Source organism: Haliotis cracherodii, unplaced genomic scaffold, assembly GCF_022045235.1.
Source record: "Haliotis cracherodii isolate W230 unplaced genomic scaffold, xgHalCrac1.p SCAF_9, whole genome shotgun sequence".
Classification (NCBI taxonomy): domain Eukaryota; kingdom Metazoa; phylum Mollusca; class Gastropoda; order Lepetellida; family Haliotidae; genus Haliotis; species Haliotis cracherodii.
This window is the reverse complement of record NW_027266343.1, coordinates 41,658,886-41,803,064: the sequence shown is the minus strand read 5'-3', so window position 1 is coordinate 41,803,064 and position 144,179 is coordinate 41,658,886. Positions and strand designations below refer to the sequence as shown.

Below are 144,179 nucleotides of genomic sequence, written 5' to 3'. Positions count from 1 at the left end.
AAAAAGCAACTGATTTTGAAGTTAAAAGCCTTAGAAACACTGGGTGTAAGTATATGCATTAAGACGAACTGTCGTATTCCCTTTTGTGGTAAGCATCGCGTCATCAAACCAAACAAAACGTGTTTTGAATAACTTCTATGTCAGTTATATGTGCAGCAGTCGATTACATTTAAAATTCCCGCAGTTGATTTATGTTTATTTACTTCAGGACAAAAACGTTATCTTTCATGTCAATATTCCACATAAATTCGTGCAATGGTATCATGCACACTTCCGCGATGACCAGTCAAACAGTGCAGGTGTCAGGAAGATTCCAACTGGACGTGTACTATCTTATTATGTCCGCGAATGATTATCATGTTGCGCCTATTGCCTGATAGCACATGACACAATACTAGAACATAATCCACGTGCATGCACGCGCATGATCAACATTGTCTTTGAAACCTTCAAGGTGAAATCCTACTCAGCTGATCGCAACGATTCCTCAATCTGGATGTCAGCAAATGTGCCTTCTGTAGACCATGCCGTCACTAATAGCTAAAATGTCTACTACTTACTAACCTGGGACCAGTGAAGATCCGGAGTAGAATGAATCTTCGGCAACCCATGCTTGCTGTGAAAGGCGACTATGCTTGTCGTAAGAGGCGACTAACGGGATCGGGTGGTCAGGCTCGCTGTCTGGGTTGATGCATGTCGTCGTATCCCAATTACGTGGATCGATGCTCATGATTTCAATCACTGGATTGTCTGGTCCAGACTCTATTGTTTACAGACCGCCGTCATATAGCTGGAATATTGCTGACTGCATTTAAAACAACAAACCAAACCAAACCAAAGAAAAAATATCAACCCGAATAGGAAGTGATAATAGGGACCCTTTTGGGTACACTACACATTCATAAAATACAAAATAAGCAATCCTCATATATATTTTTTGTTATTCAATAAACCAGGGAACGGCAAAATAGCCCTGCAACATAAACCTCCAAATCGACGAGACCTTGTAGTGCAGTGAGTTAGAATCCAGCCCTTGTACTACACTGTTTGAACTTTTCTGCCATTGATTTTGTGGATGCAGTTCAGATCTAGGGGATAAATACATTATTTTCTGATGATTATTTGAGGTGAAAAGAGATTTATCTGTGGGATACACTTCATTTTTTTAATATTTAAAAAGATACCCAACTGAGAACCGCGTACTGTGAATGCCCAAACGCAATAATTACTTGCAAAATACAGTCCCTCTAACCAAACAAAATTGATTTTTTATAGAATTTTTTTAATATAAAATGGCAGATGCCTGAGGTATACACATAGGATTAATTCCCCGTTTATACTCGGGACAACCGACAGAATGATGAGACGACAGTCTCATCTTTGTTATGAATTCTTTGCCTTGAGAACTACAATGAGATTGGAAAGTAAGAATGAATGGGATCGAGTAACGTAAACGAAGTAAGCGGTAATATTAGGGTCATAAGTCGATACCAACTTTATGATTTCTTTGGTTGGTTGGTTGTTTTTTGTTTAACGCCGCACTCAGCAATATTCCAGCTTTATGACAGCGGTCTGTAAATAATCGAGTCTGGACCAGACAATCCAGTGATTCAACTTTATGAGGACATAGAAATATAAATCATGGATAATTTGCTTTTTGTGGTTTATATTTTAGTGACGTTTCACACAAATAAGTTTAAAATCGGCTTCTGAATCAAATTAAAACAATGACGTATGTTTAGCATTACCCCACAATATATATATATATATATATATATATGTATATATATATAGATAGATAGATAGATACAAACAAAAATGAGGTAAATGTTCACTCGGTGTACATGTGATATATAATAAAATAATAAAGTCCACGTTAGTCCATCATCTTCTTTATATCAGTTTCAAACATAGTACTTTCGCTGTCTCATGACAGCTCTACAACGAAAGTACTATGTTTGAAACTGATATAAAGAAGATGATGGACTAACGTGGACTTTATTATTATTATATGATTAGGCCATAATGAACATATTTTCAGAATCTGCACATTATGTTTTTCTATCATCGACCTTGAGAAAACAGTCACCAACTACGAATTTTGTATGCATATGGAGCTCCAAAGCGAGCGACGTATTTTGTCAACGCTGAATTCAGATAATGTGCTTAGTAATGAGTAAGAAATATGTTGTATACACCAGTTGCAATAATATCTCGCTTTCTTTCTTTCGGTTTTGTAATACATGATCATAAGTTGTAATAAAAAGAGTTATCGAATGGGGACTCGTGATAGTAATCAATATTTATTGATTCTCTGTGTTGTTCGAGGTCACATATTTCTTTCAAAGTCAACGTCAAAGTCCTACCACACTCGCCAACGTTCTCCAGGGGCGTCATGTATGTTTGGTTTAAGAAAAGAATGTTCGTATTCTATGAATCTTGACTTCAAGCACATTATATGGTCAGCAATATTGGCAGTTTTTTGTCCAATACCAGACTGGAATAGAAGTTGAGCAAGGAGTGAGTGAGTGAGCATGTTTTGACGCCATTTTTAACTATATTCCAGCAATGTCACAGAGGGGAACACCAGAAATGGGCTTCATTCATTGTACCCATGTAAGGATTCGAACCTGGGCCTTCGGTGTAACGAGTTAACGCTTTATCCACAAGGCTACACCAACGCCCAGTTGAGGAAGGATTCATGTTGTGAAGGGACAATGAGAAACACTTGGCCAGGTCACGCAGTGTAACTACCTGATCGTTGTTTGGTTAGTTCTGGGGATGACTGCGACACTTTCAACCGTGAAACCACAGTGTCTGTCTGACATTATATGGCCCTACTACTTTATGCAATATTCCTGCTATATCACGGCTGGGGACACCATGGTTTGGCTTCACACATTGTCCAATATGAGAACTCGTTATCAGGTATTCAGTGTAATGAGTGAACGCCCTCTTGCTATGGTGAAATATGAGCTAATGCTCCTGTATTTAGCAAATATACAGGCAATTGCTGCAAGGTCAAGTTATGGTACAATCAGAGTGACTACACGCGATGATCAGTTAATCAAAACAGAAAGATTAACAGTCCAAATCCTCCAAACAGGGAAATTCATCTTGCAATGAACACGACACATAAATGACGTTAACACGTGTATGTGGTTGTTGCCAGCTTTCTCTTTGTTTTGCAGAAATTTGTCGAGCACCTGTTGTTGTAGGTGCAAGCGTGGCGATTGGTTTGTTTGTTTGTTATTTAACGCCGCACTCAGCAATATTTCAGCTATATGACGACATTCTGTAAATATTCGAGTCTGGACCAGACAATCCAGTGATTGACATCATGAGCATCGACCCACGCAACTGGGACACGATGACATGCATCAACCAAGTCTGCCAGCCTGACCACCCGATCCCGTTAGTCGCCTCTTACTACAAGCATGGGTTACTGGGGACCACTTCTACCCCGGATCTTCACGGGTCGGCGATTGGTAAAACAATAGGAGTCTAATGGGGGCATCTCACATACGACACAACTATATAGCATAAACACTTAAATGCATTTAAATATATGTGCATTAATAGTGAGTGAGTGAGTGAGTGAGTTGTGTTTAACGCTGATTTTAACAGTATTGCAGTCATATCACGGCGTGTCAGCTTAATGTGGGAGGAAATCCCCAAGTGATGCAGGTCTTAGACGGTAACCATTTCGGTGAAACCCACGAGCACGGGTATTGTGCTGACAAACCTGGAAACATAATCGGGGCGAACCGGGATTCGAACCCACAATCATAGGTTTCTGGTACCCAAAGGGACGCAACTCTGCACAGCGAATTGCGGCGTCTTAGGCGATTAGGCCCCTCGTGCCCCCTGTTCATTTATAGGTGAGTGAACACATTAGTCATTTAGTATGATTTGGACTATAAACGGGATTACAGACAGACAGATTTCTTTATCAGCACAAGCGATGGTTTGGTACATTGGGATCATGACAAATACAGACAAGAGACTGTATTCCATTGTGGCAAATGCAGTTCAGTTTATTCCAAATTCTAAGGGCACTTGAATTTTGCCGGATAGAAATTCATGATTGAGACCGGACGTCAAACTACCATCCATTGGAAATGTTCTCAAAGAGGATGTTCAGTCACCATTAATTAACACCAAAGATGACTTTGTCACGAAGAACGATAAAATCCATAGTTATCTGGCAGATGAATGACGATCCACTGTTCCTGGCAAACCTGCATCAGAAAGTCCGTTCAGAATCTATGCCAATTCCTACCATCTACATGGATAAATTTCAAAGAATGTTACAAGCATATGCATCCACTGGCCCCAACAGTTGTTGAGAAGCAGCCAGGTATTGATGCATCATGTATCATTGATCCTTCCACATGTTGGTGGACATTATCTGGAGGATTGAGAAAAGCTGATGGACATCATGTTCAATACACTTTAGGGACATGAGGAAGCATACATTAATGGAAGTAACAGAAGTAATATTAATATCCTAAACAAGCGACTTCAAAAACACCTATATAAACAATTTCTGACACTACCAATACGGCCTAAGGTAATTATTTCCATGCTGGTGTATTTGCTTATGATACGGACCATGCTCTCGAACACATCAAAATAACCTGTTCCAAATCAAGTAGTCAAGTCATGTCCAAACGAACACAACTGTATGAACAAGACAGCGAGACCATACAGACAAGAGGCTGTATTCCATTGTGGCAAATGCACAGGATGACGTACAGTTTATTCCCAATTCTAAGGGCACTTAATTTTTGCCGGATATATCTGTTGAAGCCATCTGGTCTTGTCAATGCAGGAGATTAGGAGTTGAAACAGGTTCAACGTTTAAATGAAGGTTGAGACAGCTGCCAAGTGTGATGTATCATGTTGTTGTCACGAAACAGATCTAGTCACAATATGGATCCTTCCAGGGGCTGGATCACGTAAAACGTGGGATTGAGACGAGCTCTTTGACGTGAATTTGAATGCGCTGATCGAGAATGTCCACACTCAGTTTATCATGGTCGTAAAGTTCATACCACAAACAAATGTAAAATTTACAGCTTTGAATTTACAGGTAGAATCGATTGTCCTGTGATTATTTCATTTCTGAGTCAGTCATGAGACGACTACTGCCATTGCGGCACAGTGTGAGTATTTCCATGGCGGCATATTTGCATGTAATAAAGACTATTATCACAAACAGATCAAAATAACCTGCAAGTAATCATGTCATGCCCTGACAAACACTAAAGTATTGACAGGAAGACGAGAGCACAGACATTAAGTTTCTGTTGAACTGACAAGCCATCTGATCTTGTCAGTACACAGGACGTCTGCACTAGGCGATGTAAATACACCTGACCATAAGGGCCCCGCACTCTGTTGGCCTGACATCAGAGTCAATATATTTATCATATGCGGACATGCTGACCTTTGTTTCCCGTGTGTGTTTTCAAAGATCACCTGACGGAGAACCATTGATTACATGTCCAAAGGACAAAGAACACAATGAGGGTTATTTGTTTTCTTCCTTAGAAGCCTATTTTAGAAAGCAATATCCTGATTATTGCGACATCTTCGTGGTTGAAATTGCCGTGTAATGTTTGTCGTGTGGGAGGTACTCTTTGATGCTATTAATAATATCTTTGCTGATATATGCATGGAGGTGTGGGAGGTCTATTTCCTGAACAACACGTGTGGCACTCTCATTCTTTTTTCTTGAAATTTTCATGTGATTATCCGTTTCCATGGTGACAATTGTTACGAGGTGATTTCCAAATTGACACGCAGAGATTAATCCAGAATCTAGAAACTAAAAAGTGAAATCTGTAAATGACCACGTATCAATGAATAATCAATGAATTATATTGAACCACAGTTTTAGGTTTCCAAGTAATAGCGACGGGTGGAACAAGCGTCGGCAGCTGTAAGTAAACACGCCTTAGATTTAATGTAAGTGCACTCATTGTTTTAAACGGGTACAGCGAGCCTTCTTGATACTGTTCTATTCCACATAATCTCTCGAACGAACAAAACTGCCATGTTCGTAAACAACAGGGTCAGATAACTCTAATCACTCGCAGCAGCCGACAGCACTCGACATTTTAGTAGCACTTCAGTCATTTGCTGCTACTGACACAATCAGTACACATTTTTTTACAACAGTCCCTTCTGCCACATAACACACTGTAAGATGCATTTTGAAAAATTTAGTCGGAAATTGTGTGACATGTACATGTATTGACAAGATGCCATAGCTTGTTTAATTGTCTTCCATAAAGGATTAACAGCCCTAGCAACGTGGACAAATCAAAAACCTCTTTGGAAACTCTTTCTGATGGGTTAATAATGACCACATAGTTAATCAGATGGAGCTGGGTTCGAATCCAATAACTGATATCATTAATCTGACGGGACTATATAGCTTTTTTCAGGAACGCAGAGTCATTTGAATCAGAAAAAGATGTTTGAATTCTGCTAAAGACATTTTGATTAACGAATGTTAATGATTTGGCCATGTGGTCAAGGAATTGAACCTACAATCAACTGCACGATTTTGTGGTTATTATGAACGCTTCAATGCCGCTTCCAGAACTCGAAATGTTAAAAGTTGAAAATCTTAGAACTCGTCTAATGTCAGAATACGCTTTTAAAAGGGCTTACCATCAGTGTAAAGGTAGATGTCGTTCCACTGCGTTTCAGAACCAAGTTAATCTTGCTTTGATCTGAATGTGAAGCAATCTGCTACATTTGATATTTCCGCAGTTTCTTCATGTCCATTTGCCTGAAGAATATAACCTTGCATGGCGTATTTCTTATTAACACTTGTCATTTTAACGTGTACACTTCTAATAAATCGGAGAAAACAATGCACTAATGCCCTAATTAAGGAAAACAAGACAATCGGAGAGCCAAATTAAAGTTAATAATGTTACATTGAAGGATTTTTGCAGCATATTACGTAGCTGAAGAACATAATCCATGTACATATACATGACTAGCGGCCTATCGTAGTTGTACTGTGAACCTCATTCGTCAGGAATTTGTGTTCTGGGCGAGTAACCACTTTCTGATTTACTACAATTGAATAAAGGGACATTTCTCCACACCAATGATTCGTTAATCCGAATGGTCGCAAATGCGCGTTCTGTGGGCCATGCCACTCCTAACATCTACAACCTCTGCTACATGTTGTATATAAATAAAAGCGACAAAAACAATTCCATAATCATACTATAAGAACATTGTGCGATTCCGACTACATAATGACCTTTTTTTTTAATCACTGTCATATGGTGATGATATCAGGTGTTCGCAAAAGGGTGGGCGTCTCTTGCCCCACCAGTGGCACCCGTCACAAACACATGCAAAGGCAAGTCAACTGCTCACGTGAAATGTCAGAGGACATATGGTACAAGTCAAAATATTGAATAGCATTCCGACATCATTTTTGTCGCTGATGCGTCAAATTTGGTAAATGTTCTCCACATGCCTACCCCCCAAAAAAGCTTTAGAAATTTTACAGAGGCCTTGAATCTTGAAAGCCATATCAAACAACTTGTGGGCAATCTTTCCATGAACAAGTTCGATAATACCTCAAACGTATTGCGCAGAGTGTATTGTAACATTGAATAATCAAATCACATTGCATAGATCAAAATATGACATAGATGAAGATAATGTGTAGGGTGTTATTTCGGGACGAATTACTAAATATCTCTGAAGTACATTTTTGTACTAATAATATTATCATCTGTTTGTTTGTGCTGCTGGGTACTTGCAGCATTCAACACATGTTGAACTTCCTCTTCCGATGGAGTGTTATTGCCATACGAGGATGATATCGATTGTGAGAGATAGCCCTGATTACATCTGCGAGATGGAGCTAAGACAAAGTGGGTGAGTGAGTGAGTGAGTGATTTGTGTTAAACGCCGCTTTTATCAGTATTCCAGTAATATCACAGCGTGTCAGCCGTGGGAGGAAAGCCCCAAGTGATGCAGGTCTCAGACGGTTACCATTTCGGTGAAACCCACGAGCACGGGTATTGTGCTGACAAACCTGGAAACATAATCGGGACGAACCGGGATTCGAACCCACAATCATAGGTTTCTGGCGTTCCCAAGGGACGCAACTCTGCACAGCGAATCGTGGCGCCTAAACCGACTGGATCACCCTTGCTCCCGCTAAGACAAAGGCACAAACAGGTGACAAATAAGACCCCAAGTGTCATCTTATCCTAACGGTAGAAATACCACACTGTGATCAGCATAGCGATACGACGAAGGTGACGTTCTGTCGAGGTCAAAAAGTTGGGTGTGGAATTTCCATTATTGTATTTCAACACAAGGGAAGATCCAATAATCATGAGATCATGCGATTTCTCTGAGCTGGTATTTTGCAATGTTTGCAATTACAGTTTAACGTGGTTGACAAAGCCGAAATAGTTGAATAGTGAAGACCGAATTTAGGATTTTAATGTTTGACTTTAAGTAGTCTGAAGCAGCGCAATTTGCTGTGTAGAGTTGCTACACTAACAGCAGTCAGTAATATATAGTATGATAGTGGATTCGAATTTCAGATTTGCCCTGATCTTAAATCTAATATATGTCAGCAAAATCGTTCTCATGGGCTACGCCGAGGTGGTAACATCTAAAACCTGCTTCATTTCGGGTTTTGATCACACATCACACTGACATGGCTGTTTAAAGCGGCACAAAAACCAATCACTCACTCACTCATTCTTCAGAGGAAGGTGCGCTGTATACGCCACAAGTTTCTATTTCCCGAACGTTCGATACAAGCATTTCGAACACAGTCAATGAAGTGACGTGATGGTTAATTTTATACCGCAAACATTTCTGAAAAACGCATCCTTGTATCAAGATATTGTAATATATAGCTATATATATGTAATACATGAAAATGACACAAATAAACTTATAATGCCATAATATGAGACAAATACAGTTTTCTTCAAGTTTGTAATGAGAAATATAGTGACACATTGTTTACGTATTCCAGGTGCAAATTCGGTCAAATGTATTTCGGTAACTTTAATAGAGCTGGGCCCCGTTCCACAAAGCGATCTTAGCGGTACGATTGTCGTAAGTCAGTGTTAAAAATGGGAGTTACGATCGACTTAGCGCTAAGATCACTTTGTGGAACGGGGCCCTGGTAGACTAATTTCTAAGTCACCAAGGGAAAGCTTCCCTTTCTAGCTGTGCGGACCCACACTATAACTTGCCTCTAGCAGTAATTAGGTGTGAGAATATAAATCCATTGTTAACATTTCTATATCGCTTGCTCGTTTTTATCCCATATCATAGATCAACGAAACGCGACAGATTCAACAACGGTGTTTCATCAAGCATGAAAGACAGCTCACATTTGATGGTGTGAAATCGTTGCTTTCAACCAGCCCTTTTGTTTCTGTTAATGTAAGTATACGTAGGCATTTAGTGGGATACACAACGGGTCCTCTGAAGCCTACCGAGGTGTGAAGCTTCAAGCTGACTCTTGACAGTATCACTTGTCATGTCAAATGTCGAACAGACCCGATCTCAGCATCGGAAATTGGACTTCAGTGATAGTCACACAAGGGGTTTTGGAGTGCCCGTCTGTCCACAAAGGCAGGTATATACTTGATATATATCATACGATATGTTGGTTTAATTCCCTTTTTAAACTCGTCATATGGACTAGTCGAAACGAAATACAAAATAATGATTGGACGATAACACGTTCATGTTAATACTTACTTTTTGCCTCGAGAACAATAATAGGATTGATTATATTCACGAATTAAATCATTATTTTACAAATTTATGTTTACAGTTATTCCTTTACAATATACGTGGCGTTTTCGACCCAACGTTTTATGGTCTCCTGAAAGAAGTCAAAGCAAAGACTTACATGTATGTTGATATTTACCACAGTCGTCATTGTTCACGGTAGGCGTCATAAATGCTTTAAGGTTTGCTATATGACAAAAGATGCACCGACGTGGAGACTTGTACTTTTGATACTGACTGTCGAAATTGCCAATGCAAACGAATGATTTGAGAACAATCATTTTTCATATATATTAAGCTTGTGGTCTTGCTGTTTTAACCAACCACATTATACAGTCAGGAATATTCAAGTTTGTGTCAGTCGGCCTGTACACCCAAGTAAGGACCAGTTGAAACAACCATTCTCTTTTTGAGGTACAATGACAAAGACAAAAATAGTCATGTCATTTTCAAACAAATACCACAATACTGGCAGGAAGATGAGAAAACAAAGATTTCATATCTGTTGAATCTGACATGCCATCTCATCATATCTCGAGCCAGGTTGTCTCCAATTGGCGATGTTATTAAACTTGTTCATGAAGATCCTGCTTATTACTGCCATAACAACAGTGTTTTCAAATGTATTTAATGATTGCTATGCTGACCTTTGTTTCCATCTTTATTTCATGGATTACCTGACGAATACCCATTGATTCATAGGACAAAGAACAAAGAGGAATATATTTGCTTATTTTTTTTGTCAGAGAGTAAAGCCCTTTTTTTTTGCGAAGAAGAAACCCTTTTTGAAAAATTATCCTGTGTTTGACGATATCTTCGTGGATGAAATTGCAGTGTAATGTGAAATTGCGGTGGACTTTGTGGGTGGTGGTATTGCCATAAAAATCTGATATGGATTAGTTACGGAGGTGTGGATGGCCCCTTTTTTATAGCGCTCTCAATTTTTCTCATGTTATTTTCCTATCTTTATTCATTTGTAGCCTGACATGTAAGTGGCGTTCCCAATTGGGCATCATCGAAAGGTTTCTTCTGAAAAAGCCCATGCTTTGAAGCCCTATCAAAGATTTCGGCTTCTCACTGGTTGGCCACCTTGATCACATGGACATAAGGATAAGTACATAGACCTTGGTTCAAATCCAACGACTGCTGTTATATTTCTGACAGGATCATATAGCTGTGTATGTGATAACAGAGTCAGTCAAATAAGGAAAAGAAGTTTTTAATCCTGACCGGGAACATTCAATGAATTCTAGAATTCCAAACAGGAGCGTAGGAAAGACTAAATACAAGTGTAGGCATCAAACTGAATAGTTGACGCTAAGCTCGCTATCCCCCTTCCTGCGACATTTTGCTTTTATAGATTGAAGGAAATGCAGTTTAAGTGTGACACATCTATATAACTAAACACACAGGCTGTTAAATTCATATTTGTTGTGCTAGGCAACTTACAAATCATATAAAAAATGTTCAATCATTGCAGCACCATTATAGCTATTTTATGCATTTGTTTCATTCATGATTATACAGGGGCGGTAGGGTAGCCTAGTGGTTAAAGCGTTCGCTCGTCACGCCGAAGACCCGGGTTCGATTCCCGACATGGGTACAATGTGTGAAGCCCATTTCTGGTGTCCCCCGCCGTGATATTGCTGGAATATTGCTAAAAGCGTCGTAAATCCATACTCACTCACTCACTCATGATTATACAGGTGTTAAAGCAAAATTCTCAAATTCGGAATAACCTTTTCAAAGTATGAACTACTTGAAATAAAATGGAACAAAGCTAAGTTAGAATTATTACAATAGGTTTTAATTATTATTATGCATGGTGGTTCAATGATTTAGACACCAGGTTATTTACCTAATTGCCTTAAGTTCAAATTCCAAATAATACTTATAAAGTCTAAGATTTGTGTAAAAATGTACATGTCCTCAGTAAATTTCAACTACCCCTTGCCATCAACCTTCACGTGTATCGTCAAATTTCACAGGTCACGTCATGACCTCTCCAAAGCTTGTTTTAAACATGTCTGTTTCGTGATGGAGTTGCTTCCCGAGTTCCCGATGTCTAGATGTGAAGCCATGAAAAGAAATATTACATGTTACGTATAGATTCAGAGGAGAATGTTGGAAGATGTTTTTGAACTCAATCATACTGGAGACTATTTTCTTGGCCCCGAGGACTCGATAAGGAGATTACTATAAATTTCAACTACCCCTTGACATCAACCTTCACGTGTATCGTCAAATTTCACAGGTCACGTCATTACCTCTCCAAAGCTCTTGCAATTTGAAGTATATGCTTGCCAGTGTGTATTGGATCTCCATGCTGCCATGTACTCACCTTGCAGGCTGCTTCAGTTGAACTATGTAAAGACACATGTAAGTATTTTCCAGTTTCATTGTTAGGTTTTATGTTTATTTCTAAATTCCTGAAGTTACATATATGCCAAAATATTAATTGGTCAGTACAAAATTGTTTAGGTTTTTCACGCAACGTTAATATTACACATGTACATTTGTGGCCGTTCATTTTGCATACTTGTACACATGTATTTTGCATGTATTTAATCTATTTATTCCTTTATTTGGATGCTATTTTGAATGTGTAATCAAAATAGGTAATGTTGGTATACTGAAGTTTATAAAAAGCTATTGTTTATTGTAGTTTTCTGAACCTCGTCAACTTATCGAGACACAATTTGTCAACGCAATTGTACACTGCAACGCACATGACTCAGCGCTATCCAGAAATGTCATGGTTGTATAATCTCTACATTTGTATTTTCAACGTTAAATGTCACTTTATTATAAATCCGCTGATGTGTGTGTTAGGTTTGTGTTCTTGCATCGGCCCGCATTATTATAGCTACGTTTAATTTGATTGTTTGGCTAGATTGAAGACATGATGGCAGAGAGTCATAGAAGAGTTTCCCTTTTGGGATCGTCACGTCTAGACGGGTCATTACTGATAAAAAAATCTCAAATGAAGTCAAACATTTAAATCACAAAAAACTATTTTCAAATGATTTTTTAAGAAAATTTAAGTGTGGGCATATATCTATTGTGCCTACAGGCAGCTACGCTCCTGTCGAAGATTAAAAAGGAATTTGAAAATCTGTCGCTTGTCAGAATAGTCTATTAAGGGGGTCTGTCGTATTCCTTTATGCGGTAGATCTCGCTCCATCGCCGCGTTATGAAAGCCAAGCAAATTGTGCTTGGAATGGCACGTGGCCGTAAATATGATTTAGATGCAAAGCTGTATATAAGGCTTATTATGACATCGCGGACTGAGAAAAGAGTGCGCAAAATGGCTAAATGAAATATAAACTAGACAAGCGCCATTTTATAATGTTTAGTTTAAAAAGTTTGATTTTTCAAGTTTTTCAGCAGACTCTTGACCAAGGCTACATTTCGTCACATCAACTGATGAGCCAACCAGCAACTGATGAGCCAAGTGCATGTGTGCCTAGCAAGGCATAATCGTCCCGAAAGAAGTCGACGCGGAAAATACTAATCCCATTTTGATATCAGTACTAAGAGCTGATAACTGTGCACTGATAGCATTCAGTGCTGACATTAGCGGTTTCGGATTGTGATACGTGCGCTCAGGGGATACCAGGATCCCCTTTTTGACCAATAAGCGACAGAAAGGCAGCGTTAGAATTACTTCTTAATCAGATTGTTTCTAAATCTATTCTGGTACCGTTGGGTCAAATTACGTTACTGCGACCGTCTGCTCGCGTGGACACATGTTGGTCTTCTCCATGGCTCTGATGGAGTTTTATCGGCATCCGAGCACGATCGATTGGGAGAGGAGTTCCCGATTACATCTGAGAGATGGAGCTGAAGCAGGGGCGCAAACATTTGACAAATAAGTCGCAAAGTGTCATCTTATACTGAAATTAGAAATACCATGTCGATAATCAACACAGCAAAGCAATCAAGATGGCGTTATTTCGGCGACCTTCGAGGGCTGGAAAGTAAATGTGAGATTCCTCTCAATGTTATTTAATACACGGGAAGATTAACACATGCATATATATCATGCGATTTATGTACCGTCGTTTAGCCGACATGCGGCAATCCGAGGCCACTGCACTTTGTGATACGATGTAATGGTCAAAATCTTTCGGAAAGTAAACAAATTATGAAATAATACCAAAATACTACAAATAGCCTGTAACAAATGTTATATCTGGAATAACACTTTCTGAGTAAAGTACAGATTCTCGTACTTTTATGGGTTGAGTCCCGTCCGGGATTCGAACCCTCGCTGCCAGAGTGAGACACCTAATCGCCAGCATACAAAGTCAGCGATCTTAAAATACCTTGCCTCTAAATTGAAACTAAGCAATGATATGCATTTCTGTGAACCAAAATATTTGTGTAAATTTTGGCAAATCATCAAACATAAAATGAATATCATAGATCACAACAAAAAGTCATAGACACAACCTTATTTTTCAATACTGTCTTGAAATTGAAGGACAGAGAAAGGTTAACAGCTTACACATCGATTGTGTGAACATGGCTTTGCTTAACGTTTGACAATGCTTTTATCCAACCTGTTTGTTTCTGTAGACGAAGTGTTGATGTAAGTAGGCTTTTAGTGGCAGACATAATGGGTCCTCTAACGCCTATTGAGGTGTAAGTTTCAAGTTGACTCTTGACAATCGTACTTGTCCATTTCAAGCGGCACAGAGCCGATCTCGGCGTCGGAAATTGGACTTCAATGATAGACACAAAAGAGGTCTTGGAGTGCCCGTCTGTCCCCGAGGGCAGATAACTAAGATGAATATATAGGTTTAATACCCTTCAAGAACTCTTCAGACGGAGGAGACGAGACGGCACACAGACAGGTGGCCACGAGATGACACATTCGTGTAAGTATTGTACTTATTGCTTCGATACCGCACTCAGAATTGGAACTATCCAGTGAGATTGAATAACACATTTGAACAGTGATATAAGGTGCTCACTCGATACCTCTGTTTTTGACGTCTTGTTACCCTTGCCTGGCGCGCGCGCACACACGCACGCACGCACGCACGCGCACACACACACACACACACACACACACACGCACACACACACACACACACACACACACCATTACACTTCACCTCACCTGTGGAGATGTAAAGGTGAAAATCGTTGGTACTTTGTCCCATTGTATTTTACGAAAATGATTATTTTCGTCCTTAGTCTTTATATTCTTTTCAGTGGCATCATTCCAAGTAAAACAGTAAAGTTGCCGATGAAGTTAAAACAAAGTCTAATGACTATAGTTCCTACACCCGTCACTGTTTGCAATGTGAGTTATATGTTTTAAGTTTGCGTACATGATTTATTTGATGGATGAATGGATTTAAGGACATGACGACATGCACGTCACTTCTGCCTTTGGACTTTCATTTTGAATTTCATGCGAACTAAAATAGCTGCATCCATAATACTTGATGAGGTTAAATCGTTCGTATTGCATATATTCATTATTTCTTTATGCAACAAGTAATACAATCAGAAATAACAACTAGGCTTCACACATTGTACAAATGTGGGGAATGGAACCCGGGTTTGTGGTGGGACGATCGCATGATTTAACCACCACGCTACACCACCGTCCCCTGTGGTTGAGCAAGGGGTCTTAGGAATACCAAAACAATCAGTTATAACCATCTTTGCTCGACACACATCTCTATTCACACAGCAGTGAATGGGTACCCGGTAGGATTAGATGGTAGCGTGACTGATAACCTTCGAGCGCCTCACAGGCAGCTTGGTTTTTGTGATCCCCAGGGAGCTGAGAATGAAAATACAGTGTACAGTGATCCAAAGAGCGCTTGATCATGTTTTATGATGTGGATTTGGCACATTAAGAATATGAACACGTTATTATTATGATGATGATGATGATGATGATGATGATGATGTACAGATTTAAAATTTAAAATACAGCAAAGAGGGTTTGGGTGATCCTGGCACAGTCAGGCTGGTTAGGCTCGTCATCAGCTCAGAGCCCTTGCCCCCTCTACGCGCAACCCAGACAGCACATGGGACTTCTCACAGGAAGCGCTGCTTTGTCAAACCCACCCAGAACTTTTCGGAGAATGTGAAGACTCCCAACAGTGCAGCCTCCTGCATTACACAGATTGTCAGAAGGGCCGTATGCCTGGTAGCAAACCCGGGTACTCTCCCAATGTCTGTCAACAGATTGGTAGGTTCCAAACCTAAGGCACCAAGAACAATGGGGAAGCAGACAACTTGGTACTTGGGATGCAAGCGTGACATTTCGAAAGGGAGGTCCTCATATTTGCCATGTTTTTTCCTGAATCTTGTCAAATCACATAACTGTCAAAAGGGACTGAAGATTCAATGATTTAAATGATCTCATTGGATGGATCAAAAAGGACAAGATCAGGTTTGTTGGTCTGGATACGTCCGAGGCTGTAAACTGGCCTACTCCAAAGAATTTTGTATTTGTCATTTTTCGTGACGCCATCTATATATTCTTGGTCGTATCATGGATGGAGGTCTGTGTCAGAACCACACGCAATTGTACACTGCAACGGGCATAGCTCAACGCCATCTAGGAAAGTCATGGTTCTATAATCTTTGTATTTGTGTGCCTACATTTCCTGTTCCAACGTTCCAAGACACTTTAGAATAAACCCTGCTAGTTTTGTGTTCTTGCATACACATGCATTTTTATAGGTACGTTTGGGTTCCTAATCATTTGGCTGAATGGGAGACATGATTACAGACTTGACTGTATTGATTTTTCCATCACAAGGGATAAATATTTCAGTGCAACATCAATAATGGATCTTTTTAATAATGTGCCGTCTCATTTGATAATTAGTTTTTTAAAAGAAATTGAACCGGTAGATAAATTTTGAATATGTGTACATAGTTACCTTTTTACTGTATAGTAGTGTTTAACTTGTAACTGAGTTTGTTAGTGGCTGTATCTTCAAAGGGGGTTGAAGTACTGTAAAATTATTGTCCCCGCGAGAAGGTATGTAAGTCCACATCATTCGAAGTCAATTTATTCCTACTACCGTTTTAGTCGTAGTATACTTGTTTGTTTTAATTTGGCTAAACATGATGATAATCGCCAGCAGCTAAGGGATGGTGTAAATCCTGATGGGGAACCGTGCAGGTGGCAGAAGTATTGTCCCCACGGTTCCTAGTATGGCGGCCTACTTTTAATTGCTGGCGATTCCTAGCCCCGTTTTTATACTGTATTGTTATTTATGGTAGTATCTTTTTTATGGTTCCATACTAGTCTTAAAATGTACATCTGTGATAATCTAGTTATTTTACTGTCGACAGGTTTTATAATAAAAATGTATGTATTATTACTGTCTAACTTGATTTAGTCACGATATGGCTGAAATATTGCCGATGTGACTATAAATATTCACTCACTCACTCACTCACTCACTCACTCACATGATTACAGAGAGTCATAAAAGAGTTTCTTGTTTCGGATCGTCACATCTTGACGAGACTTTACTGTTATGAAATCTCAAACGAAGTCAATACATTCAAATTACAAAAACATATTTTCAAATGATTTTTTTAGAAAGTTTAAGTGTGGTCCCCCTGTCGAAGATTAAAAAGGAATTTGAAAATCTGTCGCTTGTCAGAATAGTCAATTAAGGAGGTATGTCGTATCCCTTGTTGCAGTAGACCTCGCTCCATAAAACGTTATGAAAATCAAGCAAATTGTGCTTTGAATGGCACGTGGCTGTAGATATGATTCAGATGTGAAGCGGTATATAAGGTTAATCGTGACATCGCGAACACTTCCACCAAGACTGAGAAAAGAATATAAGTAAAAGAAATCTAAGTAAAGAGCCTTGTTCAAATTAACCATAGTAATCTCCTTATCGAGTCCTCGCGGCCAAGAAAATAGTCTCCAGTATTATTGAGTTCAAAAACATCTTCAAACAACCTCCTCTTAATCTATATGTAACATGTAATATTTCTTCTTATGGCTTCACATCTAGACATGTGAATTAGGGAAGCAACACCATCATGAAATAGACATGTTTAAAAAAAACGGAAAACACGGCACATCATTGACGTCATTGACACAATTATACCAAAATAGACACGACCAACACATCAACTGATAGGCCAAGTGCATGTGTGCCTAGCAAGGCATAATCGTCCCGGAAGAAGTCGACGCGGAAAATACTAATCCCATTTTGATATCAGTACTAAGAGCTGAAAACTGTGCACTGATAGCATTCAGTGCTGACATTAGCGGTTTCGGATTGTGATACGTGCGCTCAGGGGATACCAGGATCCCCTTTTTGACCAATAAGCGACAGAAAGGCAGCGTTAGAATTATGAAATAATACCAAAATACTACCAATAGCTTGTAACAAATGTTATATCTGTATCTGGGATAACACTTTCTGAGTAAAGTACAGATTCTCGTACTTTTATGGTTGAGTCCCGTCCGGGATTCGAACCCTCGCTGCCAGAGTGATACACCTAATCGCCAGCATACAAAGGCAGCGATCTAAAAATACCTTGCCTCCAAATTGAAACTAAGCAATGATATGCATTTCTGTGAACCAAAATATTTGTGTCATCAAACATAAAATAAATGTCATAGATCACAAATTGGCCTCAGCAGATATACACATGAGTATTTACTAAAAGGTGAGGATCCTCCATTTGGTATCCCTTGTGATGAGAAAATCACGGTCAAGCATGTCCTGCTTGACTGTGTAGATTTTTCCATCACAAGGGATAAATATTTCAAATCATCAAGTATCAAGGATCTTTTTAATGGAATAAGTTCTCGTTTAATTATTGTTTTTTTAACAATTGTTTGAAAATTTTTGATGAATATGTTTTGAAAATGTCTATCTGTCGTTTTAAAAATTGGTAGATTAAAATTGCAAACTGAGATTGGTAGTGGCTATATTCTTGAAGGGGGTTAAAGTACTGTAAAATTATTGCCCCCCTGAAAGAATATGTAAGTTCCACATCATTCAAAGTACATTTGGGTCTACCCCTTTTTTAATCGTAGTATATTTGTTAGTTTTAATTGATAGCTGCAATTGACTATAATCACCAGCGGCTGAAGGCATGGTGTAAATCCTGCTGGGGAGCCGTGAAGGAAGCAGAAGTATTGTAAGTCCCCACGGTCCCCAGTGTGGTGGCCATACTTTGGTTGCTGGCGATCCCTAGCTCGTTTTTATCATGTTTTGTTATGTATAGTAATATTGTTTTATCGTTCAATACTAGTTTTATATATGTCTGTGATATTCTAGTTATTTTACTGTCCTTTGCTTACAGGTATTTTAGAAAGACTACACGTATTTTGTCTGTATGTTTAAATTGTTGTAGTCACGATATGGCTGAAATACTGCCGATGTGACTGTAAATCTTAAATCACTCACTCATAGATCACAACGAAATGTCATAGACACAACCTTATGTTTCAATACTTTCTCGAAATTTAAGGACAGAGAAAGGTTAACAGCTCACACATCGATTGTGTGAACATGGCTTTGCTTTTAGTGGCAGACATAATGGGTCCTCTAACGCCTATTGAGGTGTAAGTTTCAAGTTGACTCTTGACAATCGTACTTGTCCATTTCAAGCGGCACAGAGCCGATCTCGGCGTCGGAAATTGGACTTCAATGATAGACACAAAAGAGGTCTTGGAGTGCCCGTCTGTCTCCAAGGGCAGAAAACTGAGATAAATAAGTAGGTTTAATTCCCTTCAAGAATTCAGACGGAGGAGACGAGATGGCAGACAGACAGGTGGCCGCGAGATGACACATTCGTGTAAGTATTGTACTTATTGCTTCGAGACCAAACTCAGGATTGGAACTATCCAGTGGGATTAACCTGTGGAGATGCAACGGTGAAAATCCGTGGTACTTTGTCCTACTGTTTTTTTACGAAAATGATTATTTTCGTCTTTAGTCACCATGGAGTTGATAATGAAAATACAGTGTACAGTGATCCAAAGAGCGCTTGATCATGTTTTATGATGTGGATTTGGCACATTAAGAATATGAACACATTATTATTATTATGATGATGATGATGATTATGATGATGATAATGATGTACAGATTTAAAATTTAAAATACAGCAAAGAGGGTTTGGGTGATCCTGGCACAGTCAGGCTGGTTAGGCTCATCATCAGCTCAGGGCCCTTGCCCCTTCTACGCGCAACCCAGACAGCACATGGGACTTCTCACAGGAAGCGCTGCTTTGTCAAACCCATCCAGACATTTTCGGAGAATGTGAAGACTCCAAACAGTGCAGCCTCCTGCATTACACAGATTGTCAGAAGGGATGTATGCCTGGTAGCGAATCCGGGTACTCTCCCAATGTCTATCAACAGATTGGGAGGTTCCAAACCTAAGGCACCAAGAACAATGGGGAAGCAGACAACTTGGTACTTAGGATGCAAGCGTGATATTTCGAAAGGGAGGTCCGCATATTTGCCATGTTTTTTCCTGAATCTTGTCAAATCACATTAGTGTCAAAAGGGACAGAAGATTCAATGATTTAAATGATTTCATTGGATGTATCAATGTATCATAACGGGATAATAACGTGTGCATAGTCAATAATCCACATCCTAAAACATGATCAGGCGCTCTATGGATCACTGTACACTTGATTTTCATTCTTAGCTCCCTGGGGATCACACAAACCAAGCTGCTTGTGAGGCGCTCGAAGGTTAACAGTCACGCTACCATCTTATCCTACCGGGTACCCATTCACTGCTGTGTGAATAGAGATGTGTGTCGAGCAAAGATGGTAACAACTGATTGTTATGGTATTCCTGAGACCCCTTGCTCAACCAGGGGACGGTGGTGTAGAGTGGTGGTTGAATCGTGCGGTTGTCACGCCATAAACCCGGGTTCCATTCCCCACATTGGTACAATGTGTGAAGCCTAGTTGTTAGTTCCGATTGTATTACTTGTTGTGTAAAGCTGTAATACATATCAGACATACGAACGATTTAATCTCATCAGGTATTATGGATGCAGGTGTACTCAAAAATATAGTTTGCACGAAATTCAATATGAAATTGAAAGGTCAGAAGTGTCATTAAATCAATTCATTCATCCAATAAATCAAGTACTCAAACTTAAAACACATGACTCACATTGCAAACCGTGACGTGTGTAGGAACGATAAACATTAGACTTTGTTTAATTAACTTGAACAGTGCATGGGTTTCGGTTTGTGTGTGTCTGCGTGTGTGTGTGTGTGTCTGCGTGTGTGTGTGTCTGCGCGTGTGTGTGTGTGTGTGTGTGTGTGTGTGCGCGTGTGCGTCTATGGAGCTCAAGGCAATGGTAACAAAAAGTCCAAGACTGAGGTATCGAGTGATCACCTTTAATCACTGTTCAAATGTGGTACTCAACCCAACTGGATAGTTCCAATCCTGAGTTTGGTCTCGAGGCAAAAAGTACACCTGTCTGTCTGCCGTCTTGTCTCCTCCGTCTGAAGAGTTCTTGAAGGGTATTAAACCCACATATTCATCTTAGTTATCTGCCCTTGGAGACAGACACAAAAGAGGTCTTGGAGTGCCCGTCTATCATTGAAATCCAATTTCCGACGCCAAGATCGGCTCTGTGCCGCTTGAAATGGACAAGTACGATTGTCAAGAGTCAACTTGAAACTTATACCTCAATGGGCGTTAGAGGACCCATTATGTCTGCCACTAAAAGCCTACTTACATCAACACTTCGTCTACAGAAACAAATAGGTTGGATAAAAACATTGTCAAACGTTAGGCAAAGCCATGTTCACACAATCGATGTGTAAGCTGTTAACCTTTCTCTGTCCTTAAATTTCGAGACAGTATTGAAATATAAGGTTGTATCTATGACATTTCGATGTGATATATGATATTTATTTTGTGTTTGATGATTTGCCAAAGTGAACCATATGTGGACACCAATATTTTGGTTCACAGAAATGCATATAATTGCTTAGTTTCAATTTGGAGGCAAGGTATTTTTAGATCGCTGACTTTGTGTGCTGGCGATTAGGTGTCTCACTCTGGCAGCGTGGGTTCGAATCTCGGACGGGGCACAACCCATAAAAGTACGAGAATCTGTACTTTACTCAGAAAGTGTTATTCCAGATATAACATTTGTTACTAGCTATTTGTAGTATTTTGGTATTATTTCATAATTTGTTTACTTTCTGAAAGTATACGAAATTTGTTTTAACATTTTAACCATTACATCTTATCACCAAGAGCAGTGGCCTGGGTTTGTATCGTGGTAACCCTTTAACTCACTTTTAACCACATGTCGGCTAAACGACGGTACATAAATCGCATGATATATATGCATGTGTGGAAATCTTCCCGTGTATTCAATAACAATGAGGGGAATCTCACGTTTGCTTTCCAGCCCTCGAAGGTCGCCGAAAGAACGCCATCTTGATTGCTTTACCGTGTTGATTATCGACATGGTATTTCTTATTTCAGTATAAGATGACACTTTGCGACTTATTTGTCAAATGTTTGCGCCCCTGCTTCAGCTCCATCTCTCAGGTGTAATCGGGAACTCCTTTCCCAATCGATCATGCTCGGATGCCGATAAAACTCCATCAGAGCCATGGAGAAGACCAACATGTGTCCACGCGAGCAGACGGTCGCAGTAACGTAATTTGACCCAACGGTACCAGAATAGATTTAGAAACAATCTGTTTAAGAAGTAATTCTGCCGCGGACTTTCTGTCGCTTATTGGTTAAAAAGGGGATCCTGGTATCCCCTGAGCGCACGTATCACAATCCGAAACCGCTAATGTCAGCACTGAATGCTATCAGTGCACAGTTTTCAGCTCTTAGTACAAATATCAAAAGTGGTTAGTATTTTCCGCGTCGACATCTTCCGGGACGATTATGCCTTCCTAGACACACATGCACTTAGCTGATCAGTTGATGTGTTGGTCGTGTCTATTTTGGTATAATTGTGTCAATGACGTCAATGATGAGCCGTGTTTTCCATTTGTTTTAAACATGTCTATTTCATGGTGCAGTTTCTTCCGGAACTCACATGTCTAGATGTGAAGCCATGAGAAGAAATATTAGATGTTACATATAGATTAAGAGGAGGCTGTTTGAAGATGTTTTTGAACTCAATACTACTGGAGACTATTTTCTTGGCCGCGAGGACTCGATAAGGAGATTACTATGGTTTATTTGAACAAGGCTCTTTACTTAGAGTTCTTTTACTTATATTCTTTTCTCAGTCTTGTAGGAAGTGTTCGCGATGTCATGATAAACCTTATATACCACTTCACATGTGAATCATATCTACGGCCACGCACCATTCAAAGCACAATTTGCTTGATTTTCATAACGTTATGGAGCGAGGTCTACGGCAACAAGGAATACGACATACCTCCTTAATTGACTATTCTCACAAGCGACAGATTTTCAAATTCCTTTTTAATCTTCGACAGGGGGACCACACTTAAACTTTCTAAAAAATCAAAAATATGTTTTTTGTAATTTGAATGTCTTGACTTCGTTTGAGATTGTCACAACAGTAAAGTCTCGTTAAGATGTGACGATCCAAAACAAGAAACTCTTTTAGGACTCTCTGTAATCATGTCTTCCATCTAGCCAAATAATTAGGAACCCAAACGTACCTATAAAAATGCATGTGGATGCAAGAACACAAAACTAGCAGGGTTTATTCTAAAGTGTCTTGGAACGTTGTGTCACAGGAACAACAAAGTTCTCGTTCTGGGCTGATGTTTTATTTATGATGAGTCCTGTAATTATAACAAAATCACATGTTACATGGCTTGGTGGTCCGGCATGGTGTGTCTTGAGTTCCTAACACATGCTGACCATGTAGTTGTTTTTAACTACTATATTATTGATATTCATTTCAATAATAAAACAGTCATCTACTATACTATTGATATTCATTTCAATAATAAAACAGTCATCTACTATATTATTGATATTCATTTCAATAATAAAACAGTCATCTACTATATTATTGATATTCATTTCAATAATTAAACAGTTATCTGGATTAATATAATTCACACAAGAATGAACCTATTTCAATAAAAAAAAAGATTAAAGGCATTCACACAACCCATTCAACATACCTGTAATTATAACAAAATCACATGTTACATGGCTTGGTGGTCCGGCATGGTGTGTGCTGGGTTCCTAACACATGCAGTCTTTATAGAGGACAGTCATGTGATCTGCCTCTACATCATTTGCAGGGACTGCATGTGCCAGGGCCCAGGATGTACCTCACAGACCACAGTTAAGGTGTCCTGTTCAAGCCAATATTAGATATGGAAACAAGTTGGTGACATAATTAAAATATTAGTAAAACTTAACCTGCGACAGTTGGAAAAACAAATATAGGCACATACGTTATCATAGGAATGGATGCCGTCCGTCCGTCCTTCCGTCGTTCCATCCTTCCGTCCGACCGTCCGTCACATTTCGTTTCCGGAGCAGATCTTGAAAACCGTACCATATTTCTTCACCAAACTTGGCAAATAGATATATCTAGTGGTGAACTGGTGCCTTTTGATAGTTTGGGATTTAAAAAAAAAATTATTTTTCGAGTTTCCGTGGCAGCGACTTTGATTTAGATTGAAAATGGCGGTAGTCCTCGTTTCCGGAGCAGATCTTGAAAACCGTACCATATTTCAAAGCCTTCTGTTTCACTTTTCAGGCCAGACGACTTCATCAAAGCGAAGGACTCTGCAGTATTGCTGATCTCAACACACTGCACATAAACTCGATGCAGTGGTCGTTCAGATAGCCTCTCCTTGATATGGCACTTCGCTTGGTTAACACTCATTTCTGTACCGTCCAACAGTACAGACCCATTAAGATTATGTCCCACATCCTTGGCTCGTTTTAGAAAACGGTGGAATGCCTTGTTTTCATCATGGGCTTTGACATGCTTCACAAGAGGTTCATCAGACAAATAAATGTGTGCAAAAGTGCATAAAAATTATATCATGAACAACCCCAACGTTAATCAAACCACGCCCTCCCATTATGGTTTGTAAATATAAGCGATTGAGGGACGAGTGAATGAGTGAGTATGGTTTTACGCCGCTTTTAGCAATATTCCAGCAATATCACGGCGGGGGACACCAGAAATGGGCTTCACACATTGTACCCATGTCGGGAATCGAACCAGGGTGTTCGGCGTGACGGGCGAACGCTTTAACCAATTGAGGGAAGAGCGAGAGTGGTGGGATCTATTGTCTGACATGATTCTTCGTGTGAGAGTGTCAATATCCTGAATTTCTCGTTTCGTGCAATCAAAAACACCAACAGAATATGAAAGGATGGGTACAGCATGGTATTTGTGGCTTTAACTTTATTGCGAGCGTTCAGCTCTGAACTCCAGATTTTCTTAAGTCTACATTTGTATTCTGACCGAAGTTTTTTCTTGATATGGGCACTCTGGAGTTTGTCCATGATCCGCATCCATAAGTACGTGTAGGACTGACCTTCTACGAGATGGTCAATAACTCCTCCCCAAAGTAAACTGACTGATCTTCTCTCTTCTACCTTGACACGTATCAGTTGAAGAATGTTGCATTTGTCGAGTCCAAAGGACATGCCGATATCATTAGAAAAAGACTCGACATGGAGAATCTGTTCAAGGTTATCCATGTAAAGGAGGTGAGTAAGGGGGGTTGGGGTTCTGTGCCGAGGAGGTCCCGGTTGATAAACTTCCTCTTTGCTGAGCAAAAGGCTTACAGGATTTAAAGACAAACAAAAAAGCAAAGGCCTAAGACAATCGCCCTGTAATATTCCTCTTCTGATAGAAACGGGTTCCGAAGCCACCACCTGTCCCTGCGAATACCTGTCAAGATGAGTTGACCAGCAATTCATTAAAGACTTGAGTAAAACAAGAAGTCGCTCGGGGAGTTCAATACTTCCATTCGTGAGGTACAGAATGATAAGCTTTTCTGTAGTCTCTCCAACACATTGAGAGGTTACGGTGGTAAGTTTAAGCCTCTTCAAGGATCATTTTCTGAACTAGTGATTGAACCTTACAGCCCCAACATCCATTTCTGGCTCCTTTCTGCTCCGTGTAGGTGATGTCATTTGAAGGGCAGTGTGATGACACAAGATCTATATAGCACCCTGTAAATATTTTGTATTGTGTATTCAGACAAGTAATAGGGTGGAAGTTTTTTTTATCAGTCAAATCACCTTATTATTATTATTATTATTATTATTATCATTATTATTATTATTATTATTATCCAAGTCCAAACGACGTACTTATTCCCAACGACGTCGTCATGACATGTGTAATCCGACTGACCTAAAACGATTATTAATAAGACGAAACGAAAACAGCTCCTCCAAATTGGGGACCAACGTGCGTCATCCTGGAATCACTATTTTCAGGAATGTTAATAGCACATTATACATAACGTACGGACGTCACTGCGAAGCTGCCATAGCTGTTGCCATAGCGACATGTCAGACAAGACGTTACCAGTGCTATGGTGATTACCCATAAGCTTCAGATACACCGAAGAGTCCCGAATTGTGTGATAGATGGATGTCGCAGGATCGCTCGGATCATTTCCGATGTCGCCCTAATACCTTTGGGACACTGAAGTAGTTAGAACATTATCTACCCTCACATATAAAGTCAATGACATTGCTACAGCGGTTTTACTGCAGCGTGTAACAGATATTCCCCACCCTCATGGCAACAGACATTTTGTCGACCCTTATCATCGCGGCAATTCAGGCTCCTTATATACAGCGCAACGGTTAGCTCTAGGTTCTGTACCTGTCTGAACATGCAGATATTGGCGGCTGGAGCTCACCTGCCAATATGGCGACAAACGCCCACTTCGCATCTCATGCTGATGCAAATATTATAGGCAACGATTAACATGGCGGTGACATAATTTCGTTACTGACGTTTCCCTGTCGTCTTGAAGTACACGGTTACACAGAGGGTACATCTAAACGTATTCCACGAGGAATTTCTACACGTGACGATCGGGTAAGAAAAGGTCTTCAGCAAACCATGCTTGCCGTAAAAAGTGACTATGCTTGTCGTAAGAGGCGACTAACGGGATCGGGCGGTCAGGCTAGCTGACTTGGTTGATGCATGTCATCGATCCCAAGTGCGTGGATCGATGCTGATGATGTCAATCACTGGATTGTCTGGTCCAGACTCGATTATTTACAGACCGCCGTCATACAGCTGGAATATTCCTGAGTGTGGCGTTAAACAGCAAACCAACCAAATCACTATATTTTAAATGATACCAGGTGTTGACGAAAAGGTGAGTATATCCTGCCACACCGATGGCACCCGTCACAAACACACGCCAAAGGCTGCAGCGTCTGGAATATTGCTTCACATTAAAGGAACGTACATCATTGGAAAGTGGAATCATCCCTCTTGTCATAGAGTCTTGTGGAGAGATTTCCGTAGTCGCTCAGAATATTTATGTATATATCTGAATATGAAACAGGTGAGAGGGTTTGCCTGGTCTCGTATATTTCCAGTTCAGGTGGGCAGAGCAGTGGAAGGAAATTGGTTATTTCACCTTCATTGAACGATATCAGACCATCTATGTACATGAGGATTAAGTATACTTTGTGGTCAAATTCCTGGTGTTGATGTTGCCAATCTGAGCAAATAAATTAACAAGAAGGGGAGCACAATTGGTGCTAATGGGAATGCCTTCTTCTTGCCTAATGTGTTATCCACAAATTTCACACAGATGTTATCAATGAGGAAGTGCATCATTTCGCTCATTGTTTGTCTCATTGAACTTCAGATGGCAATTGCCTTCATTTTGGATATGTTTTGTTCCAAACCTTTAAAGAAAGAGATGTAACTATCTGTACTGTCGCCACGTTCAGTATCAGATGCCCCATTTATCAAAGAATGGAGTTGTTTGGTTTTTCGTGTGGTATAGTTGTGTACAAATGAAAAATAGTTTGACCGAATTGAGCCTGAAATTTTAAAAGTTCAAGCAAATCCTTCAGATTTTTGAGAACCCACATGGTATTAATCCACTGATCAAGACTTTCTATGAATATAAAGTTTTTGTTTGTTTGTTTGTTGTTTTAGGCCGCAGTCCGCAATATTCCAGCTATATGACGTGGTCTGTAAATAATCAAGTCTGGACCAAACAATCCAGTAATTGACATCATGAGCATCGATCCACGCACTTGGGATACGATAACATGCATCAACCAAGGCAGCGAGTCTAGCCATCCGATCCCGTAGTCGCTTAAGTATGAAGAACATCCTTCCTTGATTGTGTTGAGGATTTTTGTTAGTCTGTGAGACAGAGATTTGGTTATACATTTGTTGGTCCCAAGTCAAAATTTGCCAGTACAGTTGAAGGGTTTGGGCAGATTTTGTCCACTGTTAACATACTGGCCTTATATTTGGGACGATTTGATATGTCACTTTACCAGGTCCTTTGACCAAACAATTAATTATAATTTACTGATGCTTACATATGATAGTTATGTTATATGAGACCTTGTCACGAAGAACAACTACATACCTTTCATATCGGTCGGCTGATTCGGCATACAGAATATAAATTGATTTTCAGCAAATATGTTGTAATCACTTACATATTGTATATCATAAGACAACAAAGCGACCGTAAAATGAAAGTTGAGTATACTTGTTATCATTATTATATTGAAACCCACTGGGTCCCCACGTTTAATCACAACCATATACACAGTGACAAGCTGGGTAATCAACTCTGTACTTAGCTAAGTCTCACAAATAGGAGTAATGCCTTTTGACAGTGTGTTGTGATTGGTTTACTTTGTTTCTCAGCTCCAGTGCATTGCTGTATAACCGTTCGACATAGTTGTGAGATAAGTTGTAACATCTAACCCTGTCGGGAGTTTCATTTGCCATATTGGGAAAATAGATTACTGTATTTGTTTTAGCCGAGTGTGCAAACACTCATTCTGTGAGAATATTACATTACTTGTACGATCTATCTTTTCAACAAACATGGTGCATGCTGTGTAAAGCTGCGCTAATTCCGATTTAGATAAAACAAATATATTACCAATATTTATTTTGATCGGTTTCGCAATTGCAAACTCAGTGAGGGGTATGTCTCACAGTTTATGCTAGGAAAGTAAACAAATGTCAAGACAGCGATTTCAATATTTTCGACTCAGGTTTGACAGAAATAGCTTCACCACGTGTTTGTATAGCATGATGGCAATGGTTTTAGAAGTAAAACGTTTCAAAACATTCATTTTCATTGTGGATCTAGTTTTGAATTTAAATCAGATTATTTCTGCTAACCATTTTGACCGTAAACATAAACCACAGATGCCTGTATCTCATCTGCATCAGTTTACTATTCAGTGCTTTCAATCTGAGTGAATGAATGCTGCTTAAAGCCGCGGTCTGAATTATTCCAGCTATAGCTACATAATGGCAGTCTGTCCATATTCGAATCCATATTCTTGTCAGACAAATCGTTAATAAAGACAGGCAACTATCAATGCGATAGGGATACGTTGATTCGTCATAGTTATAGGACTTGACATCCTCGATCACGATATCGTCGGTTTTCGATCCCATTTTCGTCGGTTTTCGATCGCATTTTCGTCGTTTTCCGATCCTTTTTCGTCAGTTTTCGATCGCATTTTCGTCGGTTTTCGATCCCATTTTCATCGGTTTTCTATCCCATTTTCGTCGGTTTTCGATCGCATTTTCTTCGGTTTGTTTACATGCCGCATGGCAGGAGTGTACCGCTGTGGGTGTGCAAGAAACACCTAATATTTTATGGAAATTGTGTGAGTGGCGAGTGCTACCGGTAGAGCAGGACCTGCTCACCCCTTCGCCAAAACCTGGTGTCATCACAGATTTTAAGTGATCCATACTTTTCACCGCTATTTCGCCTTTGACGCCCAATGCCATCTGTGTCATCGGGGTAAACGAGACTTGTTAATCGCTCGCATTTGCAAGGGTTAGAGTCATGGTGTTGTTTAGTGACTGGGTTAGTGTGGCTTTACGCCGCTTTTAACAATATTCCAACCATATCACTGCGGGGGACACCAGAAATGGGCTTCACACATTGTACCTATGTCGAGGATCGAACACGGGTCTTCAGCGTGATGAGCGAACGCTTTAACCTCTAGGCTACCTGAGCGCCCCGTGTTGTTCAGTCAGGGCCATGATGATAACATTAACAACCACCAATGACCTTGGGATACGACTTACACAGACAGTTCAAACATTGTGGCTCTCCTATCCTTATATTAATCGCCTCTAACCACACGCCCTACCCTGGATTCACGATGGGGATACGTGGGAAAATGAGAACGATCGCAGTTGGTACGAGATCATATCATGATATCAATTTCTGAACAAATTTCTTGTACATGATATAGAAATCGTAAATATCGATAGTGTGGCAGCAGAGTACGCGCTTTATCTCGACACAGCTATTTTAATGTAGACAGCACGAGTCTTCTTCTGTGATAATAAACGATTGCAGCAATGTAATGATCCACATCTATGACAAACGACGCTTTATTGATGAATTTCAGACAATATCTTGCGTGTGCGCAGCAAGAGTGGGGACAAGTGCAATATGCAAGAATATATTTTTTTTGTTATACCATAAGTAATGTATGCTGAAATAAACATCAAAGCTATCCATGTTGCATACGTGTTTTGTAATGTCATGATTACAGTCGGTGTAAATAGCTCAACCATCACATTTAAATTATTTGGATCCATTTAACTGTCAGACCAAATAAGAACCGTTTCATCGGTATCAATGATATCAATGACCATATGCATTTTGTGTGCACTATCGTAATATATTTACCCCCGTGAGTACATCCAATTAAGAGATTAGGTTACGATGGGACTGTATATATCGGATGAAAATAATCAATAGGCATTAATTCAGATTTGCTTCATAAACGCCACATCAGAAGGATGTTCTGGCGCCAGGTTTATGTTAACCTCTGTTTGCTTCAGACTTCATGTAGACGGACCAGCGTAAACACTCCGCACAAATCTTCCACGTATTCGAATCGCTCCAAAGTAACAATACAAAAAACAAAAAGAAATAAAACCAATCCATCACAAATTACCACACACACACATGAAAAATAGTAACCACAAACACACAAGCGAGTCATTCAAACGCCATTTTATAATCAATAACATATCACACAATTTGATACAAGCTTCATATCACAAAAAATAACAATATATAAATGAAGCTACAGTTCAATTGTCCGGATCTACAAACTTCAGAATAAAAAAAACATGGGTATGGTAATGCCCATCGATCTTCCCAATAGTTTCTGTCTAAAGGAGTTTTTTTCGTAAAACTTACGTACTTAACGTATTCATTTGCTTGAACTTGGTCAATGTTTCTGTCGATGATTATACTGAGTCAACTACACAAGAATTGTGTTGGCCGAGCCATTTTAAAACTGACCCCACTCTGTTGCAATACAAACAGATTTCTTAAAGGTTTTTCTGTACTTATAAATTCACAATCAGCGTACCATTGTTTAGTTTCAACAAAATCAGTAAATCCTCAATTGTGTCACTGATTTTCTGGACTGTGTGGTTTTTCTGGTGGGTTTGCCGTCGCGTGTCAGGGGTGCTGTTGTACCGCGTCGAGGGACATGTCCTTACTTTTTTGTGCGCGTTGTTTTGGTTGGGGGGCGGTCGGGTAGCCCAGTGATTAAAGCGTTCGCTCGTCACGCCGAAGAGCCGGGTTCGATTCCCGTGATATTGCTGGAATATTGCTAAAAGCGGCGCAAACCATACTCACTCACTGTTTTGGTGGTGCGGGGCGAGCTTGCATTCGTGTGGTTTTCGCTGCTGTGTTGCCCTGTGCGCCCACTAGGATTTGTTTTTTGGCAGAGACTGGGTGTTCACTTGTGTTGACGTTTATTTTAAAGCTCGACTATATTTTATTACAAAATAATAACTTAAAAACGAATACATCCAGAGATCTACTAAAAGGTGCTAGATATTTAAGTGTTGACTTTCACGTAGTGTGAGTTCTTTCGAGTATGAACCTTCATTGAGTGAGGGCCAGACTGTACGGACGTCTAACAGATTCTAAGGTAAATTCATAGATTGCTGTAGACTGTCACTGTAGCCTAGACACGGATCGAGACGATACTACGATAGTTTTGGATGTGCATATCCTTGAACGGATAGCACTCAAACTCTATAACATATCCCAATGTATGCTAAAACGCTAAGTTCCAGATTAAAAAGTCTTAATAGTGACAAACAACGCTTCTGTATTTATCCGAACTAAGGAATTCCCAGGGGCTTCCCCATGAGAGTGGAAGTAGTCCGTCAGTGTTAACGTCATTTCAAGAATACAGTCTCGTGTAAAACGTATGAATGTCAAAATGTGTCGGTCATGTGACCGACTTCGTGTAAACTGCAAATTAAAAAATGATATGCTCTTGAAAATATAGACTGAATGTCTACAGACTGAATCCCTTGTGGCAGCTGCGTGACAGTCTAAACCGCAGTCACTACTGTTAATTATCTCGGCCTTTCATCATAAGGCCCATTGTATTTTCTTTGTTCGCCATATATGATATACCGTCATATCAGGTTCCCCAATTCCACCTAACGGTTAACACACTGGACATAAACATCATTATATTTTGATACATTATTCTTTCATAATACAAAAGTAGAGTAATTGGTCCCAGAGATGTCATGGCCGCGACGAGGTGAAATGGAGTTTAACGTCGCATTCAAGATCATTGCTCATATAGCGACGTAAGTGCACGCGTGTTTGTATGGTATGTGCTTGCAGGTCGGTTTTAGTGCTAGCCCACTAATATAAGAGTGAGTTCTTGAGTATGGTTTTACTCCGCTTTTAGCAATATTCAAGCAATATCACGGCGGGGGACACCAGAAATGGGCTTCACACTTGTACCTATGTCGGGATTCGAACCCGGGTCTTTGGCGTGACGAGCGAACGCTTTAACCGTCTTGATGACGAGCGACAGGGAGGGAAACAACAAGTATTATCTTTTAGCGTTTTGGGGTATGACTCGGCGGGCGATCGAACCATCGAACTAGACGCTCTGTCCACTACACCAGAAAGAGGTCACCTTGCAAGAAATCTCAATTTTATATTTGTCAGAAATGATTTTTGGTACCGCCTATTTAAGATTTTGTGTGATGGAGATTATTTGAGATGGACTATTTTTTCTGTAAAAGGTGATGCAAGACTTCTATTGGCCCAAAAACACATTACTTTCATTACATCCTGCATCTCCTGGAAACACGGGTCTCACACATTGTACCCATTTAGGGAATCGAACCCGGGCGAGAGAACGATGGCGGCGACATGATGTACCGATGTGAAGGAACGATGGAGCAATGACATGAAACGACGAGTGAGCTGAGCTTTAACGTCGCATGGACGTTATTTCAGCCACACAGCGATGACTGACGATACTATGGGGCGGGGACGGTGGGGTAGCCTAGTGGTTAAAGCGTTCTCTCGTCACGCTGAAGACCTGGGTTCGATTCCCGACATGGGTACAATGTGTGAAGCCCATTTCTGGTGTCCCCCGCCGTGATATTGCTGGAATATTGCTAAAAGCGACGTAAAACCTCACTCACACACTATGGGGCGTTGTGATGAAACGATGGACCAATGCAATGGCACGATGAAGCCATGCGACAGAACGGTCGCGATTTGATGAAGCGATATAGCGATGCTATGCAACGACAAAGCGATGTGAGAAACCATGGCGGTATGAGAGGGAACGATGGACCGATACGATGGTACGATGGACTGATGCGATTGAACGATTGAGCTGTGCGGGGGAACGATGGGTTAAGGCGATGGAACGATGGACCGATGGTTGAAACGATTGATTTATGCGAGTGAATAAACCGATACGATGGAACATTGGTATGATGAGACGAAACGATGGAACGATATAAAGATACGATGGACCGATGAAACGATGGAGAAAAGTAACAAAATGATGGATGTGATGAAACGTTGATGCGATGCGATTTTTTCCCTCCAAACTCTTGTATATGTTCCCCGCAGGTACGGCCTGGTAGGTGGGGTTTGCGGGTTACCAAGGTCGGGGTATAAGGTTTTTCATTACAAGCATACTACGATTTTCGGTCACTTATATGAAACACAACCACAATACACGTGCTGTTTTTTTTAAAATATAAAAGTCTAAGATTGAAAATCAAACCGGAATACTTTGCACGGAAACGTTATGTAGCCCAATGATTATGAATCTTAACATGCAAACAGAACAAATTAAATTTGAAAATACGTGTTTTAACGAGTAAGGAAACACGCTACTGAGAAATCAGAAGTGTAAATATAGCGCAATCCGTGATTGATATTGATGGATTTAATTAAAGTAGTGTATTGCATGCATGTATTAACATATCTTTTTCGTGTGAACGTTTTTTGTACAAAATGGATGTTTTTAAATAGCGGTCGATGCTTTGTATTATTGTAAACATTGGATCACACTTGTACTGTGGTAATAACGATTGAAATACTCATTTTACATTTTGTAGCAACCCCGTGGGTCCTCACCATCCCAAGTTGTAAAAAAGTAACTAATTATGAATCACTATAAAGCATGTGTTCTGATGGAAGATATATTTAATGTATCAGAATAATCATTAATACGTAAAATGAATTATTCAAAGCCTTAGGATGAAAAAGAAATTCAGTAAAACCTATGACAAAGAAACGTTCCTTATTTCAATTATAGTATCCGTTACCGTTTACTTTGATCAAAAGCAAAGGATATAATCGATTGGTTTGTGTTTATTATTGCGAAATGTTGGATACGCCTCCGCAAAGTGCTGCGACACCACCACGCCGTGTGTTTGACCAAACCTGGTAATGTCCAAACAATGGGTTGCTAACGACATGTCCGAAGTTGACACTAATTGGACAGGTTCTACATTGTATTGAATCCATGGATCATTACTGTCCAGATACACGTACTCTCGTGCTACGTGTGATACACCTGGCCATTAATTAGATCTCACCTGCATATGACATCGTCGGATCATAGGTTTTGGCATCTAATGTTTTCGAAAGGCCATGTTTATCGCGAGGACTCACGCTAAGACAAGGAGTGTGGCGTCACACAAACATTTTAAATACTCAGATGATGACCTGGTTTTAAAATAAAGTCGTGTTTTATAAGTGAGTGGGATGCTTTACAACTGTTCTTGTGATTAACGATAAAAATGGTTCTTAAGCATCCGAAAACCCATAACACAGGGATAATACAATTACATTGTACTTTACGTGTTCACGTCTACAATGGATTATTTGCAACATTGCGTTTGTGTATCAATAGATTCCCTTCCACATTACACTATTTCTTCGAGGGTGGGGAAAAAGAGAACCAAGTGTAGAGTTATGTTCCCTAGTCGTGGCAGGATCCGATGGCCGAACTGTCGATTTCGAGATACTTCAATGATATTGTACGTAACGTAACGGGGTGGGATTAAATTTATTTTAGCAGTAAAAATGGATCAATATTTGTGCAACCAAGAAAGGTTAAGGGTCTATCTCAGTAATCAGATATACTTTCCAGTCTGAACTCGGGAAGATCCGGGGTAGAATTGGTCTTCAGCAACCAATGTTTGCCATAAAAGGCGACCAAGCTTTTCGTAAGAGGCGTCTAACGTGATCGGATGGTCAGGCTCGCTGACTTGGTTGGTTCACGTCAACGTATTCCAATTGCGTGTATTGTCTTGTCCAGACTAGATTATGTACAGATCGCCGTCATATAGCTGGAATATTGCTGAGTGCGGCGTTAAACAACAAACAAACAAACAAACAAAACTAAACAAGATTCAATATGTTTACATTCTAAACATGTTTTAATGTTTAATCTCAACATTATCAGATTATAGAGATGGTGTTTTTAGGTGGTATTCAGGCTGTTACATGATAGCTCATTTCATGTGTTACCTTAATAACGTCAAGATGGAATACACCAAATGTGTTTAGGATTTCAACACATTCCTTAACATGTTTAGATCTTAACATGTCTTGTCTGTGTAGTAGCACTGAATGGGTACCCGGTAGGATGAGATGATAATGTGGTTCTTAACCTTCTAGCGCCTCACAGGCAGCTTGGGTTGTAACATGAAATGAAAAATCGAGTAATAATGGGGTAGCTTTGGTGCATTATTGATGCACCCTGCATTATCATTATTTTATTTTTTATTATTATCATTATCATTATCAACATGATTATTATTGTTATGATTATGATTATGTACAAATTAAAATTTAAAAAATGCAGCAAAGAGGGTTTGGGTGATCCTGGCACAGTCAGGCTGGTTAGACCCATCGTCAGCTCAGGGCCCTTGCCCCCTCTACACGTAGCCCAGACACCAGTGTTTAGGATTTCAAGACATTCCTAATCATGTTTAGATCTAAACATGTCTTGTCTGTATAGTTCTACTAATAATAATAATAAAATTCATTTTTAAGACTCATGATGAAAACAAGGCATTCCACGGCTTTCTAAAACGAGCCAAGGATATGGGACATAATCTCAATGTCGGTGTTGATTTTGTTGATTTTCTGTACTGCTGGACGGTACAGAAATGAGTGTCAACCAAGTGAAGTGCCATATCAAATCGGCCCAGGCTCAGTTTGTCAAGGAGAGGTTATCTGAACGACCACTGCATCGAGTTCATGTGCAGTTTGTTGAGAGGGTCAGCAACCGAATGGGACTTGACGAATGGCAAGGGCCCTGAGCTGATGATTGCCCTAACCAGCCTGCCTTTGCCAGGGCCACCCAAACCCTCTTTGCTGCATTTTTTTATTTTAATTTGATAATAATAATAATAATAATAATAATAATAATAATAATAATAATAACGCAGTTTGCATCAATAATGCGCCAAAGCTTCATCATTATTACTCGATTTTTCATTTCATGTTACAACCCAAGCTGCCTGTGAGGCGCTAGAAGGTTAAGAACCACATCATCATCTCATCCTACCGGGTACCCATTCAGTGCTGGGTGAACAGAGATACATGCCACAGATCTGGTCGATAGTTGTTGAACATCATACATGTAAATCAGTTTTAAGTGACATCTTACATGACGATATTTGGTACCACAGAGATAATTTGGAATATCGTTATGATTAGATGTATACTTCTACCCAAACCCATAGGGTCGGAAGAAAAATGTTTGAGGCTGATCAAGGTTTACGGAGGCCTCACGATCAGTTAAATGTCGCCACCATCTTCCACGAGAACTACTTCTGCTATAAAAAAGGAACAATGTAGCATAAAGGAGAAATAATTTACTGCTTTGTAATTTGTAAATCAACTCTTTTTTTATTTTTATTTATTACAAAACACACACTATGCCTTTAAGGTTTTATTGGTTTCACTTAATATAAGAGCACCAGTAAAAAAGTGGGCAATGTTGTAACTGTTGACAATCTATCTATAGATATCTACATGGTTTGCAACTTGCTAGTGCTTTTGTTTAGGGTTTCCATACAATTACAATGGAAAGTAAAATACAAAAGGTAATACGTATACCTTGCCCACGGATAAATAATAATTATTGAAGCGTTATATGTTGACAAACTATTTCTACATTATGATCTGCCTGATATGAGTGTTTCGAAGGATTGCACGCTTCTAACTCATTGACTACCTCATTCACCGATATACCATTACATCGGACGTACGACTCTTTTTCACTTACAACGTACATATTGAAAACTAAAACTTAACCCAAAACAGAACATTATAACCCTACTCTTTAGATATGTTTGACAAACGACTGGTACCCAAAAATTCATCGCCCGCGCAATCAAGTTTCACCGGCTGTGACACCATAGCGATTAGCCAGTGCAAATGGTTGTCCCTGGGGTCGTCTAAGGCGCCGCGATTCGCTGTGCAGAGTTGCGTCCCTTGGGTACGCCAGAAAACTATGATTGTAGGATCGAATCCCGGTTCGCCCCGATTATGTTTCTAGGTTTGTCAGCACCATACCCGTGCTCGTGGGTTTCACCGAAGTGGTAAACGTCTGAGACCTGCATCACTTCTGGTTTTCCTCCCACATTAAGCTGACACGCTACGATATAACTGGAATACTGTTAAAAGCGGCGTTAAACCCAACTCCCTCACTCACTCATGGTTGTCTCCCCTTGTGTCTCCTCGACACCAGCCACCACCTATTGTTTTGAACAGGGAGTTCAGTCGGGCGTTCAGATTAGATTGACAGACAATAGAGGGTGTCGTGGGTCATCTCAAAACCTGTATGTCCATTGTACGTTTGGACATATAATTGTCATATTAATTGTCATAAAGACATTTGTATCTCATATAACAGTATATCAAATGATCAGACATGATCGTTTCATCTTCAGCAGGCGTAAAGTTTGGTTTATGATATGTAACCAAATCAGGAGTGTAATATTGATTACTTTCCGATCCAAGCCGTTTTAAATTTTATAATCATGACAAATCAATACCAATAAGTACTTTGACCTGCATACACTTAATAAACAGTATCTCTCTTCGATTAATGTTGTGATTTATTGATATTACGGGAACATATAATCAATACAATCTTTTCAAATGCAAGTCTTGTTTTTCGCTTGAGCCTAACGCAACGGGACGACCTCCTTGGTGATTTGTAACGATAAATATATGCTTGACCAACTCGTCTCCCCCAGAGGTATCATGACGTCATGTGACGGATGGCAAAACACAAAAACCGCTCCAAACGCATAGCCTGTATGTGCTGGCACCACGAGCTAGGCGCAAACGATCAATTTGATAAATTTATCAACCAGCCTTAAAAGCTATTATCAACTGTCCATGTAATCTGTGGAAGCGGTTAATTCCCAGTTGCTGCTCAATCGATCATTGATCGGCAGTCCTGGTCGTTGGATTCCGGACTCATCTACTCTCGGTCTCGCTTCCGACTCGAACAGGAACACAAGCACGAGCACAGCCCTACATGTAGCACGGCGCTCTACCCGACTTTATGTCCCCAGAGACAAAGTCAACCGTCACCCACAAAAGGAAGCATTTCAGTATCGAGCAGACGACATCAGGCTGTCGTCTGCTTCAACCGGAAGTCGCCTGCCTCAGCTGGAAACACAGGTAAGATATTCCTGTAGGGTAATGTAGTGTTTGACTGGTGATCGTGGTGATCTAAAGGGAGATTTTACCGGCGGTATTTTTAGTACGATTAATGACATCTTTATCACAAGAGCCTTCGTTTATGGCCTACCACTCTCCTGACCGTTGAGCATGTCTGTTCGGTTTTAGATTTGATTAGAATCTCGGGTCAACGGTAGTACATGGTGCCATCGGCTGACAACACATGATGACGTTTTTATTCGATTGGCTGCATCTATGACTTGCAACAGTTCCCGAAACCCCCGTGCTTCATTGATAATCATGGCGCCCTATACCAATTCCATCGGAAAATGAAATTAGTAAAGATCGATGTTTGATGTTTTCGTCCTGCCATATTAAGAGTGTGTGAAGTGAATGAGATTTTGTCAGTAGAAGTCTATGCTAGGTCTACACCAACACTTTTGTACCGACGGGGACCTAATAACATGAAACCCAGGAAATGAAAAGTCCTAACATTTTTGTCCTGTAGCAGTTTAACATCCAATCACCCGTGCTTTTATCATGTGGATATGGCTTCGTGACGTTGTGTCGTTGTACCCTGTTCTTACTTATTCAACTTTCCCCCTCTCTTTCCCTTCGCATACGTCGATTACGATGTACCGAAATACATGGTCAGAAAGACATGCAACTGCATTTTCTTTCCATAAGCTGTGTATTATAATCATACACGCGTGGCTGGATACGCTATGTTTGCTTGTTTGTTGTTTAAGCCGCACCCAGCAATATTCCATCTATATGATGATGGTCTGAAAAAATAAATGAGTTTGGAGCAGATAATTCAGTGGTCGATATCATGTTCATCGATCTACGCAATTGGGATACGATGTCATGCATTAATCAAGTCAGCGAGCCTGACCACCCAGGGGCGGTCGGGTAGCCTAATGGTTAAAGCGTTCGCTCGTCACGCCGAAGACCCGGGTTCGATTACCGACATGGGTACAATGTGTGAAGCCCATTTCTGGTGTCCTCAGCCGTGATATTGCTGGAATATTGCTAAAAGCGGCTTAAAATCAAACTCACTTACTCACTCAGTCACTTATCACAAAGTGCCGTAAAAAGTGACTATGTTTGTCGGAAGGGGCGACTAACGGGATCGGGTGGTCAGGCTAGCTGACTTGGTTGAAGCACGTCATCGATCCCAATTGCGTGGATCGATGCTCATGATATCAATCACTGATTATCTGGTACAGACTCGATTATTTACAGACTGGATATAGCTCATATAGCTGGAATATTGCCGAGTGCGGCGTAAAACAACAAACCAACCAGCCAACCAACCACGGGTACACGTGAAAACTAACTTTCATATTAATCTTCAGAAATTCGCCACAAAACTATTACATTGAAGCTAATAAGCTACGAATCGCTTTTCAGTAGCTCGTAAAATGTTGAAGAAAACATTACATTTAGTTATTAGTATTGATCGGTCAAATATCATTTGGCATTTGTCTATCAGCTTGGTAATTTTAGGCTGTAAATTACTCCGTGCCATAGCTTCAAATCAAATTTAATTATGTAGTACACATGTTGAGTGGTACGTTTCTGTGTCTTAATATCAGCAAATAATTATAAAAACTAGTCCTTGGGAATGTTTAATCATTTTCTTGTCGTCAGTAGTTATATACACGGCGCCAAAACGTGAACGGCCCTCATCATCAGAGAATAAATCAAATTGATTTCTTCCCCTCATTAGGTTCATTCTTTGTAACAGAAAATGCAAGTTAGCTTTTAAATCATTTTCTTGTTAGAGGCATTTCCTCAACATGATTTAATATGATTTTATTTTTTCTTAAAATGAAATTGAATTGTAATAACATCTTGCTACAAAGGTTGCTGTGCAGAGTTGTGTCCCTTGGGCACGCAATAAACCCGGGACCGTGGGTTCGAACCCCGTTCGCACCGAGTGTGGGTTTGTCAGCGCCATACCCGTGCTCGTGGATTTCATCAAAGTGGTAAACGTCAGAGGCCTGCATCACTTTGGGCTCTCCTCCCATATCAACCGTTTAATACCGTAAGACGCATTAAACCAAACTCACGCACTCCCTACAAAGGTTTGAAACTGTTTTTGAGGCTTGAGATATTGCTCTGCCTCTAGCTGCCACTCGTGTCCACGGGGGTAACATTCACATTGCCCGGCGCCAGTGTCAATAAAATGAACACATCGGACAAGTTAATTTATCACTGGAATGCAGTCGGGATCTGAAAAATGCTGTAGTTGACAGTGAATCTTCAAATATTGATTAGTTACGTATCTAAACTGTGACTGAAGCTCCCCAAGCATCACATGTCCTGCAGACCAGCCTAATTAGAAGCAGGTGTATTGTTCCATTACAACGGTAGGTCTTGTCATATCCTATGTGTGACAACAAAATCAGAGTTTTGTGACAGACAGACAAATGGCGTGTAAAAACTAATGGTAGGGACCCATCCCATAACCGCTGGTTTCACGCAACGTTTCCCAGTATATCATACCGCCTCCGTGGTCTAGTGGTAGAGCGTCCGCCCGGAGAGCGGAAGGTCCGGGGTTCGATCCCCGGCCGCGTCATACCAAAAGACGTTAAAGGGGCTAAAACAAGGACTGGTCGGCTCGGAGTCAGTATACTGTGTCTGAGTAAGGTATTCATGTTAAACTGCGGCATGGTATCTCAGTGGGCTAGCACTATAAATCGGCATCAGTCCGGACTAGTACAAGCAGCCACACACACACACACACACGTGCATGCACGTCGCTATATAAGTGCAATAATCTTGGACGCGACATTAAACCCAATTTCACCTCACCTTCCCAGTATATGATACCGCCTGTTCCATGACACCCGTGAAAATCCGGGTTAGAATTGGTCTTCAGCAACACACATGTTCAAAAGGGATGAACGGTGGCCAGGTTCGGTGACCTGTAGTATGCATGTCATTGTATCCTAATTGCGAAGATCAATACTCATCAATGCTCACTGTATTGTCTGGTCCAGACTCGATTATTAACATCCCGCCGTCATATGGCTGGGCTATTGCTGAGTGCGGCGTTAAACAACAAACAAACAATTCATAATTGCCTGTTTATGTAGCGGGACGGTATGAAAAACCATTGACGATTAGTTTAAATATCAATTTTTTTTATAAAGCAGTATCCAATCAGCTTGTCGCAACTTTTTACTCCCTATCCTTACAGTAATCTGGCTTCATTACCTGTATGCTTCATTACCTCCATTAGGGACGGTCGGGTAGCCTAGTGGTTGAAACGTTCGCTCGTCACGCCGAAGACCCGGGTTCGATTCCCGACATGGGTACATTGTGTGAAGCCCATTTCTGGTGTCACCCGCCGTGATATTGGTGGGATATTGCTAAAAGCGGCGTAAAATCAGACTCACTTGCTAACTCATTCATTTATCACAAAGTGCCTTAAAAGGCGACTATGCTTGTCGTAAGGGGCGACTAACCTGATCGGGTGGTCAGGCTCGCTGACTTGGTTGATGCATGTCATCGTATCCCAATGGCGTGGATCGATGCTCATGATGTCAGTCACTGGATTGCCTGGTCCAAACTCGATTATTTACAGACCGCTGTCATATAGCTGGAATATTGCTGAGTGCGGTGTTAAACAAAAAAGCCTGATAACGGTGCAAGAATCTTACCGACATAACGCAAATGCAATGAACCAGAGGTTTTTTATTATTATTTATATACTCACCAACTTCTAGAATGCCAATCAAACAATTTAGATATTCCCTTCGTAATAACTCTTTACATAAAATCATGGATTATAAATGTATTTGATGTGCATTGCAGCCACAACGATATGAATAATAATAGCACTTTCAATGTTTTAATTATACACACCAATAAGGTATGTTCCAAGATGTAAAGCGTTAGTTATAAATATTTATGTTCAGATTCTTGTCTGGCAGAAAAGTCCAACGTTCCTTTTAACTCAGTTAACAGTTTCTATGCATGTTTGTTTCTGACAAAATAGATTGTATTGATTGAAATAACATTATATTTGTATTAACTTATTTGTCATAAATGTTTGTGTGGATTTTGTGGTCGAAGGAAAAGCAACACTGAAAGTGGATATGTTGTAGGAATTGTATAATCAAAATATTTACACAAAATAATATTTACTTCTGTTGGATTAGGGAAAGTTTACTTGATATAGTGTTGGCCAGAACTTTGTGCGTTTCAGTCCCCGGTGAAGATACGGGTTAGAATTGGCCTTCAGCAACCCATGCTTGTCGGAAAAGGCGACTATGCTTGTCGTAAGGGGCGACAAACGGGATCGGGTGGTCAGGCTCGCTGACTTGGTTGATACCTGTCATTGTATCCCAATTGCGTAGATCTATGCTCATAAAACCATTCAATGGACTGTCTGGTCCAGACTCGATTATTTTCAGGCTGCTGTAATACATCTGGAATACTACTGAGTGCGGCGTTACACAAACTCACAATTTTAATTTTAAAACTTATCATATAGAGAGCAAAGAATAAAATGTGTTCTTATTTGACTATTTTAGAAAATTAGCATGTTGATTGGTCTGGTTCCAGGTTTGTCGTTCAGTAAAGGATAAATTGTATTTTAACCCGTTTTTTCCCATAACACAATGTTCCCGGTGCCATGGAGGAAAAAAATCACATCAACAACTCCAGCTGTTGATCAGTGTGACGTCATCCATCAATGTCGGACATGTGCTGACAGATCGGATCACGTGATAATGAGAGTTTTGACACCATTAATATTGTTGTCGAACATCAGAGACACCGACAGACTGACACGTCAACTCCAAGTAATGAAATATTAGTTTACGCGCATAGCCGTGTTTACGTGCGAAGTGCTCTCAGTAATGAGGCCCGTATAAGGAGACTAGCCTTGTGATGTTGTGAAACAATCATATACCATTCTGGTTGATTTCCCAGCATGGTGTGTTGGTGTCGTGTTTACAGCTGGAAACATGATTCGGATGCTTTGTGATGCGTAATACGAATATAATTATCAATAATACTCTTAAAGATTACAGGTTCAAAATCGTTCGATGCTCATATTTTTTACTATGACATTGTATTATAATCTGATAGATTTGTTCTTTGCGTTTTAGTTTTATTTGCCATAGTTACTATCATTACCTCATGATGGCAGGACGGGGCGGTCGGGTAGCCTAGTGGGTAAAGCGTTCGCTCGTCACGCCGAAGACCCGGGTTCGATTCCCGACATGGGTACAATGTGTGAAGTATGGTGTCCCCCCCCCCCCCCCCCCCCCCCCCCCCACACCATGATATTGCTGGAAAATTGCTAAAAGCGGCGTAAAACCATAGTCACCACTCGTGATGTCAGGTCCGGAAGGATTCTTCATAGACCGCCGACATATAGTGGGAATACTGTTGAGTGCGGCGTTAAACAACGAACAGTATAAATTGACGGATATCGCGTCTGTCTGTAAATATTAGTGCTGGGACAGACAAACCAGTGGTTGATGCTATGAGCACCTAACCATGCCTTCACAGTAAGATGAAATGGGGTTTAACGTCGCGTCCAAGATTATTGCACTTATACAGCGACGTTCATGCACGTGTGTGTGTTTGTGTGGCTGCTTGTACTAGTACGGACTGATGCCGATTTATAGTGCTAGCGCACTGAGATACCAGTTTAACATGAACACCCCACTCAGACACAGTATACAGACTCCGAGCCGACCAGTTCTTGATTTAGCCCCTTAATGCCGTCAGGCAGGGTAACATCAAGTACCATCTTTTAACGTCTTTTGGTATGACGCAACCGGGGATCGAACCACGGACCTTCCGCTCTCCGGGCGGACGCTCTACCATTAGACCACGGAGGCGGTCTTGGTTCTCTTATGATTCTATTGATATTATTAATGCATTAGCATTTGTTTTTTCTTTGGAATCTATGAGATCGACCAGTACAATTCGTCTGACAATTCAATGATAAAAAATAGTCTACATCCAAGATGCCGCGTTCATTAAAAAAGACCTGTACAGCCTCGTTCAATGGTGCAATATCAATTTCGGATCATGCTCTTGATTGCTTTTTTGCTAAAATGAAAATGCCATACAGCTACGGTTATACAAGCCAAATCAATTCAACAAAATGATTATATTTGTGGCAGTCAGACTGATATTTTTACGAAGCAAACGTAACAAAAAAGGACGGAATTAATTATCTGAGCTACATCCACTTTATGTCTGCCTGTTTATTTCTAAATAAAGCATTCTGCCATGGAAATATAAAGAATGGCGCATTGGTCCTCATAATAACTATATATATCAGATGCAAATCAACCTTTCATTTGACAGGTTAAAATATGCATGATGCTTTAAACAAACACAGTGTCTCAGGGCCTGTCAAAAAAGGTTTTCAAAGCTACTGCCAACCTATCTGCCTATAGTTTTTGTTTGTTGTTTAACGCCGCACTCAGCAATATTCCAGCTATATGACGGCGGTCTGTAAATAAACGAGTCTGGACCCGTCAATCCAGTGATTGGTATCATGAGCATCGATCCACACAATTGGGATACGATGACATGCATCAACCAGTTCAGCGAGCCTGACCACCCGATCCCGTTAGTCACCTCTTATGACAAGCATAGTCGCCTTTTAGGGCAAGCATCGGTTGCTGAAGATCTATTCTACCCCGGATCATCACCTATTCTACACTGGATCTTCACGGGTCTATCTGCCTAAAGACCACATCTTAATAGAGTTGAATGGACCTTACAGAATAAATAACTGGATCACGAATGTACCACGCTTCGCATCACCAAGTATATTTGATAGTGTTGATAAATATATAAGGGAATTGGGGTAGCCTTCACGTTGAGGTGACAAAACCATTTCCATTTATCGTAAGAAATCTCCATTCTAAGATTCATTCCATTCCAAGTTTCTGACTATAACCATGCATGTTTATGGATCACTGTCTAATGGTATTGAGACCAGGTGCACTCGAACAGGTGAGCATATCCTTACCCACCTTCGGCGCCCGTCATAGAAACACGCACAGGCAAGTCAAGTGCCCTCCTGAAAAACATGGGGACGATTCGAAATAGTACGGAAGCCTTTTAGGGCCATATGTTTTTTTTAATATTTTTATCGATACTGTCTTGAAATTTCAAGATATTAAGTTGAAATTTCAAGAAACAAAGTTGAAATTTCAAGATACAGAAGTTGAAATTTCTAGTTACTAAGTTAAAATTTCAAGAAAGTATCAACTTCTGTATCTTGTAATTTCAAGATAGTATCTTGAAATTTCAACTTAGTATCGATTTTTTTAACAAATGGCCCTAAAACGCTTCCGTAAAATAGGGAATTGCATCGGATATAATTTAGGTAAGTGTTGGTCAGATTTGGAAATGCCATCCTTATGTCTGCCATAAAACGTTTGAACTCTTTACTGAGGCCTTGAATGTCTTGAACCCTGATCACACAGGTATTGAGTCGTATCACGCTCTCTGAAATCTTCGTAGAAACAGCATGCTCGATTATACCTCAAACGTTGGGGCACCAAAGGCTGGTGCTGCTGGACATACAGGGAAGTTCTCATGTTATAGAGACTTGTGGATAGTTCTTGTCGCTGAATCTTTATACATAGACCTAAATATGAAACAGACGAAGCGGATTCACTTGTCTCTTTATTTCGAGTTCGGTTGGGACATGAGTGGAAGGGAAATAGCTATTTCACCATTCAAATTCGCCCATTTCTGATGTAACGCCGCCGTGATATGGCTTGAATATTGGAAACTGATAGAAAATCTTCCAGTGTGATGAACAAGTCTGCGCTGGTCTCCAAAACATAAATAATACATGGAAACAAATGTTTTACTTAAATTATGTATGATTTGTGTCTTGTCAAAGATCATCCGTTGGGAAGTCCGACCGAATTGGTCTTTAGTGTCCTGTGCTGGTCGCAAGAGCCGTCGAAAATGGGGGTCGGGGTTACACTGTGCGACCTGGCTGATTGTGTGTCAAGACACGACTTTACCGGGGTCAGACTCGATTCTGTACGGGCTGCAGTGATTCAGCTGCAATAGTGTGGCTTGTACCAATATTCACTCATTCACAAACACATTTAACAGACAACACGGTCTGCAGACTCAAGTGCATTTGATAAACGCTACAAACGTTTACCGACAACAATCACTGATCGCGAGGACGACATCTGCGGCCCAATTCGATGAAGGACAGACAGACTGATATGAGTATTTAAGTATCACTCATGGGTATAACAGAAACATTGAAATATGTAATTAATGAAATTGAAAAAATTGTAAAATACCCATGACCAAAATTAGCGATTTGACCCGTGAAGATCCGGGGTAGAATAGGTCTTAAGCAACCCATGCTTATTGTAAGAGGTGACTATGCTTGTAGTAAGGGGCGACTAACGGGATCGGGTGGTTAGGCCCGCTGACGTGGTTGATGCATGCATGCATCCCAAATGTGTGGATCGATGCTCATGATGTGAATCAATGGATTGTCTGTTCCAGACTCGATTAATTACAGACCACGCTATATAGCTGGAATATTGCTGAGTGCGGCGTTAACAAAACAACAACAAAAAACAAACAAAGCTTGCCGTAAAAGGCGACTATGCTTCTTATAAGAGGCCACTTCCGGGAATATTTAAGCAGGGGATTTCTCAAACATATACATGTTTCTCCTGGTGTTTTGAGTCAGTGTCTATACTATACTCTTCAATGCATTTTGGACGTTTTCTTAATTTCTATTAAATAACAGTCATCAATAAACCCCTTGTTTGAAACACTGACGTAATATGTTTTTACATGGCTGGCCATGTGATAATAAGGTATGTTTGTTTGACGCACTTAGCACTATTGCAGCTATATGGCTGTAATTAATCGAGTTTGGACACAGTTAAGATAACATATAAGGGATCCAACCACCCAGTCAGATTAGTCGCCTCTTACGTCAAGGAGCGTAATAGGTGACTATGCTTGTCGTGAAAGGCGACTAACGAGATCGGGTTGTCAGGATCGCTGACTTGGTTGATGCATGTCATCGATCCCAATGGCGTGGATCGATGCTCATGATGTCAATCACTGGATTGTCTGGTCCAGACTCGATTATTTACAGACCGCCGTCATATAGCTGGAATATCGCTGAGAGCGGCGTTAAACAACAAACCAACCAATGTCAAGGATATGTTGCTTGGGACCTATATTCTAACCCGGGACCCATTCGCTATAGCCATGGCAATGCACGTGCTCACATTGGAGTGTATCAGAGGGTTTTTTTCAGTGCGTGGGTCTGAAGGGTGATACCATGCACCGTACAAACATGGCGTTAAGACAAAAGCGGCATGTATTGATAACAAGACATTTCCCCATGTATTGTTGATTGTCACAAACTCCTTGAGCGCGTATTTGAGTTATCACGCCACATTTACCAGTATTTCAACAATATGATCGCGTGGCACAAGAACTGTCTGAGACTCCAAGAATTGCCATTAAGGGATCCGAATCCGGACATTGAGATTAACAGTTAACGCATAAACCTTTCGGTTTACCCCACCGACCTTGAAGCAGTGAGATAATGAGTTGAGTTTAAGCTAGCTTTGGACAGTATTCAGTTATATCACGGTGTGTCAGCTTGATGTGGGAGAAACGTCCAAAGCCACAGACGTTAACCACTTTGTGGGACCCTCGTGGAGCACTAGCATCTTGCTGACAGACCCAGAAACATTATCAGGCGAACTATACGTTTCTGGCACCCCTAGGGGACGCAACTCTGCATAGCGAATTTCAGCGGCTTAGTCGACTGGAAAGCCCATGCCTGCCCCCAGCCCTTGAACTCCAGGAACATCCTCAAGATCACGATTGCTTCTTGGATTCGCCTCTGTTAATGCCGCGGTCTCAAAATAGAAATCAATGAAACTCTGTCTGAGGTTTCGGGAATCGAAAGGGTGCCACCATGGAACGACAGTGCTTTGAAAATATACCGCGATTCACAAATCGATTTCTCAGACAGAATGCCGTTTTAAATGGTCGTTAAGATAACTAAAGAAGGTTAACAATGTCATGGCGCAAAATCAACATCTCAAAGACTCGTTGATTAAATTTGGGTACTGAAGAACATCCTGACTAACTGCTACACATTCAGGGAATTAATTGTTATTGACGCACGCTGATATGCCTGTGTCCCATTTACATGCATATACAGTGAACTACGGTTATAACGAACACGCTTATAACGAACTAACGGATATAACGAACTAACTTTTTAGTCCCGACTATTTGCTGTAGTTATACTGTATATTTGCTTATAAGGAATTACGGTTATAACGAACTAAAATTGGTAGTCCCTTTGAGTTCGTTATAACCGTAGTTTACTGTGAATACATAAAAACACACGTGTGGGTGATAAGGCAGACCAGTCGTTGGAGAGCGTTCGTCTCTCACGTTATCGCCCAGGGCTCGAATCTTTAGATGGTTATCAGAGATTAAACCCTTATTTTTGTATCCCGTCATGATATTGCTGATGTTGTTAAAAGTAGTTTAAAATGTAAATTACAATCATGACCAATCACTCATGGCCTTAAGTCATTTTCGGGAGAATGAGTAGTCCAATGTTTAAAAAGTTGGTTCGTCACGATAAAGGTCCGTGTTCGATTGTCGCACAATGTGTGAAACCGACTCTTGGCGTCTCATGCAATGATATGGCTAGAAGAGTGTCATGAAGCGGCATGAAACTCTCACTCACTGACATAGGGTCCGTTCCACAAAGCTAACTCACCGTGAGGACTATCGAAGTATTTGTCTTCAGGGGGCACGGGTGACCCAGTCGTCTAAGGCGCCGCGATTCGCTGTGCAGAGTTGCGTCCCTTGGGCACGCCGGAAAGCTATGATTGTGGTTTCGAATCCCGGTTCGCTAAGATTATGTTTCTAGGTTTGTCAGCACCATACCCGTGCTCGTGGGTTTCACCGAAGTGGTAAACGTCTGAGACCTGCATCTCTTCGGGCTTTCCTACCACATTAAGCTGACACGCCGCGATATAACTGGAATACTGTTAAAAGCGACGTTAAACCCAACTCACTCACTCACTCACTTTGTCTTCTTGTTGGAACTACGACAAATGTAGTGCTGTGGTCGCGGCCCCACGTTTCCCTTTTCATCGTTATAGTAAAACAGCCCTTTAAGAATACCAGGGCAGCACATATATTTGAGATGTAAAACCGCTTGAACTAAAAAGACTGGAAAATGTTAACCTTCTTTTGATACAGTCAAGTGACATTTGCGTAGTTCAATTTAACAAGGAAACGCCCGTTCCGACATCCAGACCAGGTTTTTTTTCACAGATTCCACCACATTATTTCTTACAGTGCATCTTCGTGCGATAACGACCCGAGTAATGAATAGCGTGTATCTTTCGAGATTAACAGTTTTTGCCTCCCTGTACAAATTAAGATGTTTCGCGAGCTGTAGCTGATTCGCTCTCCTTCAGTGTCAGCTGTTTTAATGTGACTTTCCTCGTAGCGGGTTGAAGGCGCTGCAATTTGCTCAGCAGAGTTGCGTTCCTTAGCCATACCAACAACTACTTTTTGTCAGTTCGAATATCAGATTCGCAATGCTTGTATTCATCCTTGGTGTGCTAGCGCCATTGTTTTCTCCAATTTGGCAAACGTTTGATCATCACCATCGCGGATTTTCCACCCACGTTAAGCTTACAACTGATCACGATGAAAGACTGAAAGCGGCGTTGAACCCAAGTGCTATTGGACAATGTATGATCAGGACCATCGCACTTTCCACAACGTTAAGCTGTTGTTTGTTGTTAAACGCCGCACTCAGCTTTAGTAGAGGTCTTCAGCAACCCATGCTTGCCGTAAAAGGCGATTTATGTTTGTCGCAGAGGCGACTCACGGAATCGGGTGGTCAGGTTCGCTGACTTGGTTGATGCATGCCTTCGTATCCATGCTCATGTCAATCACTGGATTGTCTGTTCCAGACACGATTATTTACAGACCGCCGTCATGTAGCTGGAATATTGCTGAGTGCGGCTTTGAACATAAAAAAACCAAAGCAACAATATTCCATCTATTTGACGGCGGTCTTGAAGGCGGAGCCTGGGATGACATTCCAGTGGTTGACATCATGAGCATCGATCTACGCAACTGACATCCATCAACCAAGTCAGCGAGTCGGACCACCCGATACCGTTAGTTGCCCCTTTCGACCACGTTGAGATAACACGCCGCGATATAACTGATACATATTGTTGAAAGCGGCGTTAAACCGCTCTCTCACTAATGATGTTTTAGGATAAAGTTGACATGTGCCAGATACACATATGGGCCGATGTACATTAGAAGTATACAAACTTTCAACGTTGACAGGCAGTCCGAAACTCAGACTGTCTGAGTCTAAGAGATGCTGTCAACGCGTTTGCTTTGGTCCAGCTCATCCGTCGTTTCACGTCTGCAGTCTCGTGATATCTCTTGCAAACAGGTGCACCAATAATTGGCTGAACGGATTGTGGTCATGTAGGGGATCGATTCGTCTGAGTTGCAGATAGACATCCTTGATAAAAGTCTCAGGGTACATAATCATCTATCTAGTTTTGAGTAGGTATAATTATTGACAACACTTAAACGCATAATGTTATTTATATCCTGCTGAAGAACCACTAAATCTTCTTGAACTCTGTATCTTGTTCTGACCTTGACATTGACAGCCTCAGGTTATGAGTTTTATTTTGATTGTCGTGTTTGACATTTGATCACTATCGCCGTTTTATGTGAATGCTGTTTTATTCCATCATCAATATCGTGAAAGCTTCTCACAGAATTCATATTATTGTTGTAAACGAACTGAAACGAATCACCATCAACATTGATAAACGCGTTACCAAAGACAAATTATATTCCTAACGATTCTTTTTATCTAAATACGGTTCAGGCCTTACGACTCTATCAACGATGGAATCTTAAAACCCGGGTCTACTCACACCAATCGATAACGCCACAAAAGGATCACGTGACCATAAATGCCCACCGAGAACGCAGATCAATGGAATCGCCACAAAAAACCTGAAACTGGCCACGCCATGGGCCGCTGAGAAGGCAGTGTCTGTTTAAATTGTGTTTATTGATTACTTGTTGAGAATAACATGCTTCTGATTGTACCCGGGTAGGTTTCCAGGAACACGTCTACGAAAAGACCTCCTGGCTGTAAACATGATGGAAGGTGTTGTGTCGTTCCATTGTGAGGAACCATTAACTCGAAAAACCTGAGTGGCAGAATAGTGATAATGACATAGCCGATGAGCGACCCAGAAGCCAAAGTGACATCTCCAGACAATGTTGACAACCTTAATATCTGCGTGAGGAAACCTGGTGATAGCTTGGTGGTGATATGCCGTCGTTTGTGGAAATAAACGCTACAAAACCCTTTCCATAATCATACGAAATGTGTCCTTACTGCAGAATTCATTGTACGATCCCGACTGTGTCATGTGCATATGGTTTTGAATCTATATCAAATAGTGATGATTTCCGGTGTTCGCGAACAGGTCAGCGTGTCCTGTCCCACAGTGGCACCCGTCACCAACACATGCAAAGGCAAATTAATTGTTCACTTGAAACAACAAGGGAGCATATGGTACAAGTCAAAATAGGGAATTGCATAATTGATTGGACATCATTTTGGTTTGGTTGGTTGGTTGGTTTGTCGATTAACGTCGCACTCAGCAATATTCCAGCTATATGACGGCGGTCTGTAATTAATCGAATCTGGACCAGACAATCCAGTGATTAATATCATGAGCATCGATCCACGCAATTGGGATCGATGACAACCAAGTCAGAGAGCCTGACCACTCGATCCCGTTAGTCGTCTTTTACGACAAGCATAGTCACCTTTGACGGCAAGCATGGCTTGCTGAGGACCTATTCTACCCCGGAATCTTCACGGGTCACATCATTTTGGTAATAGATGCGTCATTGAAGACGAATCATTTTGGTCATAGATGCGTAAGTGAAGGTGAATATTAAGAATATTAAGAAATGTCTGGGGTTTTGAGACAGTATTTGGATTTATTTGACGCCACAATATATTTCTACCGCAGGGGGCCTGTAATATTGAGTGTTGGTCATGCTCGTTGTAGACTGCATTAGGAACGAATGATGCCGTCGGGGTGCCATGACTGCAATCAGCCAGGTCCGCCCCTGTAAACTTGTAACCAAGCAATCCACATTTGAGTTCGCTCTTGTGCCATGTTTGGAATACTGGAAACCTGTCTTCCACAGCATCTCCAGGGGTAAGCATAAACTACCGGGCACAAGAAAGTATGTCTGTTTGTTTGTTTGTTTGTTTGTTTGTTATTTAACGCCACACTTAGCAGTATTCCAGCTATATGACGGTGGTCTGTAAAATAATCGAGTCTGGACCAGTCAATCCAGTGATTGCCTTCATGAGCATCGATCCACGCAATTGGGATCGATGACATGTATCAACCAAGTCAGCGAGCCTGACCACCCGATCCCGTTAGTCGCCTTTTACGACAAGCATAGTCGCCTTTTACGGCAAGCATGGGTTGCTGAAGACCTATTCTATCCCGGTATCTTCACGGGGCAGGAAAGTATGTACTCATGTTTGATAGAAGTGAAACAAACAAGAAATGGTAATTCGATGGTTATGTATTAGATGTATTTGATACAGGTATCATGGGCGATATTACATGTATCATACCAATGAGTATCTCGCAATAGGTGACGTGCACATGACGTCTTACGAACAATGTGATCGCATTTTCACAGTACACAGCAATGAGCAGAATAAAGAGTGAATTTTCAAGAGTTTACTTTTTTGGCCCGTCAGACTCTTACGAAAACAGGATAGTTTTGAATGATCATAACATTGAAATCAATCACGTGATTACACAAACGCCGTTGCATAACTGAAGTACCGTTCGTGGTTGTGCAAATCAGAAATTGCTGCAAGGTTTTCTGAATTGAGGACACAGCGGACACAATTTATATTCGACTACTTGCCCATTTCTTTAAATAAGTGTAAGTGACCTTACCAGGAACATCCCCCTCCAGCAATCACCAGCAAGAGCAACGTAAACCGAAAATAATCTCCGTCAGGCAGCTTACGTGACCTTCACCACCATCTTGAAAGGAAACAACGATGAAATATTTAAAAGCTAACATTCGGATCAATCAAATGGTCTATTCCCAGCTGCCCAGGACATGGTTCGGCCATTCAGTTCCTGCTATTGCCAGGCATTCTCGATCACTGATCACTATTGTTGATCAGCCCAAATGAGACACTTCAGAGGGCCAAGAGCTAAATAATATTAATTCAAGCAAGGCATGGCAATGGTGTTGCTAAATAAGATGGCCTTTGTACTGCGTGACCGCGTCTTTCCCAGTCGTGCCCTCAGCTGGAGTGGTCGTGATCTAATTCCATCATCGACACTGGGTATTGTCAAATAAGCCGTGGCTGTCGTTTAAATAAATATGTGTCCACGAGTAGTAGACTTCGTTAATGGGAGAAGAGTTGAAGTGTCTCCATGACAGAAATAGTGGATCATGTGTGCGTTATATAATAGTAAATGCTTAACTCGGTGACGAAGGACCATGTTGGTCTTTCGTTTGATAATCCCCTTGGGATTCTGGGGGAAATCGAAAACTAACTTTATAAGTGTTGCAGTTATAACTTTAACTACGTAACACACGCAATGGTGTCATTCTGAACACGTGAAAATGAAGTTAAGTGCGCGTTTATTGTCACTTCCGGGTCCAGAACGATAAATTTGCATCACTTTGCACTTTTCTCGAAATCCCTCATCAAACTGATGACCTGTGATATAACTGACATACCGTTGAAGACGGTGTTCTCACTCACTCACTCACTCACTCAGAACTCACTCACTCAGAACTCACTCTTGTCCAGAACAGGAAAACGATCTTTCCGTGTGGTCACATTAAACTATCTTGTTTCTCATAAATAGGTTGAATTTCAATTGAAAAAAGATTCCCAAACATTCTGATCTTAATTCTTTTTTTTTCTTTTTTTTTTTCCTTTTTCCCTTGTTACGATTGTCCGCCAGTATTTTCCCTGTAAACATATGTGTCATTCTGATCATAAAGATCTCGCCTGGAGATAAAAAGCCTCATCGTTTAGGGATCACCAAAGTTTAAACCCAGCTCTGAGTCGTCGACTCACACGTAGCCTTTGACGTCGAATGCTGCTCATGTCATATATATTTATCATCCCAAACCAGCATCCACCTGAGATATCTGAAATACCAAGCAATATCTCCTGGTACATATCACGACAATGGCATAACTTACTGATTTAATCCTTGATTTTAAGAATGAAATATTCTGTCCTTCGTTTAATACCAACACCACAAGTCAGTATCTAAGCTATACAAATGCGTTCAGTCGGGTTATAGCGTCTCGATTCGCTAAGCAAAATTGCTTGCCTTCGTCATGTTACGATATGTCGACCGTTGGTTCAAATCCAAGGTTTTCCCCAATTTTCACCCTAGGCCTGTGTGCACCATGCTCATGGGTTTCACCAAAGGGGTAAACGTATTTAACTTTCGCATAGTAAGGGTTCTTGTTATATTAAAACGACAAAGTAAAAATATTATCGCCATTAAACCTAATTCAATCGTTCACCTGACAAGGAATCTATTTTGGGGAAGAGACACACTATTCAAAAGCGAAAATATTTTGTTACAATCCACCCCGTAGGATTACGCTGACACATAATTTGACCATCCAGTCCACCTTGTAGTTGGCCCTAATGACAAGCAGAGGGTGCTAGAAACCTATTCTAAATAAGAGTGTAGTGGCGGTTTGAAATTTTCTACACACAGCAGATATATTTCAAAATAAAAATGCTTGCGTAAACTGTACAGGATACGCTAACGCATCTACTTTACCTGAGGGAAATTTAATGCTGGATAGCAGAAATAGTGGATGTGACTTTTTATGATAACTTGTGACAAGCGGATGTGCGCTGGTAGTCGCAATTTTTCTTTGCTCGGTTTTTCTCTCAAAAAGCAATTCTTAGTCACGAAGAGCACTTTAGGATCCATTATTTTGCAGACTCAGCGTGGTCGTTCAATCGCGTTGCAGGAATCCTGGCCTTCTATTTACATCTTTGAGAACTATTTCGAACCGCATACGTCAAAGAATTTTTTAAAGGTTAATGTTATCCCACTAAAATATGTTTTATAACTTCACACGCATTAATGAAAAAAACGAAAAATGCTGGTTCTCCAACATGACAAAGATATCACATTCTAGGATAGGAACCTTATGCCTTGTGATAGAGATCATAAATAGCGTTGCGATGGGTTTACATGTAAATGGCACAAACCATAACTCATACACCAGTAAGTCACATCAACGTCTTGTATTTGGGGACACAGTGATGTGAGGCTCCGATGTGCGGGAGTCAGCCTGATTCCACTGACAGTCCCCGCTTCACCTGATTCGGTACGTCAGTTGTGCCAGCAGGCTTCGCCAAAATGGTAAAGCATCGCTTTGGACTTTCCTTTCTCAAAAAGATGACAAGGCATCCCGAGTTTCACCAGAATACTAAAACATCATGTTTTGGTTTCTCACCCGCAACAAAGTGACAAGCCATCTCGTGCTTTAACACAATGATAAAGCATCACTTGGTGACAATAAGGTGACAAGCCATCCCAAGTTTCACCAGAATACTAAAACATAATTTTTAACTTTCCTTTCTCAATAAGGTGACAAGCCATCCCGAGTTTCACCAGAATACTAAAACATAATTTTTAACTTTCCTTTCTCAATAAGGTGACAAGCCATGCCGAGTTTCACCAGAATACTAAAACATAATTTTTAACTTTCCTTTCTCAATAAGGTGGCAAGCCATGCCGAGTTTCACCAGAATACTAAAACATAATTTTTAACTTTCCTTTCTCAATAAGGTGGCAAGCCATGCCGATTTTCACCAGAATACTAAAACATAATTTTTAACTTCCGTTTCTCAATAAGGTGACAAGCCATCCCGAGTTTCACTAGAATAGTAAAACAACATTTTTTACTTTCCTTTCACCATAAGGTGACACGCCTGCCCGAGATTCACCAGAATAATAAAACAACATTTTTTACTTTCCTTTCACCATAAGGTGACAAGCCATCCCGAGTTTCACAAGAATAATAAAACAACATTTTTTACTTTCCTTTCACCATAGGGTGACACGCCTGCCCGAGTTTCACCAGAAATATAAGCACCACTTTGTACGTTTTCCCACAACAAGGTGAAAAATCATCTCGTGTTCCGGAACAGAGGTACCTCTCTGAACAACTCACAAACACAGTCTTATAGTAAATGCACAGTTTTGTTGACTAATGTCTTTTCAGCGCTCAGTCGCTCTCATATAAATAGATTTCTCCTAACAAAACACTCATAAGACAAAACTGATTAGTGAATAGATGTGACCATCTCATCTGACGCCAGCCTGCAACAAAAGCAACACTATAATCGGTTAAAGAGTAAAACTGCTGGGCTGGGCTCTATTTCAGTCGCGATGTATTCAGCTAATGTCACCGAAACTAATGACCAATGTAAAGCTCTATATCACAGCAAGACTGCTCCGTGATAAAGCCTCTATGACGGAAATAAAGAGAGACTGGACAATTAAAGACGCGACAGAAGCCAGACACTGTTTACGCAGCTCAATCTCTGTGACAAAAGGACATTTAAGAACATTGTCTGCATTTATAGGTTATATGTTATGCTTTAGGCCACAGCAAGAAGCCAATCTTACGGTGCCTATGATCCCAGACCTTCATCTTGGTGATTGCTTTGTTTTTGTCTTGCATTTCTTGTTAAGAAGATATTTTTTTGTGATACAGTATGAAAATTCGTGATTTTCATTACATCGAACATGAATATTAGACAGTTATTCATTTATGTGCATTTTGGGAATATGTTGTCCGCAAAATGATATGGTGCGTTCTTAAAGGTCACTTAACATTTTTTGTAGCGGGAGACCTATGTGGTTTTGCCACAGATGAATATGACTACTCGTATCTAAGGAATATCTAAAGTTCTGTCAAGCTCCGTCGGGTTATGTCAGGTCATGCAAGGCACTATCAGGTCACGTCATGTTCTTTAATAAGGGTTGTGAAAAGATTAAAGATTCAATATTAACATTGCGTGTCAAGACTTCAAAAAAAAAAAAGTTGTTTCGTAGGAATTTACTGAAATGACTTATATTTATGCAAGCATGTACATGTGTATATCCTTTGTGTCCTTCAACATACTGCTATTTGGGTATCAACATCTCCAGTTTTGCTAGTAAAAGGTATAATATATAAGGTTAAAGGATATGTTCAAGCACATTTTGCTACTAGTAATTCTCCTCAATTTCCGATAATTCTCTTTACAAAGCTAAGCATAATCCGATTCATAACTAACAATAGCCTTCGTCGCGATAATCCTTGTACTCATATTAAAATCAACGTTGCCACCGTAAGGTACATTTGCCGACATAGAAAGGTTAAGTGGAATCGAGGACTTACATCTGGGTCTTCTGTAGGAGGCTGAGATTAGTTTCATGCAATCGGAGCTGTATCTTGGCGATACATAACGATCTCGAGACTTAACGAAACATTCCAACGTCGTAAGCTTGTTGATGAGCAATTCATTTAATCTTGTCCATAATAACTTGAGACATAAATCATAGTGACAGTCAGTATCGGTCTCGTCTTTGCCAACCCACGCCAACAAGGCCATATTCCCTTGGCATGTATGCCAATATTCCCGTTTAATCGTTAGCATTTAATCGTTTGCGCATTCCATCGTCGATATTTGTCATCATAGACTGAAAACATGCTGGTTAAAAGCGTGGGAGATAAAGCGATTACTATTGACATTTAATATGAACGACATTTTCTTAAGTCTCATGATGTAGAGGGAAAATGTTTATTCAATACCGAAAAACTTTGACATTCCAAGGGCACCGTCGGTAATGAAAATGTCCGTACAAGTGATAGGCACGGCTTAATTTCCCTTTTGTTATATATACACGTTCCCAACATGACGGATTTACGTATTATAAAGGTTTCAAAACATTTATCATTCTATACAATTACTCCTTTGCCTTATGTAGAGTCAGATATGTCTATCCGTTATCGTCTAGGTTTCTGACTGATTGCACAACACGTTGAAGGATGTCATTGTTGGTTCAAACGAAATGGCATTCGAAAAACATGTTATTATTGGCTGTAAATAACTCATACATATCCCAGTCATGCGCACGCATTAACTTCATCGCTGTTGCGTCCAATAGGCGTATCAGAAACATATGATTGAGGTTCCGAGTCACGGATTCTCTTTCATATGTAAACATCATTCCAGGGATCGTTGTAAACGGCTAAATTACAGTTCTCTACGTTAAACCTCACCCACTCATTAACTTCATGTAACGAAGACGGCGTCCGTGGTCTAGTGGTTGAGCGTCCGCCCGGAGTCATACCAAACGACCTTAAAAGATGGTACTTGTTGTTACCATGTCTGGCGCTTGGCATTCAGGGGCTAAAAGAAGGACTGGTAGGCTCGGAGTCAGTATACTGTATCTGAGTAGGGTATTCATTTAGAACTGCGGCATGGTGTCCCAGTGGGCTAGCACTATAAGATCGGCATCAGTCCGGACTAGTAAATGCAGCCACACACACAGACGCACGCGCGCACGCACGCACGCACGCACGCACACACACGCACGTACACACACGCACGCACGCACGCACGCACACACACACGGAGGCGACGTTAAACCCAATTTCACCTCACCTAATGTAAGCAACCATAGCCTAGAGGAAAAACGCTGATCCGTGACAATTTAAACATAAAGTTAACGCATAATTGAATGTTCCAAAATATAGGCGTATGTACGTGTGTAAAAAATATACACGTGAGTTTATTACATATATGTGATTAAGGCTATGGATGCATGAAAATGCTGTCAATTTAATTGTATAATGATTTTATTCAACGTGTCTGAGTGCGGTTAGCTGACTCTTACCAATGGCTTATGATTAAAGGGCAATAAACTTAGCGATATTTACAGATGTGACAGGAATCCATATGTGGTCATGATTGTCTGACTGAAGATTGCCATGTTAAAATAGAGCAGGGCGTGCCAGTGTACAGTTGTTTCAAAATATGAGAATTGATGTGGACTTGAGGCTATGTTAGGAATTATATGTCCAAGGCTTGAATAGTCATATAACACACCGCCCCATAATGGATCTCTACAGTCTGTACTTCTCCTTTCATTACCGGCTGGGGCCACGAGTGGCCCAGTAAACTATTGCGCCGCTATACGCTGAGCAGAGTTGCGTCCCTTAGACGCACCAGTAACCTATGGTCGTGGGTTCGAATCCCAGTTCGTCCCGATTATGTTCCTAGGTTTGTCAGCACCATGCCCGTGCTAGTTGCTTTCACCAAAAGAGATAAAACGTCCGAGACCTGCATCACTTCGGGCTCTCCTCCCACATTAAGCTGACCAACGTCATATATCTGGAATATTCCACAACACGACGTTAAACCCTTCTCACTCACTCACTTATTACCGACTGATTCAAACATGACACCAATGCATACATGAAGTCAAACAGGTGAGACATCTTTGTTTGCAGACAACTTTGTGAGGATCTAATGTTTACTTTTTCTGTTAGTTACTTGGACTATCTTCAACACTATTTTTGGCTAAATCTGCAATATTAACCATGAGGGCAGAAGGTTTATGTGTAATAACTTAACGATATTTGCCCATGTGCATGTTAGCGATTCTCAATTCTAATTGGTAAGTTGAAGCAGTATGGCGTCACAGTTCCTTGTAGTAAGTTGATTGTTCTCCAAATACCCATAGAGTAAACTACGGTTATAACGAACTCAAAGGGACTACTATTTTAGTTCGTTATATCCGTCAGTTCGTTATAAGCGTGTTCGTTATGACCGTAGTTTACTGTAGTTTTTATGTATACTCGGAATGCATACAACATATTGATCCTTCATTAGTATACGAAGACATGAACCAACTCAGTAAGTGAGCCGGACCACCCAATCCCGTTGGTCGCCGCTTACAAGCGCGATTTGCTGACCAATTCTAACCCGGATCTTCATGTGTGAATCTTCACGTAATACTCCACGGCGAAATATAGTGAACCCTTGAACATTGGAACTTTATTTATTCATTATCTCGTTATATCTTTTAATACGATCTTTGGGGATTCTGCTTCTCTCAAACTTCTTTAAGACGAGACATTATTGCTCCAGGAGAATGGTTTTAGGCATTCTGGAATGCTATTGTCGACCTGTTAGTGACACTCGACTCTGTCACTATGTTGTAGGGCACATCTAATCGACAATTGCTCTGAGGAGTTTCAAAACAGTTTTGTCCTTTAAATGCAGTTTTGATTTTTCGAGAAACAGGTTCCAATATTCATGAACTTAATCAACATACTTGCAAAACCTGAAGATTCTTGCAAAAAATAGGTATTGTTTGTCAGAATGAATTGTAATTTCATCATTGACTTTCTGTCACATGAGAAGACATCAACAGAAAACATGTTGTCATTTTAAAAACCGATGTTTCACATCTCCATTACTTTACTAAATTAAACCAGAGAAAGAAATAATCAATTGTATAACCTGGCCAATGTAACGGAGTTTTCCACTGTTCACCATCCATTTATATGACCGACATAAAATCTGACACTGCCGAGAAAAATCCATACCAGTGTGAATACAATCATTAAAAAGAATAGGAGTGAGTGAGTGAGTGAGTGAGTGAATAGTGTACAATTCATGTTTATCTGTCAACTTTTGGTTTCGTTTGAAATTTCGTTTTGTAAGGGCGTTTACATGATTGATTGGTTGGTTTGTTGTTATCATGAGCATCGATCCACGCATTTGGGATCGATGACATGCATCAACCAAGTCAGCGAGCCTGACCACCCGATCCTGTTAGTCGCCTTTTACGACAAGCATAGTCGCCTTTTACGACAAGCATGGGTTGTTGCTGAAGACCTATTCTACCCCGGATCTTCGCGGGTCACGTTTACATGAAGAAGTGTACTACTCGACACAATAAAAAGAACACCCACAACTGAAAGCTTAAGGCTCTGTGTCGCAATATACCCACAAGCCATGACAGGTTTACTAAAAACATATAAACACTCGGGTTTTCTTTAACCGTTTTTGAGGTGTGGTATGTTTAAATGAATATTGTAAATGTAACGGGTTGAGACTCAGTGTACTGACGCAGCTATTGGTTGTTTCTTTCGATTTTGTGTCAACTTGTTTAACTCCGCTCTCAGTAATATCCTAGCTATATGACGGCGGTCTGAAAATAATCGCGTCTGGACCAGACAATCCGGTGACTGACATCATGAGCATTGATCTACGCAACTGAAATGCGATGACATGCCTCAGCCAAGTCAGCGAGCCTGACCACCCGATCCCGTTAGTCGCCTCTTACGACACGTATTGGTTATGCTACTATTCCACACAGATCACGAATCCCACGAATCGCCACGATTTGTAAATTTTTGGATTCGTGGTATTTAGCAAATATTCTGGTTAAATTCGTGACGCTCTACGATCTAGTTACGACACAGGTACGATAGATTCGGCTGGTTTGGCATGAATATTGTCAAGAATTCACTATGATTTACAAGAAGCTATTACGAATACTCCACGAAAGTTAAGAATCAGTTACGAATCAGTTAAGAATACGCCGAATGCATGTACGAATCAGGTACGAATAAAAATGAATTCGTGACTATTCTTGACAATTTTGGGGGTTTTCCCTCAAGATAGCTTCGGCGTGTATCCGTGGGATTCGTGACAGATTCGTAGTTGATTCGTCGTAAAGCCACGAATTCACGAATCCCCGAATGAGTTAAGAATACCTACGAATGCCTACGAATCGATTCAGTTACGATGCCTAAGAATGCATTACGAATTTGTTACGAATTAACTACGATATTTTTTAATCGGGAGTTCGTAGCCAAAACTTTGAACAGCTCAAAACTTTTGCCACGAATTCCCGATAGCTCAAGAATTGGAATAGTAGTATCACTGAAGACCAATTCTAATCCTAATCTTTCAGATTCCTTTGGGCGTAAAATCAAAATTACGAATGTATGACTGAAAGCGTTCGTATACAATTCCCCTTTCTACAACGAATGTCGTCACAACAATTCCAAGGGTAATATTAAACATACATATAATGTCAGTATTTTTCTTCACCTTCCCAAGATCTGAATACGATAACAGGTAAATTAAAGAGGAGGGAGCGTTTCGGTAGTCTAGAAGTAAAAGCGTTGGTTCTATACTCCGAAGGTCAGGGTTTGGTTAACCACGTGGATAGCAGGTAAAATGTGTGAGCTATATCAGTGAGTGAGTGAGTGAGTTGTTTTAATGCCGCTCTTAACAGTATTCCAGTTATATCACGGCGTGTCAGTTTAATATCGGAGGAAATCCCGAAGTGATGCAAGTCTCAGACGTTTACCACATCGGTGAAACCAACACCACGGGTATGGTGCTGACAAACTTGGAAACATAATCGGGGCGAACTGGGATTCGAACCAACACTCATAGGTTTCTGGCGTGCCCAACGATAGTCGCGTTTCACGACAAGAAAGGTTTGTTGAAGACCAGTTCTCGCCCGCGTCTTCATGGAGAGGCAGCGATATGGTTCTTGTAGAATTCGTATGTGCATTACTTGGATAATATAGAAACGGGACTGAGACTCCCTCGAACTGTTCAAAACTCGACGTTTCATTACAAAATCAAGACTTCGAGTGGTTTTGCTGTATGTGCTCCATCGTACAAGTCGGGAGTTGGGGCCTAACATAAACGAATATTGGAAAACATAAAGCATTTTCATGCAATATAGCCCTTACCCAATAAATACCGCGGCACATAACAGACTTAAAGTCGTAAATTAAGTCTTCTCGATTTTTCGTACAAGACAGAGTAATTTTAAGGCGCCGGTAGAATCCTTAACGGTACTGTGGTCTAATATAGGCATTCCCGATTATCTATTGAGACCTGCAGTGAGCGAACATTCGCATAAAACACTTTATCTTTGGCTGCCTACTCTGGCCATTTCAAACAAACTGATAAATCGTTGTTAACACGATGCTGCGCTGACTAAATAACGCACCAGCTCAGTTTTTGTGAAAACGTCGATCTCAATCCAAACTCAAGATTAGCAAATCAGTAGCACCATATATGATCAGTCTGAGTGTGTTAGAGCTCGGGACAATAATGACGCCATACATTACACACAGTACTTGCTCTGCAACATCGGTGGCTGGGCAAATATTTACAAAACGAAATCAATGACGTGAATGAGAGGCCAATAGCCCAGTCTGTCACCACCGAGGCGTTACATTTGAAATCAGTGGGACTTGCTCGTCTGATGTAGTTTGAGCACTGAGAGTGGGGGGTCTGCTTGTTCTAGTCCGGGCTATTGCCAATATTATAGTGCTAGCCCAGTGAGATACCATGCAGCAGTTAAACATGAATACCCAACTCTGACACAGTATACTGACTCCGAGGCGACCACTCCTTGTTCCAGCCCCTTGATTCCGAGCACCAGGCAGGGTAACAACAAGTACCATCTTTTATCGTCTTTTAGAATGACGCAGCCTGGAATCGAACCCCGCATTTTGGTGCTTCGGAGGCGGTCTGTGGGTGTGACTGTGTGTGTCTGTCCGTGTGTGAATGTAGGGGTGCCTGTGTACGTCTGTGTGTGGGTGTGGGTGTGACTGTGTGTGTCAGCCTTTGTGTGTGTAGGTGTGTCTGTGGGTGTCTGTCTCTGTGTGGGTGTAGGTGTGACTGTGTGTCCGTCTGTGTGTGGACGTTAGTGTGACTGTGTGTGTCAACCTCTGTGTATGTAGGTGTGACTGTCTCTGTGTGAATGTAGGTGTGCCTGTGTATGTCTGTATGGGTGTGTGTGTAAGTGTGTCTGTGTGTGTCTTTCCCTGTGTAGGGGTAGCTGTGTCTGTGTGGCGCGTCTGTCAATGTGTGGCTGTAGGTGTGACTGTGTGTGTCCGACTGCGTGTGGGCGTTGGTGTGAGTGTGTGTGTCAGCCTCTGTGTAGGTGTGACTATGTGTCTGTCTCTGAGTGGATGTAGGTGTGCCTGTGTGTGTCTGTGTGGGTGTGGGTGTGGGTGTAGCTGTGTGTGTGTGGCGCGTCTGTCTCTGTGTGGGTGTAGGTGTTTCTGTATGTGTCCGTCTGTGTGTGGGTGTTGGTGTGACTGTGTGTCAGGCTCTGTGTCTGTGTAGGTGTGTCTGTGTGTGTCTGTGTATGGGTGTAGTCGTGTCTGTGTAGCGCGTCTGTCTCTGTGTGGGTGTAGGTGTGTCTGTGTGTGTCTCCGTGTGGGTGTAGGCGTGTCTGTGTAGCGCGTCTGTCTCCGTGTGGGTGTAGGTGTGTCTGTGTATGGGTGTAGGCGTGTCTGTGTAGCGCGTCTGTCTCCGTGTGGGTGTAGGTGTGTCTGTGTATGGGTGTAGTCGTGTCTGTGTAGCGCGTCTGTCTCCGTGTGGGTGTAGGTGTGTCTGTGTATGGATGTAGGCGTGTCTGTGTAGCGCGTGTGTCTCCGTGTGGGTGTAGGTGTGTCTGTGTATGGGTGTAGTCGTGTCTGTGTAGCGCGTCTGTCTCCGTGTGGGTGAAGGTGTGTCTGTGTATTGGTGTAGGCGTGTCTGTGTAGCGCGTCTGTCTCCGTGTGGGTGTAGGTGTGTCTGTGTATGGGTGTAGGCGTGTCTGTGTAGCGCGTCCGTCTCCGTGTGGGTGTAGGTCTTACTCTGTGTGTCTGTGCCTTTCTGGTCCTCTGTACCGACTTCCTCTCCCTTCTCTACACCCTTTAATCCTTGTCACATTTGTTTTCTAGATCACTATACCCCCTCTCCCTTTGTCATCCTTCAATCCCCGTCGCACCCCTCTTCCCCCTCATCCTTATCATCCTTCAACCCCTCGCACCCTCCTTCCCCCCTCCCCTTTTCATCCTTTAACCACCCCCACCCCCCGCATCCCTCCTCCCCCTCTTCACCATTTCAACCTCAATTCCAAACACAATAAAACAGTCAGTGCCAAACCTTGCCGTGCAAAGACTGTCATTATCAACTCTATGTCTCTTCAGTGAACATTTATGTCCATTTTACGTGAGTTGGGCAATAAGCTGGACTCACGTACTCTCGTGATGGTTTTCTCATTGCTGCTGACTGACATTCTATCAACTTTAATCAAAGCGCCTCCCGAAGTGGATATTTTAGTAGCGAAACGGTTATGTCCGTTGATAGTGTTCCAGCATAAACATAATGCGATACAATAGATTCCGCGTAATATCCGCGCGCAGAAGGTTGCTGCTTACGTCATGGACGGCGCGCTGGCCCTATATCTCGCTGTTCAGAGTTGCGCCCCTTAGTCGGGCAGTTCGTTGTTTGTTTTCAGGTTTGGTCTTGATAATGATCCTCACGTCATCAGCACCATCACCATGCGTGGGAATTTTACCAAAGATTTAAACACAAAGTAGACACAATTTATGGATAACAACTTCTTTAATACTGTAAAGGCGACGTTTCGGTATAGATCCTAAAACCGTTGTCAAGCAACCTCTTTACAGTATTAAAGAAGTTGTTATCCATAAAGTGTGTCTACTCTGTCATCCGTCAACTTCTAAATAGTGAGTGAGTATGGTTTTACGCCGCTTTTAGCAATATTCCAGCAATATCATGGCGGGGGACACCAGAAATGGACTTCACACATTGTACCCATGTCGGGAATCGAACCCGGGTCTTCGGCGTGACGAGCTAACGCTTTAACCACTAGGCTACCCGACCGCCTCAACTTCTAAATAATGCCTCTCAAACAATACAGATTTAAACACGCGTACGTCTCTTTGAGAATGTCCTCCACATCAAGCTAGCACGACGTGTCTCCATTACCCATCTCATGAGATCGCTCACACGCTCACTTGTCGCCGAGAACAGTCCCTGTTGCGACCCTTTTTTCATTGTATACTAAGATAACTTATAAAATTCTTCTTTCAGACAAAAATCATCTTGTAGGTTAATAGTTACCATTAAATACAGCTTCATACAATATCCTACTCGGCTACTGCGGAATGAATTTGGGCGAAACCATCTTTGCCATACAAATAATTACATAGTTATCACTGAAATACAAAACGTCAACGCCAGAGAATAACCAGTCTCGATTATCTACCGAGACAGATTCCATTAAGTACAAGGCCAAATAGTGGTGAAAAGTATTTGAACGGATCGTTGAAAGTCAATGAAAACGTTCACATGTCCTGCCAGGTATATTTGTCCTGATCGGTATACATGTCCTGCCAGGTATATTTGTCCTGATCGGTATACGTGTCCTGTCAGGTATATTTGTCCTGATCGGTATTCGTGACCTGCCAGGTATATTTGTCCTGATCGGTATACGTGACCTGCCAGGTATATTTTTCCTGATCGGTATACGTGACCTGCCAGGTATATTTGTCCTGATCGGTATACGTGTCCTGTCAGGTATATTTGTCCTGATCGGTATACGTGTCCTGCCAGGTATATTTGTCCTGATCGGTATACATGTCCTGCCAGGTATATTTGTCCTGATAGGTATACGTGTCCTGCCAGGTATATTTGTCCTGATAGGTATACGTGTCCTGTCAGGTATATTTGTCCTGATCGGTATACGTGACCTGTCAGGTATATTTGTCCTGATCGGTATACGTGTCCTGTCAGGTATATTTGTCCTGATAGGTATTCGTGACCTGCCAGGTATATTTGTCCTGATCGGTATACGTGTCCTGTCAGGTATATTTGTCCTGATCGGTATTCGTGACCTGCCAGGTATATTTGTCCTGATCGGTATACGTGACCTGCCAGGTATATTTTTCCTGATCGGTATACGTGACCTGCCAGGTATATTTGTCCTGATAGGTATACGTGTCCTGTCAGGTATATTTGTCCTGATCGGTATACGTGTCCTGCCAGGTATATTTGTCCTGATCGGTATACATGTCCTGCCAGGTATATTTGTCCTGATAGGTATACGTGTCCTGCCAGGTATATTTGTCCTGATAGGTATACGTGTCCTGTCAGGTATATTTGTCCTGATCGGTATACGTGACCTGCCAGGTATATTTGTCCTGATAGGTATACGTGACCTGCCAGGTATATTTGTCCTGATCGGTATACGTGACCTGCCAGGTATATTTGTCCTGATCGGTATACGTGTCCCGCCAGGTATATTTGTCCTGATCGGTATACATGTCCTGCCAGGTAACTCCCCGGTAACACCCGCCACTCACGCAATTTGCATAAAAAATAAGCGTGTGTTTGTTGTCTAACGCCGCACTGCAGAACCCTTGCCGTACAACGGCGGTCAACAAGCAATTCAGTTTTCATCAGGCAATCCAGCGATAGCAGACCAGACAATCTAGTGATGCGATAGTGCGTTTACTGATTTTGTTGAAACTAAACACGATGTAATAATGATGAATTTAAACCCGCTACCACTAAATCTGCGAGGCAATAAATCTTTAACACATATTTAACACATTAATTTGTAATCGTATCCCATGATTAGTCAGTAGCTCAAATTCTCACAGCGTGTGAGTATGGTTTTACGCCACTTTTAGTAATATTCAAGAAATATTAAGTGAGGTGAGGTGCGGTGAAATTGGGTTTAACGTCGCGTCCAAGATTATTGCACTTATATAGCGACGTGCATGCACGCGTGTGTGTGTGTGTGTGTGTGTGTGTGTGTGTGTGTAGCTGCTTGTACTAGTCCGGACTGATGATGATTTATATTGCTAGCTCACTGAGATACCATGCCACAGTTTAACATGAATACCCCACTCAGACACAGTATACAGTCATATCGCTGCGTGTAAGCTTAAAGTGGGAGGAAAGCCCGAAGTGATGCAGGTCCCATACGTTTACCACTTTGGTGAAACCCACGACATAATCCTGGAAACATAATCGGGGCGAACCGGGATTCGAACCCACAATCATAGTATTCTGGACGCAACTCTGCACAGAGAATTGCGGCGCCTTCGACGACTGGGCCACCCGTGCCACCAGCAATATAAAGGCCCCAGGTCTTCGGCGTGAACGCTTTTACCACTAGGCTAGCCTACCGCCCCTCGAAATCGCAAACGAAATTTCGTAGATAGATATAAATGTACACACTTATCAGAAAACAAATTCAAGGAAACCTCGCCATCAATGAAACATGAATTTTACTGTAGATACCGCTTAAATATTATATATAATTGTATATTAATAATTTTGGTATTTGCTTTGTACTTTATAGCATTTCCTGTGCTCTAGACGAACTTATCATGAATGTTCGAAATGGTTAATTATTCCACTGCGTCTGATTGAAAGTGTTCGTTATCATGTTTCCGCCATGTTTCGAGGACCAGATTCTGATATCGACCGGCTGCTCAGTGTGGACCGACAATACATTCTCTACCCGTAGGAAGACAAGAGAATGACCTCAAATCACTAACTCTCTTGAATATCCCTGTTGGTAACACTAAATCAGGTTTGCTTCTGGCCATGATCTTTGAATCGGGAGCTGACAGCTACAGGTGAATGGACATACGATATGGTGAAAGGATAATCAGTCAGCACGCTGAGGTTAGTCTGCGGTCAAGGATTGTCCTTGGTTACTTTCCGCAACGCGATGCAGATCGGAGACAGTTACCACGTTGGTTATTCGTATTTATTCCATAATTATATGTATATGTACATCTTGTAAAATGTTTGTACCTCTGATTCACGGCCTCAGTTTGAATAAAAGTTCAGTCCAGTTCAGGTGAAAATACAAGCGACAGAACCTCGACAGAAGAAATCTCAGCCAAGAGCAGAATCGATTGTACGACCTTATCATGGACATGTGTTAATGAATCACGGTTAAATAATGATTATACCATGTGTTCGCATCCTGCCCCACTAGTGGCAACTGTCGCAAACACACACAAAGCAAATTATTGTTCACCTGAAGAAACACGGCAATATCTGGCATAGAATTGCACCAGACAAAAAATTTGTTTGTGAACGATGCGTCAAATTTGGAAATGGCGTCTACATGTCTACCATACAACTATGCACAAGCTTTACTGTGGCGTTGCATGATATAACCTTGATCAAACAAATTCTGAGCAAGGGTTGTGTGACGCCCTTTGAAAAGGTACATTTGGCATGCGTTAACAACAAACCAAGGGTCATAATCGGCACGAATCAGGAATCACCACATTAATGTATATGCACCATTCTACCCTGAATTTGGACTCTGACTGGTCAATCAGAGGTTGTCAAATCGCAATACATCTCCTCTGGTTTTATGAATAAAAATATATGAATGGAACAATGATGACACTAGGTGTTCGCGAAGGCATGTCTTGCTCCATCGCCTGCAAAATGTGCTCCGTCGATAGATCTAGATCTATCGGATGTGTATGTAAAGTGAAACAAGTGTTGCATATATGTCTACAGAGGTAAATCCACGTTATAAGGGAGGCTAAAGACGATGTGCTGTGAAAAATATTTTTCCCTTTTCACCAAAATAATATTCTGTCGGTGTCGGTGTCAAGGTATGTGTTTGCATCCTTCCGTTCCTTGGTTGACCCGGCATTTATTCATGGCTGTCGTTTAATCCGAAGATATGCCGTATTTGTAAATGATGGATACAGGATGCAGGTTATCATTGAACTGACTCTGCATCACTTTCATTTCAAATATGGGAAAGCTCGTTAATCCAGACGTTTACCCGAGATAAACCAACTCCTGATTGAAGAATCATCGTAACCGAGTACTGCCCCTTGCATCAACAGAAACGTTTTCAAGACCTCCTGGTAGGTATCGTTCGAGATTAACGGGACCTGAGCTAATGAGGTTTGCATAGCGGGTCTTTAGTTCATTCACAAAAAAAGTCCATAGCTCCGTAGGTAAGAAGTGTTTCATGGCATGGGTTAGTTCCTAGAAATTTGCAAGTGAATATGGGTAATACTCTACCAGTGAGTCACGTCAAACTACGAGAATATTGATGCTTGTTTTTTTTATCATTTCCAATCAGTTTACCAACGCCCCCGTAATTGCGCAAGTTCCACCGGTTAGTCATGGTGTGTTTATTGTACTGGCAACAGCAGCAAGCTGCATGTGAGGGTTAGCCGATGCAGGAGGAGAAACGGGTCATTATGACCTGTGGAACTCTAGCGGTTAAGTGATCGGTGAATAAATCACCCCATTGCATTCTTAATTAAACATCTGCCGAGTGGGGAATTGATTATTTTATGTTGGTTTTGACCTGGTTGTGTTGCGTAGTTTCACAGATAAAATAGATGTGTAGTCCCGACATATTCAAAACACTCTTAAATGGATTTCAAAGATCATACATAATCAATAATTCTAATAAACCCGGAACGAAATTACATATCCGTAACTGTGCATTTATTGACAGGAATGGATGACATTTTGTGGAAATTCGTTTACATTGTCATCGTGACAGTATGATGGATTTGATACAATAACTCGTTTTTTAACTGTCTACATTATTATGTTCCTAATTATTGTGTCAGGTGATCTCGTCAAGAATTTGTTACAGTTGATGTGATGCTGTACATGATAAACATCAAATCTCCCATTTCACAAAGCAGCCTGGGAGCACGGGTGGCCCAGTCGTCTAAGGCGCCGCAATTCGCTGTGCAGAGTTGCGTCCCTTGGGCACGCCAGAAACCTATGATTGTGGGTTCGTATCCCGGTTCGCCCCGATTATGTTTCTAGGCTTGTCAGCACCATACCCGTGCTCGTGGGTTTCACCGAAGTGGTAAACGTCTGAGACCTGCATCACTTGGGGCTTTCCTCCCACATTAAGCTGACACGCCGCGATGTGACTGGAATACTGTTAAAAACGGCGTTAACCCCAATTCACTCACTCACTCACAAAGCAGCCTTCTCGTTTAGACTGATGTCACGCTCATAATTTTTATCATATTTCCTCAAGTAAGAAGATGTTAACAGCCCTGTAGGTTTTCTATCTGACAATACTAACTTTGCAAGGAAGTTACAGTTTATAAATTATAACAAAAGGATATCATTATCATAATTTAAAGCAAAATTGAACATCTCATTTGAAGGTATAAGAACGTGGTGATTTGAAAGCAAACGGTCGACATTCGCAAAGGCTTTGACGCAACGACCACCTCCGTGGCCAAGTTGTAGAGTGTCCGCCCTGAGAGCGGAAGGCCTGGGGTTCGATCCCCGGCAGCGTAATACCAAAATACGTTAAAACATGGTACTTATTGTTACCCTGTCTGGCGCTCGGCATTAAGGGGCTGAAAGAGGGACTTGTTCGGCTCGGAGTATAGTGTGTCTGAGTAGGGTATTCATGTTAAACTGCGGCATGGTATCTCAGTGAGCTTGCACTATAAATCGGCATTTGCACGGACTAGTACAAGCAGCCACACACACACACACACACACACACACACACACACACGCACACACACTCACACCTGCATGCCAATCGCTTTATAAGTGCAATAACCATGGACGCGACGTTAAACCCAATTTCACCTCACCTCACCTTTGACGCAACACCACTTTAAAGTAGGATTCGCTTGACAAACGACTCTTTTTGAAGATGTCAAAATTTCACAATTATGGTTTTCTGAAGGCGTGTAGCGATATGTCGCAAACATGAGGAATTAAGTGTTTTTATCCTACATTGAACTACTGAAAGGGCATTAATCCGAATGTACGTCAGTAACTGGTCGAGCTTAAACACGAACGCTGTGCGAAGTTGCCTCCCATAGGCGTAGCAGGAACCTATGATCGTCGGTTCGAATCCCGGTCGGCCCTGATTATATTTCTAGGTCTGCCAGCATCACACCCCGTCATAATGTAATTATGTTCAAAGCGACATTAAGCCAAATCTATTCACTCACTCACTTCAGCTTGAACGACACGATTTCATCACGTGATGATCGAGATTCTCCAACACATGCACGGTCAACCAAGATGCTGAAATGATTGATTGCTATTAGATATCCGATATTGACAATAGAAGAACCGGTCAATAGGTACACTGAAGCGGTGTCCTTTATTGTCATTTTTTTAGAAGCAAAATAATTATCATTCAGCCTTTTTGTTATTATGGCATGCACAGACGTTTCCGAACTCAATACAACAAACCAGTTTATCAATAATGCTTGTGGCGAATGGGTTCCAGGCCACGTGTTACGGTCGTAAACACCTAACACTGTTATGTGTTTGATCAACGGCTGTGGTGCCTACGAGATTTATACGTCCCAAGCGTCATTGAGAAACACTCCTGTTTCGTGAGATCGTTTAGTGACGTTGGTGTGGAGTTCATGAATATTTGACAGATATTGCAGCAACCTCGCGTGCTGTATCCAACAATACCGACACGGCCATTTAAACCGTTTGTCGCTACCTTCATATCAACTACATCTCGCCTGTCCAATAAAACCGTTTGCTCACAAACGTTTGGTTTGGTTATATATACACATGGGTTTGGTTTGTTGTTTAACGCCGCTCTCACAATATTCCAGCTATATGACGTCGGTCTGTAAAATAATCGAGGCTGGACCAGACAATCCAGTGATCGATATCATGAGCATCGATCCACGCAATTGGGATCGATGACATGCATCAACCAAGTCAACGAGCCTGACCACCCATACCGTTAGTCGCCTCTTACGACAAGCATAGTCGCCGTTTACGGCAAGTTGTGAACAAAAGTAAATGCCTTTGTCAGAAAATTAATATAGTTACAATTTTTTATATATCTATTTCATGTGCTTGACTTTTTTGCAGGGGCAGATGTTACATGAATCAGCTTGGCACGTTGTTAAGAAAACAAAAATGTTAAAATGAGAAAAAAATCAATGCATTTTTAAACATAATGTATATATATATTTGGTATGCTTGCCCTCATACATAAAAAGAAACGACTAAATATGCCAATGTTTCGCTATTCATATACTTAAAATTATGAGACGTTCTAGTGTCTTTTAATTATCGCACTAAAGGAAGTCTAAGACGCAGTGTGTGTGTTATCTTCCTTTGCGGCTGTGTAAATTTACTGATTTTGTTGAAACTGAAAAGATACGTTAATTTTGTATCACGTATGCCGTTTACAAGTGCTTAGATTTTTAAAATATGTAACTCTGCAACACAGTGATTGAACACATATCGTAGAAAGGACCGCCTGCGTGGTTTAATGGTAGAACGTCTGCCCGGTCGGAAGGTCGGGGATTCGATCCCTTGTCACGTCATACCAAACGACGTTAAATGATGGTACTTGTTGTTACACTGCCTGGCGCTCAGCATTAAGGGGCTTAAACAAGGACTGGTCGGCTCGGAGTCAGTATACTGTGTCTGATTTGGGTATCCTTGTAAAAACTGCGGTATGGTAGCTCAGTGGGCCAGCACGATAAACCTGGCATTAGCACGGACAAGTACAAACACCTGCATACATATCGCTACATAACAGTAATCATCCGGAAAGCGACGTTAAACCCCATTTCACCTCACACCACCTCGTAGAACGTGTCAAAAGAAAGACAGCACATAACATACCGAAGTAGAATATAAAGTCTAGCGTGGCGTAAAACAAGTAAAACTCCATAAAACGTATGACACATAGGAGATGAATCGCGTGTGAACCACTTTAAGAATCAGTAACAAGTGTCAAGAAAAAACAGATAATTGTCTCGAGTGAATACTTGGTGTTAGGTCAAAGCCTTGAGGGAGTGACTTGTGGCATAAATTCAAGAGGGACATATACTGTTTCGAGACCGATGTATTATGAGTCACTCTTTGCAGAGCAGGGGGACAAGTACAGAAACATATGTAATTTGGGAACCTACAAAAGTCTTCAATAAAGTCAACGTGTCCTAAACCAAGTACATGTATTATATGCTGGGAATCTATGCATCGGTATGACATTAAACTGCATTCAGACATTGGGTGGAATCACATGTCTTATAAAGACCGATAGCGTAAAATATAAGATGATATTTTAGGACATCTGTCAGATCGTATATGTATAATATTCACATTTATTACCCATATGGGCTCAAATATGCAGTGTAATAACTTTTTGATATTTGCACAGTGTGCAATTAGTGATTCTCGAAGCTGATTGGTCAGTGGAACAAAGATCAATTTTCATTGGACAACGGAACTATTTTTTTCTCATCCCATTCATTCACAAATCCACGTCTTTCCCTTCAGATGTTTTACGTGCTACAATCTCACCGATTCGAGATTTTAAAGACAAGACACATAGTTTCATATTAACAACATGATTTCACATTATCATTTTTTTCATTTATTTCACATGATTTTCATTTTACAGTATAAACCAAAACTACGTCCCCGTTTGTAAACAAATATGGCTGGCCATTTGAGACCTGTCAAAGTAAATGACCTCGTTAAAGCGGACGGAGATCTGACTGACATGAAAAGTTATTCGTATAATTCAACCTATGAACACATTTAATGTCTCTGTTGTCAAAACTGCATATGGCCAGATTGAAGTTCCAAGATCCAAATTGTGATGTTGCCATAAACTGTTTCTAACGCGCCAAGATCATCACCACCAAGTCCTGGTTTGCGTTTGTGTTAGAGGGTTTGCTGTTTCATGAATTCTTCGACCACCCGAATCCAAAAACCGGACTTTGTATAGACAGGTTTGCCTTTGTGAACGATGATGACATCGATAACTGCAAATGAAAATGAAAACACACATGAAAAAGACTCAACTTGACAAGTTGCCATGAATTTAGTTCACATATGTATACAGGTAAGAAAAACACGAAAAATATGACTACTCACACTTTCAACGATGGCATGAGAATAAAAACAAATTCATTCAGCAACAACAATTAGACTTTCCGAAAGACAACATAAAGAAGCTACTATTTCGTACGATTTCGTAACGTTGTGTGAAGAAATAACGTGACACTTTTTTATACAATGTATACGTTTTTCGTAACCGCGACGTCTGCAAAGTACGGCGATGTGCGGTATGCAGGCTGACTGATGTCCGGGAACCATATGACTATGGGGGTGAATGACATAGGAAAGGTGCAACTAAACATTATCATTTGCAAATTTATCATTTCGGCATGCACATCAGACAGTTCAGAATTCGAACTGTCTACTTTGAAGGACATCAAGGATAGCATAGAGTGTTACCTTAGCGACATGATTACCAGCATCTGGTTGCGAAATCGATGCACTTTGCTGAACTCGGAGAGGTTTTGAAATCAAAACAAAAATAATTAAAAATACAAGGAAAAGAAAACTTACCCCAGCGAGCTGATCCCGTGTCCGATATGGAACTAAATAAACTCCGTGAATGCGGACAGTTTAGCACCAAGTCTCCAGATACCGTGTTTGTCTATCAACAGGTGTTCGACCATTATGAATCACTTCAAAATATCAACAAACTCCCGTCATCTGACTGTCCACTCCGCGTTTGACAAATCCTCCTGAAATCCCACATGCACATGTTTCCCATCAGTGACACTTGTCTCAAAGCACACACGATGTTCATTAAACTTGTTGTCCGGATTAAACTGTAACGCCGGTTCTCTTGTCATTCCTGGTTTCGGCTGTCTCATATCTGGGTCAAGTCGGGTCATTCATTCCGACACTGTGACAGCAATCGTACTTTTCAAAGTTTACCTTCTTTTCGTAACTTTTCTCTAACAAACAAGACTTCTGTACATTCCGTCTATGTTGTTGTTATAGATTTTGTCATTTTTGTCAAATGACACACACAAAAATTGACAGGTTTTCCGTGTTTCCTCTTCTCAATGTGAAATGCATGTATCTGCCGATGCACGACGGGGGCTGTCTTTCAGTTACGAGATCTTAAATTGTCAAAACAAGCTTTGATTTAAAAACCTGATGAACCTCTTTGGAAATCTGTCTTCCTCATCAATGCTAGATAGTGTACGCTGTGTAAATCGCTAAAGCTCGGAACTTAAAACATTAATTCCACTCGTGACATATTTTCCGTAATCACTCGTACCTCGTGGGTTATTCTATAATTATGGTTCTCGCATCATTCATATTTCGTTACCACGGGCTGTATAAAACAGATGACGAACGCACAATTCGTAGTGCACATGATCTACATACCGTCTATTATTTTACGGACAACGTACCGTGTGAAACCTCATCAACGTATCGGGAACGTATCGGGAACGTCTCGTGAAAAACATCATCTACGTACCGTTAATACTTAACGTTGAACGTACTATGTAGACGTCATCTACGTACCGTCCATATTTAACGATCAACGTACCGTGTATACAAAACATCATCTAAATACCCTCTATATTTAACGGGCAACGTACCTTCTTAATATTATCTACGTACCGTCTATATTTAACGGGCAACGTACCGTGTATACAAAACATCATCCAAATACCCCCTATATTTAACGGGCAACGTACCATCTAAATATCATCTACGTACCGTCTATATTTGACGGGCAACGTACCGTGTATACAAAACACCATCTAAATACCCTCTATATTTAACGGGCAACGTACCTTCTAAATATCATCTACGTACCGTCTATTTTTAACGATTAACGTACCGTGTAAAACATCATCTATGTACTCTCCATATTTTAAGGGGCAACGTATCGTGTATACAGACGTCATCTACATCTACGTACCCTCCATATTTAACGAGCAACGTACCGTGTGAAACGTCATCTACGTACAGTCCATATTTAACGATCATCACACCGTGTGAAAGGTCATCTATATCTACGTATCGTCCATATTTAACGATCATCGTACCATGTGAAACGTCATCTACGTACCGTCCATATATAACGATCATCATACCATGTGAAACGTCATCTACATCTACGTACCGTCCATATTTAACAATCATCATACCATGTGAAACATCATCTACATCTACGTACCGTCCATATTTAACGATCAACTAACCATGTGAAACGTCTTTCACGTACCGTCCATATTCAACGATCAGCATACCGTGTGAAACGTCATCTACATCTACGTACCGTCCATATTTAACGATCAACTAACCATGTGAAACGTCTTTCACGTACCGTCCATATTCAACGATCATCATACCGTGTGAAACGTCATCTGCATCTACGTACCGTCCATATTTTACGATCAACGTACCGTATATACAAAACATCTTCTACATACCGTCCATATTTACTGTGGGTACAAACTGGGTTCGATCCCCGATAATTATTCGGGATCTGTCGGCACCATACCCGTACTCATCGGTTTCAGTGGTAAACGACACTTGCCACTTTGGACTCTTCTTTACTTCAATCTAACTAACACATCGTTCAAAGAAATGTTAAGAGCATCGCATGCAGTGCGTGCTTCTGATCCCAACCGTCCACGTGGGTGTAGAGGAATAGCGTGAACTTGCAATATTAATGCACAAACGCCTATGCGTTAGGGATGATTCAGTACGGTAAATGTCACCATGCTAGAGTCGGGACATACTGTGTTTACACCTTCATCCATCCCAGAAGAGATATGAGTTGAGATTCAGACTCAGATCAATCGACTCAGCGACGTTCCCCGTGAGTAGCACGGAATTCTTTCGACAAATGTCACGAGAATTTTGAAATGTAGTGAAGGTACTCCGAAACACCACAAGGATCTGTTAAATGGATTAAAGTACACTTGATGTACGACTAAATGCATTTGTTGAAATCTGGCCTTTCGGACGAGTTTATGCGATTCTTTATTGGTCTCTGACGTAGGAACACCAACCATTGATGGTGCGCTCACTGTTCGTTAGCTCCTGGCTTCATCGATTTTTTTTCAGTTACAAGCAAAACACGTATTTTCGTTATCGCACGACACTTATTATCACCTTGTAATAACGTGTTTTTGTCTCGGAAACTGCTTGCATGTGTTAATGGAGAGTTACGAGACCTGGCACGTCGCTTCTCCAGTAGCTTTATTTAGAGCTAAAGAGTTTATTGTAAGGAATGTCTTGCATATGTTCGACTTGTAATTGTGATTTATTTAGCTAATTTTTAGACGTAGAATTTGTGACAAATTTGTATCTTGTTTTCGTGTCCTGTTTGATCCCAATTACGATGATATCGAAACTGGTATTATATCGAATCTGGTATTATATCGAATCTGGTATTATATCGAGGTTTAGATATGTCGTCATACTGACTTTTGACCTTACAAATGGAGCAAAACATGGAATAAAATGGTAGGACAACACTATGCATCTGTTGTACTGTATGCACACGCGCACACCCACGCCTACGCACACGCACACGCTTCAACCCATAACCATAATGCTATACTTAATGAAATGGACAATATATACTCAACAACAAAAGTTCCTGTGACACCAATATTTTAGTGTATTTTTCAAACAAGTAAAGTTTGGTTTTCAATATTGTAGTACATGTATGGAATCAAGTCACAAAAACGCAACTGATACAGAAAAGCATGCATTCCATGCAAAAGTTGACTTTTATGCAAGCCCCATGCATTTCACTACCCAAGAAAAAAACAGGTATAAAAACATGTGCGTTAACGGGATTCCATATGCATTGTTTAGCATCGTGCTGACAACAGCCTCTCAGCAAAACAACAAAATTACGCAATTATTCAGCATTACGAAATGCCATGCCTGTCCGAAAATGACCCTCTGCGAGCCATTGGTATGCTCGAAGCAAGATCGAGTCAACGTGGAACACCATTTGGTGTTTATGGCAACGTTTGCAACAGACGAATGCAGTCAGAGACCATTCTCGAAGTGGCAGGCCACGCGTAACCAATAATCGACTGGACAACTGGATTCGAACAATACACCTACGAAATCGATTCCAGCCAGCAACAGTGACTCCAAGAAGCATCCCTGGCCTTCGACGAATATCTTCACAAATCGTACGTCGTCGCCTCAGATGTGCAGGGATTGTCGCCAGAAGACCCGCCAGACGTCCCAATTTGACAGGAAACCACTGTCAAGCACGTCTACAATGGTGCAGACAGTGTTTGAGTGTACCGACGTCGAGTGTACCGACGTCGAGGTAAATGTTACGTCAATCATTGTGTCATGGAAGAAGATCGGTTCGGGGGCAGCAGCGTTATGGTATGGGGTGGGATTACAGCAAGACAGAGGACCCGTTTGATACTGGTAGAGGGAAATCTCAATGGACAGCGCTACCGCGACGAGATCATCGGCCCTGTTGTTCTACCATTTTTGCGTCGTCATGGCCCGGGCATTACCTTTTAACATGACAACGCCCGGCCTCTTATTGCGCGACTTGTTAGGGATTCTCTTCAACAAAACAACGTGAATGTCATCCCCTGGCCGGCTCGCTCCCCTGATCTCTCACCAATCGAGCACATGTGGGATGAGATGGATCGGCGCCATCGACGTCAACCACGTGTTCCACAGACACTCAAGGAACTTCGAAACCTGCTCCAGCAGATATGGACAGATATCCCACAGGACTTTGTGCGACGCCTGGTCCATTCCATGAGACGAAGATGTGTTTGCTCGCAACCAGGGGTGGACACACATACTATTGATTTGTAAATTGACATTTTGGCATGTTCATGGGTTTTTTTATATGAAATCACGCATTTTCTGAAGTCAGTATGGCAAATTAAACCATTTGAACACTTACAGTAGTCTTTTATCTGTTACAAACTGAAATTGTTTCAGATTTGGTAAAAAACATAACTTTGCATTAAATCTTATTCAATGTCACAGGAACCTTTGTTGTTCAGTTTATTATTGCTGAAAGGATCTTACTTTCATTTGCGGCCATGAATGGCATATTTTGGAATTTCTTTTCCGTCAACTAAAATCTTGTTTACAGGACAGGGTGCTTGATTGTCCTAATCCCCTAATCCTTAAGTTGACGCAATACGCAGAGTAGTTACGTCATTAGGCCATGGGTTCAAATCCCAGACTAGACTGATTCTCAGATTGTCACCACCATACCCGTGCTCGTTGGTTTTTACCAAAGCTGTGAACGTCTAAATCGTTGTGTTATCCTCTCACATTAAGATGGCACGCCGCGATTTAAATGGAAGACTTTTACCAACAATATTTAGGCTCAAAGTTACAATTATATAAATACCTACTTTTGCATATACCAAATGGGCGGCCCCTAAATATTAGAAATTTTATCTTGAAACCATCAACATCTGGACCTAACGCTAAAATGGCTTTGTCGGGTACCAACCAGGCCACCATAATAGTTCTGTTGTTAAACATTAGAACCACGAGCGTTTGATTGATCAAAATTCCTTTTGTAATCACGGGTAGCCCAGTCTTCTGAGGCGTCGCAATATACAGAGTTGCGTCCCTTGGGGACGTCAGAAACGTGGATTCGGAAATGTGGATTCGGATCCCGAAATCGACCAGAATATGTTTCTAGGTTTGTCAGCACCAGAACCATGCTCGTTGGTTTCACCAAAGTGGTAAACGTCTGAGACCTGCATCACTTCAGGCTTTCCTCCCACACCAAGCTGACACGCCCTGATATAACTGGAATACTGTTAAAAGCGGCGTAATCCCAATTCTGTAATCACGTATATACTACGTGCCAGCGTATTGTGTTATATATCAGTACACAGCTTATGAAGTGCCGCAAATAATGTGGCTTTACTTTGTACGTTGAACACCAAATATCAACTTACTAACATCAAACGCCATCCGTCCATTAACCTTCATTAAACCCCCATCACTCGTATATATCGCACGCCTCAACATTTCACCGGCTCTTCAATTAATTACTGAATGGAGTTACTGGATGGAGTTATTTTAGAAATGGTTTGCTGAGTATTCGATCTGTAATGGCAGCGGCTTTCAAATGCTATAACGCACGTATATACCATACCATTCCCTATTGCGCAGACCCATCTGCATATAGAAAGCCGATCAGAAAGAGCACTTATCCCTCGCTCTTCTACATCCAGTCGTAGGCGGTAAAAATAGAGTGAAAAAAACCATTTCAATGGTCTATATTTTTTTGGAATTCTTTTTCCATCCTTAGAATCAATTAGAACAGCATATTGCACTCACATAGACACCGATTTCCTTTTTGTGTATGGTCACACCATGTTTCTGATTGCTTCACAAACATACGCTCTTTACCATTTGCAGTGCTACGATGGAACATATCGAACAGTTGCCCCCCTCCCCCAGACGCAGGCTACAGTGAATCGACGTTTTCACGTTAAGCATTGGAATTTCTCAATGGGTCTATCGTTTACGTGGCTCAACACCGCCTTAAGTAGCCCATTGATCCTATTGAGGATTTATAGTAAGAACGTAGGCGGTGGGACACGACTTTTTGGGGTTATCTTTCCATTTGTCTGTTCTGATCAAACATCTGTCTGTTCTGCCTCTCAAATGAGGCTTGCATGAGGGGTCTACTCAAATCAGCCTATCAGCATGTCGGGGGATCCAGTCAACTGCTATTAGTTTTCCTATAGTAAATTGCGTACAGCTTAGACATGAAGTGTGTGTTAAGGATACACGAGACAGCAAGGGTCTGTTATCGATAACAAACAGGTATCGGTCACCTGGTTCGGGGAATTGTGTGTCCGAAATGACAAAGTCTGGCCTTAACGCTGCCCACCGGTCAGGATAGGGAAACAGAACATGTAAAATCAAAAACTAACGTTAACAAACGAACTGATTGGTAGATATAATATATAAATACATATTTATGCATTACATACTTAACAAATATATTCCGATGTGCATATACGTTGTAAGATAAGAGGGTACTGACAGTCCAGTCCTCTAAGCTGCCAGAATTCAGTGTGCAAGAGTTGCGGCCCTTAGTCGTGCCAGGATCCTTTGATCGTTGAATTCTTATCCAGGATTCCTGCTTATTATGATCCTTTGTCAGTGCAGCTTTCCTCCCATTATAGTCAGACCCACCACGATGCAAGTGAAATAGCGTTCAAAGCGGCTTTAAGATGACTCACTCACTCGTAAACTATAACATAATAGTTGATATTGTAACTGGATGTTGTTACTTTCATATGCAAGTTTTGCATGGCTTCTGAATGGGTAATAAACATCATTTGATTCATCCCTTTTGGCAGGATAATCGAACGCCTGTATTTTGTCAACAGCATATGTGAATATAGCATGTATGGTTTACCAAAGGAAGGAACGCCTCTGAATATATTACGGTCAACTGCTTACGCCCGATTGTTCAACAAATTAAACTTTATATCTAATACTGTCTCCATCGCCAGACTTGCTGAAATGATGGACGCCCTTTATGAAGCACGCGATCTATACATAACCCGCTGATGCAAACACCCTGGTCACAATATTCTTTACGTAATGACGGAGATACTACGTAAATGTGTGCGACAAGCCATCAGTTAGTAAGTAACATTGCCTCTAAATAGTATGGATTTACGTCAAGTTCACGCTTAAACCTATTGACTTAAACCTCCGTGTGCAACACAGGGATAGCTGTACGTGTGATAGTGAGTGAGTAGTTTTGGTTTGACGTCACGGTATTTCAGTTCTATCACGGTGTGTCAATCTTTTGTGTGAAGAACGTTTTCCACTTTGATGCAACCAATCAACACGAGCACAGTTCAGACAAACCATAGATCATTATCAGCGCGAATCTATAATTGGAATCCGCCGACGCTTCTGGCACGACGGAGTTAGCGGCGTCCTTGACCTCTAGGTGAAACATGCCTTTAGTGCATGTGCATGACAAGGCCTGTGGGGAACACAAAAGTCGCGGGATGATAAACGCAATCCATTTGAACCACTCTGAACGAGTATGCAAGGTATTCAAGTAATTAAAACCTAAATAAAATAAATATATTCGCCGAACGACATTGGTCTCATATTATACCAGTGACGTCAACGTTCGCCAACTTGGGTAAATATGTGAATTAATTCATAACATCCCCCCTCCCAAGCTCAATAGTTAATATATCACCCAAGTCTTATGACCCTATCGGCTTATTACCCCATATATAGCTCAGCGCCCGGGTCAATGACGTAGTGACTTTGCCTCATTTGATTAGCGGCCATGCTCATTAGTGACAGTATCGTTCTCGTCAACCAGCGGATCTTATCACCTGGCCTTCCGTCGTCTGTTCCTGTTGACTAGTTGTTTTGTTCTGGCCTCTTATCAATAGGCGGCGTTTTGTCAGTAGTCAGTTTGACCACACTACTGTAGTTTAACAATTACCGCTCGGTACGGGAAGAAAGACGTGAAAAACGCCGAAAAGTCGGAATGGGTCTCCACATATATTCATCCGCCGCAACGAAGTGGAGAGGGGGATATAGGAACAGAGAACATTTTCTCCAAAACTGTTTGAGTCAGAGAAATGAAACTTTACACATGGGTGTTACTGGCCATGCTCTCAAAAGAGTTCAAACATTGGCGTCGTAAATTCAATGTGTACAGAGTTATGGCCCTTTCTCCCTGCTTCAGAACAGAGCGCCTACTGCGTGACATGGGGTCACCTTTTCTCAGAAACTACTGAAGTTACATGAATGAAAATTTACATGTTCATACTTGTCAAGACTGAGTTCGAAAACTGTTCCCGTCAGTTATTGTTTTACAGAGTTATGGCCCTTGTTCCGTGCTTTTCAACTTCGTACAATGGGGACAAGTATTCTCAGAAAACACTGAAGTTACATGACCCTTTAGGTGTTGATGGTGATAACGCTGATTTAATCCCTGGCTTGTTATCATTAGTACGAACGGGAAACCAAAATATTGATACACACTCTCTCTCTCTCTCTCTCTCTCTCTCTCTCTCTCTCTCTCTCTCTCTCTCTCTCTCTCTCTCTTCTCATAAAGTAAACAAATGTGGTTCATGTGGTAAATCGTATAAGACTGAAATACAGGCACGCCCTTTCAAACCGCTTTCGACTTGCGAGGATCGATATGAGAGGGAGAAAAGCTCTGTACGTGAACACTGAATACATCCAACTGTCATCCTGACAAGGAGGGTAGCTTAGTATTTGGGTAATGCAATTGGTTTTATTGCCACATACGCCACGTACATATTGAATTGCCTTACTTCACTGTTTTACGAAAGTGCTACCTGTCCGAAATCTAGAACTCCATGCATGCCGGGCATCACTTCACGACATAAGAACTTCATTGATAGGAAAAGGGAAGGAAGTGTTCTTAGGCTATGTGGTATGCGTAGTCAATGTTGGAGACACGGGGCATTTTAAAAGCTTTTTTCAGCTGTGAGAGGGAGTCTAAATGGACTGTTTTAAGGGATACAGGATGATGAACTGCGTGCATTGTGTCAGATAGAACCAGCAGAGTAATCGATATGTCTGGCTGATTCCAACTCGGACAAAAGTGGGCTGTATTTTAAATCGGTTTCACACCAGGTTGAGCCAGACTGAAAGATTCATGGTTTGGGTGAGACAGGGGGATAATAAAATAAATGAATCCTTATTTCAGATCTACCAATTGCATTGGTAAATTTGGGCAGGTCGTCCGAGTGGTTGTTATCGAGGTACAATGTAGGAGCAGAATACCTTCAAACTAACCTTGTGATTTTTTCTCGTGCGTTTATGCTAGTATATCGGTACAATTTGGTTATTAAACGCATCCTCGTTAATCAGGGTGGTATCATACCACATGAAATCGTCCGGATCAATACAATATTCCGTCAAAGACACATACTCAAATATATTAACTATCCCAAAACTATAATATGTCATCTCCGTTGATACTAAGTTGGTAATTGTATTTCTTGTATTTGAAGCATGTCCCATGTCTTAAATAAATACAACACGACGCCTGTGACGAAATTCAGTTTCTTTCGGAGACTTAGTTTGCGTTAACGTTTAGAGTTCATGTATTTGGAAAATATACCTTCGTCTGATCCCATCAATTCTTACCTTTCATACATGTAAACAGATGTATTGAAGTGTTTGGACATCTTACACAGATGTATTGAAGTGTTTGGCCATCTTAAACAGATGTATTGAAGTGTTTGGACATCTTCAACAGATGTATTTAAGTGTTTGGCCATCTTAAACAGATGTATTGAAGTGTTTGGCTATCTTAAACAGATGTATTGAAGTGTTAGGCCATCTTAAACCGATGTATTCAAGTGTTTGGTAATCTAAAACAGATGTATTTAAGTGTTTGGCTATCTTAAACAGATGTATTGAAGTGTTTGGCTATCTTAAACCGATGTATTCAAGTGTTTGGCTATCTTAAACAGATGTATTCAAGCGTTTGGCTATCTTAAACAGATGTATTGAAGTGTTTGGCTATCTTAAACAGATGTATTCAAGTGTTTGGCTATCTTAAACCGATATATTGAAATGTTTGGCTATCGTAAACAGTTGTATTTAAGTGTTTGGCTATCTGAAACAGTTGTATTCAAGTGTTTGGCTTTCTTAAACAGATGCATTGACGTGTTTGGCTATCTAAAACAGACGTATTGAAGTGTTTGGCTATCTTAAACAGATGTATTCAAGTGTTTGGCTATCTTAAACAGATGTATTGAAGTGTTTGGCTATCTTAAACAGATGTATTCAAGTGTTTGGCTATCTTAAACCGATATATTGAAATGTTTGGCTATCTTAAACAGTTGTATTTAAGTGTTTGGCTATCTTAAACAGTTGTATTCAAGTGTTTGGCTATCTGAAACAGTTGTATTTAAGTGTTTGGCTTTCTTAAACAGATGCATTGACGTGTTTGGCTATCTTAAACAGATGTATTGAAGTGTTTGGCTATCTAAAACAGACGTACTGAAGTGTTTGGCTATCTAAAAACAGATGTATTCAAGTGTTTGGCTATCTTAAACAGATGTATTGAAGTGTTTGGCTATCTTAAAAAGATGTATTCAAGTGTTTGGCTATCTTAAACCGATATATTGAAATGTTTGGCTATCTTAAACAGTTGTATTTAAGTGTTTGGCTATCTTAAACAGTTGTATTCAAGTGTTTGGCTATCTGAAACAGTTGTATTTAAGTGTTTGGCTTTCTTAAACAGATGCATTGACGTGTTTGGCTATCTTAAACAGACGTATTGAAGTGTTTGGCTATCTAAAACAGACGTATTGAAGTGTTTGGCTATCTTAAACAGATGTATTGAAGAGTTTGGCTATCTTAAACAGATGTATTCAAGTGTATGGCTTTCTTAAACAGTTGTATTGAAGTGTTTGGCTATCTTAAACAGATGATCATGAATTGAAGTGTTTGGCTATCTTAAACAGATGTATTGAAATGTTTGGCTACTTGAAACAGATGTATCCAATTGTTTGGGCTATCTTAAACAGATGTATTCAGGTATTTGGCTCTCTTAAACAGATGTATTGAAATGTTTGGCTATCTTAAACAGATGTATCCAAGTGTTTGGGCTATCTTAAACAGATGTATTCAAGTATTTGGCTATTATTCGTTTACATTGTCTGTTGGTTGAGAACAACATGCGTCCACAAAGCTAGGGTACTCTGTCAGCGTTGTGTGGCGAGACTTTAGGACGTCCGATCAGTCTGGATGTGAAGAAACCGAATCTTTATGTTTTAACTTTAACCCGATTGATAGTCCTCTATATATTAGTTTTACTTGACAAGAAACAACGCCGGCGTAGACATCATCTCCAGAGGGGACATTCACAGGGTTTATCACGCCGTGTGAGCTTCATGTGGGAGGAAAGTATTAACTGATAGAGGTCGTAGACGTTTACCGCTATGGTCAAACCCACGGACACCGGATTAAGATCCACCAAGAACCGTGGTTTGGTTGAATCTAGATACAAGCGGGTCATGGGTGGCTAGGGACAGCAAATGTGCCTTGGTGACCGTGGTATTAATGCCTCGTTTGGGGTCAGATCATGAGGGCATTTATTTGTCGAAAAAGAAGTGGGCTGGTCAAGGTAAAGGTGGGTGGTTAGGACACAGCCATTTACTTAAGGGCAAAGAAACAACGTGTGGTGGTGTCGTACTCTCAGATTTTTGATTCAATGGAGGAGGGTTGAAGACTTTGCTCATGTTCAGTCAAGGAAAATATAAGAAGAAATTTTGAAAAACTTCTAGGAAAAAAACAATAGTTCCAAAGGGGCGAAACTTGTACCACACTTCCTGCAGCTCTCTCATATAGTTTCATGTTGAAAATTATTTTCTTAAAATCCTTCATGGCTGTAAATTCTCCCAGAACCTCCCTGTAATCTACCGTATATCTTGTCCAACAATCAAGCGGTGCAGTTTGGGTATCGGTGGTCCAGTCGCCTATGGCGAGGCAATTCGCTGTGCAGAGTTGCGTCCCTTGGACACGTCAGAAACCTATGATTGAATCCCGATTCGCCCCGATTATGTATCTCGCTTTTTTCAGCACCATACCCGTGCTTGTGGGTTTTACTAAAGTTTCTAACGTCTGAGACCTGCATCACTTCGGGTTTCCCTACCACATTAATGTTACTGGAATGCTGTTAAAAGCAGCGTTAAACCCAATTCACTCACTAACTCGAGCGGTTAAGTAATTCTCAGTTTGTTTTGGTACTTAATTGAACAAACTGCACCACATAATTGTGCAGCTTTTAAAGACATTTTAAAGGTTTCCGGCTCACTGTAACCTCCGGACATGTAATGGGAAGGTATCCGGAAAATTTCCGGAAACGGATGTCGATCTTTGAGGGAACAATGAGGTACCGAGTTTAATGTCGCAGTGGAAACATTCCTTACCTTACATGTTGTTATTTAAATTATCAGGATTCCTGTCTGAACAAAACACAAGGTATGATAAAGTAGGGATGTAATCCCTAACATTGGTGAACTGAACTGCAGTAATTTGGTCCAGGTTCTGAAGATTCTGCTGCATTGCAAAGCAAAAACATTTTCCAAAGTTCTATCTGGCGCCAGTAAGCTTGGAGTTTATCAGGATCAGAGATCAGTGGCATAGTGTGGCTCCAATAGGCTATGGACGTTCTTCATCTGCGGAATCACTCCATCCAGGTTCAGAACAATTTATTGTTACATTTGGTCAAGGGAGATTGAGGTTCATATTATGTCGATGTCGATGCAAGTGTTATCCGGGGTTTTGTGTTTTTCCAGCTTTCGGGTACAAGGAATTTTTCAACAAATGCATTTTATATAAATCAGAAATGTCAGACGACTTTTACAGCAATACATTAAGAATCCTTGTCGGCGTTTATGTTGTTTCGGTTATTTTATTTCCACATCTGCATCAATGAGTGAGTGAGTAAGTGAATGTTGTGTGTAACGGCGACATGGCTTGGTAGCTTTCCGGGCCAGACGCACCAGTGGTTGACAGCATGAACAACGATCCACACCGTCTGAGTACGATGAGACACAATCAGCCAGTCACCACACTATCCTCAGTTTTGTACTCTATTCCCTTTGTCCCACATCACGATGATATATATTTAATACAACGTTTGAAGTGCTATCCGTGTGAATATGAATGGAAGTCAGACTTAAAGCTGTCCTGATCAAAATTAGAAATAATACTTAAGAAACAACCAGACGTCTAAGACCACACGAAGATGAACAGTTTGACATTACTACTGGAAGCAATATGCGAACAAGTGATACATGAGCAGATGAACACTGACCAAACAAAAGTAAAACTGTTGTCCATAGCGACAATAATAATAATAATAATAATAATAATAATAATAAAAATTAAAAAATTTAAAAAAATGTTGTCCAGGTGAACACTGACCAAACCTATCACAACATTATTGTGTGTCTCTCCCAAGAGACATGTTAAAATGGTCACAGATCACCATCAATTGTCAATAAATACAATATAAGTGATGCTATGGTATCTGATTGACCACAGATCTAAAATACGTAAGGCCATGGTCACTGCTGACCTACGGTTTCCTGATTAAACGCGAAATAGAGTAGGTCGGGGCTTGTGTTAATAATGCTCGTGTATTATTGTGCTGAATTACACAGTGTTCACATCTGGTCTTACGTTATTTTTTTCCATAAGACATAACATAATGTATCCAATCTCAACACGAGCAGATGACGGTGGACGCTTGAAACAATGCGTCGATTTCAAAGCGAGTAGAATGTGGTATCAGAGCTATGTGAATGTTCCAAGTCATAGTCAACGTCAGCTAGCGGAACGTCGTGACTGTACTGGCGTACTGTACTACGTTTTACTGGCGACAATGATAGTGGCACTAAATAATTGGAATTGTTGATGCCATGTGATTACAGGTAGGATAGGTACCGTGTTGACCGTGTCATGCGTAACAGGTTTCCAACAACACTTTTAAAGGATATGAACACTTTAGTGATGCAAACGGTCGTGTTAACATGGCCACGAGATGGTAGCATTCTGCTCTTCCTCGTTCTCCTCGACATCAGTTCGTCCGCCGCTGACACCACGTCATTAAAGGCTCGTTTGCTATAGCGCTGATGTCATCAGCGTTGACATCAACATCATTGAGGGTAGTTTCCGTTCTCAGATGAGAGAAGATTGAATTGATCTTCCCATCATGGTTGGGTTAACCATCGTATTATAGGATATGGCTAAAATTTACGTCCTCACTTATTACACCGCAGATATAATATTCATTCGCATTAATTTCAAAAACAAGGACGTCAAGCCATCTTTTACTATACCATATTTTACTGGCAAGTGTTTGGAATTTGCATACCTTTTACTGACAACAAAACAGATATCGATAAATACAAAAACCGACTTCCGCTTACAGTATGCTATCTATTCGTTTATCCTCTCGATATATATTATTCATATTGCGTATTGCAATCATTATACAACATTATGTTGACATTTTTTCAAGATGAATCACTCACAACTCAAGCTTTCACAGTCGTAGCTCGCATCAAATCAATTGCATTGTTCGTATGTGGAAGTCTTATTAGCTAGGAACATATAGTTCTGCTTTTCATAATGTAGGCATGAATTATTTATTGAATTTAGATCGAAATATGGATAATCCGCATATGTAACATGTTATCCAGTCGACTGGTTAACCGGATTCTCCTTTGTTCCCGTTGCAGCTTGAGCAAGATCGTACCGAGTGCAACTGCTACATCGGCAGTTTGTTTGTACTGCAAAGTAATGTGTCATTGTGTCACTTTAAGGCGTGGCGGACAACCCAGCGCAATACAGGTGGTGATGTTTATCGCCTTGGTAAACACCTCCAGCAAAGATTCTTCCGATTCGAAACCAGCAAATCCTGGCACGACAAAGGGACGTAGCCCCACACAATATATGGCGATGTGTCATAGTTCTGTCAAATTTCGTTCATTTTTTTTTCATCAGAGAAGTGGTGTTTTTCGTCGTCTTGTTTATGTCTTCCGTTGTCCCGCGTGTCGGACAAAAGTAAAATTGTTGTCAATAGCGACTATAATAATAAAAATAAAAATAATAATAATAAAAATTGTTGTCCATAGCGACTATAATAATAATAATAATAATAATAATAATAATAATAATAATAATGGAATAAAGTTATTATATACTGTAGTAATTCAATAACATGTTTACATTCGAGTAATTTATAATTACAGACGTTTTCAGTTTTCCGTCAGCTTCCATATCACATGAATACCAGTAACGTTGCTTACGTACTGTTTCAAAATTATTACTTATACGCTCACCAACAATGAAAAAGGGCGCCGGTTCGTCTTCCGCTTTCGGTTCTTTGTATGATTGTCCCTAACAGAACGATATCACCACAAATGATGTCGTTTTCCATCGAATATTCCAATATGTCCTTTCCAAGTATAGCCAATATTTCCTTTTACATTTACTCTAGGTAGGGGTTTCTATTGTCAAGATGAGGGGATAGATACGACTCTGTCTCCCTACCACACAATTGCGGATTTTGCGTTAGAAGGGAAGAATCGGTCATCCCATGCTTGTCGTATACCCCCCTTATAAGACTCGAGCCGTGCAGATTCGGGATAGAATAGGTCTTCAACCCATGCTTGCCGTAAAAGGCGACTCTGCTTGTCGTAAGAGGCGACTAACGGGATCGGTTGATGCATGTCATCGTATCCCAATAGCGTGGATCGATGCTCACGATGTCAATCACTGGATTGTTTGGTCCAGACTCGATTATTTACAGACCGCCGTCATATAGCTGTAATATTGCTGAGTGCAGCGTTAAACAACAACAAACCAACTAATAAGCTTCGGGTTGCTATAATATGTGACTTCGTCTCTTCGGCTCTTCGTCTTGCATTGTGCATTCTTTGTTCGTGTTATCAACCACTGGTTTGTCTGGTCCAGACTTGATCCGTCACAGGCCACCGTGTAATAGTTGGAACACTGCTGATTGTGGCTTATGCTGAGGCGTGAAGTATGGCATTTGTCAAATTTATTCCGTATCTGATAAAACCTTATTTATCCTGGATATATTCTTAATAGTAGCTGTCCCATTATTTTTATTCTTAATAGTGGTTATCTATATTTGTTTCCGGGGTAGAATATATCTTCAGCAACCCATGCTTGCCGTCAAAGGCGACTAACGGGATCGGGTGGTCAAGCTCGATGACTTGGTTGATATACATGTCATCGATCCCAATTGCGCGGATCGATGCGAATGATGTCAATCACTGGATTGTTTGGTCCAGACTCGATTATTTACAGACCGCCGTCATATAGCTGGAATATTGCTGAGTGCGGCGTTAAACAACTAACAAACAAACAAACAATATCTATATTTGTTTTGCGGCACGTGGATCAATATTGTATTTCTGTTCACTTCAGCCATTGAGCGACATGCAAAGACTGAACGAACCAATATATATCACACTGAAATTCCCTTTCTGCACAGGACACCAATGTTATAACTACCATTTAAGATGTATGTGTATAAAAACAACACGTGCGCCAAACAAAGTAAAAAATGTAAGCCTTGTTCGGTGATCAAGCAGCCCTTTGATTAACGACCGTTAACGCCTTAATGAGGAAAAACATCCCACAATATATATGTGCTGGAACTCGGTCAAATCCTTATTTTTTGGATCGAAACAAAACAAAGAGGATTCCTTTAATTCATCAATAAGGAGGTGTTTCCTGCACAGAAATCCATATTGGTTTTGTTACATTCCGTGTTGATGAAGGACCGACAGTAAAACTAACTCGTCTGTGGTCACAGTCGAAGAAACGTGATTCGCTGTTTCTGGTAGTCTTTGTTTAGAACACAAGAACTGCGGTTTTCTTACAAGCTCGGCTGCATGATCGTATATACTGCCTTCGTCGTCAAGGGCGCCATATGGACTACACCGATCCCAGGTGAATTCGTAAATGAAACAATTTGTTGTAAATTAAATGGATTCGGTATATTTCTTGTGTAGCTGAATACTGTCCTATTTTTATCAGCTGATTAGATTGTCACAAACTACAATTGACGGGTCATAACAGTCTTTATTTGATCATCAAGCAGGCCACTGCTGCAGCTCTAGAGTCACGTGACCGCGGATCGATACAGTTCTTCTAATTACGTACGCTGCCTGACGCGGCAACAGAAGTGACACAGTAGCTTTGCGCCGCTGACATACAGATCCCTTTTTCAAGGGGTTCTTATAGCAGGCTTATAAGAGTAGACCTTGGTCAGTAGCGTTTGGCCGGTTGTGTCACCTTTGTACTTGCTCTGATATTACGGTTAAGAACAGGCCCTCATGATAATGACTGTTCCTCGAGAGTTGCTATAGATCAATAGTGAAAGCTACGTAGCGCCTGCCTTCGTACTGGATGGAGAGAAAGCAGCCGCGCTGAGATTTATAATTGCAATGTGACTTGAAACAGCGCAAGGATCAAGTCTTTGCCTAACCATAGAGTCCATGTAAGAATAGGTCAAGAGGCTATTCCTGTCTGTAATGCTTATTCTTTATGTAGAGGCCTGTATTCCTGTATGTGGGCACAGTCGTGAAAATGTCAAACGTGCATGGGTAAGTTCTGTACATTTCATCGATGAAACCTTCTTTCTTTCAGTTCCCAGCCGGTAGAGATGGTTCGTATCGTCTTGAGGGAAATCTGTTCCAATTGTGTTGTTAATCCTGCAACTCGTCTACCGACACCCTTGTGATTCGTCCAGTCCAGGGCTGGTTCCAACCAAAGACCAGACTTGTTCCAACGGGAACGAAGGGGGTCACTCTAGAAATAGGAGGGATACACTGTCATCAGCTCGTACTTAAAGCGAACAGGAGTGTTTTATCAAAGGCGTCGCTGCTTCAGACACAGGGATTGTGATATTGTGACAAGAATCGCCCAGGCAACAAGGACTCTTAATGACTTTAGCCCGGCCAATACCACACGAGGAACAGACGGCGATATAGCCCGTCAGTCAACGACAGGACAGGTGTCGCGAGGACAAAGCCAATAGCATATGACACAGGAGCCTTGAGTGGATGTGTCTTGTGGATTACTGACTCCATAATAGAGTTTGTCTTCTCTGTTGCCCTATTGGCTAGTTTATTGCGTTTCCTTCCACTCAGGTCCCCGAGTTGACAGTCCACATGATGAAGGAGTCTTGTTGAAGTGACTGATACAATTATGCCATGATAAGGTTGCTTGAGTGCTTGTTAGAATATTTTGATAACGACGAATTACCAGGACAATTTCTGAGAGGAGATGGCGTTTTAGTTGCTTTATGAAGAACCTGAAGTGCCTTCAACGCAAGTCTTTGTGAGCAATGTTACATGTTGAGGATATCCCAGAAACCATCGTGTCTGACAACATTGGAAAACAAGTCAGTTGAAATTCGATAAACAGAAAAGGACATATTTATTAGATTGATTCTTTTTCTTTCCTGTCTCAGGGTTTAGATTGAGGACTACCGTGAAGTGCCAGTGTGTGTAAAGAACCTATTTCATAACAGGTGCTCCATTGCCGTTGAACGCGTCAGAATTATAAAGACTTTGAGCCATCCACTCGCCATTCATACACGATCACATGAAACCTACGCATAGACGTATCACGTTATTCAATGAACCTGGCGAAATCCATTCGAGTTGATGCAGAGTGTTTAGGTTGCAGCTCGGCGATCCAATAGCTTGGCAGGCTTCGCGCTGTCAGGAATTCAGTTTATGTAACGGAAACTGTCGCCTGCTCTACCCAAAATAATTCAGTGGTGGTTGAAGTGCTACAAATGCACTGATCTGAACTGCGGTGTGTTAGAAGCCTCTGATTTTGTTAAACTGGAGTCGAGTTGGAGTCGAAACCTTTCCAGGTTCCTAATGTAATAAATGGGAGAAAAGTACTTGTCGAACACTCCACAAATGAAGTGAAGCACACATCATGCTGAACGTTGCTTCCAAATGACAGACATCTGACTGCCAACTCCATCTTCCATACTGACAGACAACCAACCCAAACAGTCATGGCACTTGCAGAATCCAGAGAGACTTATATAGAACTAATTCTTCGATGGCTAATAGACAATAACAGTACCGAGACAGTTGACTTCACCCAGCCGTATGTCCGGCGATCGCTCCGGTATGTGTATCCATTGTTTATGTTTCTCCATGCCGTTGTGGGCGTGGTCGGAATTGTCGGGAACATCATCATGCTGATTGTTCTGGGCAAGAGGAAACTGTACCACGACCAGACATTTTTCCTTCTGGGCAACCTGGCGTTTGCAGATCTAATCAAGTGTATTTTCGTGCTGCCAATAACACTTGCGAATTTGTTGATCCAGAACTGGCTCCTGGGAAGTTTTCTTTGCTTCTTCTTGCCGATGATGCAGTGCTTTCCCGTGTACGCTTCAATGATGACGTTTCTCATGATCGCCATAGACCGCTACAGAACCATAGTCCACCCCTTTAAATCTCGCCTCCCTGCAGGCTTGTGCACAATCGCCGTATGGGTAGTTGCAGTGTGTGTGGTGCTGCCGTTTGCCGTTTATATAAAGTACATTGATTTAGGGGCATCGTTGGGCGCTCGATTTAACGGTGTCGGGATCTGTTACGTGTATTTTGAGAGACGAATTGAAGAGTACATACGAGCAATGTTTGTTACGTTATACGCGATGCCTCTAGCCATTATAGCTTTCCTGTACGTTCGGGTATCTGCGGAAATCAAATCACGAGAGTCTGCTTCTATATCTATTCACTTTGCTTCCAACGGTAGCGACGTCCTTCGGAACATACCCGATCACTCTTACCAATCCTCGCTAGCCTGGCCGAGAGAGAACCGAGCGACGACGTCGACATCCGAGGTTGGTGCAACGGCCGAGCCGACCCCACCGCAGGTAAAGTCCTACAACGAACGAGCAACGCAAGACAGCGACGATGATTTGGATCTGGTAAAGGAAAAGCGAACCCAAAACTACCTAATTTCCATGACAACGTTGTTCGCGATGTGTTGGTGCCCTGTTCAAATCTTGATCCTCGTGCACTACTTCGTCCACGAAAACGATACGAACCAGGACCATTACGACGTCACGTACATCACATTCACGTGGTTCGGTTTCCTCTCAACGTGCACGAATCCGATTCTCTTCGCATCTTGGAGTATGTCGAGCGCGACAAAAGATCGCCTCAGGGGTTATTTCCGGTTCAGCAACCGACGTCGTAGTGCGTCGTCACAGGTAAGCCGTACTGACGTCACCACCGTCCCTTGCACACCTCGTAGCTCCTCACGTCATCCCAGTCCTAACTCCGCTGAAGCTCGCCAGGTCTGAGTGGGACAAGGAAGGTGGGTTCAGCTCACGATACGCCGTGTTCGTAAAAAAAGGTCGTAAAACAAATTCATATGCATTGGCACAAGAAGTCATTTGACAAAGTACATCTAATGAAATCCTAATTTCATCTTTTAAATACTCGTGGCATTTCTATTTTTCTATTTAAATGCAAATTGTATTTTCTGTTCATGACATCATGTTTTTTCAAAATTTTATGTTTTAAGTGCAGTTTATACGAAATTTTATTATGCATACGCCGTGTAATATTAATTTGCCATTTCTGGGAGAGTTATTACGTCATTTGACGTTTACTCGTAATGTTCTGGTTTATACTCACTGTACTCCTTAGGCAGTATAACTGTAATATTCGGATTAACATGCAGGCCATGTGAATGTTTCAGGTTTACATGTACGTTAATCTCAACATTTTGGCTTCCGGTTGAAAATTCTTAAGATTTTGTTGATATTGAACAGAGCTTACCACTTGTTTGTAAAGAAATAGCAATGGCATACAAAGCTATGTCGAATTGTGCAAATTTCAAAGCATCATTCTTAAGGAGAAGGTTTACGCTTTTCGTCTTTTGGTTAACAATATCTGAAACACGATTTCATTAATTGCCATTTATAAACCAATTCATGAATGTTTTTGACACTTCACAATTCAAACAGCCAAAAACATTGCCGCTATAAGCACGGTAGACTTTTTTCCGATCTCGAATGCCACGTCCTGACAATATTTCACACCAGCGTTGATTTTATATTGAATCTGACACAAACTAACCACTTCCAGTATGGTATGACCTTTTTTTCCTAACCACGGCGACAGGTGTGCTGTTCTTTCTATAACATCTTGTGTATTCTTTTTCTTCTTTCTAGTTTCTTTGCAATCTCTTAGAGACATTGTATTCTATCATGTATGTATCTCATCAATGTGTCTCCACTTTGTGTGTACAAGCTTGGATCAATATTGCACAGGATTGATTGCTTTAAGTCATGCTAACGCTATGTACAGCTGTGCGCCGATACTAACACCAAGCCATTGAAGCGTTTGGTTGCTATGTTCTGTGTTAACAAGTACTTATTAGTAATGATTTCAAAACGCAGTCATTAGCCGTATCATTTTGTGGAATAGAGCTAGAGGCACTTTTGTATAAGTCTAAGAAAATGCATCTATTGAATACATTTCCGTTATAACATACGATGTCCGAGATTGATCCTAGATGGCGTGAATTCCATTATAATCATGTAATAAATGGCTAAGAAATAGATTTTGGATATCTACCTTGGCTCAGCGTTTCGGTATACTTCTCAGGGAGTTGAGGAGGCACTATCGATGTACATGAGTCGTGTACCGGGATAATACGATGTCATGCGCTTTGCACATGTTTCTGTGCGGAGAACAGCACTATATCAGCTATCATCTATATCAGCGCTCGTACCATAGTTTTAAATTGAAGGAGAGGTATGACAATAACCCTGAATCGTGGTTCACAATTTTCTGTAGCTAAGTAAACAAAACTAGCAAAAACTGTCAACAGTAAATAACGGGACTAACTTACGATGAGATGGGTTACATATTATACCAAATACGGTAAATTAGTTTTCCATAAATCATTCTAAAAAAACTTTTAATAATGGGCAACAGCATTGTAACTATTTAACAATCTAAATTCGGGACCTCACATTCTTATATTATAAATTTAAGGTTAGAACAATGGGCTTTATACAGAGTAATATTGATTATTAAGTACTGTATCTGAAAATTCTTATGACTAAACAGCGTCTGATTGCATATCCGACAGTGACAACGAGAATGCATAGAAACAGTATCTATAAATGAATCCGAGCTTGAACACGTTTTATTACCACACACTGTATCCGATGCAATATTAAAACCAGTTATCGTCTTTTTAGATGCTGAAGTTATTAAAGGCGTTGTAAAAGCCACTGTCTGTATTCCCTTCTCTGCAGTAAAAAACATTATTAGACCAAAGACAACGCTGACCTGTGGTAATCTGGAGATTAATTAAATCATATTCTATTTTCAAACTAGCAAACGCGTAGGACAAACAATGTAGACACAATTTATGGATAAAAACTTCTTTATTTTAATGACGTTTCGGTATAGATCCTTTTTCAGTTGCCATCCGTCAACTCAGAATGCCTATCAAACACTGAGGACACACAAGTTGTGAAGTGTACATGTCGTCTTCAGTACACACACATGTCGTTGCATTCTTACATGATGTAAACAGAAGCAGGAAACGGGAATTAGGTAGACATGAGCATCGCAGGTGAACATTGTGCATCAAGAATTACGATAGAATTACGAAAATCACTTGCTGAGTCGAATAAAATCATGACATATTCCTTACAAACTTAAATACTGGACAATTTGTTTTAAAACGTAAATGTTCATTTCCCTTTAAATTTGCATTTATTGAAACCGTTTTTGTGAAGTTTTCATCAATTTATTAACACAATTAATTGGTGCGGTTTAATGATAAGAATATTTAATGGAGAATTAGTGATTTGGAAGTTAAAAGAACAAGAAAAAGTCACTTCCGGCACGTTCAAAGCGATCAACCTTTGATATAACTCAATTGTGCCTTAATCTAACGTGCCATGTACATTGTATCACAAAGCCGTTTGCGGTGCAATAGAAGACTACCAGGTAGAAAAATGTAAACGTCTTATATAACTGTAGATCGGTTGCACTTACCAGCCATTTATCAATTAACATAGCATTCCCCAATTCAAATCTAATGTAATCGTGCAAAGAACAACTTTCAGACACTGAGATGAGGTCCTTACTTGCCATGTTCCAAGCAGAATATGCAGCAGTACACCAGTTAACATATTTGAATACGTTAATAGCTAAAGCACTCAAAAGGGGTTAGGAAGTCGGTCGTGCTTGGCATACCAGCCTGGTTTACAAATAAGCCAAAATTGGATTAAGGGTACGCAATTGAAATTGATCGAACCTTATTTGCGTCGTAGAAAGCAATCAGCTGTGATTAATGGGTACGTATTTTCTGTAGAGCGACTTGAGGTCTTTAATGTTCGATGGTGGGACCCGTGCTGTTTTACTGCATATCGCGATAATGTATCAGACATGATTTATGAAACAATTTGCCGATGATATCTCTTTGTAGTTCCTCCGTTAACAATGAGCAGTTCTCTATATAAGCACATTAGGAACAAATGAAAGTCTTTAAAGGACGACATATGATAAGCGCCATATTTGTCCAAATGAAAGTGTCAAATTATAAATTTACAGAATCATAATGTTACATGTCCGCACGTCATTTTAATGTTGTTACTTGAATGTTCTGAAGTTCTGACATGATCAAGTACTCCAAAGATTCAAGAGTTGATAATAGCGAAGTATAATAAAGATTTATGTGAACATGTCAGATAAATTTCAGACCAAATTCTAAAATATTTCCCCTATATTTATTATTGAATTTAGTGTTTCAAAGAGCCCTTATTATGTATAACGTCAACACCAGAGTATAATTTATCTCCGAACCAGACGTAACTGGGCGTAAAAGGCAAAATAGAAGCGAAACTACATGAATGGATCAACGAAAATCGGTGATAATACCACGTGTTCGCGAAAAGGGTAAAATATTATACCTCATCCTTTAATTTCTTTGTACTTGTATTTTCTTTTTGAAATACACCGCATATGTCAGATTCTGTGTAAAACATGCATAGTCTAAGCCATTAGTGAAACGTTACTTTAAATGCCCTTCAAACTATATTTGAGGCAGGTGGTTTAATGGCGTCACGGGTCTATAAGTCGCCTACAACATTCAATGGGGTAGACGTTGCACATTCGTCAAAGGAGACGCGATTCACTGGCAGAGTTGCCGAAACCTAGGATCATGGATTTGAATTCGCCCTGTCCATGTTTCCCCGCGATCGTAGGTTTCCCAAAAGTGGTAAACCTCTCACTTTCGACTATCCTCCTTCATCAAGTTGATACGCAGTGAAATGCAGTTCATTACCTCACTCACTGAAACAAAAAATGTGCATAATCTGCCGAATTGTCTTATGCGTTACCTTCTGGTTTCTGTAAACCGCCTCCGTCATCTAGTGGTAAAGCGTCCGCCCATAGAGCGAAAGGTCAGACCAAAAAGACGTTAAAAAATGGTACTTGTTGTTACCATGTCTGGCGCTCGGCATTTAGGGGCTAAAACAATGACTGGTCGGCTCGGAGTCAGTATACTGTGTCTGAGTGGGCAACTGCGGTATGGTATCTCAATGAGCTAGCACTATAAATCGGCATTAGTCCGGACTAGTACAAGCAGCCACACACACACACACACACACACACACACACACAAACACATGCACGTCACGTCACTCTATAAGTTAAATAATCTTGGACGCGACGTTAAACCCAATTTCACCTCACCTCACCTCACCTCACCTCACATCACCTCCGGTTTCTGTAAGGTGCTTATTCCGGCTTTCGTATCATCGGTCCGTGGGTAGATGATATCGTATTGCAAGGCTCACTTTCGCCCAACCAATTGCAGTAACGTTTTCGTCAAAACAATACAGAGTCTTATATTTTCCCTTTTTGGTTGTTGAGTTGTGGAATTTGTTAGAGGGAGATCTCGGATGTACTGAGAGATTACGAGATGTCCTGACGTGCTGTGACGCCCCCGTCCCGTTTATGTTGCGATTTTCGAATCCCAGGTTCGTCCCCACTTTGATATTCGTGCACAGGGTTCTCATCAAATTGTTGTCTGACTTGCGTGACATACGCCGTCATAAGAAATACACAAATGCGATGTTAAACCAACGCACTCATTCAGTCCAACCGAACTTACTTAAAAATTGAAAAAAGATATGTCAACAATTGATACAGAACCATATTGATATCACATTCCCGACTATACACTGTCACAGGTTCGAGTTGATGGGATTCCCCTGTGTGGGTCTATTGCCAGCGTTGTCTCTTTTTCATTAAATAAACGCCCAGTTACTAGGGTATTCCGAAAGGCATATGTGTATTCTAATGTCCAGGGCCTCGTTCCTCAAAGCGATCGTAGCGCTAAGACGACCGTAACTCCCATACTTAAACATGGGCTTACGACAGTCGCAACACTAAAACGATCGTAACTACCATACTTTAACATGGACTTACGACAGTGTCAGCGCTAAGACGATCGTAACTTCCATGCCATAAGATGGACTTACGACAGTGTCAGCGCTAAGACGATCGTAACTACCATACTTTAACATAGACTTACGACAGTGTCAGCGCTAAGACGATCGTAACTCCCATACCTTATCATGGACTTACGACAGTCGTAGCTCTAAGACAATCGTAACTACCATACCTTAAAACGGACGTACGTAACAAATAAATACACCCAATGAGTACTCAGACACGTGCATTTATTATATAATTGCATTTTGTCAACACCACTATCATAGCCAGGTATATATTACATATTCTTGTTCTAACATCCTGTACGCACGTTGCTGTGGTTCGTTATCAGATTGCCAGGAATTCATTATGAAGTGATAACTATTGTTGACGTCTTGAAAAGGAATAGATATATCATCATATTAACATTTAGTGTATAGTACCCTGTGGAATTAATTATAGAAATGAATAGAAATACAAGGAAATGATATTTTGATCCAATATTTATGACAGTCGTAATGCCTATAACAAACTAAGGTTATAACGAACTCAAATTAGTGGCCCCTAAGAGTTCATTATAATCGTAATTTACTGTACATTGACGATGATTACCACATTAATATATATTTATGCTCGAAATAAAAACAGTCATGTTTAAACGGATATCGTTATGGATATCTTTGGACAGAATTCCACAACAATAAATGAGTGCCTTTAAGGGGCGAAGAATATTCCTCCATTAAATGTAGTCTCCTCCATCTTTGGTCATTTTTGTTCTTCCTCAGATACCTTTCAAATATATTTAGGCGGAGGGGACGTGAGTCAAGCGGTCTAAAACATCAGTTTTCTTTACACGTTGCCTCCCTTACTTGTGCAAGGATCCGCTGATCGTGTGTATGAATCCCGGATTAGCCCTCCTGGACTTCATTGTCATTTTGGGCTATGCTCCCACATACCTGGATATGACAGTTATATTAAAATTGTGTTCTTATATCAACAGGACTTATGGCCCTTCTTGCACAAATATACACTCCGGAGTTTCGTTTCAAGGATTAAAAGCTATACTTTCAAAAATTTGAAGCCTGAAAAATAAATGCGTTTGAGAAAAAGATTATATATCACATAGTTATGTCAGAGATCATATCTTACTTACCATGTATGTTTTGGACGCTCGATCTAGCTACCACATGAACCTCATAAATGTAAGAATTTGTTCTTATAAAACTAGTTTTTGCTTTTCAAGGTTGTTACCTATGCCCCATGTCTTTTGCTGACATGACTTTTATGACTGACTATTGTTAAAAGCTCTGTAAAAACATTCAACCCAAATATATAATATTTAACTGGAGGCCAAAGAAAGTATACCGAGTTTGTGTGGTATTAACAGTTCAAAAAAACATCTGGAGACACACTTGTTCAGCAAAATATATACGGCCATACCAACTGTGCGAGCTTCAAGAGCGCTTTTGAGCAGTCAGTCTGGAAACTAGCGCTATATAAATACCAAGTTAATAATGATAATAATCACTGAGATTCAGTGCTCCATTCGTAACATTTTCACAGCTGTTTTGTCCTTTATCAAGACTGGTTCTTCTCCTGTATTGCCGTTTTATATGTTATGTAATTTAAGTGGAAGATGTTAAATGTGAATATGTCTTTTTAAACATCACTCATTTCTGCAACAGGTTCTTAAACGTAATGCGTGGCTGGGTAATTTTTCGTAAAATAAATTGGATCAATGAAGACTGATGTAAGAAGTGAATTTGCAACCATGACTCACACCACGTTCGAAATGTTGTTTAAAACGAAACAACGTAGAATTACTCATTGAGAGCTGTTAAAGCGGCAGTACAATTCATATTTTGGATACAATATCTCTAACTTAAGATATTTTCAACTGAAAATCAAACATATGATAAAATTAATTTAGATGTATAGTTTCTTTTGCTCCCCAGATTACATATATACTAAAACGCAAAATAACTGTTAACATATTCTAATGTATCACATTGATGTTCTTTGTAAGGATAAAACACAAAACTTTAATATGTTCTTTGAAGGTTTAATGTGAAACGTCTGTTTATTTTCATTCCCCATTAGAATATACAGCAGTTTGAAAGGCACATAACCTTGAGTTTTCTCGGACTTCAACTGGTGAAATGGCATCAAACTAACATGGTCTATCAAAAAGTGTTTGATCTTTCGGAAGCGCCAATAGCGATCATAATCACTATTAGTTGTCAGTTATCGATCAGTTCATATGATCACAGTTACTTACTTTATGAATATATATGTCTTTTAAGTCACTCCTTGTTGAATTATGTGATGATGAATATAAATATAAATATAAAATGTCAACGACAGAGAATAATCAGTCTCCATTATCTGAAAAATATATTCCAGTGGGCGTAAACGGAACATAAAATTGGGAAATTATATGAAAGGATCGCTGGAAATCAGTGATCACACTAGGAGTCCCCGAAAGGGTAAGCATGTCCTGAAAGTACCCTTTATGAACTCATTAAGAACCCCGAGTGCCTTTGTGGACATGCATCATCAATTTACAAAAACCGCGTTTTTTTCTAAATCAATTTAACTTAAACTTTAGTTTCTAAAACCTTTTTTTCTTCGGCTCCTCCAAGTTTTTAAAAGTGAGCCCACGAACCAATGTTTCGTGCTTCAACGTATGTCTTGTAATGTTTTCTTGACCTGAGATTCTTGAGCTCGGCGCTGTAAAAACAGCGCCGAGCTCAAGAATCTCAGGTCAAGAAAACATTATAGGTCGAGTGTCACAACACTCTCTTAATGGTGATCGATAAACAACCCAAAGGATGCATTGCTTCCATTCTGTGTTTTATACCCCACTTTAAAAGCCTTGAGTGTTATGAAGAACCCTAAGCCGGTTTATTGTTAAGCTCTGTTAGATTATAGCGCATCAGTAACTCGAAACGACTACACTGAATGTGCCAATAAAAAGGATCGGAACTTCTAATGATTAGAAAACGGAAAAAGGTAAGGTCATCAACGGCTTTAACGAAGCCAGGCAGAACAACACGTCGACATTGAGCAGCCCTAACATTATCCCTCTGGTGATTAACGCTTTTGTTACGAACTTCGGATATTGCGAAGTCTTATGACGAGCATGGCGTTCATTAAACCTGGAGTTATCATTTAGTTGTGGGTTATAACTACAGCAAAGTACGGTTATAACGAATACGCTTATAACGAACTGACGGATATAACGAACTATTTTTTGGTCTGGTCTATTTGCTGTATATATTCCATACATTTGCTTATAGCGAACTATGGTTACAACGAATTACAATTAGTGGTCCCTTTGAGTTCGTTATAACCGTAGTTTACTGCAGTTGATATTGCAGTATAAACGTTCATGTCAGGTTATTCTATAGAATATATGATAATGACAATCCTTCGAGTAACGCATGAAGTTCGAGAAAAAGGGTATCCATGTTTTCCTTGTGTATATAATACTACATGCATACACAATAGGCTATACTTGAAAATGATATCTCCTTTTGTTTTGGGGTTACACGGGTGGCCCCGTCGTCTTTCCGCCGCTATTCGCGTTGAAGAGTTGCGTCCCTTAGCCGCTATTCACTCAAGCTCCTTGCCAGCGCGTGACTCCTTCGTTTCACGCTCGGTAACATCGCTGCCACTAGCGGCCATTACAAGAATCTTGACATTTGCCCTCTAACCCCATATGTAGTAACGTTAATTCTTTAGTTTATGTCTTTGGGAATGCCAATACAGTTATTTCTAAAAAGGTTTACGACTAGCCATATTTCCCAGACGAATTAACCTTCTTGTTTGTTTGATCGGATTGGTTCGAGATTGTAGATGAACGTAAATCAACCAACTTCTCCCTTACATTCTTACTATACCAATTACATGATAGTTGTAATGAAACAGAATTCAAATTGACAAACAAAATAAAATAATTAAGCAGGGGTAAGAGTATTCGGCCTCAGGGCAGTCATCACTTGTTTGTAAACAAAACGGTCAGTCGGTTGCGAGTTCAACTCCAAGCATGGTTTGAGTGGGGCGCTGTGCGGAGCTTGCTATTCACTGTGCAGAGTTGCGTCCCTTTGGCTTGTCAGAAACCTAAGGGAGGGATTCAATCCCGTCTCGCTCTGATTATGTTCTAGGTTTATCATACCCGTGCTCGTGGGTTTCACCAAAGTTGTAAGCGTCTGGGACCTGCATCACTTTGGTCATTTCGCCCACATCAAGCTGACACGCCATGATTTAATTGATGTACTGTATATATATACTCGGATCCGATGCATCAAGATATATCGTTGAAAGTCTCGGTACGATATGTATAATTATACATGTATCTTGTCACGATATATATCGCGATAGAGGGGTGCTGATAGGATATGCTCATCGATCAACCATGGTTGATATATCGCGATAGAGGGGTGCTGATAGGATATACTCATCGATCAACCATGGTTGATATATCGCAATAGAGGGGTGCTGATAGGATATACTCATCGATCAACCATGGTTGATAAATCGCGATAGAGGGGTGCTGATAGGATATACTCATCGATCAACCATGGTTGATATATCACGATAGAGGGGTGCTGATAGGATATACTCATCGATCAACCGTGGTTGATAAATCGCGATAGAGGGGTGCTGATAGGATATACTCATCGATCAACCATGGCAGATGTTGTATATGGGTATGCTTATACATGGGTGTTGATAAGATAGGAGTCAGGATATATGGGTGTTGATAAGATAGGAGTCAGGATACATGGGTGTTGTTAAGATAGGAGTCAGGATACATGGGTGTTGATAAGATAGGAGTCAGGATATATGGGTGTTGATAAGATAGGAGTCAGGATACATGGGTGTTGATAGGATACGTGTCACGATACATGGGTGTTGATAGGATAGGAGTCAAGATACATGGATGTTGATAGGATAGGTGTCAAGATACATGGGTGTTGATAGGAAAGGAGTCAGGATACATGGGTGTTGATAGGATAGGTGTCAAGATACATGGGTGTTGATAGGATAGGAGTCAGGATACATGGGTGTTGATAGGATAGAAGTCACGATACATGGGTGTTGATAGGATAGAAGTCACGATACATGGGTGTTGATAGGATAGAAGTCACGATACATGGGTGTTGATAGGATAGGAGTCACGATACATGGGTGTTGATAAGATAGGAGTCACGATACATGGGTGTTGATAGGATAGAAGTCACGATACATGGGTGTTGATAGGATAGGAGTCACGATACATGGGTGTTGATAGGATAGGAGTCAAGATACATGAGTGTTGATAGGATAGGAGTCAGGATACATGGGTGTTGATAGGATACGTGTCACGATACATGGGTGTTGATAGGATACGTGTCACGATACATGGGTGTTGATAGGATAGGTGTCAGGATATATGGGTGTTGATAGGATACGTGTCACGATACATGGGTGTTGATAGGATAGGTGTCAGGGATGTTAATCACATGGATATGGACATTATTTTGTCACGGTACAGGGGTCCTGAAACGATATCCATCACGATACATGGGTGATGAAGCGATATCACCACGATATATACAGGCGTCACGATACTTGTGTATGGCAATTTTGTTTAACACATCGATGGATCGTTACAGATACTGATGGCAATATTGGGAAATATTATGCACTGAACATCGTTGTATGGTCACCATATAGCTTCCAATATTTTTTTCTCTTCAATTTGTTTGTTCACATATTCGTTTAAATTATCCGTCAGTTGAAATAAGAAGAAACAAGTGAAAATTATTTCCAATGACAATCGAAGGGTTTATTTCCTTCCCACATTGAGCAATTTTGAAGATTTCCCCCCTTCTGGAAATTGGGCTCTTTTGGAAGAACGACAAATGTGAAATTTTAGATCGGTGGATCATCCAAAAAATATTTAATAAAACGCGAACAAGCGCATGAACTAAATGCATCGGACCGTCTATATAAAACTGGCTTTGATCCGCATATCGCGTGTTTTAATTCCCCAGTACCGGACCTGATTCCGTTACAGGGAGACGTATGACATTTACCAGTTTGGATCGACATTTCCTTCTATGAAAAGATGAAAGTTGTCGAGATAATAATTCAAAATCAATAACGTGACATCTCCAGGACACCGTCACGTGTATTCAGATCAAAGCCATGTGACTGTCATGTAATTTGTCCATATTTGTGTATGTTTCATGGGAGAAAATACCTAATCACCGTGAACACGTGCATTTGTAGGCTTGAACTCGTTTACACTGACAGACAGTATTCAAGACTGGTAGAAAGAACACGTTATGAAAGGTAGTAATGGCCGTTTCAAGGCTACTCGGTGTGGTTTACGTCAAATCTATGGTTTTCTGTAGAATAACATTATTTCAATATTTGTACCTACGGAGATACCAAACCCATAAAACATTGACTGTGGTCTGTAAATAATTGAATTAGGACCAGCCCAATCAGTGATTGATATTATAAGCAACGATTCTCGAAATCGGGGCACTTTGACACGCTGTCAAACAAGTCACGAATCTGGCCACCCGATCCATTAAGTCGCCTTCACGATTGACGCAGGTTGCTGTAGGACACATTCTAACCTAGAATCCCAATTTAGTCGCCTTTTACGACCAGCCGCGTGGTGCTTAAGACACTTCCGGGTACTTCCGGGACTATTCCGGATACCCACAGGGTTGTTAGCTCAGGCCACGCTTTATACAAACCTGTTGGATGTCTTTCAGAACGGATTAAGTCGGTGCGTGATGTTTTCATTAGCAAAATCCACAAACCGAGAAAGAGGAAACAGAATTGGAATAAACCAATTATGTCCCAGACAGTTGTCATCCACTGGCTACACTGAATGAAAAGTTAGTAGTTGTTCTCACACACAAGGCATCAATTAACATAAACAATATATGTAAGCATCACTACATTAATTGCTTGATCAAAGTTGGTTGGTTGGTTGGTTTGTTGTTTTACACCACACTCGGCAATATTCCAGTTATATGACGGTGGTCTGTAAATAATCGAGTCTTGACCAGACAATCCAGTTATGGATATCATGAGCATCGATCCGAGCAATTGAGATCGCTTCAACCAATTCAGCGAGCCTGACCACCCAATCCCGTTAGTCGCCTTTGCTTGATCAAAGTACTTGGTATACTAGACATATGAAATAAGCCCCTACATAAGGCCAGCATATTCACCGAGGAAGGACATTTGCCCAAACCACGCATCTGTACTACCAACCTTTTGACAAGACTCAAAAGTCCATTCCTCGTTCGTATTGTTTTACAAACGCCATTAAGAGAGATACATTGGACGGGCCTGCAAATATACCACCTAATTCCTGTCTCAAACATTAACCATAATCCTTAAATACAAACAAGGAGGAGCTTTCAAGAGGATTTAGTTAAAGGATTGGCTTGAATTTTAAATCGCAGAAAACGAACCACGTTCAATTATTATGAATTTTAAAACTTTGAACGCCACTACCCACACCACAAACTTAATGAACCACTTCCTCAATCCATGGGTATATTTGGAACCAAACGTGATGACCATAGCTATCGTTACATCTCAACCTCAAAAGGTTCAGGACAATTTGTCAGAAGTGAAAGTAAATGTCTTACTGAGAAACCAATATATGAAATGCTGGACTTCCTCAAAGATAACAACGATGTGGAATTTGGCTATAGCTCATTTAGGTACGAAGTAGGCATCTCCGTGGACACCAATTGCGCTTCCCCTTTACGTCGAGCAATATTATTCAAGCAGCTCCAGCCTTTCGTGTTTTCATTTCACAAGTTTTGACGTACACTCGGGCATCCTACTTCGAAGGGCTTCATATGACTTGTGTTCAAAACTTGTTTGATGAGGGTTACATAATTTAAGGCATTAGTAAAGCATTCAAAACCTTTTATGGTAGATGTGTGAAGGATATTTCCAAATGTGACGCATAATATAAGTGACAAAAAAAGGACAACGCAATTCCCTATTTTGACAATTGACTTCCCTTTGCATGTGTTTGTGACGGATGCCACAAGTAGGGGGGATTACACCTGGTGTCGTCACTGTTTCATTTGAATTCGTAAACACGGTCTTATGGTTGTAGAAAGGGTTGTGTAGCTTTTACTATTATCATATAATAGTTCAGGTTCCCGTTAGGCCTAAATGAGTAATCCGTTTTGGGTTTTGCGAAATCTAACGTGTGATGCCTCCCGCTCCTACCGTGAGGAATCCAGGTAAGATATATAGGTCCCAAGAAGGGATCGGGTGGTCTGGCTCAGTGACTTTTGTTGATCATCGCTTCCCAATAGCGTGGGTCGATCTCATGATGCTTAATGGACATTCTGGTTCAGATTCGATTATTATCGACCGCTGTCACATAGTTGGAATATTGGTGATTGGTGGCTTTAAACAACAAACACACAAAATCCTAAATCATACGCTCATCTACCTATGAAATATGTAACAATGGAGAACTACCTCGCGCTTTCGTATACTAAGTATTCTAAAACCAAATTGTCACTCTGTGCTTTGATCATAGCGAAGGAGGCTTACACTTTTGGACAAAGGGAGACATTGCCACAATACTTAATCATCCTTGCCCCCAGCTTGACTGTTAAGATTTTGGCAGAAATGTGTCATCTTTGGCCTTGAGGTCTTAGTGTTACCAATCCTTGGCCCAATGCTTTATAAGCGAACATGACTTCGTCGGCCAGTGCTATTGATTTTTCCTCTGCCTAATTGAACCAAAGGCTTATTAGCCTTCAGGACCTCATACGTACACGGTTGTAAATTGTTTCAACCTCACTTTCCTATCGGCGCAGTAATTACGTGCCACTAGGTGATGCTGGTCCTTCGACTACCGGGAAGCTTGGAAATCCCTAGGTACGCGCGACTCAAACACGACAGCCCTGAATTCCTTTGATCAAAATTTAATGAATGTCAATTAGGGATTAACAATTATGGCTTGGGGCGAAAGGTCAGTACAAATGGCTGACACTGAAGTAGATATTATCAGAGTAATTTTCCCTGGATGTAGATGTCAGGATTACTTGGGTAGAGTGGAAATGCAATTTAAATCCTTGGTAAACCCCTCTGTGGGTCTTGTTTTCTTAATAGGAAAATAGCATCCCTAGCGTCTTAGCGTTACATGGTTGTTCGCCCTAATACGTAAGCATGCCGGCAGCATTACGACGGGAGACACTAAATGGGTTTTGCACGCTGTATCAATGTAGACAACTGAAGCCAGATTTTTGTTTGTTTGTTAGTTGTTTAACGCGGCTCTCAGCAATAGTCCAGCTCTATGACGGCGGTCTGAAAATAATACACTCTGGACCAGACAATCCTGTGATTGATATCATGAGCATCGGTCCACGCGATAGGGATCGATGACATGCATCAACCTAGTCAGCGAGCCTGTCCACCTGATCCCGTTAGTCGCCTCTTACAACAAGCATAGTCGCCTTTTACCGCAAGCATGGGTTGCTGAAAACCTATTCTACCCCGGATCTTCACGTCTTTAACGAATGCGAACGCTTTTATCACTAAGCCACCTTTCCGCAGGCATGGTATGTATCATGGTAGTAGGTGTGTAACTCCGTCGGTCACTAGTCATAGATCTAAAGAAAGCATTTATAGAAAACAGTTTTACATTTAGTGCATTCGATTTTCATTTTTGATATAATTCGTCCCGATGAGGCCCAGCTTGTCAGCACCACATGTTCTCATGGGTCTCAAAGCAGTGGGAACTGTCTATGATCACTATCACTTTGGGATCTCCACGCACAGGCTAACACGCCCTGATAATTGTAATGGAGTCCTGTTCACAGCGGCGTAAAACACAATTCATTCACCTCTTCGGGTACCTAATCTATTGAGGAGTTTGTTTGATCTACACGTTTAGTGCCGGTTGTTATATACATGTAGGCCTTCTCATGTTCATATTCTTTTTCAAATAACAAAAAAAGGGTTTTTTTACAAAATAAGTTATCGATGGAACTTTTTCTGAAGAGAAAATATTCACTTTCATAACCATTTGGGTTGATCGTTCATTGCTAAGTTTAGAAACGGTTGATTTGTAAACACTATCGATCATTGTATTGTTAGGAGGTCCATAAGGCAATGCCAGCTTCAAGACATCAATAAAACGACCAAGTGCAAATATGCACAACCGATAGTCTGTTCATAAGTTCCACTTTAAATAGCCCTGATCAATATACAATGTTGTATAAGCAGAAGAACCCTTTACACAAACACCATGATGTTTAGGTTAAACATTCATGACTCAACACGCTTAACTCTGTCTGATGCATGCACAAGCTAAACACCAGTGTATATGAACAAGTGAGTTATTGTGAGTTACAATCGTCGAGTGCAAAACATTTGAAGATTACATTGCAAAACATTGAGTTATCCATTATTCAAATACGCTTTTCTTACTCGTGCAGTTCTGGAGCCTAAATATTGGGGAAGTAAAGGTAGAGTGTGTGTTACATGCGACAGAAACACAACATTTGAATATAACAATTCCACATATACAATTATCCTAAATTCACACATAATAAATACTCCCGGTCCCATTCACAAAGCGATCATAGTGTTACGACTATAGTAAGTCTCAGGACCCGTGAAGATCCGGGGTAGAATACTTCTTCAGCAACCCATGCTTGTCGTGAAAGGCGACCAACGGGATCGTGTGGTCAGGTTCGCTGACTTGGTTGATGCTTGTGATCGTCTCCCAATTGGGTGGATGGATGCTCATGATATCAATCACTGGGTTGTCTGGTCCAGACTCGATTATTTTCAGACCGCCGTCATATAGCTGGAATATTGCTGAGTGCGGTGTTAAACAACAAACAAACAAAGATCTGGGTTCAGTTGTCTACATTGATAAAGTGTGCAAAACCCATTTAGTGTACATTCAACTCTCATGGAGACGGTTCTTGACCTAATGCATACACTGGTTAACATCGCCTACAGATTATTGTTTTGGAGAAATTTATGAATTAGGCTTTCTTTGAAGTTAACAGAAGCGAGGTTCGCGGAAAGACGATGGGTGCAAACTGAGCGAAATCAAATAAACGAAGACTAGAGTCGATACTGATCTAATACCGAAGTAGCCTTTGCATGCCATAGCTGAGTTTGTTAGTGCGGTAGCGGTGCTCCACATGAGTCTTTTGACTTGACTTTAGAAATACCATGACTCGTTTGCAAACGTAGCTTCGTTTTGAACGACATTCAAATGAAACGTTGCTTAAAATAGCCATACTATCAATGTACACGCACTATGCTTGTCGTAAGAGACGACTAACGGGATCGGGTGGTCAGGCTCGCCGACTTGGTTGAAACATGTCATCGATCCCAATTGCGTGACGGTCCGTGGTAGAATAGGTCTTCAGCAACCAATGCTTGCTGTTAAAGGCGACTATGCTTGTCGTAAGGGCCGACTAACGGGATCGGGTGGTCAGGCTCGCTGACTTGGTTGATGCATGTCATCGATCCCAATTGCGTGGATCGATGTTCATGATATCAATCAATGGATTGTCTGGTCCAGACTCGATTATTTACAGACCACCGTCATATACCTTGAATATTGCTGAGAGCGGCGTTAAACATCAAACAAACAAATGCTGTGCTCAGAAAGTGATTAGAGAGTTTAGGTTGGTGACGTCACTTCCAAAATGGAGCTAGATCCAGGGCATTTTCAGAATCGAAAGTTCATGCACCTGATAATCTAGGAAGTCCGAAGTTTACTTTACAATAGCATAAATGTATACCCTGATGTCATGCCTGCTCCGAACCCGATTGAGACCGAACTGTACTTCATTCTGTAAGGAATTGAGTCCGTTTGAAAGCTACTTAAACAATTAGAAAGGGTTATCGAGCTATATGTTTCGTCTTTGTAGAGTGACATGCATATTACTAAATGTACCGAAGCAGCCATTCACACACTAGTGGATTGACACTACTTAAATTCACATTGAAAACTAATTATAACGCGAACTAGTATATGTAAATAAAAAGTTGAAAATTGTACGGCATTCATTAATTGACGATATATTAATGTACTGTCGCGAACATTTGGTATCATCACTATTTGACATTCATATACCATGTTTATGATAATAAATATATTCGGAATCGAACAATGGACTCTACAGTTAGCTGTATCTATAGTTTACAAAATCAACATTATCTTGACTGACGTTGTCTTAAGGTAACATATGTCACAATACATATATGTTGCTCTGTACTTTGCCATGCTAGGTGTACATTCGTTACTTTTGATTTGTAGGATGTAAGAGTATTTGTAATATGTTCAGTGTTGTATCTTTGTATTCATCACTTAAAACAACCGAGGTGTCTGAATAAATGTAACATTTGTTGTGCTGCGTCTGAATTTGATAACCGAATATATATATTCCATACGGTCCATTTTTTCAGAGGCGACGTTATCAAACCCATCCCCACTACGTCAACGGCGCAACATGCACGACGTTTGAAGAGCGTATCGGTCTGGACAACCAAGCGAGTGGTGACAAAAATGATGAGGTCGAAGCTGCGGCAGTCTGAGGAACACCTGGAGAAGGCTTGAAGGAGTCCGCATGGACATGCATCTCATTTTGGGACCAATTTAGACCATCTGAAACCACTTCAGCTTAGCCGGGACGACTTCAACTCGTCATCATCACCAACGCTAAGGATCACCATGGTCCTTAGGACCGCTTTTGGTCAGCTGGAACAGGAGCCTTTTTTAACAACATCGCTCAGCTCTCAATGACCTCCAGCTTATTTTGGACCACTTAAGGTCGGCTTGAAACATTAGCTTCTTTGGGACCAGGTTGGGTCAGCTGGAACATGGGTATGTTTGGGACCACTTGCCTTTTGGGGACCACTTTTGAAGTCAGCAGGGACCACCAGCTGCTTTGAGACCACTTTGGGTCGACTTGGACTTATACTCCATTTGGAAATATTTAGGTCAATTTGGGCCACAAGTTTCCTTGGAGCATATTAGAGCATTTGGACCGGAGATTTGTTTGGGATCACTTCTGGTCAGTTGAGTTAAGATGACCAGCTTTGTTTTGGAGATAGCGTCACATCACTTGTAACGCTGTACTTCTGCTGCAGGAGAGTGATGCTACCCAAGGCAGATTAATTGACGCCTGAAGATCACTTGATTCCTAGAAACCATAGAAGAAATCTGTAGTAGGACATAAGCCTCACGCAGTTTTTTCTTGGTGTGTCAGAGATAACGTTTTGATGGACCACACTGGGTACATATGCCAGGATTGACATAGAATTGTTTTTCATAATGACGGTGTGGGATCACTGTCGTCAACAACTGTCTCATACGGCACACATTTACAAGGTTTGCTTGGACACAAAGGGTTGTAACGACATGAAATTTGCAGTCTGAACGTTTATGCTGAAGAATAAATGACCCTACAGATGTTACGAATGTCGTGTTTCGTACAAGTATCAAGTAATGGTTTTACTGACAGTGGATATTGGTACCTATCTAATAAAGGTAGTACAGTTCCGAACAGGACGTTTTTCCTTGGGGTAACGTTTTGAACGGGTCGTGATTCTGTACTGATTCATATTAAAGGTTGGTGATTGAATGGTACTTGCAACTCTGTCATTTAAAGAATTATCGGTGTGCGGTGGTCACGTTATCTTCTGAATTGCATACATGGAATACACAAAGTTTGTGATTACATTGCCACATTTTGAAATACCCCAATAGTTCAGTCACCTGTATAAAGTCTACGAAGAGAACACACATTGAAATTGTATGCGTAAACAAGATGAATGATTTTGCTTTGTTTCGCCGCATGTTTACAAACAAAGAAATCGTCTTCACTTCAGACGAACTGCTGGAAAGAACAACTTTGGTCACATTCCAGTAATGGAAACGGAGATGACAGGTCGGAACACATGCTTGAACTGTGTTCTCGTGGTGGACTGTTCATAAGAGCAGTATCCGAGAACACTTTGTTGCACTTCCATCACATTTTGATTGTGTGACGAGAGTTCGGTAGCGATCAGCCGAACCTTGATTGGTTGTCATCACAATCTCATTAAAATCAGACCTCAGTTCTCGCTACCGTTAAACAAAGATCTGAGGACATCCCATTAGGGGTCACGTCAGAACGACCTTTCATCCAACCAATCAGAGCATCACTTACCAGATTATGAAAGTGACAGACGGAATGTGATCTCTAATCATGCAACCTCGAAAACTTTAACTCTGGGCGATAGTTACGGGTTTAACGACTGAATCCATACAATCTAGACCATCTGTGAGCCATTCCAGAATGTTCTTTTGTTCAGGTTTCAAATTTGTAATCAAGAATTTGTAAAAATATGTTTCGAAGCGTAGTCGCCAATTTGAAATAAGTGCCGTAGAGCACGAGAAAGCTGCCTTCTGATTGGTCATTCCATTGGTCGGTCAAAGTTCGCACAAGGTCGGTCTGACGTGACCCGTATTGGGAGATCCTCAGATCTTTGTTTAGCTGTAGCGAGAACTAAGATCTGATTTTAATGAGATTGCTTGTCATCAAGGACCTTCTCCGCACTGACAAATTAAGCGAGTGGATGTTGTTCAACGCAGTGAGGATATTTAATTTGTAAATAAATAGTCTTTAAAACATTTGTTGATTGCAAAAAACGGCGACGTCGACGCGTAATCAGCATGGGACACACAAAGTACCCGTCCGATTGCCATTACAATATCATGGGATATATTGGGAACTGGGGATCTTTGAACTATAATCCCAGTTTGGATTGACCCGAAAGGAAAATGGACTGTAATTTCGTTGTATTTTGACTGAATTTGGACAAAGATCACATTCAAAATAACATTAATTTTGGTGATTGTGCTTAAAATTGAATTAACAATATTTTGTCTATCACAGGACACGGGCGCATTTAGTCTCAATTTAGAGCAATCTTGTTCTGCACAGTCCAATGCTTGTATCACTGAACTGTTGTGTAGTTGCAAATGTTTTTTTGGAAATATATATATCGTTTGATTGGGCAAGATATGTGACAAGAGACATGGAAGTGTATAAAATGGACGCCGAATGACACCACGGCATCTCAATATAGGTTCAGGGTTATTTAAGATGAGTGAACTGTGATTGTGAAGTACGCTGCATTTGGTGTGTTCCGGTACACGAAGACTGCTGACGTCATCGATATTGTGCCTTTAAGCTGGGACCAGTGCGTGGCAAGAAATAATGAGAATCAAGAGGGTGTATATAATAAGGATACTACTTTTGTATTATTTGTAGCAACGTTTGTAATACATTGGAATACCTGCCATTCGAAAGCTTGTTATATATCTACATGATCATATATAGTTTTATCAAATCACATGGTGTTTGTTAATATTGTTGTTCAATGTTTGTGCAAGTGATAATAAACGACAATAGTTTTAAAAACCGTTATGTTCGTCGTTATTTACTGAACTTAATTAATCTCAAGTCTACATCGAGATCAGGTATGTTGCTGATAGGTCAAGCACCATAATCGGAGTTAGTGAGTGATTTACCGCCGCTTTGAATAGTATTGCAATTAAAAGTACGGCGTGTCAGCTTGATAAGGAAGAGAAGTCCGAAATGATGCTGGTGAAATTAACGAGTATAGATTTGGTTCTGACAAACCTATACCGAGTCAGGGCGGACAGGGATTCGAACCCACCATCTGACCCAGGTGACTTGCTCGCCGAAGGGACTACGCACAGCGAATTGGAAAGCAGTTTTGTAGCAGCTCAATGCGACTACTTTACAGTATATTCAGTGACTGTGATCATGTTATACTTATAGTTATCTCCTTGCGCCCTGCAAATGACCGAGTCAAGGCCAGTCAACCCAGTGTTTGCATGAACAATGATTGACGCCGTCGGGACCCGATGTCAAGCGATCAGCCAGTTCAAACCACCCAATCAAAATGTAGTCTGCTCTCACGATAACAGGGAGCGTTTTTCTAAACAGGAATCCCCAAGGACTACAAATTTTAATATTTTCAAAAAGAATGCATTTCACATTGCAAATCAGTCCATACACTAGGAATTCAGTTTTCTCACACGTATAATACTAAAACGGGATTTTCTAATCATTTCGTCAATGCATCTGCCACCCACAGAAACCACAGAGTGTGAGATAGCATCAGGCCCCTTTGGCGCTCGCTGGAAATGCCAAATGAGGTAAAATGGCCGACTTTCTCAAATCTAAGATTGTTTACACTGATGATGTGTCAAGACGAAAGTATGTACGGTCTGATGAGTGAGTGAGTGGGTGAGTTAAGGTTTAACGTCACATCGGCAATATTTCAGCCATATCGTGACGAAACAAAATTTGAGATTAGCAATACATTTTAAACTGTATAAAATTCTGCCGACGAAGGGCAGTATAATAACTAGAATATCACAGATTTACATAAAACTAGTTAGACAGCATGTAAAAATATATTATCATTTTGTAACACAATATGTAACACAGCTGGATTTACATCATCCCTTCAGTTGTTGGCGATGGCTGACAATTTAAGCCACACATTAAAATAACACATATGCTACGATTAAAAAACGTGGTAGAAATAAATAATTTATTTATTATACTTTGAAAGACGTGGTCTTAGATACCCTTTCAGGGGGACAATCATTTTACACCACTTTAACCCCCTTCGAGGTTATAGCCACTAACAATCTTAGTTATCACATCTATTCTGCCAAGGAAATGTCCGGACTATGGTGTGTCCGGACTCATGAAGGTGTCCTGGCTACCGGCTGTTCAGTTTAATGATGTGTCCCGACTACCGGGTGTTCGGACTGGCAAGTTCCGATGGAAGTAAAGGAACCGTAAGATGAAACTGATGTAATAGGTCACGCCTTTCTGTCATGAACCTCGATGTTGCAGTGCTAATGGCTAAATATGTCGAATATGGTATCTCGCTTTGATGAGGCATTCCACTGAAAAGGTTTCGCGAAATTACAGGCACCGTTTTTCATGCAATTACTACATTGCTCCTTTCTGAAATGTTGTAAAGGTACTCACTCGAACGGAATCGTAATTGTATGCGCAACGTAGCTCAGAAAAGATCAGTCGACACAAATTAGCTGCGGGGCGAGAATGCAATTTCTGGCAATTATCTGCCAAGAGCATCTGCGCAATATAATTCAATATAAAACTTCGAAGTGTCTAGGGGTTTACTTGCAAGACAGGAACTGACTGTCAATTTTGCACCCGACTCGGTTGGTTGGTTGGTTTGTTGTTTTACGCCGCACTCAGCAATATTCCAGCTATATGACGGCGGTCTGTAAATAATCGACTCTGCACCAGACGAATCCAGTTAGAGACATCATGCGCATCGATCCACGCAATTGGGATCGATGACATGCATCAACCAAGTCAGCGAGCCTGACCACCCGATCCCGTTAGTCGCCTTTTACGACAAGTATAGTCGCCTTTTACGGCAGGCATGGGTTGCTGAAGACCTATTCCACCCCGGAAACACCATCTATTATATGATACATAGCTTTTCTTCTGCTGTGCAACAATTCCTGATAGCGAATTGATATATCTTAAACTTCCCACAAGCAAAAGGTTGGTTGATTGGTTGTTGTTTTACGCCGCACCCAGCAATATTCCAGCTATACAAGCAAAAGGTATAGATCCATGTTAAAACTGTGGGGTACATGTAACTGTATATTATAGCGTGGCTTAGGGACAATGGTGTAATATTAATTTAGTTGGACATATAAAAATGCAGTCATAAATAACTTTTCAGTCAAAATGATTGAAATCGACAACAAAACAAAATCACCATGATGAGTCATGAGTCTGAAGAACACAAAAAATATACTGAACGTCAACCTTTAGGCACAAAGCCATGCATCATACGTGCCGTCTTACACTAATCCAGTATTACATCGATTCTATGCTGTTATAAGATGAGACATCGGAGCAGAATGTTTCGTATTCGTTTCAGAGTAACACTGAAATCTAATATAATTCGTATTGACAACACAGATCCATAAAAGGCGTTACAATAAATCGTATTATCAGCAACTATGTTAAAAAGCGAAATCCTGAATAATAGAATTTTCACAACACGGCCATGACCTATGGCGTTGGGGCATTGTTTGTTAATTTGTTGCTTTTCGCCGCACTCAACAATATTCCAGCTTTATGACGGCGGTCATAAATAATCGAGACTTGACCAGTCAATCCAGTGATTGATATCATGAGCATCGATCCATGCAATTGGGATACAATAACATGCATCAAACAAGTCAGCAAGCCTGACCACCCGATCCCGTTAGTCGCCTTTTACGACAAGCATAGTCACCTTTTACGGCATGCAGGGGTTGCTGCAGACCTATTCTACCCCGGCATCTTCACGGAGATAACGCAACTGCGATACAATAACATGCATCAACCAAGTCAGCGAGTCTGACCACCTGATCCCATTAGTCGCCTCTTACGACAAGCATAGTCGCCTTTTACACCAAGCATGGGTTGCTGAAGACCTGTTCTACCCTCTGATCTTCACGGGTCTGATGGTTTCTCTCAAATATTGATCGATGGGGACGAGTGTTCAGTTTAATGCCAATTTGGGCTCTTTCTGAATAAATGATATCGGTCTCATGTCAGATATCTCTGCTAGCAAAAACTCAACAGACATATTCGTTTGAATTCTACTTAAAAGCAAAACCCGTGGTTTGTGTCATATTTGCCGACAAAAATGCGATTATTGTGATAAAAGCAATTGCCAATACGACATAAATACGAGATCTTTGAGGAGAGGCATGCACATCATATTTCATCTTACCTTTCCTAGGTAAGTAGAACTGTAGGAATTATTTTATCTGCCTGCAGTTTGACTTTGAAATATAAGAGTCCCCGCAAAAGATCTTGGGAATTCTAACGAAGACATTATGAACTGCAAATAAAAGCGACACAACCATTTCCAGAATGATGCTAATTGTTTGCTTAAAGCAGATTCCATTGTACGAATGCGACTATATTATATTTATGTGTTAATGTTCGTTTGTTATTTTACGCCGCATTCAGCAATATTCTAGCTATACGACGGTCTGTAAATAATCGAGTTTGGACCAGTGATTGATATCATGAGCACCGATTACGCAATTGAGATCGATAACATGCATCAACCAAGTCAGCAAGCCTGACCACCTGATCCCATTAGTCGCTTCTTACGACAAGCATAGTCGCCTTTTACGGCAAGCATGAGTTGCTGAAGAACTATTCTAACCCGGATCTTCACGGGTCTGTTGCGGCATTGACAAAGGTCTATTACATGAACGAAAATAATATTGTTTATCAGTGTCCTATGACATACCATTGCGACTTCGGCCTTGGCAGCGTTTCAACTATTCCCGAGCTCCTGCTGCTGTCGGTGAAATATGCCCTAAGGATGAAAACAATACATGCAGTCATAAAAGGGGGATGGGTGTTGTTATAAATCACTGGACCAAGCGTTTGTGTTTGTGAGGAAAGAATTTCTAGTTGCAGGGCACTGTTTACCTGTATTGTGATTCATTTGATGCAATGAACACACTTGAAAGGCAAGATCAGGAACGGCAGTCAGCAATATTCCGACTTATTCACGGTTGTCTGTAAATAGTCTACTCTTGGCCAGGTGAACAATAGGCAGCGTGAGCGTCAGTGTGTGTGTGTGTGTTAGTATGTGTTGCTTAACGCCACGCTCGGCAAAATTTCAGCTGCATGGCGGCAACCTTTTAAATAATAAGTGTGGACCTGACAATCCAGTGACTGATATTGTGAGCAACGATCCACGCCATCGGGGAACGTTGACACGCCATCAGCAGTCACCGAGCCTCACTATCTGATCCATTAACTGGCTACTACGACCAGCCTAGGTTGCGAGATACCAATTCTAACCCGGAATTCTCACGGGATCGTGTGGTCGGACAATTGCTGAGTGCGGCGTTAAACAACAAACAAAATTTAAAAACTCAATCTAATGGGCTCATATGACAAGCATATGTGCTTTTGACATTTTTCCGAACTTAAATCCCCACCAGTCACTGGGAGGTTTTTTTGTAAACCGTTTTGATATTACTTATTAGCGACGATTGCCGCGCATGATGTCAAATACGCACAAGAACCACGCAGCTATTAGTGGGATCGTCAACCTTCACCTGTACATACATTGTTTGTATAAATTCAGTCTAGTACCAGAAATCCACATCCTTGGACCTTCTTCAGTCATTATCATCGCCATTAAAGTAGCCATTTACTCATAATATCCTACCCTACCTATCAGCATGTACTCATTTGTTTTGTAAAATATACCATGACTCGTGAAGATTCCGGGGTATCACAACACATGCTTGCCGTAAAAAGTGTTTAAGCTTGCCTAAAAGACGACAAACGGGATCGGGTGGTCAGGCGCGCTGACATGGTTGATGCATGTCATCGAACCCAGTTGCGTGGATCGATGCGCATGATAATAATCACTGGATTGTCTGGTCCAGACTCGATTATTTACAGACCGCCGTCATATAGCTGGAATATTGGTGAGTGCGGCGTTGGGCAACAAACCAACCAACTCTTGAACGCGACGTTAAACCCCATTTCACCTCACTACAGGACATGATTCGGAGCCTGAAAATGGCATCAGTGTAACTGGAGCTGTCACCACCAACGATGTTGAACCCCTCATCAGCTGCGGAGAATTATTCCATAAATTGTAGACTTGGCCCCGACATATGAAGCTGTCATTCTAACCTCTCGAGTGTTGTTTGCACAAATTCCAATTATCACCCACACAATAGTACTGGCCAAACAACAAACGATATCTTGATTTCATCCTGTCATTAACCAACAGTCGATGAACAGCCTCCCTAAAGAGTCACCTAACGTATGATATGTCACACGTGAGAATTGTGTTGCAGTCATTAAAGGTATATTTCTGTCTTTGAGAGAGGTGAAGTCTTTCGCTGAATAAGAAATAACTGGTAACCTAAGACCTATTGGTGAGTGAAAGGGTGATACCTCTTAATTACCATCATGGTATCAGGCGTGAGGGGGAAATAACTATCAATTATCGCAAGATATAGTATTGCGTTGAAACGCAACGACAGGTTGAATGTTGGTTGTTTCTCGGTAAAACATGACTGGAAGAAATCTGCCAAACGAATGCATTAGTACTATCAACTTGTGAAACTCTAAAACCTGTTTACTTGTTCATTTCTCTTTTGTGCTGGGTTCCAAAGCTCCATACATATCCGGACAAAAGGGAGATACATTGCTCGGACAAGAAATTGTACGAGCAATTTCTTGTCTCAAAGAATAGCCATAATAATATGTGGAGTGCATATCCAAATTTGACGCATTAGTGACCAGAATGATGTTCGATACAAGTCTATTTTGACCATATGTCCCCATGTTGTTTTTTGTCAGTTTTGTCAGGTGAACAATTGTCTTGCCCCTCCCAAGGGGGTATCAATAAATTACATGAAATTAAACCAAATATCGGTTACACCAGATCTGAAGAGGTCATTTTACGACGATGTCGTATTGGCCACAGTAGATATAGTCACGAATATTGATTAAAACGTGAAGACGTAAAATTTAAATGTAGTATATTTTAATTGTGGCTAATTTTGCATACAATCGATAGTTGCTGAAGGGATGATGTAAATCTTGCTGGGTTCCATGCAGGAAGTTAAAGTACTGTAAGTCCCCATAGTCCCTAGTATGGTGATCTACCTTCAGTTGCTGGCGATCTACAGCCTGTTTTTATACTGTGATGTTATGTGAAGTGCTAGTTTTAAGTCTACTTCTGTGATCAGTCTAGCTATATTACTGTCCTTCGTTGACAGGTTTTCATACAAGTTTCAATATATATATTATGTTTAACTATTGATAGTTACGATATGGCTGAAATATTGCCGATGTGACTTTAATTTTGACTCACCCACTCACTGAACAGGAAAGCCTTAACATTCCGACCTCACTGAAGTAACATCCAAACACCCGTGAAGATTCCGGGGTAGAATAGGTCTTCAGCAACCCATGTTTGCCGTAAAAGGTGATTATGCTTGTCGTAAGTGGCGACTAACGGGATCGGGTGGTCAGGCTCGCTGACTTGGTTGATGCATGTCATCGATCTCAATTGCGTAGATCGATACTCATGATATCAATCACTGGTTCAGATTTGATTATTAACAGACCGCCGTCATATAGCTAGAATATTGCTGAATGCGGCGTAAAACAACAAACAAACATTAACACATAAATATAATATAGTCGGATTCGTACAATGAAATCCGAAATCCGAAATTCTAGAAAAGATTGTGTCGCTTTTATTTGCATCTTCGTTGTAATTCCCCAGAACACTGTGGAGGTCGTCTTGAGCAGGGACTCTTATACTTCAAAGGCAAATTGCAGGCAGATAAAATAAGTCCTACAGTTCTACTTAACTAGGAAAGGTAAGATGAAATATGATGTGCATGCCTCTCCTCAAAGATCTCAGACTTATGCTGTGTTGGCAATTGCTTTTATCACAAAAATCGCATTTTTGTCGGCAAGGAAATGACACAAACCACGGGTTTTGCTCTTTAAAGTAGAATTCAAACGAATATGTCTGTTGAGTTTCTTGCTAGCAGAGATATCTGGCATGACACCCATATGATTTATTCAGATAGAGACCAAATTGGCATAAAACTGAGCACTCGTCCCTATCGATCAATATTTGAGAGAAACAATCAGTACGAGCTTTGAGAATCAGTAATTCGATCTCTGGTTAGTAATATCCTAGACCCGTGAACATCCGGGGTAGAATAGGTCTTCAGCAACCCATGATTGATGTAAAAGGCGACTATGCTTGTCGTAAGAGGCGACAAATAGGATCGGGTGATCAGGCTCGCTGAATTGGTTGATGCATGTCATTGTATCCCAATTGCGTGGATCGATGCTTATGATGCCAATCACTGGTTTGTTTGGTCCACACTCGATTATATACAGAGCGCCGTCATATAGCTGGAATAGTGCGGCGTTAAACAACAAACAATGTTTGGATTGCTGTTCAGAGTGTAGTTTGTTCCTTTGACAAATGTTATTAGATAAGGGACGGGTGTTTCTCGGTCTCGAAACTGATAACTGTAGACTGACAATTGATAACCTTGAACTTTTCCCCGTTGCTAATAACCAATCAGTAATATGCTGTCCGCTTCATTTCAGCAATTCCCTGGAGGAGTAACGAAGTAGCGTTTTACTCCTGGCTTCTGCAGTATCGCAGCAAATTAATTATTAAACAACACATCAGTGCTTCTTGGAACGGCCATCAAAATAAGTAGAACTACATTAGTTAACCAGATTCCATCTTTAGTCAGCGAGCCTGACCACCCGATCCCGTCAATCGTCTGTCACTACAAGCATAGTCGCCTTTTACGGCAAGCATGGGTTGCTGAAGACCTAATCCTCCCCGGATCTTCAAGGTCCTGTTGAATAATTACCAGACATTATGGCATAAAGTCAAATTCTGACGAAGAATTCCAAGGCATCAGTATCCCATATTGCAAGTCGAACAAATAATTCTTGAGTTCCATAGTATTTTGACGGAATGGGACGTACATAAGCGAGAGGCAAGCAAAGGGACGTGACATCGCCGTGCGCCTCAATTCTGACCGCAAAATAGGCATCCCCTACTACGTTTCCAAACCCCCTAAAACACATTGGTAGCGTCCAATATTGACGATATTTGCCATTTATGGTAAACAAACCTCTTGTTCATCAATTTCCCGCTCCTTTGAAGATATCCCACGAGGTTAAAGTTGTCTTCGCAAAAATCGGTAAATTGTTTTTCCACCGTTATTCTTCCGTGATCACACAAATCATGTAGTTAATCTAAAAGAACAACGTCTCTGGGTCATTTATAACTGGTTTTCGAGAATGATAACTGTTGGGAAGTAAATTGAAAATTGCAGCCGAAGATCGGCAATTCGATGGCAAGGGAGGTAACTCTGTTATTACTTGCTTCTAAAATGGTTTGGAGTAACTGCGACATACTTCCTTCTTGACATTATTGTCATTGTAAATGAAATTCACATTATTGGTTAAATATTAGAATCGAATCACAACTTACTCGTCGATTATTAATTGCTTTTGTTTTATTATCTACGTTGAGCGATGTCACGGAGCTGTGTTCCTGAGACCAGGGTGATATTAAACATGAAAACCTAAGGTTGGATGGTTGGTTTGTTGTTTAGCGCCAGTGGGATCGATGACATGCATCAACCAAGTCAACAAACCTGACCACCCGATCCCGTTAGTCGCCTTTTACGTCAAGCATAGTCACCTTTTACGGCAAGCATGGGTTGCTGAAAACCTAGTCTACCCCGGAATCTTCACGGGTAAGATATATATATATATATATATATATATATATATATATATAATATAGATAGACATATATGTATGTATGTATTTATATACATGTGTGTGTGTATATATATATATATATATATTATAGATAGACATATATGTATGTATGTATTTATATACATGTGTGTATATGTATATATATATATATATATATTTATATTATAGACATATATATATATATATTATAGAAAGACATATACGTATGTATTTATATGTGTGTATATATGTATATATATATATTTATGTCATAGATAGACATATATGTATGTATGTATTTATATGTGTGTATATATATATATTTATATTATAGACATATATGTATGTATTTATATGTGTGTGTATATATATATATATATATATTTTAGACATATATGTATGTATGTATTTATATATGTGTATTTATATATATATATTTATATTATAGATAGACATATATGTATGTATGTATTTATATATATATATATATATATATATATATATTTATATTATAGATAGACATATATGTATGTATGTATTCATATGTGTGTGTATATATATATATATATATATATATATATATTTAAGATAGACATATATGTATGTATGTATTTATATGTGTGTGTATATATGTATATATATATATATATATATATATTCATATTATAGATAGACATATATGTATGTATATATATATATGTGTGTATATATATATATATATATATATATATATATATATAGGCAATGTAAACTTTGTTTATATTAAAATGCTGAGATCGGGCGGAGCACGCCATGTTTGATTTTCGTAATCTGCTAGAATTATTGTATCCAGCAAATGTCACAACATGATACGTTAGATTAACCCTCATAATTGTCATTTACGCATCTGATGACTTCGAAAATTAAGTTTTCATTCTTTCTAAAGTTTGACTAATAAATCTACTGAAATGGTTTATAATTTACCATCACGCTGTTGAATGCCGATAACAAAATACGAACTTATACTCAGTAAAAATTAATATTTCGGAGAAACGATTGTTAAACTCAATTTGCCCAAATTTAACGATTTAAACAGGTTCCTAATATGAAACGCATTTTGACCTAACGTAATGCAGGTAAGTTAAAAAAAATTACCAGTTTTATGTTGGCTTTGCTCTCATGACCTCGGTATGTTTGAAAATGTGGGGATATTTTCATATGACTATATGTATTAGGTCTTTGAAAAGCATTTAGACGTGATACACATAGGTAAGAGAATTTATGGATGTCAACTTCTTTAATATTAAATGAGGAATACAACGTTTCGGAGTATATACTTACTCTTTCATCAGGTGAATGTATGGATGTCAACTTCTTTATTATGAGGAACGCAACGTTTCATCATCCATAAGTTCTCTCCCCGACTATGTGTATTGTTCTATCAGGTACAAATGTGCAAAATATTAGTTCAAATGTTCCTTGTTTAATGAAGCACCGACCATTTGAAATCCCCAATCCCCTTTCCCGTGCCTTGTGCTTAGATTAATCCAGCAGGCAGGACTAAGAAGCTTGAAAACAGTTCAGAAGGCTAAAGGTCAACCAGTACTGTGATTTGTAAACTGAATACTTGATCGAAAGCATTGACTAATGAAACAAATTTTGAACTCAGGTAAGTTATGCTTAAGCATTTTGCCATGAATGCTTTGTTGAAGCATGAAGTTACTGATACTTCTCTACTGAAGAACACTTTCAATGTCATGTCCGAAACAATTTGTTTGTTTGTTGTTTAACGCCTCACTCAGCAATATTCCAGCTATATGACGGTGGTCTATAAAATAATCGAGTCTGGGCCAGACAATCCAGTGATTGACATCATGAGCATCGATCCACGCAATTGGAATCGATGACATGTATCAACCAAGTCATTGAGCCTGACCACCCGATCCCGTTAGACACGTTTTACAAGCACAGTCGCCTTTTACGGCTAGTATGGGTTGCTGAAGACCAGTTCTACCCCGGAATCTCCACGGTTCTATCCGAAACTCTACCCGAAACAAAACCTGGAACAATTCATGCTGCAGCTGCATAAGAAATCAAAGCAACTTTCGCCGGATTATTCTACCTCGCGTTTTATTTTACTGACTTCCAGCATCTTTGACATTCCTGTGAAAAAAATAATGTCAGTGACATCAAATCCTAACTCTTTTAATTGACTATGGAAACAGAGAAGATGGAAAAGTATTTTTGAACAGGAAAGCCTTAACATTCCGACCTCACTGAAGTAACATCCAAACACCCGTGAAGATTCCGGGGTAGAATAGGTCTTCAGCAACCCATGTTTGCCGTAAAAGGTGATTATGCTTGTCGTAAAAGGCGACTAACGGGATCGGGTGGTCAGGCTCGCTGACTTGGTTGATGCATGTCATCGATCCAAAATGCGTGGATTGATGTTCATGATATTAATCACTGGATTGTCTGGTCCAGACTCGATTATTTACAGACCGCCGTCATATAGCTGAGTGCAGCGTAAAACAACCAACCAACCAACCAACTACATCCAAACATGAACAGAATATAAGAACAATCCTTGCCGAAGAACTGACTCAGTGTCAGTTAGTCCTCAGAAAAACGTCGTCTAAACTTGAAGACAAAGGAAGCAGATATCTGAAATGAAGAGGGAAACGAACAACTAAAAAGAAGATTAGAAAGGAATGAAAAGAAGGGAGAAAAAAGCATATGTTATCAGTACAATCAGCAGTAGGTTAGCAGCAAGTAGGAGGAATTTAGAGATGAAAAGACGGCAACTTCCGAGGCCCAACTTTGCCAACAAACAACTTCGACAAAAAGTGAAAAGGACAGAAAAACCGTTGAACGAAAAGTCCCTGAAGATAGACAGACTTCATGAAAAACCTAGAAAGAATATTTACCCTCATAGCTGATTCTGAAAAAGAGGTCCAAGAAGCCCTTGATTCAAAAGAAGGATGGCCTGGAAAACTTTAAGCTGTTTTAAGCTAAGATGAAACGAGCTATTTGCAAAGCCTGGAAGAAGACAACAAAATTGTTGAAACTTTTTATGATGAAAAAATTGTTTTTACACAAGAATGGTTAAGTGTGTAATAAACATAACCATTCGCAATGTTGCAGCTAACAAAGTGGGTGAAGTCATCACACGTGTGTTCATCACACAACGCACAACCTAAAGAAAATGTCATCGGAGACAAATGTCAACTGTGAGGTGTTTTGAAGCAGACCTTCCTTGTAGGCAACCTGATGAGCTGGTTGACAGATCAGTTATAGCCAATTACGAATGACAACACTTTCAATTTAATGATTACATCTAATTTGCATGAAATGATTCGTTTGACATAATATTCCATATAGAAATAAACAAAAAACATGCCGTATTTTCTTTTTCCTTTTTCACGTTACCAATATAAGACATTTCCTTCCAGTTATCTGTTTCTTGTTTCTAATTCATAAATAAAGTAAATTTTCTGGTCAATAATTAACTATACTTATAATGTTTTGTTTTCAGATAATCTTGTTGATAAGATGAAAATCAATGAGAAAAGGCCTCTTGGGAGAAATTCATTTCCACTGTTCATTAGACCCGTGAAGATCCGGGGTAGAATAGGTCTTCAGGAACTCATGCTTGTCGTAAAAGGCGACTATGCTTGTCATAAGAGTGAGTGAGTGAGTTGGGTTTATCGCCGCTATTAACAGTATTCCAAATATATCGCGGCGTGTCAGCTTATTGTGGGAGGAAAGCCCAAAGTGATGCAGGTCTCGGACGTTAACCACTTCGGTGAAACCCACGAGCACGGGTATGGTGCCGACAAACCTAGAAACATAACATTGGTTGATGCATGTCATCGTATCCTAAATGCGTGGGTCGATGTTCATGATGTCAATCACTGGATTGTCTGGTCCAGTCTCGATTATTTACGAGTGAGTGAGTGAGTTAAAGTTTAACGTCACATCGGCAGTATTTCAGCCATATCGTGACCTCCGTTATATAGCTGTAATATTGCTGAGTGCGGCGTTAAACAACAAACCAACCAATTTAAAACAAAGGAACAGCTTTCAGCTTTATAATTCTGTATATATGTTCATGAAGGACTCGATACATTAATGATGAAATTTGTTCATGGAAATTCAGATGTCTGTTGATGCTAGAGTGAGGTTGCATGTTGCTCCTGACGAAAATGCAGATGGAAAACTGTGGAAAGTAGAATGTTTAACATGTACCTGGGTGACTAACTGATGGTCAATGTCATGATCGCTTACCATAATCCGCTTTCTTAAAACAGGTGATTGGATCCTTATTTTAAAATGCTTGCCTGTTGCGACGTACATGTAGCTCATAATATCAATCACTGGTTGTCTGGTTCAAACTTGATTATTTACTATTTGATACTATAAAGCTTAGTATGCGCACATTTGACTTCATTATATGCCAATTGCAATTAGAATTGTAAATATTGAAAATTTGATCAAACCTTCCTAAAAGAATGTGTGTGTATTTACTAGCGGAAACGTGTATGCCATGTTTAAGTTTCATATGTACAGAGGCCTCGGAGAAGATAATTTTGTACAGCTGACGGACAAAGAAGTCATCACATGAGCCCACTTGCCCTTCCGTGGAAAGCAAACAAATACGTCAACCTTAATCCTTGTTTGAAGGGACTTGAAATATTGAAATGAAAACGTTTAGAAAATGTTTATATGACCAGTCACTTCAGAAGAATATTCTGAAACAATTACATTGACCATGATATCAAATAGGCGGTCAAACATAAGATAAACTGTTGATGTAAAAAAAATAGTTATCAATGAAGTGGGGCATAAAAAGGTGAATGAATGCACGCCGTTGCTGTGCAAGTGCCAAAAGTCTTGAACGCGGCGTTATACTTTATTTCATCCCAACTCATAATGATACATGCCGGAATGTCTGTATAAAGGCCAAAAAGTCATGTTCAATATGCCGGCCATGTTTGAAATCGGATCATATTTTTAGAGATACCATAGATCATTAAAAAAACGTTTCAGCTTCAAAATGCAAAAGTCGACGACGGATTGACAGTCTGGTGAGCTAAGAATCTACAGTAGTTAGAGCGAATGAACCATCATAAAGCTATGTTAAAACCAAAATGACACACCATAATCACTTCCTGGTTGTCAGTGGGTTTCATATCGTCAACGACGTGCACTTTGCTCTTTCCACGATAGATCAAAGATAATGGTTCAGATACACAGGAAAGAACCACTTCCTGATATAAGATACTTGACTTGAAAAATGCTTGACTAAAAAACACTTCACACAGTAAAGCTTGTATGGTCCGGCATAGAAACACAACGTCTATGTGAACGTCAACCTATACATCGGACGATTTTTTGCGGACCCTTTTTCCTGCCTTCTGTAAAATATTTTTAGCTGTATCACATGTTGGGTATAATGAGCTTGCATGTTGTTTAACGCCGCACTCCGCAATATTCCAGCTTTATGACGGCGGTCTGTAAAAAATCCATTCTGGTCTGACATCATGAGCATTGATCCACGCAATTGGGATACGATGACATGCATCAACCAAATCAGCGAGCCTGACCCATCCCGTTTACGGCAAGCATGAGTTGCTGAAGACCAATTCTACCCCGGATCTTCATGGGTCGTACCATACACGTATTTGTTTGTTCGCATACTAAGCTTTATAGTATCAAATAGTAAATAATCAAGTTTGAACCAGACAACCAGTGATTGATATTATGAGCTACATGTACGTCGCAACAGGCAAGCATTTTAAAATAAGGATCCAATCACCTGTTTTAAGAAAGCGGATTATGGTAAGCGATCATGACATTGACCATCAGTTAGTCACCCAGGTACATGTTAAACATTCTACTTTCCACAGTTTTCCATCTGCATTTTCGTCAGGAGCAACATGCAACCTCACTCTAGCATCAACAGACATCTGAATTTCCATGAACAAATTTCATCATTAATGTATCGAGTCCTTCATGAACATATATACAGAATTATAAAGCTGAAAGCTGTTCCTTTGTTTTAAATTGGTTGGTTTGTTGTTTAACGCCGCAGTCAGCAATATTCCAGCTATATGACGGCGGTCTGTAAATAATCGAGTCTGAACCAGACAATCCAGCAATTGGGATCGATAACATGCAAGCCTGACCTCCCGATCCCGTTAGTCGCCTTTTACGACAAGCATAGTCGCCTTTTACGGCAAGCATGGGTTGCTGAAGACCTATTCTACCCCGGATGTTCACGGGTCGTACCATTCATGTAAGTGAATAAGTTGGGTGTGATGCTCCACCTGACACTAGTCTTAGGTGGTCATCATAATTTTGAAACAAATTAGAACGGCTGTGGTGCTGTCAAATCAGGGATCATGATATAGATTTCGAACCTACAATCGACTGATCGTTGAACTCCGCTCACAGAATACTTGTCTACCAAGCATGACTGTGTTAATCTAGACAGGTTGTTCTCTTGCATTGACAATATATATTTATATACTTTCGCATCACCTCACATATCGTGTAGTTCCTGAAAAATGAAAGACACAAACTATTCTGATCACTTTACATTTGAACATACATTGTACGTGAAATTGACAAATAATATATGATCCGAGGTATAATACATTGTAGGTTTCCAGCAGCCCATGCTTGTCGTAAAAAGGTGACTGTGCTTGTCGTATAAGAAGACTATGGGATCGGCTTGTCAGGCTCGCTGACTTGGTTGATGCATGTCATCGTATCTCAATGATGATGTCAATCACTGGATTGTCTGGTTCAGACTCGATTAGTTTACAGACCGCCGTCATAAAGCTGGAATATTGCTGAGTGGCGCGTTAAACAACAAACAAACACATACTATAAACAAACACGAATGAAGCTCTTTGAAAAATACGTATGTTCTCGCCCAGGGATGAATAACTGTTCAGAGAATAGTGGGTAACCACTTTTGAATCATGTATTTCTTTACTACTTTTTTTTCAAATCATTGACATGAGACTGTATAATATACACCAAACTACCTGTTGCCTTGGGTCGACATGGAACCCAGCTGCAGTGAAATCGAAATCCAGCGAAGCCCTCGAGATTCCCAAATTGATTCGAATGAAGTTATTAAATGGTCGTTAGAATCATCACGGGGCGGTCGGGCAGCCTAATGGTTAGAGCGTTCGCTCGTCATGACGAGGGGCGGTCGGGTAGCCTAGTGGTTAAAGCGTTCGCTCGTCACGCCGAAGACCCGGGTTCGATTCCCGACATGGGTACAATGTGTGAAGCCCATTTCTGGTGTCCCCCGCCGTGATATTGCTGGAATATTGCTAAAAGCGGCGTAAAACCAAACTCACTCACTCACTCACTCGTCATGACGAAGACCCGGGTTCGATTCCCGACATGGATACAATGTGTGAAGCCAATTTCCGGTATCCCCCGCCGTGATATTGCTGGAATATTGCTAAAAACCTCACTAGAACCATCACATGCTGTGCTACCAGATTTATGATCGGGTCGTATTTTGCAAGATGTTTAGACTGCTTAACTGAATGGGGATATTTTAATAACATATTTTTAGTTTGCTTAGTCAGAATTGATATTGGACGTTTAGTTTGCCGGAAACTGGCTCGTGCTTGACATGACAGGATAAACCAAGAAGTAGGTGCTTATGTGGTGAGGTGAAATGGGGTTTAACGTCTCGTTCTTGATACCTGCACTTAAACATCGACGTGCGTGCGTGCGTGTGTGTGTTGTTGTTGTTTACCAGTCCGTACAAGTGTCGGCTCATAGTGCCAGCCAACTGAGCTACCATGCCACTGTTGAACATGGCTACGCCACTTAGGCACAGTATACTGACCCCTACCAGTCCCTGCTTCATCACTTTGCGTCGGGTGCCAGGCAGGGCTACAACAAGTCACATATTTTAACGTCTATTTGTTTGACGCGGCCAACACTCTGAGCATTCGCTGAATCCTCTACACCAGGGAGGCGGTGTCAGAATACTTATGACTGATCTACATCAAAATAAGAAGATGGTATGGGCTATTGGCGGAAAGAAACATGTGTTCGTGCGTCACACTTAAGATGGTGTTAACGAACCATACATGTAATTAAGAATTGACTTTCACTTTGTGTGAGTTAATTGGAGTATGAACTTCATGGAGTGAGGGCCAAACTGTATGAACGTCGGAGCTTGCGACCTCAAAGGACGTAGACTTTGATCTATACACAATTATATTTAAGATAGAACGTGTGACTACAGCAACCATCTGTATCGCGGAATAAGTTGAATGTGCATTTCTGCGTTTTGATCACTACAGGTTCGGTCGTAGAACGGACTTTCGTAAACGATCATGCAGTCAAACTCTTTGACGTTTCTCACTGTTCACTGAAATAATGAGTTCAAGATTAAAGGGGCTTAATGTTCAGAAAGAGCGCTTCTGTATGGCAAGAGAATTTACCAGGGGTTTCCCAAGGAATGTGGAAGCTGTCCGTCATTGTTGGCGTCATTTCACGAACACGGTCTCCTGAAAAACGTACGAACGTCAAATTGCGTCGTTCATACACTTATGAACGACAATTTCGCGGTCGTGTGACCGACCTCTCGTTCAATGGAAAAGCTGTGTATCGCGTAAACTTTGAATTAAAAAAATATCAGAAAATGTTTGGCTCTACCGAAATATCTTTCCTTGAAGGCAATGTTGTCGAGACTACTCGCTGACCAATCAAGGGCCGAAGGGTAACCTTACAATATCTGCTTAATCCAATAATCAGTGTAAGAAGTAATTATATTCCAACCATTCGTCTCGCGAGTATTCAAATTTTACACTCTCGCCCAGATGAAATTGAAAACGAGGACTACAGCTCTCACAGCTGTTGAGAAGTGTCATGGTGAGAAGAATTGCTCCTCCAGTTTGGAGAGTTCTATACAGACTGGTTTCGAAATGGCTCGTTTACAGAAATAAATAAAAGCGTCAAAGCCTTTCCGTATTAACAAGGAATCTCTGCTAGAAGAAGAATTGCCACTTGACCAGAGGAATAAAATGAAAGCCAAACATGTAACACTTGAATGTAAAAGGGAGCTGGCATTGTCACATAAATTGGGAATATAGTTTTCTGAAACTGTGAGTGATTTCGGTATTTATTCCCTTTTATAAACAAATCAGGAATGTGACAACACCCGCAAGAATACTGATTTGGTGACACGAATAATCGACGATTTGCAAACGCAAGGTCAACCTTGTACATCAGACGTTATCTACATGTACACTACCAGAACTTCTTGTTGTTGACTTGAACAACGAACTCGGTCGCTATGTTGTGGAGATTCGTAAGGAAGATTCCTCGTCCTATTTTCCCCAAAAACTTTTAAAATGAACGTGTGTGACAAGTGCGTCAACAATGAGTTGAAAAGAAATAGGCAAATCCAATCACTTTCAAACATGAGACTATTTTGTGATAAATATTCCCCGGAGAAAACGCCGGAATCACTTCTCAAATGTAAGTGCTTCTTGTGCTGTGATGCTTTCACGAATACCGACATTTGAAGTGTATTCATGGTTTTGAAGTAACCTATTTGGATGCTGGCACAACATGCCTGGAGGTCTTTGAACGTGACAGCATACACTAAAAGGGGAACTAAAACATAGTTCTCTGGAATCAAAGAATTTGAAAATCTATTCGGAAAAACGCAGAGGTGACAGAACTGTGTGACAAGTGTTTGGGTGCATGTAAGGCGATTTTTATCACAGACGAATATAGAGGCACCAAAAACTTCACTGCAGTCAACAGTATTGTCAACAGCTATCTTCAGAATATCATGAATTCGGTGTTCACAGAGGTAGAGATGGAATGAAAAAACGTACTTTTTTCAGGCCACATAGAGAATACTACACTCACTATCGTTAGATACCATTTTTACGAAACGAGTGGACTTTCTATGGTATCTGAACGAGCGAAAGCGATTTTATTTTATTACCCACGTTTAATACATATTTAAGTGTAACAACTTTCGTTCGTTGACAGACCAAACTGAAACCGGTTGCAACATCTGGTTGCGCACGAAGATTGATATATACCCAAATATGGACATTGTTGACATTTGACATTTCTATGCATACACATTAACAACATGCGCCTGCAGTTGTGTTTGCAAACATAACAGCACCGACGCTCAAGATCCTTTGGGAAACAAATTTTCAACTTATAGTATTTCAAGCGCCATGTTGTTAGTACGCAGGACACATATAAGAAAATTCGAAAAATCACATTAGCGCCAGCCTTTGAATATCGGACCAACAGTCGGTAAGTCGCGCTGCCGGGTTCCCGGCTGTGCAATCAAAATGGTTTGGTTTCCTTGATCTATCAGCTGAATTTATATCATGTCCGTAAGAGGGAAATCAGAGTGTTCGCCAAAGAGGTTCATGTTAACTGTGCGACCCTATACTGTAAAACCTGTGAAGATTCCGGGGTAAAATAGGTCTTCAGCAACCCATGCTTGCTATAAAAGGTGACTATACTTGTCGTAAAAGGCGTCAACAAAAATAGTAAACTTTCTGGTCAATAATTAACTATACTTATAATCTTTTGTTTTCAGATAATCTTGTTGATAACATGAAAATCAATGAGAAAAGACTTCTTGGGAGAAATACATTTCCACTGTTCATTAGACCCGTGAAGATCCGGGGTAGAATAGGTCTTCAGCAACCCATGCTTGCCGTAAAAGGTGACCATGCTTGTCGTAAAAGGCGACTAACGGGATCGGGTGGTCAGGCTCGCTGACTTGGTTGATGCATGTCATCGATCCCAATTGCGTGGATCGATGCTCATGCTATTAATCACTGGATTGTCTGGTCCAGACTCGATTATTTACAGACCGCTGTCATATAGCTGGAATATTGCTGAGTACGGCGTAAAACAACACACTATCAAACAAACAATCAAATGAGTAGGAGTTTAGCACTATCAAGAATTTTTCATTCATTGTGTTGTGAAATGGTTAATTTTAATGAAAGCGCAAACTTTTCCCGTATCTTCTATTCTGGGTGATCAAACACAATAGGGTAACGCATACTTGTTGGTATTATTTAAACCGAGTGCAAGGAAAGTTGTTCTTTACTTTCCATTAATTCATGACTGCCACGGGCCAACTTCATTCACATATGCTTGTTTTCATGATGAGATCAGAAACCACGTCAAATTGATGCCCGCAAGTTAATTTCTAATACCGAGACAAGCAAAGACTTAGTTTCATAATATACCAAATGGCCATGTTCTAAAATAATAGATGAAAAGTGAAAAGGACGAACTCGTCAAACACGTTCATTTGCCACATATATCCAATGACCTTTAAAAGCACTGATAGCCAACGGCTGAGATTCACTGGAAGCTCATGATAACATGTCAACGTATATAATTGGGCTTTCCGAGACGCTCATCCTCATTTTTTATTGTAATCCAGTATTACAACCTCCACATACATGTAAAATGGATGTTAAAGTGAAATGAGCTTCATCTCCATGGACGAAAATAACAGGTTCACTTGGTAAACACAAATAATAAAAAAGCGTCGTCCTTGAACTTGAAAGTGTTGTAGACCCGTTGGTTTACCTGTCATGGCACATATGGGTATAAAACGTCAACACCAGAGAATAACCAGTCTCTATTATCCGCCGAAACAGATTCCATTAAGGGCTAAAGACAAATCAACTGTGAAAATAAATTATTATGGAATCACTGAAAATCAATGATGATATCAGATGTTCACAAAAAGGGTAATCATGTCCTGCCTTACGAGACACCAATTTTTGTTACATGGTTAGAGTGAGTGAGATTGGTTTAACGCTATTTTGAACGGTATTTCAGTTACATAAGCTTTACATGTTTACCGACGCTTTTATTAGCATGCCTGTTACATCGTGGTGTGTCAGCATATTGTCGGAGGGAAGACCGAAGTGATGTTTATCACTTTGCTGAAACCAACGAGCACGGGTATGGTGCTGACAAACCTAGAGACAACCTGGGCCAGCCGGGAATCGAACCCACATTCACATGGTTGTAGCGTGCCCAAAGGACGCAACTCTGCACAGCGAATTGCAACGACGGGGCCACCCGTGACTCCCTTTACATAAGAGGAAAGGCCAAAAGTGAAGCGAGTCGTAGATTGATAGTGACAGTTCTAGGATCATAGGTGTGATGACAAAGAAGCATACGTGTAACGTTTCAGGGGCTTTAAATGTGGGTATGTCTGTGTTTAGAAGACTAAAAGTTTGAGTTCATCAAACGTTAACGGGAAGTCTTTGCATGTGTCGATTACGCCACTTCACCTACCACTATGTGCATCCTAACAGATTTCCTAAAGTAACCGCGCGAAACCTCCTGCCCATTGAACCATCAGGCCCTAGGATGAAACGTTTTAAATGGCAACCAATTCTTTCTGATCAGGTTGGCGTAGTTGCTACATATTTTGTGACCTTGGTTGACGTTGACGAACACATCTGCACAGTTTATCCCATAGATATTTATTTGGTTGAGATCCGGTGACGTTGGCGACCACGACAGTACGTTATGCTCTGAGCTCTCAGAAAATCAGTACAGATAAGGCCCGCATATTACTTGACGAAGCTGAGTGAAATAAGCGAACTGAATAACTGCCCTCAGGAGCGAAGTCTCGACTGTACGTTGCATGTGAATATGGTCTCTATCGTGGTGTCAGAAAACATAGGAAAATCTCGTAATCAACATCCCATGTCGGTTGTTTACTTATGTAAATCTAAAGATTGTATTTCATGGCAAAAACGAAAACGGGACTCGCTACTGACATTCACGGCTACTGGCCATAGTAAACATGTATTAACTCGTTAATCATAGCTTCTGGAATGTTTTGGATGAGATACTATCTCTAACACGACCCGCGAAGATCCGGGATAACCCATGCTTACAATAAAAGGCGACAATGCTTGTCGTAAGAGGCGACAAAGGGGAGCGGGTGGTCAGGATCGCTGACTTGGTTGATGCATGTTATCGTATCCCACTTGCGTGGATCGATGCTCATGATGTCAATCACTGGAGTGTCTGGTCCAGACTCGATTATTTACAGACCGCCGTCATATAGTTGGAATATTACTGAGTGAGGCGTTAAAGAACAAACAAAAACAAAACCTACCTCCATTCAAAATCAGGTAAAAAAACCCACTTGTTTAGGCGAACTCTGCAGACTCGACCTACGTCATCTGCAAAATGATTATGCATCATGTATAACCGGAAGTGATGTAGTGACGTTATTCCACACGCACCATGCACAAAAATAGTGATAATGAGATAATGCAGAGTTTACCACTATGATCATTTTTATACAAAGCTTTGTCTTCTATTTGCCATATTACATTAACTGATTTTATGTAAGATGAAAGTGGAATCATGCACAAATGTGCCTCAGTCATTTACCAAGTAAACATGAAATCTTAGAATTTAATATAAATCATATGGACAACACAAATCCCGAAATGCCTATGACACAAACCACGTGATCAGACTTATCAAAAAGCGAAATCCCGAATAATAGGTTTTAAACCGAAACGGCTACATGACGCTGTAGTTGTTTCATTGACCATGGCATATCTAATGAACGTAAAATAATATCATCGTTTACCGCTTCCCTATGGCATACCATTCGATCTCGGCCTTGTTAGAATAACAAAACTCTCGTCAGTCATGATCACAGTCCTTACTGCCGTCGGTGAAACATGATGATTTTACTTCTAACTGTAAGCAAAATCATTTTCTTCAGATTAATCGAAACCATTTTTTGGGAAATGATCTACGTATACTTGTAACCATAGGGCGTTGTTTTTCTGAATGTTTAAGAAATACTACGCTCATTGACAACAGAACAGAATAGTAACTATAATTATTACCCTGAATCCCATGTGGGAGGAACACTGATGTTACCTGGAGTACTTCATGAGCCTAAACACAATACTACAACTTCACGACTAAAGCTGCCACGATGTAAAATATGTTAGAAAGATAATCAACGGCTGTAAAGGCCCCAGCAACCCTTTATTTTGCTATTAAATGCATATACTTTGTATGCACAATTTACCTTTTACACCAAAATCTACATCGTTATGACTATCTACTATTCTTGGTCATCATACCCATAATAATACCCGACCCGTGAAGATTCCGGGGTAGAATAGGTTTTTCAGCAACCCATACTTGCCGTAAAAGGTGACTATGCTTGTCGTAAAAGGCGACTAACAGTCGGGTGGTCAGGCTCGCTGACTTGGTTGATGCATGTCATCGATCCCAATTGCGTGGATCGATGCTCATGATATTAATTACTGGATTGTCTGGTCCAGACTCGATTATTTACAGACCGCAGTCATATAGCTGGAATATTGCTGAGAGCTGCGTTAAATAACAAACCAACCAACCAATCAACCATAATAATAATACCCATTTGGACACGATCCTATACAGTCCTAACATTCACAATCATTCGTCATACAATTCTGAATAGTAACAATTATCACCATAATTATTAATTATATCATATTAATGGTTATCCCATATTTCCTACGATTTGAGGGGAAACATCATTTTATGTAATCATCCTTCAACAGAAAAGTAAAATATGACGCAAGTATGATTTTTGTCATTTTAATTATGGGAGATCGATGTATCCTCTCAGCAACGATTTTCCCTACCGGATGTCTTCCGAAAGTAGACAGGGACAAGAAGTAAAGCACGAGTAACTATCGATACCTTTTGACAAAATCACCGGTTCGCGATCACCATGTTTAGTTAGGAGAATCAGCTCGATTCACCAGTATTTAAGTCCACACCTCCGTCGGAGCCTCTGCTGTCTGAATAGAACTAATTGATTATCTTTCCAATTTTTTTCACCTCCTTTGAAGTTGTATGTTCTAAACTCTATCTCCCTCGGGGTATCGGCGGCTTCATTAACTACAACACGTCTTTTGAGTCAGCAGCATTGTCGAGTTTCTCTTCGTCCTCCGTACTCGTAGCGTGCCTCGAGGTGTATTGTGGTCAATCGTAAGGTTGTGTACCGTTAAGACTACCGAACGTGGTGCTGAATGAAAGATAGCGAAATACTTTCATTCTACGTGTTCAAGGGTAGGTCTATTATGAAACTGGTGACATTTTCTGGATTCTTACTTTTATGGAAATGCCAATCGCAGGTAAAATGTAACTATTCGAGTTTTAAATCATGAGTAGCATATCTTCAATAAAATTAAATAGTCGTTCACTGCCTCAATATTACGTTTGGAAAGTGCTGCAGATCTAGACTTTTACCACCTGTATGAAACCCCACGAGCATGGATATTGTGCTGACAAAGCTTGAAGCATGTTCAGGGACTTTCTGTAGATAAACACTGAAATCAATATTGATGACCTACTCACACAAAGAGAACCTCAAAGAGACGTTTTCACAAATATTTGATGTTATTCCTAGAGAGAGCATTTGTCGCACCGTTTTTACAAAACGAATTCGCACATATAAATCAAAATCAGAAACTCGTTTCGTTAAATCTGTTTCACACATGACTTGATACTTATACCATTGTATGATCATGCTGTCAATCACTGATATGTCTGGTGCAGATGTAATAGCATTCATTATTGATTGTACGCTGCTGTGAACACTATTTCAGTTCTTACATGGCGTGTCAGCTGGAAGTGGGAGGAGAGCCCAAAGTACTGCATATCCAGAGTTTAACCAGTTTGATTAATGGATATGGATATGGCGCTGAAATATCAAGGATCATATTCAGGTACTTTCCGTAAGTAAACACTGAAACCAATAGGATCTGCCCATACCAATAGACCCTCACTGGGACGTTTTCAAAAGAACGTCACTTTGAGTGACACTGGAGATAACTGGTATCAGGTGTTGATATTGTCACTGGAGAATGCGTTTGTCACAGTGATTTAACAAATTGAATTTGCATACATGAATCAAAACCTAAAACTCGTTTCGTGTATGACACATAATTACATAATCTTATAATAATACACTACTTCCGTGCAGTGAAAAGGATTTTGCCCGACATATTGATAAACAATATTAACTGACAACAGCTAGTGTGACATCCCAGCAGACTACGTTAATAATGACGTCTGGTTAACTGATCATATCCCGAATTTTAAGTAAACCTACCAAAACGAATTTTACAAACTATTTCGAACATGAACTTTGCAGGAACAACAACACTTTAGGGCTCACTCAGAAGATTTACAAGCGGGACAGGATCTGTAGCCTATTATTGTCATCACAACCAGTTCAAATTGTGCTGTCACCACCAGCGCTGGTAACAGCTTAACAACTAAGTGTGTAATTCTATAGATTGTCAGCTTGGCCTAGATATGTTAAGGTTCTATCCTCTCAAGGGCTTTTTGCACAGGTTCTATATACCGTTCGATAGACATAAGAATAAATTTGGCCCTCAAGAAACAATACCTTTGTTTCATCGTATCTACAGCGGTGGAGCAGTCATCCTATAGAGTCAGATAACATTGTATTGTGTTTTCGTCAGTACTGGCTCATGTTTTGGTTTGTGAGCGACGTAAGCTTTTCGGCGTTTGAGAAATAACATGTAGCACCAGAACCACTATCAAGTGGCATGGTGACAACTCTTTTGTATCACCGTGGAAGTAGATGGACGAGGGAAAATAACTCTCAGTGGGGGTGTTTGTGCATTGAACGTTGTTACGGACCTCTTCATAAACAATGAAAACGTTTTGGCATGAAGCAAAATGTATTATGCTCCGCAAACATTTCTGAAAGTAACTGCAGCGATGTCATTTGCCCGTATGGGTTTTATGATGCTGATTGCCGCTGGGTCATGTTCCCTAAAGGTGACACATTGGTGGCCCTGTGGATTAAGGTACCCTAATTCGCTCTGCAGTGTATAAGACTCTCCGCGAATTTTATACTCGTACTTGATTTTGCCAATGCCATATCCGTACTTCCAGATATGACACACCTCTGTGATCTGCTTCCCTTTTTGATATCCTCGAGCATCAAGCTGACATGTGAGTGAGTGAGTGCGTGAGTTGGGGTTCACATGGCTTTTATTCCAGCAATATCACTGCAGGGGAAGACCAGATATGGGCTGCACACATTGTATCCATATTGAGAGTCGAACAAGGGCCTTCGGTATGACAAGCAAACGCTTTTAACATGGGGCTACCCCACCGCCATGACATAACTTAAATGTTGTTGATGTATAAATTGTAATAATTATCTGTGTCTTCTAACATTCCTATCACTTTTCTTCCTTTGTCTCATGTTAGAGTAAACTGTGCATGTGTGAAATCAAAAATAGACAAATATGAAAATACCCGGTTCCAACAAGGAAACAATAGAGATTCATTCACTGTTGTGCAGTACAACCAACCAGTGACACTGAATTGCTATATTGTATCTTCATACAAGATAACCACGACCACTCGATCCATCAAGTCGTTCTTACGACCTTCACAGGTTGCTGGGGACCTACTCTAATCCGGAATATCCACGCAGCGTCTTGCCAATAAACAAACTTCGCAACGAAGAGCAAGTTCAATGTTCATTTATTTTTATCTGATGTAACTTTCGCCATAGATCAATAAGACTACCATAACCTCTCTCTTACAAAACCAGAGGTAAAAACTGATGACAATTAATCAGAGTATAAAATCAGATCCATTTGTTGGATGGAGAATACTGTC

The 144,179-nt window shown here is 40.6% G+C and overlaps 1 protein-coding gene across 3 annotated transcripts; it reads left to right on the top strand.

Moving 5' to 3' along the window:
• Positions 1-38,852: 38,852 nt before the first annotated feature.
• LOC139452865 (prolactin-releasing peptide receptor-like) lies at positions 38,853-117,438 on the top strand. 3 transcript variants are annotated; one of them, XM_071234503.1, is made up of 3 exons: positions 38,853-39,021; positions 94,127-96,722; positions 114,469-117,438. In XM_071234503.1, exons 2-3 carry the CDS (start codon positions 95,514-95,516, stop codon positions 114,595-114,597), a joined length of 1,338 nt encoding a protein of 445 aa, XP_071090604.1. In that variant the 5' UTR covers positions 38,853-39,021; positions 94,127-95,513; the 3' UTR covers positions 114,598-117,438. The 3 variants fall into 3 exon arrangements, with proteins under 3 accessions (XP_071090604.1, XP_071090603.1, XP_071090605.1); XM_071234502.1 differs by lacking the exon at positions 38,853-39,021 and adding an exon at positions 93,665-93,744; XM_071234504.1 differs by lacking the exon at positions 38,853-39,021 and adding an exon at positions 93,665-93,744 and having other exon boundaries at positions 94,127-96,829; positions 114,469-114,546.
• Positions 117,439-144,179: the final 26,741 nt, after the last annotated feature.

What these genes read in the sequence shown, in the direction of transcription:
- LOC139452865 (XM_071234503.1), top strand. Translation starts at nt 95,514, where the DNA reads ATGGCACTTGCAGAATCCAGAGAGACTTATATAGAACTAATTCTTCGA. An exon ending in GTCGTAGTGCGTCGTCACAG is followed by an intron (nt 96,723 to 114,468) that starts GTAAGCCGTACT and finishes CCATTTTTTCAG; the next exon opens with AGGCGACGTTATCAAACCCA.